General features: G+C 36.3%; 6 protein-coding genes, 1 long non-coding RNA gene and 1 other non-coding gene across 9 annotated transcripts; 2 read left to right on the top strand and 6 right to left on the bottom strand.

The window, feature by feature from the left end:
* Nucleotides 1-29284: 29284 nt before the first annotated feature.
* On the bottom strand, nt 29285-36303 carry LOC127105001 (kinesin-like protein KIN-12A). The gene is made up of 16 exons (XM_051042152.1): nt 35871-36303; nt 35665-35802; nt 35461-35544; nt 35248-35376; nt 35090-35149; nt 34952-35005; nt 34775-34867; nt 33637-33732; nt 33217-33362; nt 32597-32746; nt 32384-32513; nt 31489-32292; nt 31307-31405; nt 31072-31224; nt 30152-30991; nt 29285-29792 (listed from the first exon to the last, which is right to left on the bottom strand). Exons 1-16 carry the CDS (start codon nt 36069-36071, stop codon nt 29496-29498), a joined length of 3474 nt encoding a protein of 1157 aa, XP_050898109.1. The 5' UTR covers nt 36072-36303; the 3' UTR covers nt 29285-29495.
* Nucleotides 36304-45679: 9376 nt separating this feature from the next.
* LOC127106236 (cysteine proteinase inhibitor B) lies at nt 45680-46514 on the bottom strand. Its single transcript, XM_051043535.1, has one exon. The coding sequence runs from the start codon at nt 46272-46274 to the stop codon at nt 45855-45857; it is 420 nt and encodes a 139-aa protein (XP_050899492.1). The 5' UTR covers nt 46275-46514; the 3' UTR covers nt 45680-45854.
* A 20078-nt stretch (nt 46515-66592) lies between these two features.
* Nucleotides 66593-73106, top strand: LOC127101978 (pentatricopeptide repeat-containing protein At5g27270). Its single transcript, XM_051039404.1, has 8 exons — nt 66593-67307; nt 68767-70180; nt 70267-70578; nt 70876-70980; nt 71064-71151; nt 71245-71366; nt 71681-71745; nt 71948-73106. Exons 1-8 carry the CDS (start codon nt 66759-66761, stop codon nt 72509-72511), a joined length of 3219 nt encoding a protein of 1072 aa, XP_050895361.1. The 5' UTR covers nt 66593-66758; the 3' UTR covers nt 72512-73106.
* An 807-nt stretch (nt 73107-73913) lies between these two features.
* Nucleotides 73914-77105, bottom strand: LOC127106341 (70 kDa peptidyl-prolyl isomerase). The gene is made up of 12 exons (XM_051043649.1): nt 76820-77105; nt 76639-76725; nt 76244-76504; nt 76079-76153; nt 75903-75983; nt 75619-75813; nt 75417-75506; nt 75124-75299; nt 74913-75035; nt 74656-74802; nt 74417-74544; nt 73914-74284 (listed from the first exon to the last, which is right to left on the bottom strand). The coding sequence occupies exons 1-12, from the start codon at nt 76998-77000 to the stop codon at nt 74116-74118; spliced, it is 1713 nt and encodes a 570-aa protein (XP_050899606.1). The 5' UTR covers nt 77001-77105; the 3' UTR covers nt 73914-74115.
* Nucleotides 77106-87131: 10026 nt separating this feature from the next.
* On the top strand, nt 87132-91049 carry LOC127107359 (uncharacterized). 2 transcript variants are annotated; one of them, XR_007795698.1, is made up of 6 exons: nt 87132-87585; nt 88245-88463; nt 88611-89248; nt 90068-90133; nt 90226-90295; nt 90376-91049. It is a non-coding gene; the product is annotated as an uncharacterized LOC127107359 (long non-coding RNA). The 2 variants fall into 2 exon arrangements; XR_007795697.1 differs by having other exon boundaries at nt 90368-91049.
* A 438-nt stretch (nt 91050-91487) lies between these two features.
* Nucleotides 91488-94314, bottom strand: LOC127106686 (uncharacterized). Its single transcript, XM_051043999.1, has 2 exons — nt 92791-94314; nt 91488-92294 (listed from the first exon to the last, which is right to left on the bottom strand). The coding sequence occupies exons 1-2, from the start codon at nt 93921-93923 to the stop codon at nt 92282-92284; spliced, it is 1146 nt and encodes a 381-aa protein (XP_050899956.1). The 5' UTR covers nt 93924-94314; the 3' UTR covers nt 91488-92281.
* A 9676-nt stretch (nt 94315-103990) lies between these two features.
* On the bottom strand, nt 103991-105352 carry LOC127102431 (uncharacterized). Its single transcript, XM_051039802.1, has 2 exons — nt 105020-105352; nt 103991-104029 (listed from the first exon to the last, which is right to left on the bottom strand). The coding sequence occupies exons 1-2, from the start codon at nt 105350-105352 to the stop codon at nt 103991-103993; spliced, it is 372 nt and encodes a 123-aa protein (XP_050895759.1).
* A 12664-nt stretch (nt 105353-118016) lies between these two features.
* Nucleotides 118017-118122, bottom strand: LOC127109535 (small nucleolar RNA R71). Its single transcript, XR_007796811.1, has one exon. It is a non-coding gene; the product is annotated as a small nucleolar RNA R71 (small nucleolar RNA).
* Between the last annotated feature and the right edge of the window lie 26057 nt (nt 118123-144179).

Raw genomic sequence — 144179 nt, 5'->3', positions numbered from 1 at the left:
AGTATGGATCAAGACTAGTGATGTGGTGTCTCCCTCTCTTGTAGTCTTGGACCATTGAGCATTAGTTAGTGCTCACGACTCTCTCGGACCACCCAAAAAATGATATTAAATCTTTTGGTTCAATTCAGGTATATGAGTTCTTAGTATGCTCTATGGTTACAGATTTCTCTGATCTTATACATCAGAAAAGAAGGGAGTTATCGTGAAAGAGTTATTGGGCTGCAATCACAAGTTTTGTTATGTATTTTGGGCTATATTACTGATTTTCTTGAAGAGGGCAACTCAGGCATTAAGAAGGAACCTGAGGAGGTTAATGTTGTAGCTAAATCAAAGGTACCATGGTATGTTGGTTACATCAACTATCTCATTGTCTATATGTTGCCTCTTGACCCAACCTATCAGTAAAAAGAAGTGATTTTTTCATGACCTTAAGCAATATTATTGGGATTACCCTCTCTTATTTAAAAAAAGGCATCAACAATATTTTTTGTTGATGTGTCCCTGATGATGAGATCGAGAGCATCATGACCCATTGTCACTCTTCTCCCTATGGAGGGCATATGAGAATTTCTAAAACTATTTCCAAAATTCTTCAAGTTGGCCTTTATTGGCCTATCATTTTTAGGGACATGCACATCTTTACCACGGAGTGTGACCGGTGCCAACGCACTAGAAACATTTCAAGTAGAGATGAGATGACACAAAATCATATTCTATAAGTGGAGATCTTCAATGTTTGGGGAATCTATTTCATAAGACCTTTTCCATCTTCGAATGGGAACAAATCCATTGCCTCTCCTACTAATGATGCACAAGTGGTGATAAATATTTTTAAATATGTCATTTTTCCTAGGTTTGAAACCCCAAGATTTGTTATCAGTGATGGTAGCTCACATTCCATTTCTAAATTCTTTTTAAAACCTTTTAACGAAATATGGAGTTAGGCACAAAGTTGCGACCCCTTACAGTCTGTAAACCAACAGACAAGTGGAAATCTCCGATAAAGAGATTAAGAGGATACTAGAAAAAATGGTTTCCACCACCAAGAATGATTGGTCTACCAAGATGAAAGATGTTCTTTGGGCATATAGAACAACCTACAAGACTCATATTGGAACCACCCTTTCAAGTTCGTTTATGGTAAGTTTTGCCATCTCCCTATGGAACTTGAGCATAAAGCCTATTGAGCCATAAAATACCTTAATATGGACCACATAGTTGCTGAGAGCAAGAGAATGTTTGACTTGTACGAGCTGGAGGAATTATGTTTAGATGTGTACATGAATTCCTTGATTTATAAGGAAAGGACGAAAAGATGAAATGAAAAACGCATTACTATGAAGGGATTTAATGAAGGCGAACTTGTTCTATTGTTCAACTCTAGGTTAAGGTTATTCCTTAGTAAACTACGATTCAGATGGTTAGGACCATTTAAAGTGATAAGGGTCAGCGAATCAGATGCAGTGGAGGTCTGGAGTGAATCCATTGGAAAGTTCATAGTAAATGGTCAGCGGTTGAAATACTACCACCCATTAAATAATGTTTTAGAGAAAATTTATACCTTAATCATGTGTCCCCCTTGAGGCCTGAGCAAAAATTGAGTCGAGGTACCGACATAAAATGAAGCATTGTATGGAAGGCAACCCACGGGTTTCGAGTTTTTATTTTATTTTAATTTTCATTAGTAATTGGTAGACCCGGTTGAGAGAGGACGGGCGGTTAATGTGCCTCTTTATGTCAAATTGCACCTCATGCATGCCAAAATATCTTAAAAGGGCACTACCATTCTCTTTACCAAGAATTTTTTTGAAAAAGCACTGCATTAACAACATGGCAGGTTGTCCGTCAACTAGATGACATGCGTCATGCATTCAAAGGATGTTGGTGGGCAGGTCGTCATCAGGATGACGCCCGTCAGACTATTAAGGATGTGTTTGGCCATTTTAATTTCCATTTTTCCATTTTCTTCCCCCAAATGATGACGGGCTACCCCTCATGGGCCTGACCTCCGTTAGGCTGTCAAAACACGATTTTTCTGCCTTTTAAATGTTCCTCGTTATTTCTCCTCATTTATTCCACTTATATTATTTTTTTTCTTTCAAACTTCCAATCATCTTTCTACCCCCAACCATTTAAACATGTAAAACAATCATTCTTTCCCATATTTTATTCTCTTCATCTTCTTTATCTTCTACACCAAATCATACAAACTCCATTAACATTCCAACCTTCAAACACTTCCATCTTCTTCATTTCTCAACCAAAACCAAATCTGAGACCACCATTGTTATCCTCTCCTCACTTTCATATCCATCATCCAAAAACCAAACTTTTCTCTTCCCCCACAATCACAATTTTGAACCTCATCCTAAACCACTTCCTTTTTTCTTCCACCATGCCCCCAAGGGCTCAAGTGGACTTTATGGAGATTATTTAAATCTGAGACCACCATTGTTATCCTCATTCTCCCCACTTTTATCTCCACCATCCAAAAATCAAACTTTTCTTCTCCCCCACAATCCGAATTTCGAACCTCATCCTAAACCACTTCATTTATTCTTCCACTATGCCCCAAGGACTAAAGTGGACTTTATGGATATTATTTTCAAGAACGGAACAAATCAACAACGACGATATACAACTTTATACCATCGTTAGATTACTCTGACGAGGTACTCCGATGATTCTTGTTTACGTTCTTTAGGCTTGTTTGATAGTGTAAATTGGATGTTCGATAGAATATGGTGGACTCACTTTGTCCATTCATGTCACTCTACATATGAGCGACTCACGCCCTCAGTTCTTACTCATATGTCACTAATCTCGTGACCCAAGGCTCGATTGGGACTATCAGGTTTAGAATGTTTAATAGGGATTATGAGTTTAGTCATAACCATATTGCTGCCCTATTACGATTTCCGCATGATATCGGTCTCCCCTATGAGGTCCTTCAGTGGGGGCCTTGGTTGACTGAATTTGGTCGCCTATGGGAGTGCCTAACTGGGGATTTTGCTACTGATATGGAGGGGAAGAAATCTTCCCACATCCATAAACTGGCTATTCGATATTTTAGGAAAATTTTGGCGCACTTTGTTTTTGGTCGAGGTGATAATGGTAGTGTCAACTCTAAGGTGTTATTTTTCATTAACTATGTGTTTAAATCCACACCAGTTCACTTTGTGACATTTATGCTTGCCCACATGCCTTTATCGTCCAACGCTAAAAGAGGCGTTATTTTTATTGGAGGATTGATTACCTCCATTGCTCACGCTTTACATATAGACGCTGAATTAACTACTCTGGCACCTCTCGCTGGTAGCACTGCCTTAGACATTCATTCTTGTTAGGCGCAGCGTATGGTTAAGTATAATAGTAAGGGGAGGTACCATTTGACGATTAACAATATTGTTGTTAGGAGTGTTACTTTGACATGCCCGACCCGCACTGATGTGCAAGTCGGGGCTAATTGGTTATGTGATTTATCTGTCGCGCGATGATACTGATGTTGCTCTTATGGATGTCGGTGCGAGTGGTGAGACCGACGATGATTTGGATCATTGAGAGCAACACTCTTCTGCACCTTCTCACCTTACTTGCACCCCTTCACCTATGCATCCCTCTTCCCGCACATCTTTTCCCCCCATGCACATTTTTGACCTGCACACACTACACCCTGTTTCATTGACTCTTTTGTAGGTGCATCTTCCTGGCATCATTCAGCTCAGGAGTATGATTATAATGCCTTTAGGCATGAGATAACTGACTTGAGATATGAGATCCAGACACACAACGATCATGAATCAGAGTGTGTTCATCTATTTTATGTCATACATCAGCAGCAGCGGGATATGGTGGAGCATATGCAATTCACATAAATGTCTCAGGCTCAAAGTCATGAGATGATACAAAGCTTGACCTAGGAGATGCATGGCATGATGCTAAAGATAGATGACATGGACTCCATAGAAGCTCAGCGAGTCCACATGCACGATGAGATGTTAGGGGATATGTTTTACTATTTGCAGGGACAGGGCATGCCACCTCCTAAGCGCAGATCCAGTTGAGGCCGACGTTGATTCTTTTTTTCCATGTTCTACCTTCCTCTCTTGCTCTTATTTCCTTACATTGAGGACAATGTAGGATTTAAGTGTAAGGGAAGAGTTTACCATTTTTCTTTACTTTTGATGTTCTGTTTTATTTGCTTCATTAGTTTAGTTTTATGTTATTGTTAATTTTTATTGTGTAGCTTAGTGTATTGAGTCATTGCATGTGTTGTCGAGTCATTTATGTGTAGTTTTCTGCTTGTTGTTAATTTTCCTGAATACTTGAACCCCCACTTTTTTTTAAAGAATTGGGATTCTTAGCATGATTTGAAAGTATATATGCTATAAAAAGACGATAGGCTAGGTTGAGGAGACTTGGGAAAATTCGAAAAAATTGGTATTGTCCCAACACCTCAAGCCTCTCAAATATGCATGTTAGTTTAAATTCTCATTGAATTTGTTGCTAAAAAATGAATAAAATGGGAATATCGCATCAACTAAGTTAGGTGACCCTCACCCAGTCACTTAGCCCAAACTGTGAATATACATCCTTGCAAAAGAAAAAAATTGTGTAAATCAAATGAGATGTATTGATCAAAATCATTATCTGGCTTGCCTACCATGTGTGTGAAAGATAAAAAGTCTTAATGTGACTGTCTCGAATGAAAGAGGATGAAACGAATAGGAAAATTAGAATTTGATTCAATGGCATGGTTTGAACCAGCATGCATAAGAGGGAGACTTGTGACCATAAAATTGGTTTGTGTTGTCACAATTTCCTTGGTGTCGACACTAGTACCTATCAAATCAATTTTAGTCGAACGGACTTTTATGGCCACATATGAGTATTTGAATGCTTAGTTTTATTTAAGTATTTATGTAGTCACTATTGCAATTTGTAAGACCCCAATTTTGTCCCTAAGATCCCTCATGGCATCATATCATAACATATCATTGCCTCAAGGATCTTTGTGCACCTTGCCTCCTTCCTTGTGGGTGGGTTATCTTTTGAGAGTGGTCCTTGATCACCAAGCATTCCTTGCATTTGTATATCATTGCTTTTCATCTATTTACTAACCAAAAGTACAAAAATATGTCATCTAACCCTTGTCTTGCAGATGAAGCAATTACAGGTCAAAACAGTCAAGGCATTTCAATGAGCTATAGATGGTGGCCATTCTGAAGAATTTGGACACCATATTCATTCACAAGAGGTCATATGAGCCATGATATCATTTTGAATCAGAATCTCAAGTGGTAGAGGCTTGAATTTCATCTGGGCATTCTTCAGTCAACTGAAGCCCTAGCCAGTCAACTGCAAAGTCAACTGTGGATTTTTGGAGATGGGAAGTGATGGGAAATACTTCATTCATGTTCAAGCAAGTCTCATTTGACATTTCAAACACTCACTTTGAAGGATTTGAGGTCCAGTCAAAATTTGCCAAAAATAGAAAGTGACCTATAATTTGAACTTTCCAAAAATGGAAAGGTTTTCATCCAACTTCAACTTCAAATTACGTGACCAAAAATGCTTCAAATGAAATTTTGTTGAACATGAAAGTTGTAGATCTTTCTCTCCCATTTCCAAAATGTCCAAGAACATCCATTTATAATTTGTGGTTGAAGAGATATGATCAAAACATGGCCAAGTGTGGATTGAACTTCAAAAGTGCATAACTTTCAAACCATGGCTCCAAATCATGTGGCTCTTTTTGCTAAATTCTTGTTTTGACCTATAATTTCATAATCTTGCATTACATTGCATCATTTCTCATTTCATGATCATTTGCAAAAAATCTTGATTTTTGGAGGGAATTTTCACAATTTAAAATTGGTAATTCATTTGAATATTTTACAATTGCCAATGATTTTAAAATGTCATTTTAAGTGAAATTAACATAAATTCGTGCACTGTTCATGCACCATTTTCATGCAAGGGTGAAAAACCACATTTTGTCAAAACACCTCCTAAGGTAATCATTCATTAGCATTTTGGTTAAACATGATTAGGCATGACTAATTAGGAGTATATAAGCTAAAACCCTAACAGAAAATCATAACCACAATTCACAAATCTCAGATCTAGAATTTTTCTCTCAAATTTTTCTCTCATTTCTTCATATCAATTTACAAATCCTTGCTTCATTCATCATCTAGCATCATCACTGATCATTATCCAAGCAAGGTTCAAGTGGATTCGTGCAAATTCAAGCTGCTCAAAGCAAGAACATCAACAATGGTGGATTCTTCAATCTATTGAATCGTGCTCAATTGGACATCAAGAACTCCTCCAATCCACTCCACAAGCTTGCTAGAGGAAGATCTAAGCACTACAAGGCCAGGAACTCGTGGATTTGAAAGCTGATCTTCAAGAGGTGTTGAAATCGATCCTCTCTTTTCTTAATTTCATTATGTGAATCTTGTAGATCTCTCTCTTGTGAGCATGTTGAGCTTTGAATCATCTAAAACCGTGCATTATTCACTAAGATTCATAGATTTAAAGTTTGCATGTGGAAATTTATTTTGCTCGATCCATGAGATGTAGGTTGTTAGATGCTTGTTTGATGATTGATTCATGCTCTCCATTGCTTAGGCTTCATGTACATGTGCGTAGTTTTGATTTCTGGGAAAAAAGTTCATGATGTGTTCTTGATGCTTGCTGTTTTCTGGAAACGCGTTTAGGAAGATGAACCAGAGCATTAGGCCACGGTTTTCTGTTGTGTTTAGGCCACGTTGTTCCGTTCCCAAATGTTTGCTAAAACCGTTGCCAATTGCTAGGGTTTATGTACTATTGGTTGCATGGGAGCTTCATGCTCCACTCTGATTGGCTGATGGCGTTTTAAGTGAAACGCAGCGTACAGGGCATAGTGGCGCCATTTCTTAATTCAAATTTATTTCATATATTCCAATTAATTCTATTTCCATTCAATTTTTATTTCATTTTTATTTTGCATCTTCAAAAAATCATAATAAATCAAAAAATGATCCAAATGACATGGGGATTTTTGCTATGGTTTCCTTTTTCTCTCTAGTTTTTTATCAGCATGATAATCAAACTTGTGTCTGGCCTGGATTTATTTTTGTCTAGTGTTCTTGTACATGTATGCTATTTTGACCTTGCTTGCCATTTCCTTTGTGAAATGATGTGTGTTGATCCAATGCTTCTGAAAATTTTCCTAATGAAACTAGATTCATTCCTTGACATTTTGATATTGAGTTTGCATTTTTATCATTTGTGGTTTCTGGTTTGTGAATTTTCTAAGTAGGTGTGACAATTTGTGTCACACCTTTTGATATTCATCTTATGCTATGTGTTTACCCTATCAAATGATGCTCAATTGTTCTGATTTTTTGCATGCTGATCATATGAGATGTCTTGAATATGCATGAATTTTTCCAGATTTTTTGTGAATCATTTCTGATTTAATTGAGATTTATCTTTCTGGTTGATCACATGTGGACTTTAAAATTTGTCTTGAACTTAGAATGATCATGAAATGCATTTGGTAAATGATATGAATGTGAGACTTTTTGCAACATGTCAACAATTGTTTTAAGTTTCATCATGTCAAATTTCAGCTTCTGTTTTAAATTTTTTCTCCATCTTTGACCCTAGGCTTTGACCTAGTGGTTTGCCTCTCATCTTTGAGCTTTGTTTTCAGGTTGATCATTCAAGTTCCATAGTTGCTGATGCTCCATCATTTGAGCACTTGATGTTTACCATTGTCTACTAACATTGTGTGTTTTGTAGGATTGTTAACTCATTTGAGCTTGACTTGTGGCTTATGCCTTTGCTTATTGGGTTTGACTGTTGATATTAACTGTTGTTGGATTATCTGAACTTTGTACTGATTTGTTTGATGTTTCCACAGGTACATAAGTTGCTTAAGTTCACTTTGAACTTGCTTTTGCTTGGTTGCTTAACCAATTAGGTATAACCTCTCTTCTTCATGTAGTCTGGAAGACCTGGCCTGTTATGTGGCCAGGCACCTGTCTGAAGCCCTCCTTAAGAGGCAATGTCTTTGTGTGTTTAATTTTGTGCTAAGCAGGAAAAGTCCTTTGATAAGGCAATTGGCAGATAGAAGAGATGTGTAATCCATCTCCTGCTATTCAGTGTGTCATCCCTTTGCTCACATAACATGTTGATGCATTGTGGATCTTAACCCAAGATCTATAGAGTCTAATCCTTGTGGAGAAGAGTTCCAACTTTCTGAACTCCCACATCTTCTATTATTCAATGCTCTCTCTGACCAGAGATAGAAGCTATGAGGCACACCCCTCATCTCCATTTCATCTGCTTCACCTTAACTCTCAATGTTAAGGTTAAGAGCACAATTTACCCCATTCCAGTTGACTGTAAAGTCTAACCTTGCTTGAGCCTAATTGCTTGTATATAGTGTGTGCTAATTGACTTGTTTGTCTGATTGCTTGATTCATCTGTGCATACTTGCTTATGTGTGCCTTTGTGCATTTATCATCATTAATTGCTCATTATTGCATGATCTTTGTTCATATCTTTTGTAACATCTTTGATTTTCCATTGAGGAATCAAGTGTAAGTCCATTCATTGGCCTTTGTTCCTATGATTTGGTGGGAGTCGAGTGTAAGACCATTTATTGGCAACTTGTTTCCTTTTGCTTATTGTATGTTGTTTGTGTGTTGTATGTGAGGAATCAATTGTAAGTCCATTTATTGGCATTTGTTTCCCATGATCATTTCTGTGGAGATTAGATTAAGTCCAGATAGATTGGCATCTGATATCCATGTTTGTTTGTTTTAGGAGATTGGTGTAAATCCATTTATTGGTATCAATTCTCAGTTTGTTTTGTGAGATTCGTGTAAGTCCAGTTTATTGGCATCCGGTATCAATTCTTTGTTTGTTTTAGGAGATTAGTGTAAGTCCAGTTGATTGGCATCTGATATCCATGTTTTGTTTTGCTTTAGGGGACTAGTATAAGTCCATTGAGTGGCATCTAGTATCCATCTTTGTTTTAGGAGATTGGTATAAGTCCAGTAATTGGCATCCGGTATCCGCTTTTGTTAACCTTGCCTGATACTTTGTTTACCTGTTATTTGCATTGTTGCCTATTCCAAAGGAATCACTTGAATCATCTTCCATATGATTTCAAGAGGTGAACATCTAAGAAGTTTTACTTCCTCACCCTTCCATTTTTGTGTGTGTTTTCAAAACTCTCTTTTCACATGTTAATTCAAAAACTTTGACATCTATTGTGCAAACATTTTCACTTCTTTTCAAATTAGAAACCTAGGCCTTAGGCCTTTGATTTTCACACTTCATTTTCATAATACTTCTTTGAATTGAATTCTTAATCATACTTTGACTTCATTTTTGTGAATAAATCCTAATTGGTTAACTTCACTCATTCAATTGTTTTGTGGCTTTGTCCATTCTTGATAAGTTTTCATGCATTAGCCATAGGTTTGATTTATCCTGGTTGGTTGATGTTAATCTCACCTTTTGTCCTTAGTGATTGAATTGTAAGACTTCCTTGCTTATTATAGGGTTAACCCCTCACTAGCAAGTTGAAGCTTTTCTCACATGGTGGACTTGTTGTTTGTATAAGGTTGAGTTTTCTCCCGTGGATAACGAAAGACCTTAGGGCTTTTGTTTAAAATGAACCCACTCATATTTTGGAAATCTTTTAGCCGAACTACGGCGTTTTGATCCTTACCTTCCATGGAAAGGTACGTAGGCAACGGGTTCATCCGTTCAAACACAAAAACAATAAAAATTGTATATTCTTTTCTCATCCCTTCCATCATTGTTTGCACAATATATGTCATAAACAAATAAACATTTTTGTACAACAAGTGTGAAAAGAGGTTCCCTAGGAGTACCTAGGACGTTTTGGGTGCCTAACACCTTCCCATTGCGTAATTAACCCCTTACCCAGATCTCTGACCTTTTCATTAGTTTTCTATGTGTAAAACTTCTTAGGCTTTTGTTCGCTTTTTAGCCATTCCTTTGGATAAATAAAAGTGCGGTGGCGACTCTACCTTTGTATGCTTTGCTTTTGATTTAATCGATAAATCATAAAGTGACGAATACACCGCTACAGAAAAGTGGCGACTCTGCTGGGGATAACATTAGACCTTCCCTGGTGGTTTTGCCTACTTTTCACCCTTGTTGTATGATATTTGTTTATCTGTTATATGACATATTTTTGTACAATTTGGGATAACTGTATTGATTGTAATGTTTGAATTGCTTGATATATAATTGCTTGTTTGCTTTGGTGATCTCTGTGAGATGAGTTCTATACCCGAACTCGAGTGCACTCTAGGATAGGAGAATGGCATAGTCTTGTCGACTTGTGTGGAGTATTCCTTAACAAGTTGACTTGCGAGTCCATTCACTTGGTGGAGGTCATGTTGGACTAATAATGTCACACAAGTTATTTGTGGTTAGGCATTATTCTTTCAATCATGTGCCTTAGAAGCCAAGAACCTTAGTTTACCAAGCCCATCTTGGCCTATTTTTAGGACGTAGTGCGGAGGTCGTTCAGATGTAAGATCTGATGCGATTGTTACGCAATACTACACTCGTAAGAGTCTCTCTTGAGAATATTTTTGGAATACGAGTATTCGTTTATCCGATAATATCCGAAAGATAGGATGATGACTATGGGAACCTCTGGTAGAACATGTCTGGCAGGTTTAAACCCTAGTACATTCCCTTTGGGTGGTTCTTAACCAGGACTCCATGCTCGTGACTCTCAACAAACCCGTGATTCGTGGTTGAGTCGTTCAAATATCCTTAATATCAATGGAACTTGGGCGTTGATAAGGTGCAAACCATAATCCGCCAAAATGGATGATTGATATTAAGGATGATTGAGCTGGTTCATGTATCGTTAATATCAATGGAACTTGGGTGTCGATAAGGTGTAAACCATAATCCACCAAAATGGATGATTGATATTAGGGATACTATGAGCTTTCCCATGACCTTTGTCTGGTGTGCCTTGCTTGATCCTTGAGTGTGATTGTTGCATTCATGCATTCATCTGCATTCATGTCATCAGAAAAATCAGAAAATTTTCAAGGAACTTAAAGGGTTTTATTTGCAAAATTTTCAGACATGGAAAGACCAAAAAGGCATACAAAGAAGTACAGCTTTAGACAACCCGATGTGAAAGAGTTAAGGAATCTGACATCTTATGTATTAGATCCCTTGGGTTTCAAAGCTCGCTATGGTAAGCTTCTGCCTCTATTGACTACTCAGGTTGATGAGGGTTTGATGAGTACCTTGGCTCGGTTCTATGATCCTCTGTATCACTGCTTCTTATTTCCGGACTTCCAGCTGTTGCCTACGCTTGAGGAGTATGCTCATCTTATTGGAATCCCGATTCTGGATCAGGTGTCGTTCAGTGGCTTAGAGAGTATTCCGACTTCTCGAGAGATTGCAGACTTGTTGCACATAGATGAATCCCTTATTGAAGCGCATATGACGACCAAAGGTGGAATTCAAGGTCTTCCTTCTGATTTCCTCATCGCTCAAGCTACCGTTTATGGGAAGGCCATGAGTGAGGATGCCTTTGAGGCTTTATTTGTGTTGCTCATTTATGGGTTGGTATTGTTCCCCAACATCGACAAATTTGTGGATATGAACGCCATTAGGATCTTTTCAATTCTTAATCCCGTTCCGACTCTGTTGGCTGATGCCTATTTCTCTTTGCATCTGAGGAATGCGAAGGGTGGAGGAGTTATTGTGTGCTGTTTGCCTCTGCTGTATAAGTGGTTTATTTCTCACTTACCGCAGACGGTCGCTTTCAAGGAGAACAAGGGATGTCTACGGTGGTCTCAGAGACTTATGTCTCTCACCAATGACGATATCTCTTGGTATGATCGCGTGTATGATACAGTTCAGATCATTGATTATTGTGGTGAATTCCCTAATGTGCCTCTTCTTGGTACATGTGGTGGGATCAGCTACAATCCTATATTAGCACGCCGTCAGCTTGGGTTCCCCCTAAAGGATAAACCTCATAACATTCTGTTAGAAGGTGTGTTCTTTCAGGAGGGTAAAGATCCCCAAGGCCTGAAAGCCAGATTTGTCCGCGCTTGGCGCAAGATTCAGAAGAAGGGTAGAAATGAGTTGGGTCCGAAGAATTGCATTGCTTTGGAGCCGTATACCTCTTGGGTCAGACAGAGAGCCTCAGAGTATCTTATGCCCTACGACTATCCAAGACCTACACCTATGGTTGTGGCTGGGCCTTCAATCCTCCCTAACCAAGGCGTAGAGGAGTTGAGAGACGAAGACCTTTCACGTGCCTGGATCCGTGAAAGAGAAGAGTTGCTTCAACAGCTGAAGGAGAAGGACGCTCTGATCGAGTTTCTCGAGCATCAGGTGATCGATGATCCAAATGATACTTGGACTTCTCTGCTTCCTCAGTCTTCCAAATTCTGGAAGAGGAAGTATGATCGACTTGCAAAGGAGAAAGCGGATATGGAAGCAGCCTATGAGAGAGAGATCAAGAAGCTTTGTGTATCTCGTCTTCCAGCATCTCGAGCTTATAGGGATCCATAGGATGTCTATTTTCCTTTTCCCTTGAAATTTGATCAAAAATGTTGTACTTCTTTGTTCCAAATATATTTGATGAGATATTTTCCATATGCAATAAATGTTTTAAATTTCAAAATTTGCAAATAGAACCCTAAAAGTTCCTTGAAATAAAAACAAAGCATATGCACAAACATACATGCATCATTTTGCATAAGCATGTATTCCTTCTGGTCTTCTTGTCTGTGGCCTAACTCTGTGCTCTTCATTTATTTTGAAGACAAGCTGACTCACCGGTACTATACCAGAGCCAATTCTGCAAGAGTGATGGATCAGTTAGAGCAAGAAAACAGAGAACTGAAAGAAGAGGTCGCCAGACTTGGCGCTTTGATGGAGCAACTCCTTGCGGCTCAGAATCAACCGTCTCTTCCGCCTGCAACTCCTCCCCAGAGGACTGTTATTTCTGAAGTGGTTGCTCCTACTGTGCCCGCTGCTAATGCCCATCATGTGCCGAATGCCATGCCAGCCGGGTTTCCGTGGGGTATGCCTCCAGGTTTCATGCCAGATATTCCAGCTCCCACTTTTGCTTCTATGCCGACATCTAGCCCGGTCCTTGCAATGCCTCTCCTGTCGTGCATACCACTCCTAGGGTGGACGACACCATCTATCATTCAGAGCCGTCTGAGGGTTCTGACGTTAATGAAAAGATGGATGCCATGAACGATCAATTCCTCGAGCTGCGAAAGGAATTGAAGACCCTCCGAGGGAAAGATTTGTTTGGCAAGTCTGCTGCTGAACTTTGCCTTGTTCTCGGTGTTAAGATCCCAGTCAAATTCAAAGTTCCTGACTTTGAGAAGTATAAGGGGAACACCTGCCCTCTTGCTCACCTGGTTATGTATGCCAGGAAAATGTCTACGCAAACAGATAATGATCAGTTGCTGATTCATTATTTCCATGATAGTTTGTCCGGTGCGGCTCTTCGTTGGTATATGAGCCTTGATAGTGCAAACATCCGATCCTTCAACGATCTTGGCGAAGCCTTCGTCAAGCAGTACAAGTACAATGTTGATATGGCGCCTGACCGTGATCAACTCAGGGCCATGTCTCAGAAGGATAAAGAGACATTCAAGGAGTACGCCCAGAGGTGGCGAGAGCTGGCAGCTCAGATTACTCCTCCGCTGGAAGAGAAAGAAATGACTAAGATCTTTCTGAAGACTCTTAGCTCATTTTATTATGAGCGGATGGTTGCAAGTGCTCCCTCTGATTTCACCGAGATGGTGAACATGGGGATGCGTTTGGAGGAAGGTGTCCGTGAAGGACGGTTGTCTAAGGATGAGAGCTCTTCTAAATGGTATGGGGCGTTTAAGAAGAGAGATGGGGAGGAACATGCTGTGCAATCCCATGCTAAACCAAGAAGACCCTCTGTCAAGAGGAAACCAGTGCGTCATCAGCACCAGGTGGCTCATATAGCACCTGTCTTCAGAGATAATGCTCAGTATCAGCAGCCTAATCAACATCAGCAACAACCTCAGTATCAACAACAACACCGTCCACAGCAACAGGCTTACCAGCCTCGTGGCAGTACTAGTAACCAGGCCAATTTGAATTATGATAGGAAGAAGATCAGCTTCGATCCCATTCCTATGTCATACGCTGAATTGTATCCTTCCTTGTTGGAAAGGAAACTGGTTACTCCCAGGGATCCTTCGGCTGTGCCTGCTAACCCACAGTGGTGGTACAAGCCAGATCAACATTGTGTGTATCATTCCGGTGCTCCGGGACACAATATTGAGAATTGCTATCCATTGAAGACTAAGGTTCAAGACCTTATGCGATGCGGTATTCTGAGTTTCGAGGACTTAGGCCCCAATGTTACAAAGAACCCATTGCCCGAGCATGGGAAATCAGTGAACATGGTCCAGGGGTGCCCTGGGAAGTATAAAGTCAAATATGTGAGTCATATTAGACAGTCACTGGTCGAGTTGCACCGTCTGTTGTGTGACTACAGTCATTTGGAGCATGACCATGACAGATGCCGCATTTGCTCCGTTAATAGACTGGGTTGTCGCCAAGTGCGAAGAGAGCTTCAGGAGCTATTGGATGAAGGTACCATAGAGATTCTTCAGAACCGTAATGTTGATGAAGATGAACCAGAAGTCAATGTTATTTCTCCTGTGTTCAAATTGCCCGAGCCTGTTGTCATCCGTTATGATGGTAGCAAGCTGAAGATCTCTCCTTCTCTGACAATCAAGCCTGCAGGCCCTGTGCCTTATTCTTCGGATAAAGAGATTCCCTTCAGGTACAATCCAGTCGCTGTGGAAGATGGGAAGGAAGTGTCGTTGCCTTCGACTTCCGTTGTTAATATTGCTGACATGAGCGGGTTGACCCGGAGTGGTCGTGTGTTTTCTGCACCCTCTAAACCTCATGTTGCTTCTGATACTGTTGAGCGTCCGGTTGGGACGACTGTGAATGTTCAGAACCCGACACCTGTTGCCAAACCCTCCTCTGTACAAAAGACTCATGCTTCTTCTGTTGGCCCGAGCGGCATTGTGAACGAAGAATGTGATGAGATGCTGAGGCTCATCAAGAAGAGTGAGTACAACGTTGTAGACCAGCTTCTACAAACGCCGTCCAAGATCTCCGTGCTTTCGTTGCTTCTGAATTCAGAACCCCATAGGGAGGCTCTGCAGAAAGTTTTGGATCTGGCTTATGTTGATCATGATGTCACAGTTGAACAGTTTGATAGTATAGTTGCAAACATCACTGCTTGCAATACTTTGAGTTTCTGTGACGCTGATCTCCCTGAGGAGGGAAGAGACCACAACTTGGCTTTACACATCTCTATGAACTGCAAGACTGATGCCATGTCCAACGTACTGGTGGACACTGGGTCATCTCTTAATGTATTGCCAAAGACCACACTCTCTCGATTGTCGTATCAGGGGCCTCCCATGAGGCAGAATGGTGTTGTTGTGAAAGCTTTCGATGGGTCGAGTAAGACCGTGATTGGGGAAGTTGATCTCCCGATCAAGATTGGACCAAGTGATTTCCAGGTCACCTTTCAGGTTATGGATATCCACCCATCATATAGCTATCTCCTTGGTAGACCATGGATTCACGAGGCTGGCACCGTGACATCCACCCTACACCAGAAGCTGAAATTCGTGAAGAATAAGAAATTGGTTGTGGTAGGGGGAGAAAAGGCTCTCCTGGTTAGCCATTTGTCTTCTTTCTCGTACATTGATGTTGAGGATGAAGTTGGAACACCGTTCCAAGCTTTGTCTATTGCTGAGCCGATTGAGAAGAAATCTCCTTCATTTGCTTCCTACCGTGATGCGAAACTGGCCATTGAATGTGGTGCAGTTGCTGGTTTAGGGAAGATGATTGAACTCGAAGATAATAAATCCCGGGCTGGCATTGGCTATTCTTCTGGGGCATTCAACGAGCAAGGTTTGTTCAAGAGTGGAGGTTTCATCCACGCCGATCGAGCTGAGGAAGCTGCTGCTATTCTGGAAGAAGATGCAGAGGACTTGAACAATTTTGTCATCCCTGGTGGTGTCTGCCACAATTGGGTCACTGTAGATGTTCCTACAGTCATTCATAGATCAGAGTAATGGTTCACTTTGTTCAAAACCCTTCTCCCATGCCAAAAGGAGAAGTGATGACATTGTTGGCAGCATATATACAATGATGTTTTCATTCAATTAATGTATTATTAAACATTTGTTTTTCCAATTGTTTTCACTTTTTGCTTTTTGCATGAAATCAGTGATCACAAAAAACCCTAAAAATAAGAATAAAAGCAATCTTTTCATTTGCATAATGATTTGCTTGTTTAAATTCTGAAGTTTTTTATTAACCAAAATCATTATGCAGGGATTTCTAAACCCATTGAACATAATGATCCAACGCCATCTCCCAATCTTGAATTCCTTGTATTTGAGGCAGAGGAAGATGATGTTGAAGGGGATTCCTGATGAGATTACCCGCCTTCTTGAGCACAAAAAGAAGCTCATTCAGCTGTATCATGAGAATCAGCAAAACAGTCAAACTGGGGCATTACAAATGTAATGTAAAAAAAAAAGGGTAAAATAAAAAATAAAATAAAAAAAGGGTGAAAAACAAAATGAAAAAAGAATCAAAAATCAAAAAAAATTCAAAAAAAGGAAAAGAAAAAAGAAAAATGATACCCTCAAGCCCTAGTTGACTGATGCTGAATGGATTCAGAGTCGTTATGACCAACTGAATTTGATTGAAAAGAAGAGATTAACTGCCATGGTCAGTTATGTCAGCAGAGAATGAAGAAAGCATTCGATAAGAAGGTCAAGCCTCGTGTGTTCCGAGAAGGTGACCTCGTGCTCAAGAAAGTCTTGTCTTTCGCACCCGATTCCAGGGGCAAGTGGACTCCAAACTATGAAGGTCCATATGTTGTTAAGAGAGCCTTTTCAGGCGGTGCTTTGATGCTTACAACAATGGATGGGGAGGATTTCACTCGTCCTGTGAATTCAGATGCAGTCAAAAAATACTTTGCCTAAAAAAAAGTATATGCAAAAGAAAAACAGAATAGCTCGCTAAGTTGAAAACCCGAAAGGGCGGCTTAGGCAAAAATGAGCGTCTCGGTGGAGAACCCGAAAGGGAAATCCAGGCAAAAATTAGAGACATGAAAAAAAAAGAATATTTGCATCCCGCTAGATTGAGTACCCCACCCTGGGGCAATCTAGGCAAAAATTAGGGATTTGGCAAGTAACTGCATCCTGACAAGACTTTCTGTTCTGCAGCTGTCTTTTCGTCAGAGATTCTCGATTCGTTGTCGACTGAAGCTTCGCATACATCGAGATTCAAATTGGTAGAGAAAGGATCATTATGTTCAATGTAGCCCTCTTCCAATATATATCACTGATTTCAAATTTGTACAGATCTATGGAGTCTCGCCTTTTGCAGGCTACCATTTCCATCAAATCAATTTGAGCTTTTATCCAATTATTTGCACTCTTATTTGTTTCAATTCAACAAATGTTTTGCATGTTTTAATTGATAAAATGTCATTGTTTTAAACAAATAAATTTTTCAAAAATTGTTGTTTTAAAACAAAGTGAACATTCACAATGATGAAAGGATACTTAAGAATTTCTCAGTGCTCTCCCAAGGGTGGCATGATTTCCAACAGGTAAGACATTTGTTCATATTCCTGGCATGGTTGTATCCTCTTTCTCCTTTTCTGTTGGTGGGGTTGTTCCCCAAACAGAGTTGTTGGTGGGGTTGTTCCCCAAGCAGAGCTTTTGGTGGGGGGATGTTCTCCAAGTAGAGTGTTGTTGAAGACTCAGTTTCTTCTCCAGCAAGTAGTCTCTCCCCAGCATGGGTGTTTTTTTTTTCTTTGGAAGATTCAGTGGTGGTAGGTTGATATCCCAGTATTTCATCACTTTCTTCAGCACAGTCGCTAGTGGAATTTGTGATGTATCCCCAGAGCAGAGTGCTTGTGGAAGACTTCGTTTTTCTCCAGTGGTAGTCTCTCCTCAACACGGTTGATTTCTTTGGAAGACTCAGTAAGTTGGTGGGTTGACACCCGGTACTTTACCCTCTTCCCCGGCCAAGTCGCCAGCGAAATTGTTGTTATCTCTCCATCAGAGTGCTTATCCCTTCAGCAGAGCAGTTTATCTCTTCCTCAGCGGTGGTTGGTTGCCTCTTGGAAGGTTCAGTTTTTGGTGGTTGATCCCCAGTTCTCTTCCTCCTCCCCGTGTGGAGTCGTTTGTTGATCCCCAATATATTCCCCAGTTAAGTCGCCGGTAGATTTGTGGTATGGTGGATTGTATCTATGCAAAATCCCCAAAAGAGTTGGTATCACCGACAGATGTCAGGTTTGCATCTGTGATAATCCCCTCAGATCCCCGCCAGAGTTGGTATTCCCCGCCAGAATCAGAATCCCCACCAGAGTTTGTTTACCCAGTAGGGTCGGGTGGTGATCTATCATCCAGAGATTTGGTTGATTCCCTGATGCTTTTGATCCTCAGTAGAGTGGCTTGTTGCAGAATCTACTTGTGTGATCTATTTTCTTCCTTCAGTGGGTTTATCCCTGATGGAATGGCTGACAGTTTTCCCAGTAGAGTTGCTTGTGCAGTTAGATTCTACATGGATGATTTGTTCTCCCTTTGTGGGTTGTTCCCCAGCGGAGTTATTTGGAGTTGCCTTCGTAGCAGTTCTCGCCTGTGCAGCGAACTCTTGTTCCCCTGCAGATATCTCGGGATTTCTCCAGTTCCCCAACAGATTCGTCTTTGTGGCTGTTTATGCCTGTTGTGACTTTCTGTATCCCAGTTGGGTTGATTGTTGATCCATCACTCAGAGATTTGGTGATATCTCTGATCTTTTGCCTCCCCGCAGATCTTTGCTTTTCAGCATGTGGATCTCCAGCAGATTGGCTTTCCAGTTGGACCTTTTTGGGTTTTCCTCTGGAAGTGTAGTACCGGGCGTTTGATTCCTGGGCCTGTTTGTGTTAGATATGTCTGTTTTGTCAGCATTCATCAAACATAAATCACGCATATTTATGCATAATCATTAAACATTCAGATATTCATGTTACATTTTTGCCATATATCTTTTGTTTGTTGTCTCCTGCTATGGGTGATACAGATCTCCTTTATAGATCTCCCCCAAGCAGATGTCGGGTGTTTAATCTCAATATAAAGTCAGCCCATAAGCAGAAAGTGTCTGTCTTTCCTTCTGCGGTTCCCCACTGAAATATATCCTCGTGGATGACGGTTTCTTCCGTTTCCTCCCAACACATATATTGGGATGGATGTTCCTATTGAGTTATATCCTCAGTAGGACGAGTCTTGATTCAGTCTGTCTTTTCGGATCAATCCCGAATTGGCTATTTGTCATCTGTTTTCTGTGCTTCCCTGTGGAATAAATGAATGAATTGCCCAGTAACCGGCAATAATTCATTCATCCCCAGCGAAATCTTTTTGGGCCTCTACCCTTATACCGGTAGTTGAAGTCCTATGTTTCCTCTTGGCGGAATTTGTGGTTATATACCTTTTATTCCTCAACAAGAGTTGATGGTTTTCTACCCAGTAGTCGGTAGTCGTAAATCCTAGTTTTTCTGATCTTCAGCAGTTTATAGTTCGTTATAAACCCTATTTTTGTTTCCCGTGCGGATTTATGATTCTTTCATTCCCCACGCGGAGTTGTTGGTTTTCTACCCAGTATTCGGTAGATGTAAACCCTACTTTTTATCCTCATCAGAGTTGATGGCTACTACCCCGTATTCGGTAGTTGTAAGTCCTATCTCTTTTCCCCTAGCAGAGGTAACCTTTATGGTTCGTTCTGACTGATGGTGGATTTTGCGGTCTTCTACCCAGTATTCGGTAGTTGTAAATCCTATTTTGTTGTGGTTTTATCCCCAACAGAGTTTGCTTCCTTGTGGAACAGTTGGATAATTGCCGGTTGCTAGCAATTTCATCCCCTGCTGATTTTTGGTCTTCTACCCCGTATTCGGTAGTTGTAAACCCTAATTTCTCCCTTTGCAGAGTTAACCTTGTTGATTCATCCTACCCGAAGATGGTTACTCTTTGCGGTTATCTTCATTCAATATTCGATGTTGATATTCCTCCCTTGCTTCTGGATAATTGCCGTTTGTTAGCAATTTTATCCCCAGCAGTCTTCTGGATCATTGCCGTATGCTTGCAATGTCATCCTTTTGAAGTCGCCAGCAAGTCCTTGTGGGTAATTGCTGTTTATGCAATTCATCCCCAGCGAGTCTTCTTTCATTTACCTGTTTGCTTGGTAATGATTGTTGCTCCCTTTGATCGGTCATCTTTATATACCTAGTTTTGGTATCCCGATGCCTTTTTGTTCGGTCGATTTATCCTGTATTAACCCTTATACCGGTTGTGGATAATCTTCCTTGCGAGTATGTTATCCACGTTCTGACGGTAATGGATGGCATATCTCATGCACTCTTCAGTCGAAGCCTGTTGTGTTTCCCTGGTCGAGTAAGATTCGTTATTTCCCTTTACGGAATCGAATATTTGTTGTTGGATAATTGTCGGATGCTTGTAATTTATCCCTTTGAGTTGTCTTTCGTTTTCCTGTACGCTTGGTATCGATTGCCTCTCTTCTTGGTTGGTCACCTATTATATACCCAGTAACCGGTATCTCTGGTGTCTCTTCCTTTCGAGTATATTATTCACGTTCTGACGGTAATGAATAATATGTCTCATGCGCTCTTTGGTTGGAGTCTTGGTTGATTATCCCCAATCGAGTAAGATTCGTATTCTTTGTAGAATCGAATATCCATCCTTTAACCAGTTTGTGTTTTGGATGATGAGTGTTTTGGAATATATACCAATTCACGTTGTCGGTTGGTCACCTATTATCTACGTTCTGACGGTAATATATGATATATCTCATGCGAATATTTTATCCACGTTCTGACGGTAATGGATATTATATCTCATGCGCTCTTTGGGTTTGTGTCGCCAGCTGAGTAAGATTCGTTTTCCCGTTGTGGATTCGAATGTCCATCCTGTAAGTCGATTTGCTTTTTCAAGCCCTCCTTTCGGATGATGAGTGTTTTGGCATATATACCAATTCACGCTTCGGTCGGTCACCTATTATATACCCAGTAACCGGTATCCCTGGTGTTCCTTCCTTTCTGCTCCCTATTATGACTTTGGTCCTCTGTGGAGTTAGATTTTCCTGAGTTGATGTACCTTTTTAGGTCTTTCTCAGATGTTTGGTTGATTGATATCTCTCACCCTTATACCGGTCTTAGATATTCATTCTTCCTGAGTTTGTTACCCTTATACCGGTAACACCTCATTCTTTGTTGCTTCTCCAGGAGAGTTTCTTTTTTAGACCTTCTCCAGTGGAGTTTCCTGTTGTGATTTTACCCTTTTGTTGTATTGGCGTTTTCCCCAATATATGCAATTTTCCCCGGCAGGGAGGTTCTTTGTGAATCTTTTCCCCAGTCCGAGTCCAGATTTTTATCCGAAGTATCCTTTGTGGATAGTTTGAGTCAGCTTGTGTCTTTCCGATGGATGTGTCTTCCTTTTGGAATTTTCGTTTGTTCCCAGTTTGAGTCCTTCACTCCCCAATAAGGTCTTCAGTCCAGTCGTGTCCTATTCACGCTATGTCTAGTTCTTGTTTCCCCTAATTCATAGTCGTGTCCTGCTCACGCATTCTTTTTCTTTTTCTTATCCCCATGAGAGTCTTGTTAGAGTCTCTGTTCCTGGTGAGTGTATTACTCTGATGGATCGTCTGTTCTTCTTTGTGGACTCGTATTCCCCACAGAGTTTGTTGTTTCTTTTGCATGCATACATCTGCATCATGAGGTCTCTTAGGGACCAAAATTTGTCTCATTACTGTTATTTAAGCCCATTCTACCGCGTCGAGATGAAGATTTCTAAACTTCACTTCTCCGGCTAGAATGACCTTAAATAGGGGCATCTGTAAGACCCCAATTTTGTCCCTAAGATCCCTCATGGCATCATATCATAACATATCATTGCCTCAAGGATCTTTGTGTACCTTGCCTCCTTCCTTGTGGGTGGGTTATCTTTTGAGAGTGGTCCTTGATCACCAAGCATTCCTTGCATTTGTATATCATTGCTTTTCATCTATTTACTAACCAAAAGTACAAAAATATGTCATCTAACCCTTGTCTTGCAGATGAAGCAATTACAGGTCAAAACAGTCAAGGCATTTCAATGAGCTATAGATGGTGGCCATTCTGAAGAATTTGGACACCACATTCATTCACAAGAGGTCATATGAGCCATGATATCATTTTGAATCAGAATCTCAAGTGGTAGAGGCTTGAATTTCATCTGGGCATTCTTCAGTCAACTGAAGCCCTAGCCAGTCAACTGCAAAGTCAACTGTGGATTTTTGGAGATGGGAAGTGATGGGAAATACTTCATTCATGTTCAAGCAAGTCTCATTTGACATTTCAAACACTCACTTAGAAGGATTTGAGGTCCAGTCAAAATTTGCCAAAAATAGAAAGTGACCTATAATTTGAACTTTCCAAAAATGGAAAGGTTTTCATCCAACTTCAACTTCAAATTACGTGACCAAAAATGCTTCAAATGAAATTTTGTTGAACATGAAAGTTGTAGATCTTTCTCTCCCATTTCCAAAATGTCCAAGAACATCCATTTCTCATTTGTGGTTGAAGAGATATGATCAAAACATGGCCAAGTGTGGATTGAACTTCAAAAGTGCATAACTTTCAAACCATGGCTCCAAATCATGTGGCTCTTTTTGCTAAATTCTTGTTTTGACCTATAATTTCATAATCTTGCATTACATTGCATCATTTCTCATTTCATGATCATTTGCAAAAATCTTGATTTTTGGAGGGAATTTTCACAATTTAAAATTGGTAATTCATTTGAATATTTTACAATTGCCAATGATTTTAAAATGTCATTTTAAGTGAAATTAACATAAATTCGTGCACTGTTCATGCACCATTTTCATGCAAGGGTGAAAAACCACATTTTGTCAAAACACCTCCTAAGTTAATCATTCATTAGCATTTTGGTTAAACATGATTAGGCATGACTAATTAGGAGTATATAAGCTAAAACCCTAACAGAAAATCATAACCACAATTCACAAATCTCAGATCTAGAATTTTTTTCTCAAATTTCTCTCAAATTTTTCTCTCATTTCTTCATATCAATTCAAAAATCCTTGCTTCATTCATCATCTAGCATCATCACTTATCATTATCCAAGCAAGGTTCAAGTGGATTCGTGCAAATTCAAGCTGCTCAAAGCAAGAACATCAACAATGGTGGATTCTTCAATCTATTGAATCGTGCTCAATTGGACATCAAGAACTCCTCCAATCCACTCCACAAGCTTGCTAGAGGAAGATCTAAGCACTACAAGGCCAGGAACTCGTGGATTTGAAAGCTGATCTTCAAGAGGTGTTGAAATCGATCCTCTCTTTTCTTAATTTCATTATGTGAATCTTGTAGATCTCTCTCTTGTGAGCATGTTGAGCTTTGAATCATCTAAAACCGTGCATTATTCACTAAGATTCATAGATTTAAAGTTTGCATGTGGAAATTTATTTTGCTCGATCCATGAGATGTAGGTTGTTAGATGCTTGTTTGATGATTGATTCATGCTCTCCATTGCTTAGGCTTCATGTACATGTGCGTAGTTTTGATTTCTGGGAAAAAAGTTCATGATGTGTTCTTGATGCTTGCTGTTTTCTGGAAACGCGTTTAGGAAGATGAACCAGAGCATTAGGCCACGGTTTTCTGTTGTGTTTAGGCCACGTTGTTCCGTTCCCAAATGTTTGCTAAAACCGTTGCCAATTGCTAGGGTTTATGTACTATTGGTTGCATGGGAGCTTCATGCTCCACTCTGATTGGCTGATGGCGTTTTAAGTGAAACGCAGCGTACAGGGCATAGTGGCGCCATTTCTTAATTCAAATTTATTTCATATATTCCAATTAATTCTATTTCCATTCAATTTTTATTTCATTTTTATTTTGCATCTTCAAAAAATCATAATAAATCAAAAAATGATCCAAATGACATGGGGATTTTTGCTATGGTTTCCTTTTTCTCTCTAGTTTTTTATCAGCATGATAATCAAACTTGTGTCTGGCCTGGATTTATTTTTGTCTAGTGTTCTTGTACATGTATGCTATTTTGACCTTGCTTGCCATTTCCTTTGTGAAATGATGTGTGTTGATCCAATGCTTCTGAAAATTTTCCTAATGAAACTAGATTCATTCCTTGACATTTTGATATTGAGTTTGCATTTTTATCATTTGTGGTTTCTGGTTTGTGAATTTTCTAAGTAGGTGTGACAATTTGTGTCACACCTTTTGATATTCATCTTATGCTATGTGTTTACCCTATCAAATGATGCTCAATTGTTCTGATTTTTTGCATGCTGATCATATGAGATGTCTTGAATATGCATGAATTTTTCCAGATTTTTTGTGAATCATTTCTGATTTAATTGAGATTTATCTTTCTGGTTGATCACATGTGGACTTTAAAATTTGTCTTGAACTTAGAATGATCATGAAATGCATTTGGTAAATGATATGAATGTGAGACTTTTTGCAACATGTCAACAATTGTTTTAAGTTTCATCATGTCAAATTTCAGCTTCTGTTTTAAATTTTTTCTCCATCTTTGACCCTAGGCTTTGACCTAGTGGTTTGCCTCTCACCTTTGAGCTTTGTTTTCAGGTTGATCATTCAAGTTCCATCATTTGAGCACTTGATGTTTACCATTGTCTACTAACATTGTGTGTTTTGTAGGGTTGTTAACTCATTTGAGCTTGACTTGTGGCTTATGCCTTTGCTTATTGGGTTTGACTGTTGATATTAACTGTTGTTGGATTATCTGAACTTTGTACTGATTTGTTTGATGTTTCCACAGGTACATAAGTTGCTTAAGTTCACTTTGAACTTGCTTTTGCTTGGTTGCTTAACCAATTAGGTATAACCTCTCTTCTTCATGTAGTCTGGAAGACCTGGCCTGTTATGTGGCCAGGCACCTGTCTGAAGCCCTCCTTAAGAGGCAATGTCTTTGTGTGTTTAATTTTGTGCTAAGCAGGAAAAGTCCTTTGATAAGGCAATTGACAGATAGAAGAGATGTGTAATCCATCTCTTGCTATTCAGTGTGTCATCCCTTTGCTCACATAACATGTTGATGCATTGTGGATCTTAACCCAAGATCTATAGAGTCTAATCCTTGTGGAGAAGAGTTCCAACTTTCTGAACTCCCACATCTTCTATTATTCAATGCTCTCTCTGACCAGAGATAGAAGCTATGAGGCACACCCCTCATCTCCATTTCATCTGCTTCACCTTAACTCTCAATGTTAAGGTTAAGAGCACAACTTACTCCATTCCAGTTGACTGTAAAGTCTAATCTTGTTTGAGCCTAATTGCTTGTATATAGTGTGTGATAATTGACTTGTTTGTCTGATTGCTTGATTCATCTGTGCATACTTGCTTATGTATGCCTTTGTGCATTTATCATCATTAATTGCTCATTATTGCATGATCTTTGTTCATATCTTTTGTAACATCTTTGATTGTCCATTGAGGAATCAAGTGTAAGTCCATTCATTGGCCTTTGTTCCTATGATTTGGTGGGAGTCGAGTGTAAGACCATTTATTGGCAACTTGTTTCCTTTTGCTTATTGTATGTTGTTTGTGTGTTGTATGTGAGGAATCAATTGTAAGTCCATTTATTGGCATTTGTTTCCCATGATCATTTCTGTGGAGATTAGATTAAGTCCAGATAGATTGGCATCTGATATCCATGTTTGTTTGTTTTAGGAGATTGGTGTAAATCCATTTATTGGTATCAATTCTCAGTTTGTTTTGTGAGATTCGTGTAAGTCCAGTTTATTGGCATCCGGTATCAATTCTTTGTTTGTTTTAGGAGATTAGTGTAAGTCCAGTTGATTGGCATCTGATATCCATGTTTTGTTTTCCTTTAGGGGACTAGTATAAGTCCATTGAGTGGCATCTGGTATCCATCTTTGTTTTAGGAGATTGGTATAAGTCCAGTAATTGGCATCCGGTATCTGCTTTTGTTAACCTTGCCTGATACTTTGTTTACCTGTTATTTGCATTGTTGCCTATTCCAAAGGAATCACTTGAATCATCTTCCATATGATTTCAAGAGGTGAACATCTAAGAAGTTTTACTTCCTCACCCTTCCATTTTTGTGTGTGTTTTCAAAACTCTCTTTTCACATGTTAATTCAAAAACTTTGACATCTATTGTGCAAACATTTTCACTTCTTTTCAAATTAGAAACCTAGGCCTTAGGCCTTTGATTTTCACACTTCATTTTCATAATACTTCTTTGAATTGAATTCTTAATCATACTTTGACTTCATTTTTGTGAATAAATCCTAATTGGTTAACTTCACTCATTCAATTGTTTTGTGGCTTTGTCCATTCTTGATAAGTTTTCATGCATTAGCCATAGGTTTGATTTATCCTGGTTGGTTGATGTTAATCTCACCTTTTGTCCTTAGTGATTGAATTGTAAGACTTCCTTGCTTATTATAGGGTTAACCCCTCACTAGCAAGTTGAAGCTTTTCTCACATGGTGGACTTGTTGTTTGTATAAGGTTGAGTTTTCTCCCGTGGATAACGAAAGACCTTAGGGTTTTTGTTTAAAATGAACCCACTCATATTTTGGAAATCTTTTAGCCGAACTACGGCGTTTTGATCCTTACCTTCCATGGAAAGGTACGTAGGCAACGGGTTCATCCGTTCAAACACAAAAACAATAAAAATTGTATATTCTTTTCTCATCCCTTCCATCATTGTTTACATAATATATGTCATAAACAAATAAACATTTTTGTACAACAAGTGTGAAAAGAGGTTCCCTAGGAGTACCTAGGACGTTTTGGGTGCCTAACACCTTCCCATTGCGTAATTAACCCCTTACCCAGATCTCTGACCTTTTCATTAGTTTTCTATGTGTAAAACTTCTTAGGCTTTTGTTCGTTTTTTAGCCATTCCTTTGGATAAATAAAAGTGCGGTGGCGACTCTACCTTTGTATGCTTTGCTTTTGATTTAATCGATAAATCATAAAGTGACGAATACACCGCTACACAATTCATTGTTTTATATGCTAGTTGACTTGCTTAAGGACAAGCAAGGGTTCAAGTGTAAGGGAGTTTGATAACTCGGAAACGTATCACACACTCAATTCACATGCAATTTTGTGTCATTTCCTATTTATTTCTATGGTTTTGTGTTGGTACTTTGTGTCTATTTAAGTTATTTTACATGCAGGTGTCTTTGTGCGAGAAAACGGTACAAAATGACAAAAACGAGAGCAAAATGCGCTTTTATGTACTATCATGACAGGTCCACTGCCAGCATGACGGCCGTCATGACGTGTCAAGGGTAAACCGTCATAGAGAAAAGGACAAAAATAGAGGAAGACGTGTCCCAGCTGGATGACAGGTAGGTCATCATCTGGATGACGCACATCATCCTTCCCCACCTCATGACGGACGGATCGTCATCACCATGAGACCCGTGATGGTGTTAAAGACCATATTTTTAGCCCACGTCTTAGACTCAGCAAGAGGTCATTCCACCACTTTCTCAACTTTCTCTTACACGTTTAAAGACACCCCAGTACAAAGTTTGACATTATAAATAAGAACTTTCAGTTTATAATTCACCATCCAAGATTTTAGAGTTATTTTTAGGTAGAAAATTACTTTTGTAAAAGGTGTAACTTTCTCACACTAAAGAGTTACTGTAAGTTTGAATCAGAATTTGAAAATTTCTTATATGGATTTGGATCGTCTGCACTTTAATTTTGTCGGGATAATTTTTGTGAAATTTAATTCAAGTTCTCCTCCATACCATTTTGGATAATTATATTTTTCCTTTTAGTGTTTTTGCTTTGTTACTACTTTATAAGTACCTTGCACATTCCTCTTTTACATTATTATATTATTTGTTATGTGTAGCATGAACTTAGATTTTATTTACAGTATCGCTTACGTTAATAATATCTCTAGCTAATTTTGTCGAGATCGGTAGGTATGGATTGTCCTATCGATGATGCTCGAATTAAATCGTAAAAATGATAATTAATTGGAAATTGTTTATTGGTCTGAATGCGAAGCAGAAACTTAGAGATATTGATTCTGATTTCGATTCAAAAGAACAAAACTTTTATCTAACCATAGAAAAAAATCAGTTTTCAATTATTAACACTATGAAAATATTTTTTAGTTGATTAAAATAAATTAAGTTTTCAAAAAGATGACAATACCTTTAAATTAATTTTTCTATCTCAAACAACTTTTCAAATCCTTAAAAATAATTAATTTTTAAAAAGACTTTTATACTCTAACATGTTGGACATGCGATATTATATGTTAAAATTCGATTCCGGTTACGAAAAAACAGTTCCTTAAAAATTATTTTTTTTTACAAGAAAATATTATCCAGATATTTTAAGTATGATTAAGTTTATCTTTTGGAAGTGGTTCTTAACATCTAATTTCTCTTCTTACTCGTCGGTAATTGGCGTGTCAACTCAATTTCCTATTTTCTTTTAATTCATTTCTCATGTTCTTTTGCACTTTTGTTTAGTTTTTTCTTTAGTTTGTTGTTGATTCTGTGAGGGTTGAAGACCCTTTATGCTCCCTTTATTAATTTCAATTTATTTATAAAAAAAATATATGTCTTTATTTGTCAGTGATAAATGATATATTTAATCAAGCTTGATTGGGTATCACTCTCATATGTGCCTTTATTTGTCAATGATAAATGATAAATGATAAATGATATATTTAATCATGACTGTATTTGTCAAGTACAGTTGTTTCAAAATGAGTATAAGTTAAAGTTTTTACATACAAATTAAAAAATAAAATAAAATTGTCAAAAAAAAAAAACTTCACTTTTACTAATTTAGTCTTATTGACTCTTTACTTTTATTAATTTAGTCTTATTAACACTTTAGAAATAATGTACACATTAATAATTTGATAAAATAATTAAAAAAATAATTATTATTTCTACTAAAAATTAAGAATTAAGAATGACATTTATTTAATAAAGATATATTTATTTTAAAACGTCCATACAAATTAAATTGATATCTTAATCTAAGAAATTAAAATGATGAGTGGAAAAGACTTTTGGGAATTGGGAGACGAAAGAATGAAAGAATGCCAACTATTTCGTGGAATGAATCATATAATTAATCAGGATTAGCTAACTTTAGATTACTGTAACTTTCATAACTTTCTCACTAACCATCATTCTCTCTCATCTAAAATCTATATCCAAATTACACCAAAGGTATGAAAGTTCACTCAACAGTCATGGAATCCTTTCCCGATTATGACCAATAGAATGTTTCTACAGTCATTTACAAGTGGGATATTTTCTATATGTTGCATTTGTCATAACCAGAGAACCATGATTGTTCTTTTGATTTAGCAAACTCGCGTTCCTCTTCATTACAAACTGGTTCAAACTTATTAACACTAAGTGATGGTTCCTTGGTGTCCTCATCAATAGGGATGGCATTATCATTACAAGTAGGCTGTATTGCTTCCATTGGCAAACGTGATTTGGCAATGAACTCATTAAGTGTGCTAATCTCAATCTCGTGTTTCTTCTTCAATTTATCAATTTGTTTGAAGGCCTTTGCAGCTTCCTGTTCGGCATCCATTGCACGATTCTGCAAATTAAAAACAGCAATATTAACAACTTGCTTTATACTTTTGAATAAGAAAGACACTGGTAATTGATGCTTCAGGTACTGTTACATGTGATAAAACAACAAAAATCATCAAAGTTCTGTTTATGATTAGGTGTCATCCAAATTCATATTGATGGCTAACATTGAATGAAAGCTACTACCTAGAATGATAATAGAAGAAACGAATGGGTTTGTTAGAAACATGCGATAATGTCAATGGAACATGGTGATGATGATTGATGGTTTAATTAAGTTGCGAGAAAGGGGAGAGGATGACAAAAGCAACAAGTACTTTACAGATGATAGTATTCATTAAAGATGCACGTTAATTTCCTCACCTGTGCAGTAATGACGCCTTCTTCTGCTTCTTTAAGCCGTACAAGAAGCTCACCTGCAGCTTTCACTGCTTCAGAAGTATCCTTTAGTTGATCCTGAAGCCCTTTATTTTCATCTATTACGATTCTTCTTTCTTTTTCTTTTTCCGCTTTTAATGCTGAAATTTCTGCTGCAAGGGTATTTATGAGTCTAGATTCTGCACTTCTTACTGCTGCTCTGGAAGTTGCTTTTTTTATATCATCAATTCCATCATGAATCTTTCTATGCCTTTCGAGCAACTGGACATGTTTCTCTTCCAAATCTGCATACTGTTCTAAAACTCGTGCATGACCTTCTATAGCTATTTGCATTGCATCCTTCAGTTCCTTGGAGCACTTCCTCTCAGCATCTAATTCACGCTTCCTCTTTTCAGCTAACGACCTGTTAGCTTCAACTTCAGCTCTGAGTTTTTCAGACAGGGAAATCCACCTGTTTTCGGCCTCAGTCCATTTACTTCTTTCCTGTTCAAGTTTTACTTCGGCACTGTCTTCAGTTGATTCTGGATTTGCATTTGCCTCAGTACCAGCTTCTGTTGAATCAGGAATGGCATCGAGGTTTGCTTCCAAACTAGGTTCAGATGAGTGAGGCAATTGCAACAGTGGATATTCTTTTCTTGCAGATGCGGATGAATGGTCTAAATAAAAATGAAGTTGATTTCTTAAATTACACATCTCTTCCATCAGCACTTCCCTCTCTCCAAATTCATAGAAATTCTGATATTCTTGTAGCTTATCTTGTACTCTTTTTAACTCTATCTTCATCTTCAGAACTTCTGGATGATGCTCATAGTTCTCCTTCAAAAGCTGTTGAATGTTTATAGTAAGTCTTAAGCATCCAATATAGTAATCATAAAAGAGAAACCTTAAAAATAACTTGCTCTTACCTCATGTTCATGTGCGTGGGACACTAGATCTTCGTTCATGAATTCGTCGGTGGGTAAAACACCATCCATAAGGCTCTGATGGTGCTGCATTTTACCTTCCCTTGTCTGTCCTGTTATGGCATTGCATTCTGTCTCGTGCTTGTACTGTTCTAACTACAAGTATGATTGACAATAGTCACAACAGAAGATGATAAAATGGTCGCGGATTATTGTTATGAAACAAACATAAACTTACTAAGCAATTGAGCTGCGATATCTCAGAAGCCTGCTTTGCACATAACTCTTCCAGTGCCATTTCTCTCCTTATGGATCCTGCCAAAACCTTCTCTGCAGCCTATATAACATGAGAAAGAAACTGTAATTAATAGATTGAAACTTAGCTATACCGGAAAATGCATCTGGGATTTTTACACTCACTTTGAGAACTTGCTTCTTTGGTTTATCAGCAGACTCAGAGCAATCAACAGCTACTAACTGCATGTTTGAGTTATCGTCAACCTTACTGCCATCAAGCTGCATTCTATTTTTACAGTTATTACAGGTCATAACAGAATCTTCTTCTCCAGACTTATCGTCGACGAAAGCCTGTACTCCCACATTAACTTTGTCCACTGGAAAAATTTGCTTAGAATCTTTAGGTCTCAATGAGAGCCTCAACGGTGATCGCCGAATAGCTTCCGCGCAAAGGTGGTTATCAATAGTTTCAAGACCATGTTGGATGCTAGCGGTTAAATTTTCAGTTTTAGTAAGGAAGTTTTGAGCCATCAGACTAGACAGGGCAGTAGGCATGCTTTTCTGATTAGCAGTCTTTGTGCCAAAGTCATTCTTTATGCCTATGCCACTTTCGCTATGAAGGTTATTCTGAGATGGGGAGAGCTTTGATAAGGTCTTCAAACTTTTTCTGCTGCTGCTGATTGTTGGGGAAACACTGAGATTTAGGGATTTGAGGACGGGGCCAGTATCACAATTAACTACACCGAGGATAACAGGGTTATCAGCAGAATCTTTGTTCGAATTGCAAAGAACTCTAGCATGATCCTCAACACCTTCCTCGTCAATCTCCATCTCCTCATCGCTATCTTCATCAATGTGAGGTAGTGATAACGGGTATTGGAGTCTAGGCTGCAATAAATTCAAACTTCTTCGGATCAAAGCTGCTGAATGGCCTCTGCTGCCATCACTAGGATTGTTACCATTTGTTTTAACTCGATGCAGCTCATCCTGGTTCATTTTACAGATCTAAGTTATTTGAATCAAAATTTCATGTACTGACAAGAAAAAGAGAAGGCTGATCATGGTGGAAGAAATATACCCTGAGTTCGCGTATTACTTCTCGCAATTGGTTCACATCATCATGCATTACTTCATTTACAACAGCTTTGTTCTTGATAGCTTTGGCACATTGTGCAAATCTCAACGTACTAAAAGTCTCACTCCTACAACTGCAATGCTAAGTTGTGTAAATATTTCTATTCCGTAAGACATAAATAGAAGAATAAAAATCACCAATTCTTCACATATCTACCTTTGTGCAGGGGAAATAGCGCAAAGCAATGTTAATTTTGCATTTCCACCAAGAGACTCCTGCAACAAAAAAGTCAACTTGGAGTCTCTATATGGTATATGCCGCTGCTTTCCTGTCTGAGAAACTTCAGCAAGAATGTTAATCAGATTCCTGCAGTCAGATTTAACCTCAGTAAGCTCTTGGAATGAAGGGAAAGTGATTGTAGGATTTGGTAGCCAAGGTATAAATATGATGAACAGGTTATAAAACAATTGTTAGAGCAAAGTAAGTGGCATGCCAACAACTAAATCAGTGGGCAAGCATTTTGGTATAAAATGAGAAAGATTTATAAGATGTATTGAAAAATCGTTCCAGGTACATGTTTACTGATGCTGTAGAAATAGCAGGGTTTGATAGAAAGATACGGAGGGAAATAAACATGATTCTCATTGATTTAGAAAGAAATTCCCACGGTGTACCACAGAGAAGTTTTATGGAAGTCCTTATAAAAAAACAGTACTTTATGTTGCAAATACTCAAACTATAATGGATATCAACAATGGAGCAACGACTAGAGCATCAGCATTTGGAGTGCCAACAATAGCAATAACAATGGAATGCACAAGCATTTTAAATCATACCCTAGCTGTGAAAGTGATCTATTAATGTTGCCAGCTTCCTTCAGACGGTATCCTGCTGCGCCTGTTAATTTCTGTCGTTCTGACCCAGCTAAATCAACAAGATTGATTTTACTTGTTTTAAATCTGCTTAAACGATCTGCAATACTCTGCAAATGAAAATATGAGCTTACATCAATAGCTCTTCTATTGTCGGTTATCTTGTGATGCAGAGAAATGTCTTCTGAACAGTTGTTTTAGCCAACAGGGCATAATAAAAGCAAAGGTTCAGGAATAGCGCAATGTTTCTTCTAAAAATTATCTAGTTAAAGATCACCAACTGTTTGGACTTTCTACTATCTGCAGCCAACCCATTATACAATTTGACTATTGTTCAAAACAATTATTTCAACAATCCCCGGCCACAAGATGAGAGTATATCACCTTGCATCGAGACTCAACAACACAAGTAAACACTGTATGTGAACGGGAGCTTTCAGAGTTTACACTGGTCGCACCTACTGTTCTGTTTAGCAATCCCTGCATAGTGAAAGGTACGTGATAGTAAAAATGCAGAAAAGATATAATAATCAAAGAATCAGAAGATTTCCTAAAAAAGAAATATATCAAAAAGTAAGAAGTGCCATGGCATCTATGAAATGTGACCCCAAAAGTATTAAAATAAACAAAAAGTATATCAATTAACTGGAAAGCTAAAAGTAATTACTAGCATAAAATCAAGGTCAAACTTTAAAAATAAAAAAGAAGATATGTTCAAGTCAACATGTAAGGAGAGTAGAACAGATGAAGAGTAGTCCAACAATTAGAGGTAGAGGAATGCCTATAAAAACTTTAAGAGAAACTATTAAAAAAGATCTTGAGATAAGCGAGTTGGATAAAAACATGGTCTTTGATAGAACATTATGGCGTAATTTGATCCATGTAGCCAATTCCTCTTAGTGGAATAAGGCTTGGTTGTTCTTGTTGTATTCAAGTCAGCCTGTCAAGCAATTAAGCATTTCATATCTCTTGGTGACAAAATCAGTTTTAACCAAATCTGCTTAATGGAGTCATAAATGCTCAAAATGAAGTCCAGCTAACAAGCATTTCATACAAACACTACTTGTTATGAAAAAAAAAAGTAATTAAGTGCTCTTTTAATGCCAATAGAAGCGCTAACTTATAAATGAACCATACATAAATCACAAATATCTGACATTCTGACATGAACTATGGCAACTTCTAGTATGTAGTATGTGGAAGAAATAAAACAAAATACATCCTATGGGATGAACACAGTATTACAAATCTTTATTATTGAAATAAAGTTTAAATAAGCATTTCATATGAATTCCTGAAGATAATTCACTCTCAAGAATTTAACAAGAGAAACAAATGACATTCAAATATAAACGTATTCAGTATAGATGCATGACACAAAATCATCTAATTTGTTCAGCCATTCAGCATTGAACTGTATGTGCTTTCAGAGCATCAAGCGAGTGCTAAAGAATAGCAGTCTATGACTAGTTCAACAATGGCTAATCCAAAGCAGCATTGAACTATATATGTTAAAGCACACCTTTATCAAAAGCTGATTGACATCTTTCACTGTACATACTTGCTCCTCTGTAAGATTTTCAACATAGATACCAGATTTGACATCTTCTCTAATCTGAATAAACAACAAATAAACCCGTTCTTGTATAAACACAAGTAAAATATGAACAAGGGAAAACTACAATGGTTTGGATTTAACCTGTAGGTTTCTTTTATTTGGATCTAACAGATCGGTTATATGCTCATTGTATATCTGCAAAAATCCGCGTGTCAGACAACAGTTAAGCTGAACAAAAACACGGAAAGAAAGAAATAATCAACAGTCATTCAATTCAACCTCAAGAAAAGAACAGTGGCATTGGTACATGAGTTGGTTGTCAGAATGCTTAGTTTGCTCCTGCACAGGAAACACAAGAATTAATCAACATCATAGCAACACATTCATAGAGGTATCAAAGGATTCAACAAGGAATAAAACATGAAATTGTAGCTAACTTCATTTAAGCGGGCGAAGAGTCTCTCAAATACGCGCGGGGCGAGACCTCCTTGCTGATCAATGGTTGAGTTTTCAACAGCCAAAGCATTGGGAGGACCCCACATTGTGTAAGTCTTACCACTCCCAGTCTAGGTGGAAAAAACATTCAAAATTAACAATCATCAAGAAAGAATAACAAAAGCAACATCATTCTGGAAAAAATGGAAATAAACCTGGCCATAAGCGAAAACTGAACTATTGAACCCTGCCAAACAATTCTCTACTAGAGGCACACCAACAAGTTCAAAAACATCTATCTGTAAAGCAAGAAACAACATTAAACAACCCATGAATCAAGTATTAGCAATGGAATCAGAATAGAGACTCAACAAACAACATACAAAAATGAGAAAAATAAATAAATAAATAAACCGTGCCTGAGTAGCATCGGCGTGAAGGATGGAGTCAAATGAGAAACTATGAGAGTTGATTGACAAGGAATTGGTGGAAATCTTCTTAATTACGGAATCTCCTTCATCCTTGCCATTGCAAAGTGGTTTTAACCTCACAATAACCTGTAATTAGTAAATAACATAAAATTAGAAACTCGTAATAGTTGAAGAGGAAAAGAGTGAAGAAAAACCTTGACGCCGGAATCGGAAGAGGTAGAGAAGGTGTCTTCCGGAAGGGGAGGGAGCTTGCGTTTGAGAGGGTTCGGGGATTTGAAAGGAGGATTGTTTTCTTTGTCCTTGGATGGTGCGAGTTTGTGCTTTAGCGTGGATTTGGGTTTGGAGGATGAAGGATTGTTCCGCGTGATTGCATTTCTTAGCGTGAAATTCTTCATCGGAGATGAATTTTGCAGAGAAGAGAATGGGGTTTGTTGAGTTGAGTCTAGAGAGAGAAAGTAGGGTTTGAGTTGAGAGAGAAATGGAACAGGGAGAGACTGTGTGAGAGAGGGGGAGAGAGACGGGAAGCGGAACAAGCCGTTGTGTGAGTGAGTTTGAATTTGAAATTTGGAAATACGGTAGTTATTTTTCTTTCTTTTTCTTACAAAATCATTTTGGGATGTATGATTGGCTTATCTTTTAATTGATTGGTTTGGTTTTATATTTTTGGCACTTAAATTGGTTCCTATTCCACACCATTCAAAGTTTATTCTTGAATGGGCAAAGGATGCTTGTCCCGGGACCTTCCTCCATCTAATTTAATACCTATTTTTTAATTAATTAATATATTAATTTTTTTTATAATATAATAATAAAATAATTATTTTAATAAGAATATATTTTTAAAATATTTTACCAATTATTTTTTTTCCTTTTAAAAAGAAATAAAATTCTAAAAACGTAATAAATTAAAATAAATAAAAACACTATTAATACTCTCATGGTGAAATTTATATTTAAATATGAACAACGCGGGTTATAGTAAAATATAAAAAACATATGTCATCATAGACGAGATTTGGGTTGATGTTGTAGAAATAGATGATCTTCAGTTCCACACGGAAGGAGTTTGGTCATGTTGTGATGAATGTGAAGATGTATGGATTATTGGGAATTCAAATAAAGTATTTGGTAAATCTTCAAAATCAAAATCTAGGACATCATCTTTCATCGATGCAGAAGTGTTTGGGGAATGTGTTGATGTTTGGGTAAGTGAGGTCAATTATAGGGATATAGAAGTCGCTATGTGTGGATGTTATAGCGTATTGATAAAATGAAGGGTTAAGATTGTGTTGTTAAGGTTTGAGTGATTGAAGTCTGGCTGAAGGATTGAAGTGTATTGAAGGGGTGACTGAAAATAGGTTTGTTGTGGTGGTGGTTTCAGAGGTAGTTTGTTTAAGGGGTTAGTGTAAGGAGTTTGTTGTTGAAACTATATGGTATATAATGTTTATTGCTACGTAGTTCAGGTGTGGTGGTGTGGTTGTGGGTTGTTGGGGTATATTGGTATTTATTGAATTTATTGGTCATAGTTTTGTTAAGTTTGGGTTGGTTGGAAGTATGTGTTTGGATATGGGTTATGTGATGAAGTAGTTGAGATGGAAATTGTGTTGGGTAGCCTTGGATTTCTTCTCGAGGGATGGAGAGGACATGATGTTGAGTGGAAGTAGAGCCTCTATGACGAGTCATTTTGAAAATGAGTGCCAAAGACATAGGTAAATGAAATTGAATTAAACTAAGTCATATATTATAGGTTTGGTTTTACCTTGCAATCCAGTAATGTGTCTTTCACGTTACCGCTACAAATCAACACAGAAGCAGAAAGATAATTACAGCAACAATATTGAACATCTTTCAAAACTTCGAATGGGCATGATCACTGATAGAATCTTTACCTCTTGTAGCAATTGAAATCTTTGATGCAGATCTACGGAACGATCACGAACATTGAACGGTGATAACGCCTCTACTCAGTCCACGCGAATAGATTCCTTCAATCTCAGTGATAGCTGCTACGAATGAAGGCTTTGAGTGAGTGAGAGAGAGAGAGAGAGAGAGAGAAATGAAATTGCAACTGCACAAATGCTTCTGCACAAGGGTTCTATTTATAGAACCACTTGTGTGGGCTGCAAGCTAAAAAACTTACTTAAGTGTATGTGGCTCATATCTTATATTATGCCAAAATCACTTAAGTGTGTGGTACCTTACCATATTTCGTATTCTACTTAAGTACACCGTATCTTACGATGTTCTACAATTTACTTAAGTGCACCGTACCTTACGGTGTTCCTTAGTTACTCTATCTCTCATCAATCTGTCCTTTTGTGTGTGACCCTGTAGGTTTTCGCGACATTGGTAATTATATTAAATCACGTATTTAATATAATAAATAATGAGCAGTATCTAGCAACACATCACTGCTACCCAAGACACGAAAATATCATGTGATCTGACAAATCCTTTTGTAATAATACTTATGTGTGCAATTACCCTTTTGCCCTTATGTCTATATTGAACACAAGGCATAAACCGTGTCATCCTTGTCTAGTTCAACATTGGGCCCATAGACATTTATCTTGTTACGTAGGATGGGTAAATTCCATTTAGGTCACTCATGTCCCTCAGCATGCTTCGTGGAGTACCCATCAACTGTCTTTATGGTAATCCAGTTACGGACAATGTTTGATCAGCAATAAGACACTCGACTCTACATCTAAGGTCCATAATGGTTTCAGGTCGAAGGGTGGTATACACCATTATTACCATGAGAATAACTTATGACACTTAGCATAACATTCTATATAGTATTCTCATAGTGGGTCAATCCCGTATAAATATTACTCTCAATATTCATACTTATATTTAAGACTTGATAACTCCTTATCCATGATCCATGAGATGTGATCATCAGTCTTTATACATAATAGTCTTAATGTTTTAATGTTATCCCATTTCACAACAAAGCTCGACTACGGATACTTTAAGAATAGTTTTCTTATGTTTAATGGGATCTCATGATTAAGTCACACTCGATACATTAAACGGACTAGCTATTATAGGGACTTTATTAAACAAACATAATAAAGAAAAAACCTTTTATTATTAATAAATAATTCGATACAAGTACTAAAAGTATTGGCCTATGGGGCTTACACCAATAATTTGTATATCATAGCATGGATTTCTTTCAGCATAGTATTTAGAAAGACGCTCATAATAAATTTCATTTTTATAGACATACCAGTTGAGTCGTTTCTCAAATGTGCGTAAACTTAACGGGCGAAAATTTTCGAGATCGGAATTGCAGTTGTCAGTTTTATTGACCTACGATTCGCGTAGTTTAACCCAACATACTCGTTTAATTTTTTCGATCTCATTTTCGGTCGCATTTTGATCAGCCTGAGCCTTTTCAACCAGACATTTGTTATTTCAAAATTTGATCTTTACTTGTTTGTTTTTCGGAATTTTATATTGCATAGATTATGTTAACGCATTCATTTTATTTTTTCGCGCTTTCTCGTCCTTTATTTTTAATCATTAAACGTTAAGAAAAAATAAATAGAAGCAAATAATTAATCAATTTGATTTTGTTTACTTTTATTTAAAAAAAGGTTAATTTGTACTCTTTGATCTTATCTTGATCCCAAATAAATATCTAAGGGTATTTTTGAGATTTTATTAAATTTGAAAACCCTAAAAATTAGTGTGTATATATATATATATATATATATATATATATATATATATATATATATATATATATATATATATATATATATATATATATATATATATATATATATATAGAGAGAGAGAGAGAGAGAGAGAGAGAGAATTTTAAATTTTTTTGGCTTATGATCGGCATTGCATTGGGGGAGGCTACAAACCAATTGAGAAAATCAGCTTTGTCCCGTCTTCATTTGAGGCGCTCTCTCATTTCAAATAAAATAGTAAAAAATGGTTGAAAATATATGGTTACTTTTTGACTTTCTCAATGAACACTAAAAAATGGGTCTTTTTTTTAACTGGCCGACGAGTTGTGCATAATCCATGTAACCCTTCTCTTAAAGTTAAACAAAAATAAAAGGAGAGGACTCACGTTTTTTGGAACAGAGGAGATTGATCTTCCTCATTGTTTTTCATTTATACTCTCTTCACTACCTCACTTGACCTTGTCACTGTTCATTTTCTCCCTCAACTTCTCATACTATTCACATTTTTCTTCTCACCATAAACCCCACCAATCATTCACCTCATCAACTTTCTCTCTTAAAATAGAAAACCAAAAAGGAAAACTTTGCTCACTATTAACCCCATTGCATCTTAAAACCTCTCCATTTTTCACAACAAATCAAAAGAAAACAAATCATATACTCTTTCATTTGTTAAACCATATCTCACACACCATAAATATGCATTTCTAAATACCCTGACTTCATCTTCAAACACTCACAAAACTACCAAACACCATAGCCACCTCCAGATATCACCTTCACCCAACAACTCTAAAAATAACACTGTTGTCATTTTCTCATTACAAATAATGTAACATACTCCAAAATCATAACAAAATCTCATAACTCTATACACAATAAAAAAACGAAACCCCATTCATATTTCCCCATATAAAACAACACAAATCCTCTTTTTTTCCTTTCAGTCACAACAACATCTCTTTCAGTTTTTAATAAACGCATACAATAAAAACCAATAAAATGCACAATTGCTCACACAAGGCACATTCTCCACGAAGCAACAACACCAGATAATTTAGATTAAAAAAACACAATATTGAAAAAGAAAAGAAGGAGGTTGAGCTTGCTGCAGTTTCATCGCCACTTTCGTCTAAGCTCCAGCGACCATGAAGCTCGAATTTGTTTGTCTCTGCACCCATCTTGTCGTCGAATGAAATGAAAATTTTCGATATAAACAGAGAGAATAAGAGAGGAAGAGGTTGTTTTGTTTATGAGAGAGGGTGAGAAATGAGAAATGAGAAGGGATGGGGGATCTGGGGATGGCACGCCGCCGCCGTCACTGGTTGGCCGATCGCCCACCTCCCATTTGCATCAAGATCCCATTTTTATTTCTTTAGGAAGAAGAAGTTCTTGGTTGAACTTTGTTTTGTTCAATTGTACTGTGAATATATATATATATATATATATATATATATATATATATATATATATATATATATATATATATATATATATATATATATATATATATATATATATATATATATATATATATATATATATATATATATATATATATATATATATATATATATATATATATATAATATATATATATATATAGAGAGAGAGAGAGAGAGAGAGAGAGAGAGAGAGAGAGAGATTAGTTGTTATGCACTGTCAGTGTAAAAAGTTTTACACTATCAATGCATCACAATCATCTGTTTGAATTACTTTTTAAGTGGTTAAAATAAAAGTCAAACATGTTAAATAAATCAATGGTTGTGATTAACTGACAGTGTAAAAAATCTTTACAGTGTCAGTGTATATCAATTAAATTCATATATATATATATATATATATATATATATATATATATATATATATATATATATATATATATATATATGAAAATTCTGGTACGCAAATATCAGATGTCATATGCGATGTCGCGACACTAATATCGGAACTTCACACAACAATAATAATAAGCAGATAATAGATGTCGTATACGATGTCACGACACCAGAATCAGGACATGTCACACCATAAACAATTATGCAGATAATAGATGGTGTATATGATGTCACAACATCAGGTTCAGGACATGTCACACCAGAAACAGTTATGCAGATAACAAATGTTGTATACGATGTCACGACACCAGATTCAGGACATGTCACACCAGAAACAATAACAGTGCAAAAAGCAAGAAGAAAGTAACACAGGTCAATTGTTAACCCATTTCGATGCAACATCACCTACATATGGGGGCATCAAAGCCAGGAAGGAAATCCACTATAACAATATTAGTTTGAAGTTTTAAACAACCTCTGGTCTTATAAACTTCTCACCCAATCACTACCCGTGGAATTTCTATCTAAGACTCGTCTAGATATGAGACCCTTCTCATTTCCCTTCAATTACACAATAGTGATAACAATTGAAAAACAATCAAAGAACATAAGTCACACTTCCAATGAAACAGAATGCACTCTTGCTTAAAAGCTCATGAGTGATTCACAATTACAACTCAATAAACTCATTCCAATTCAAGTATCAAAGAGATACTAGAATGACTCACAAATAACAACGACAACTAAACTCTAACAATAACAATTTCCAGCCCATATCTCTCTTCGGTACATTAGGTTTAGAATGTCATTTTTAAATAGCCTTTTGTAAGCATGGACTTAAGCATAAAAATCAGCAGATCCAAAACAAAATAAATTAAATTAAATCTGATGTCTCCTTAAATATTTTGACATCTGTCTGCAGAATTAAATCAAATGTTTCCTTAAATGTCTCGACATCCATTTTGCACAATCTTCTACATAATCAAATCAAATATGATCTAATTTTTCCTTAAAATGTCTCAACAATCCTTTTTCTGAAACAAGTGCACAGCTGGAAACGAAACAAGAGTTCCTAAAATAAACCTTTTTGACAATCAGATATGATAGTTAAATATTCAGAGAACCTTCAAATATCGCATAATAAAATAAGTCTTCCAAGAAGTAAAACAAAATATACAAAGATGTCTGATCAACATGTCCTGACATCTTGGTGTGATACAAATTTTAACAAAATTGCTGCTAATATATATAATTAGGGTTTTACTTGGGTTGGGCCCTTTTTTTTTTAAGTTTGCATCCATGTTCCTTTTTTTGCACACTCTCATATTCATGTTTGCACCACCTTTTATTTCCTCTTTTGATTTTGATTTATTTTGATTTTATATTTTTATTATTATTTACCTTATTTTCATTTATTCTCCAAAATGACAAATGTACCCCCATCCTTTTGATTGTAATTTTTATTTATTTTATTTGCATTTCTTTTCTTGCCCTTAGTTAGATAGATTGAACTAATTAAATAATGGACAAAAAATAAAATCAATCCATTTTCAAGAATAAAACAAAAAACACTTGATCAACACCAATTTCATTTTCAAAATCAACTTTTCAACACCAAGTTTCCATTTCATACCAATTTCAAACGATTTCATTTTCAATTTAAATCATTTCATAATCATTCTGCAACGCAAAACAAACCTCGATCAACATCGAGTGCATTTTCTCAAATAAAATCAAAAGCACCTAAAAATCAAATCATTTCTCAAATAAGATGAAAAAGGAATGTGGTGTGTACCACGAGCTCCCGAGGTTAGGATACAAGATGAATATCTCGTCCATCCGGGCTCTCGTAATCGTCCAAAAATACTTTGAACACATAAAACTTGTCCTTTTCGCCGCCCCGTGATCATCAAACTCTTTTTACAAACGAAATATGTTTCGTCTCGAGATGATGCAAAACAACGCTTCGTCCACGTATGTGAGAGTGAGCTAGCAAATTTTCCCATTAATGTTGATATGTAGAAATTCATTCGATGTGATGTAAACATTGGCTCCTCTCACCTGTTTTAGGTAAGCAATGCTTTTTTCCGTCAACTGTGACAAAATAGATTTCGCTAAAATCGACCGACAAACAAATATTTCTACCTAGAACTACGTAGCCTTAAGTTCTCCATCACAACCGAATATAGTAGTAGCGAGACTCACAATGTTGTCAGGCGTATTAATAAAAAAAGTATGTGACTCATTTCTTTTTTTTAAAACATTTTAATAACTCGAGGAAGCCAAACATTTTCAAAACTAACACTTATGCACAAACTAACTAAACGGTTTCCGTTGAGTACAACGGATGTGAGGGGTGCTAACACTTTTCTTTTGTGTAATGGACTCCCTAATCCAATTTAGTTGTGACGACCATATCATTGTCGTTCTTTTAGGGGATTTTATTGATATTTCTTCTTTCCCTTTTTGGGAATAAATAAAGTTTGACAATGACTCTGTTAGTCATTCCACGAGCGTGTGACGCGCTTCGCAAAGTGTCATATTTTTTGATATGCGACAATCCTCTTCAAATTAACATCCTCGCATGAAGATTCTTGGTCAACTACATTTGTATCTTCTACAACAGTAGTCCCTCCTTCATCAAACTTGTCACTTAGATTATTCAAATCTTCAAAAAATACCAAAATCATCAAAAGTACCTTTTACACCATTATTCAAATCATCCAAATTGTTATATTCTAAACTATTTAGATATTTCAAATTATCTTCATCTCTTACCTCACATTATTTTTTCATTGGGTCATGCATTATTTTCTAGAGAGAGTATTGGCTCTTCAATATAAACTGGATGAATGACATATAAATTCACATTCTTATTAATCATTTTCATTCTATTTATTTATGCATCATCTTTCAGCAAAACTAGTTCATTAATATTCATTGCAGGGCCGACCCAATCAATTCAGAGACCCTATTCTAATTTTAAAAATGGACATATATATATATATATATATATATATATATATATATATATATATATATATATATATATATATATATATATATATATATATATATATATATATAATTTTAATGATTAAAAATGACAAACAAAAGATAAAATTATTAGTAGTAAGAAAATTATAAATTTGAAAATTATAAAATTAATAATTATAAATTAAAATCAAATTATAAATTAATAGTAAAAAAATAAATTACATTTAATTAAATAAATTATAAATTAATCATAAAAAATATCAATACTAATACATACTAATTTTGTTTTGAAAGATTCCAAATTACAATTTGGTTTTATGAGAAAAAATAGGTATAAAAATTGTCACCAACACCATCGGTATTCTAGTTTTGAATTTTGATACTACTGAGTAGTATATACAATATACTAGTATCCCATTTCACCCTAAAATTTTATTTATTTATATATTATAATTTTATAAAGAACACAAGTTACCCTCATTTCCACCATAAAATTTAAAATCATTATTGATACAAGAACTAAAATATGATTTCACCCTAAAATTTAAAATAAATCTAAAATTACTATTTTTTCTAGCTTCAAAATCAAATAATCACAATAAAAATAAATGGAAAGTAACTAATTGAATAAACTAACATGATAAAAGAGAGGATTGAAAAGGAAAAATAAGATTTTTTTTTCTGGTTTCAAACAACTCTAATAGAAAAAAAGAGAAGAGAATAATGTTTGAGAGGAGAGAGAAGTGAGAACGTGTGAGAAAGGAGAAAAAATATTTGATTTCCAAATATCCTATTTTTCAGTATTTAATATTTTATTTATTATATGTGATACAAAAATATTTTTATTTATTAATTTTTTTATATTCATTAATAATAGTTAATTTAAGACCCTGCACAAAAAAGGAACCGACCCTGATTCATTGCATCATAATACCACAAATTCTCCATTTTTTGATATCCTAGTCTGAATCTCAAAATAACTATAGAAATCAAGGTCTATTTCTCACATCTCCTATAACCCTTTTAACCTAATATATTAAACTCAACAAACACATCCCTTACGGAACTAATTGAACAAAATATTGTAAATAGATAATCGCACCTTAGAAGAATCTTCTTCATTGCTTTAAGTATTGTCTTCAGGATCATAAGTATTGTCTTGAGGATCATATACTTTTGATAGTAAGTGAAGAGTTGAAAAATGGTATTTTTAAAGTTAAAAATAATTTTTATAATTTAAATTAAAATATTTTTATTAATAATTAAGAAAACCAAACAAGAGTGTAATGTTTTATTTAATTTATTCTTTAAAAGATTAGAGTGTAATGTTTTTTTAATTAAAAAAAAACAAAGCGAAATAATTAAGAGATGTAAGCAATGCTTTTTTATTTAAAATAATTTAAAATAAGAAAGCGAAATAATAAATAAAAAACTAAAGAGAAATAAAATATGGAAACAATATTTAGTAGATAGCTAGTTATTTGATTAGATTGATTGATAGGATTGTATTAACATACTTGAAAATTGATTTAGTACGTGATGGATGCCATGGTAGAACTTCTACTGCTAATATACATCACGTAACATAACATTATTCTACTGCTAATAACTAAGAAAGCTTCATTATTATTAATCATCATTGGGAAGAAGGGGCAAAGTGTAGAAGATGTTTGGAAGAAAGCCATGGCTTAACCAGCACCACTGAATCGAACATCGCCGAATCCTCACTCTGAGCATCATCATTTTTCGTCTGCCTAACCCATATCTTCAGATAGTACTTGATTCCAGACACTACTTGTTGCTGCGCCTCCACCACTTCCACAAACCTTAAGTCCCCTTCCCCTTCTTTCCGTACTTTCACACTCCGGTTAAACTCCTCCACCGCGAATCTGCCGAGTTCCTGTACCTCCTCGTTTGTCCTCACGTTTGCGATCTCTGTTTTACCACCCACCATGCGAGGCCTGTACGACGCTGTACTGCACACTATGCATGCTGCCATTAATATCATTACTAATGTCGCCGGTGATCTTATCAATGCTGCTGCCGCCGCCGCCATCGATCAATTATCTCCCCGGAAACGATGAAGTTGAGATGTTATGATTTTCTTTTGATCTTTGTTATGCAGTGTTGCAGATAGATGATAGATCATATATGGTATCATCACGGTATGGGTTTATGCGGGAACGAGAGCTACGTGGTTTGTTGTAATTACCAGTAACTGACACATAAGCACTCACGCTCATGTGAGACTGCCACGCATTCACTTGCCATCTTGTCTGTTCTTTTTAAGATGAAGATGGTATGTAAATTCAGCTGTGTCGATATTCCCTATGCAATCATCTAATACTATGTATTTATTTATAGTATTAATTTATTGGAAAAATTCAAATATTATTTGAATTTCACCTAACAAAAAATATCACTAATAGTTTTGAAGTTTTGAGTTTGTTAAAATAAAAAATATATGGGATAAAGAGACTTAGGGACCTTAGACTTGTCCGTCGTAATGAAAAGTCATATATGATGATGTTATTGTGTTTACGGTGATATAGAGGATCTGTTTATGTGAGGTGATAGACTCTGTAAGTAAGCGTGTTACTTTAGGTATTGTGTGTAAGTAATGAAATCTTTTTTTTCGATTGGGGAGAGGTATTTATAGAGGTCTTTGGGCCTAGGGTTTCCTCGGGAAGGATCACCGTCCACTCAATAAATGGTTGACCGTTGAATCCCTACTTCTTAGGAAGTATGCGGGTCAATTACTGACTCTGACATTACTACGGAAAACACTTATAATCACGGTTGTGAAAACCCTATAATTACGGTTGAGTAGTTGTTGTGAGATAGTGCATGGTTGTATGTAGGCTATTTGTAACCACTATATATCTATTGACCGTGGTAATAAATTGAAAAGTGCGCTACATATAACCACGGTTGTAGTAAACAACCATAGTGAACGGTCAATCCAATTTTTTATTTTTGTCCCATGTTTTGCATGCCTATAATGATAAATTTTATCATAATATTAAATATTTTTAACCCAACAAAAACCAAAACAAAAACAACAACGTCAACAGCAATATCAACAAAAACAAAAATAAAAAGAACAACAACAACAACAACAACAAAATAAATAAATAGAATTGTTAAAAAAGAACATTTTACCTGGCACAACAATAATAACTAACGTTACTAAGTTGCATCCATACTTTTCATGCATCGTTCAATTTGGAGAAGAGATGATGGAGTTCTGAAACTCGTTAATGGAAGAAATATTTTTGAGTTTTGTTTAAAGAAGAAATGATGTTTTCAAGTTTGTTTAATGGTGAAATATTGTTTCGTAAATGGAAGTAGTTTGGAGGCAGAAGATGAAGTTTGTTTAAGTACGTTTAGGGAATAAGTGAATGAACTAAGAGCAGTATATATCTTTAAAAAATAAGAAGGCGCCACTTTTTATCACAGTTGGAATTTCTAACCATGGTGAAAAGTGGATTAAAAATAAGTAAAAAATAAAAAATATTGGTGCTAGGATTCAAACCCGTGATCAGACGCAACTTTTCACCACGGTTGGAATTCCAACTGTGGTGAAAAATGACTTAAAAATAAGTAAAAAACTAAAAATATTGTTGTTGGGATTTGAACACGTGACCATATGCCACTTTTCACCATGGTTGGAATCTCAATCGTGGTTAAAAGTGGCGTCTTCCTACTTTTCACCACGATTGTTATTAAGGACCATAGTAAAAAGTTTTTTAATAAAATAAAATAAAAATGCAGGCGCCTAAATATCACATATTACTTTGGTTGATTGAAGAGCCGAGGTAATAACATGATACGAAAGGTATATTTTATAGTAGTATAACTTCTCCCTGACCAAGGAATATCTTTTTCCATGTTTCTCATAACTGGACGAGTGGGGTACTTAGGGCAAGGCAATACCTCCTATAGGGAGGCATATGGTCATCGTATCTCCTAGGGGCTGAAAAACTCTCACTTTTATCAGGGGATTTACAAATATCATACTACATGGTCACTTAAACACGTGGACTTTTGATGAAGGGCAAATTGTTTTAGATCATAGAGCGTTGGAATATCCCAAAGCCCTAAGTTTATAAAATTCTTGGCAACATGTATGATGAGCCAGACCGACTAGATTTTAGGCTCTCAAGTGAGGTTACGTTGATCCTGGCTAATGAGACCATAAGTCCCTCGGGCGAGACGTTTAACCTCTTAGGCGGGACTTCTATTAAGCCCTCAGACAAGACTTTTAAGTAAGTCTCTTAGGCTAGGTGTTAGTCGCGCCTCCTGGGCGAGATTCGTATATGGGGTCCCACCCGAGGAAATTCTAAGTCCCTCGAGTAAGGAATTAAATAACCTGTTTGATGGGGACTCTTAGTCCCATAGTGAAGTTATATTGAGCTTTCCTGATGAGAGTATAAGTCCCTCAGGCAAGGCGTTAGACCTCTCGGCGATATGTCTATCAAGCATTCATACAAGACTTTTAATTGAGTCTCTTAGGTTAGACTTTAGTCGCGCTTCCGGAGAGAGATTCGTATGTGTGGTTCCGCCCGAGGAAATGCTAAGTCCTTCGAACAAGAAGTTCAATTAGGCCTATTTTTATCGTCACAAAGGATGACAAAGACCTTCACGTGGAAGTCAATCATTCATAATATTTCCTTAATATGCGGCAAGGATGTTACTATGGAAGTCTAGCATTCATAAATTTTCCTTAAAAGGCGACAAGGATCTTCCTGTGAGAGTTCAGTTCATAAAATATTGAGAAAATGTTCATGTTGTTCATAAACATTCAAGAAATTACTAACAAGTAAATAGTTATATCTTAATAAATTAAAATAATTTAACTATAGTAATATTTAAGATGGAGGGCGTTCTAGGTTATGGGTAGAAGTTATCTATCTAACTACTGCAACTTGTAGGCTTCATGAGGAAGCTTTTGGAATATGCAATATGGTTCCTCCCAGTTGGGTTGTAGTTTTCTCTGATGTGCAGGAAGAATTACTTGCTTCAAGACCAAGCCACTTTCTCGCATCTCCTTCGGCTTGACTTTGGAGTTGTACCTTCTAGCGGATCTATGTTTAGAGGCGAATTCTCATACATGGGTGACTTCTCTCCAATTTTCGACCAAATTCATTGCATACTCCAATCCTGCTTTGTTAACCTCTTGATTAAATTGAGAACATCACCATGATAGCGTGTCAATATCTATGGACAACATGGCTAGTTAGTGAACGAAAAGGAGTTGGCCCCTCCAGAGCCTAAAGGTTTTGTTGTCGCATGTGACACACAAGGTGATGACATTGCGACGGAAAATGGCGAGTCTAAAGCCCCTGAACCAAAGGATGCCATAAGGAAGGAGGAAGTTCAATATGAGAGTTGATGGTTTGGGTTCTCTTGTAATGTTTCTTGGCCCCTGATGGTCTTTTATCATTTTTATTAGCCCCTTCGTGGGCTTTTTGTAATCGTTAAGACTGTTGCGCCCCTTGGGCATCTTTAATACTAATAACTATTTACCGTTTTTCTCCATAGCCATTTATATATGATTGTTTTTTGACCCTTGACCAGAGGTGTACCTATTACTTCCCCTGTGAGGGGGTAAATAACGATCGCTTATGAGAATTTAGTGATTTGATTTTCCCAAAGGGTAACATGGATCCTGCTTAGGGGTCCGGCAACTTGATTTCCCCTAAGGGCAGCAAGGATCCCACTTAGGGATATAACAACTTGATTTCCCTTAAGGACGACAAAGATCCCACTTAGGGATCTAACAATTTGATTTCCCCCAAGGGCAGAAAGAATCCCACTTAGGGATTCAATAACTTGATTTCCCCTAAGGGCGGAAAGGATCCCACTTAGAGATCCTACAATTTGAATGTCCCTAAGGGCAGAAAGGATCTCACTTAGGGATCCAAAAATTTGATTTCCCCTAAGGGTGACAATGATCCCACTTAGGGATCCATCAACTTGGTTTCCCCTAAGGGAAACAAGGATCCCACTTAGGGATCCAACAACTTGATTTCCCCTAAGGGAAGTAAGAATCTCACTTAGGGATCTAGAATTTTGATTGCCCTTAAAGGCGACAAGGATCCCACTTAGGGATCTAGAAACTTTATTGCCTCTAAGAGTGACAAGGATCCCACTTAGGGATCCAACAACTTGATTTCCCATAAGGGCAGTAAGGGCCCCACTTAGGGATCCAATCATTTTATTGCCCCTAAAAGCAGAAAGGATCCCACTTTGGGATTCAAAAGTTTGATTTCTCCTAAGGGAATCAAGGATCCACTTAAGGATCTAACAACTTAATTACCTTTAAGGGAGGCAAGGATCCCACTTAGGGATCCACCAATTTGATTGCTTCTTAGGGCGACTTTCCTCAGACATACTGGGTTTCCTATAAAAAGAGAATAGATACTGAGTGCAGATTCTACAAAATAATAACATGAGGAGCCTTGTTGTTACTTTAGATTCTCTTCTTTATGGATTGGTTGCATTATGAAAAACAACATGAAAGTTCTTCAAGTTGTTTGGTGCAGAATGGACACATGTGGAACACGATGTTCCAACACGTGTGCTGCAACACCTGGTCTCTTACAACAAACAAATGTTATTGCAGTTTGGCTAAGGCTTATGTTCTATCCAAGACTCCCTATAGAATTAAATAACTGCAAGTAATGGAGAAGAGTTGGTTTGGATGTTCTGGTGCAACATGTGGAACACGATGTTCCAGCATGTGTGTTATTCGACACCTTGCCTTTATGGAAGGCCTTATGGATGTTGTTTGTTTCGAAAATTTTGATTAAGTTTTAATTAGATTTGTTGTAGTTTGTTGAGAAATGTGTGGTTTAATTGTTTAGTAATCATTGAAGATCAAATCAGGTTTAAATTTGAATTTAAAAGTAACAAATCATATTTTTTGAGAGATTTATGGAGAGGATCATATCCAACAGAATCTCTATTATTCAGGATGAAAATAACTCAGAGCTTCATGGAAAAAAGCCCCAAATGCATTGATATATAAGGAGACTCAATTCTCATAGTTTAGAGAGTAATTTGTACACAAGAGTAAAGTCTTAGTGTCTATGGTTTGTTAGTCGTTTAATTCCTTGTACTCCATGTTAATGCCCTAACCAAATTAGAGTTGAATCTTTATGTACACCATTATATTTTAGTAACTTGGAATAGTTGGTTTGTCTTAGTTGAGTTGTAATATTCAATATTATTTATTGATATTATTAACACCAATCACGAGTTGTTTGATTGAGAAGAAAATGAGTAGGTTCTCATATTTAAGCGGAGTCCTTAAATATGAAGTAACTAGGATTAGGAAGAGGCTTTGAACAAGATAGAGTTTGTTGGTTCTTGTAAGACTAAGTGTAATAAATCAAAGTAGTGAATTTCCTTTCTAGGGTAGAGTGTCCCCCAAACGTAGGTGTGGTTTCACCGATCTGGGTTACCAATCTCTTATGTTATTTTAACTGCCTTCAATACGATTTTTATTGATTTGCTTATTTTGTTTGGTTTTGTTGTTATTCTAGCTTAACTTGTTAGACCAGTTGTTACAACATCATGCCTAACATCTCTCCCCTAAAAAACATAATTTTAATTGGCATCAGAGCAGACACCCTATTCTGTTTGGGTGAGCTCCACGGAGGATATTTTCTGGTTAGATGGACAATGCAATGGATGAAGGGTCTACGAATAGGCCACATATGTTAGATGGCTCAAATTATGACTATTGGAAGGCCAAAATAATGACTTAAAATCTATGGACAAAAAAACATGGAAAGTTATGGTTAAAGGTTGGAAAAGTCCTGTTATCACTTCTCAAGATGGTTCAACAAGCTTTGAACCTGAAGTCGATTGGTCCAAAAAGCTGAAGATGATGAATCCTTTGGTAATGATAAATCCTTGAACTTCATATTCAATGGAGTTGATAAGAACATGTTCAGACTGATCAATACATGTGTTGAAGCCAAAGAAGCCTGGGAGATTCTCAAGACTGCTCATGAAGGCACATCCAAGGTGAGGATGCCAAGGTTACAGATGATCATAACCTATTTTGAAAATTTGAGAATGTTGAAGGATGAATCTATATCTAATTTAAATATTAGACTTTGTCAAACCAAGTGTGTCACCTTGGGGAGCTCTTGTGTTGTTAGTGAAGAAAAAGGACGACATTATGAGATTATATGTTAATTACCATCATCTGAATAAGTCACCATCAAGAATAAGTATCCTCTTCCAAGGATTGATGACCTTATGAATCAGTTAGTGAGTGCCTGTGTTTTCAGCAACATCGACGTGAGGTCGGGCTATCATCAGATTTGAGTGAAGGATGAAGGTATTTCGAAGACTGCATTTAGGACACGATATGGTCACTGTGAATACTCGGTGATGTCGTTCGACGCGTCTAATGATCCTGGTGTGTCTATGGAGTACATGAATAGGATCTTTCATCCCTATTTGGATCAGTTCGTAGTGGTGTTATTGACGACATTCTTGAGTATTCAAAACCAGACGAAGAACATACTGGACATCTTCATACTGCACTTCAAGTATTGAAAAAGGGGAATTTGTATGCCAAGTTATCAAAATGTGAGTTTCGATTGCGAGAAGTGATTTTTCTGGGCCATGATATTTCCAATGGCGGCATAGTTGTGAACCCAACTAAGGTAGATACAGTGCTCCAGTGGGAGGCACCAAAGTCAGTTACAGAGATCATAATCTTCTCAGGGATGGTGGGTTACTATAGAAGATTTATCAAAGTCTTTTCTAAGTTAGCCCTACCTTTGACTCAGTTGACTCGAAAGGGTCAAACCTTTGTGTGTGACATGAAGTGTGAGGAGAATTTCCGAGAATTGAAGAAGAAATTGATGATGACGCCAATGTTGATATTTTTCAGATCCTAAGGAACCTTTTGTGGTATACTGTGATGCATCCAAGATGGGATTGAATGGTGTGCTTATATAGAATAGGCAGATTGTGGCTTATGCTTCGTGACAACTGAAGGTTCATGAGAGCAACTATCCTACTCATGATTTAGAGTTGGAATTTGTAGTCTTTATGTTGAAGTTGTGGAAACATTACTTGTATGGTTCTCGATTTGAGGTATTCAGCGACCATAAGAGTTTGAAATATCTATTTGATCAGAAGGAACTGAATATGAGACAAAGAAAATGGTTAGAATTTTTGAAGGATTATGACTTTGGTTTGAACTACCATACCAGTAAAGCCAACATTATAGAAGATGCTTTAAGTCGGAAGTTCTTACGCATGGCGACTTTGATGGCTAGAGAGTTGGGCTTGATTGAACAATTAGATTTGAGTTTGGTATGCAAGATGATTGTGGATAATGTGAAACTGGGAATGTTAAAGTTGATTCCTTGATGAGATTAAAGAGAGTCAGAAGTTGAATGCGGCCTTGGTTGATCATATGCCATCAGATAAGAAAGGAAAATATTTTAGAGTTGATGAGAATGAGATCCTTAAGTTTTGGCGTAGAGTTTACGCACCTGATATGTCGAAACTTAAGAAGACTATTTTGCAAGATAGTAACCGAAGTGGTTCGAGTATTCATCCCGGGGCTAGAAAAACGATCCAAGACCTCAAGAGAATGTTTTGGTGGCTAGGAATGAAAAGGGACGTTGCACAATTTGTATATTCATGTTTAACTTGTCAGAAGTCAAAGGTTAAGCACTAGAAGTCTTCTGGACTAATGCAACCATTGGATATTCCAAAATGGAAGTGGGATAGTATATCAAGGGATTTTGTGACTGGGTTACCGAATACTTCAGGTGGATTTTATACGTTTGGGTGATCGTGGATAGGCTGACTACATTGACACACTTTATCTAATTAAGATCAGTTTTCCGTTGTAGAAGCTGACAAAGATTTACATTGTTGTGATTATGGAGCGCCATGGTATTCCATCAAGTATTGTATCAGATAGAGATCCGAGATTCACATCCAGGTTTTGGGAGAGCTTACAGGAAGCTTTGAGTATTAAGCTGAAGTTAAGTTCTGCTTATCATCCATAGACCAATGGTCAGATTGAGAGGAATATCTAATCCTTAGAGGATCTTTTGAGGGATTGCGTTTTAGAGCAGAGGGGGTGCTTGGGACGGTTTTCTGCCATTGATTGAGTTTACATACAATAACATATTTCATTCGAGTATTTGAATGACACAATTTGAAGCGTTGTATGAGAAAAGGTGTAAGACTCTTTTATGTTTGTATGAGTCGGGAGGGAGTGTTGTACTCGGACCTAATATTGTGAAGCAGACTACCAAGAAAATGAAGATGATCTAAGAGAAGATTAAGGTATCTCAGAGTAATTTTTTAGAACGGAAATTCTTTTAAGTGGGGGAGAATTATATGAGGATTATGGTATTTTTGGATTGTAGGGAAGATTTGATAATTTACTAATTACTTGGGTTAAGAGCCGTGAGAGCAGACAAATAGTATTATTTTAATTATTACTTAATTTTTTAGTAATAAAATAAAACTTACATTTGTTGTGATTGCGAAGCTCCATGGGGGGAGAGGGAGAATGGAAGTGTGTGTGTGTAGGTGTGAGTGTGTGTGTATGGGTGTGGGTGAGAGAGAGATAAGGATATATATATATATATATATATATATATATATATATATATATATATATATATATATATATAGAGAGAGAGAGAGAGAGAGAGAGAGAGAGAGAACCTCAAAATGGATGATCGCGTATGGAACATAAATCGACCTTACAATCAACTTTAAAGGTATAAAAAATAAGTATAACATCAAAGCAAGGAACCTAAATTGTTTACATACAAACTCAAAGAACGTAACATAGGTCTAACTGTTGAGAATAAAAAATGTTAAGCCATCACATAACATAACACTCAAATTTAGAAAATGGGAGGCGGAGATCGATCTTTGTAATTAAAATGTTATAAACATAAAATAAAATAAATTCATATTTATCCTTTTTGAAATAATTGTTATCATGCTCTTCACGAGAGTCTCAATTAAATTGGGAAACTAGTACTCATCCCTAAGAATGAACTCAATTTCAAGCAAATTTCTACACAAGAGTCTCCTTTTATTCATACAAAATACCCTTTTATTACATTCTTCCACAAAATCATACCCATATAAATCTATATCACAAAGTTTCTTATCAAACATGTAAATTAAAACACTTTGACCCAACCCTATATCATGTGTACCAGAAGATGAAACTACAGTTACCTCCTTCCAATCCATAGAGAATTAGGCCTCAATAAAGGGTTTGGCATAAATATCATCCTTTTGGAATTGATAGGTGAAATTCTGGTGTAGTCAGAATTCAGATGTTCTACTCCAAGTAATGACATCTGATCTAACATAGTACCTATTACAGCAAGACAGTTATACAAATTACAACCTAGTACTGATATGCACACATTCACAGATGTCACGACATCTGCTACTATATCACCATAGAATGGAAGAACACCCAGTTCTGTCCATCTGGTACACAGGCACAACAAAGATCAAACATAGCACTTACTTCTGTTGAGCCTGCACAGTTATCAACATGATGTCTCAACATTGATTTGAACATCATCTGTTGCAGCATTACAGGTTTACCTTATTTTATAACTGACAAAAATTATAACATGCAAAAGGTAAAAACACAAGTAATTGTTAACCCAGTTCGGTGCAACATCACCTACGTCTGGGGGCATACCGAGCCAGGAAGAAGATCCACTATTAGTAGTATCAATTCAAAGCTAAACTCACCCGTTTACAACTTATCACTTAATCCCTACCCAATGCAATCTATACCTAGGAACTCCTAGATAGAAACCTCCAGTTTCCATTCCTATCACTACAATCACAATGTAATGCTAACCAACTTGAACTTGCTTCACAGCTTTGTTCAAGCACATAATCACTCTTGCCTACAGGCTTGAGTTACAAAAACTCTCAGCTTTTACCACTGAGAAACACATGGTAACCATCCCACAGGTTGGGAGGTTTACCTTACACACACCCCTAAATTTTCATTCTAGGAGGCTTACAACGACTAGATTACAATCAGCTATTTATAACCTAATCACCCAAGTGGATTTGGGCCTTCAGAAATCGCAGCAAACTTCTCCTTTGTTGTTACAACATCAGCAGAAGCTTTCTGCTACAAACAAGGTCTTCAATCTTTTAGTTCCTAAAATATCTCCATATTTAGTTCCTAAAATATCTCAAGACCTCCACAAATAATGCCACATAGGATTCTAACTAATTTCCACATATTAGTGTGCTAACAAATATGCTATTTGTTAGGTTCCTTAATTGTAGCTTGGTTGTTGGTTTCCTGGATTTTCTCTAAGTTGTTGACTTCCTGAAGAATAGCTTGAGAAAAAGCTGAAACAGAAAACTGAACAACCTACAATTTAGCATATGCTGTCAGGCATGAATGTCACGACATTCAGCTTGACATCAAGGTCCATATGCTGAGTCTGTTTTTCTAGAAAACAGACTGTACAATTTTGCTGATCTGTACATGATCAAAATGACCATACTACAGTGACAGCTTACATTAATAAATGTCAAAGTGTCCAACTTAACATTTACACAATTGGCCTTAAGTTAGTTCTGTTATTCTCTTGAAGAACAAACTAAGTTCCATGCTGAAGTATAACAGAACACCACTCTGTCTAATCTTCAGCAGCTGCTTTCAATGATGAATGTCATAACATCCAGTTTGACATTCAGTCAGTAGGCCTTATGCCAGGTCTGGTTCTTCCTTGATAACCAGACTGCAAATGAGTACTAAGTTCTAACAGAACTCCTGCTGTTCTATTCCTTAGTATCTGTTGACAGGTATGAATGTCATAGCATCCAGTTTGACATTCAATAAATCCTGTGTTAGCTAGTCCTGCAGTAACTACAATGTAGTCACACATACATGTCATGACATCAGTCAAGACATTAGTGTTTTACCATATAATGCAGCCAATTAAACACCTACAAACTCCCCCTTTGGCAAATTTTTGGCTAAAACACTTTGATCCCCATAACAGAGTTCATAGCAGCGGAATCACTCACCTAGCAGGAAATAATACTAGCTAATACACTTAGAGTGGCAGCACACTCACACACATGGAAGTTAAATAAAAACTTCACAAAGCAGCACAACAACAGAAGTTAAATATAACTTCAACACACAGCTGCTGCAGGGGAGGGAATCTTCCCCCTTTTTGTCAAAAATGTTGCCAAAGCCAACAACATAGCCAGAGCACAATGACAGAGTTCCAGACTTGGTTTTACTTCACAGTTTCAACCAAGTTAACATCCACTTGATCTTGCTTCACAGCTTCGATCAAGTGATCACCCACTTTTGCTTTACAGTAGGTACAACCATATCAGATTCCAAGACTTTGAGTCTGACTTCTTGATCCTCTCCTGCATGAACACTTTCTTGAACTCCAGGAGGCACATAAGATATCTTATGTTAAGACATCACATATGACATCTTGTGAATACTCTGTCCTTTTTGTTAACAAGGCAAACTATCAGCAGTTTAAACCACATAATAGCAGTTTAGTCAGCAGCAGGAGCAAAAACAATTACTAGTTATGGCTACTAGTAATACACACATGCACAAGGGTACTTCTTCTCCCCCTAAATCTGTGCATTCATCAAATAACAGCTGCTGTAACTCCAGCACCTGTACCGGCCAGAATGTCCTACTGGCATATGCTTCCATATTGTCATGACATCCGGTCAGACATTCTTCTGCTCACTCAGCCTTGACACATACCAACTTTATCCCACTAGCTAACAGGTTTCCAAACCTTGTTATCTGAGAACACATAGACCACAAGCTTGATGATTACTTGCAGTGCAAGGACAGAACTCCCCCTGTCATGAACAACCCATTCTCCTCTTGAAGCTTGGAGATCACACATGGGCATATCCAACATCCCAAAGTTGGACCTTCACATACTTCCTGATTCAAAGAGACTCCAGACCACTTGATGAATGGAAAACATAAGACGCATCTTCATGTCTTCAAGAGCACACCCTCTGTTCAACCCTCTTAGCTGAACACATTCACACTCTGTGTCAATCTCTCTTCTAACCAGAACAGAAGACCACTTCACAAGATGTTCTAACATCAGCTGGGACATCCTTCATAACAGGACAAGGCACACCATCTGATAGTCTTCAGATATCACTGAGTCACCGGGTTGATCAAGAAGAACCCAGACATACATTGGGACATATACATTTTCATCCCATTACAAGAGATAATCTTCCATAGATAGCTCAGAACTCCTACCACAAGCTCCAAGGGATGAATAGAAAACACCTCCTTTTGTCTTCAACTTACTACTTTTCTGCTCAAAAGTAATTTGTCTCAGACTTTCCTCAAGAATAATCAGCTGCCATATGGATTATCTTGATTCTTCGAACTCACTCCTAAGATAGACTAAATGCCACTGGTTGATTACCTCCTTCATGAATCCTCATATGAAAAGGTCAAATGCTGCTTTTTGACCTCCCCAAGTTTATCAGACTTCTCTCAAAGATATTCTGACCTTCCAAGTGAGACTTGAACTTCAAGCTTTTTGAAGTATCCAATCTACAACCCTGTAGACCTTTCTATCTCAAGTTGATGTGCCACTTCACCAACTAAGAATCTGATGTTGAACCAAATGTCACAACATTGTGTTTTGACATCCAGCTGTTGAATTCAGCTCCTTCTTCTGCCACTTGAAAGAACTTCCTCCCTTCACAGAACAAGAGTTCAATGTTCTCATAGACTTGATTGTGGAACCAAGTTTGAGTAAACAACCTCCATCCTGCACGTTTGCAGTTAAGTCATCCAAGCTCACACCTTGATGAATCCCTGCTTCTTCTCCAAAGACATCAGACACTCTGATGTATGAGTCTTCAGAAGGACCAGTTAGAAACTAACCCTTCAGCTCTACCAAGGATTCCACATCCTAAGGCAAGGCTGTTTCCATGATGTCAAGACTGCTGCCACTTGTTCTTGACTCCACAGTGTGCATAAGCTAATGCACTTCCTTACCTAGATCAGAAATAAACTGATCCAAGTAACCACCATCAAGACTATGATGTCTTCTTCTTCTTGTACATACCAAGGCTGAACATGTTTCTTGCCAGGAAACCATTTCAGAGATCATATGCTTTTGCTGCCACCAAAGAGATAGATCATAAGCCAATGTACTATCCTTCCTGTGATTCTGCACAGGGTCTTGAAGAAGTGATGTTCCAACATCTTTAAGAACATCCGTTATCTTGACTTCCAAGGATAATCAATTACACACTTGTACTTGGCACAAGTAGACATTGATCTTAAATCCTTTCCCAATTTTCCTTTCAGATACTTCCACCATAAGAATACTTTGAAAGTACTCTCCTTGTGTCAACATCTTTTGCTTGCAAGCACCTAGACAATTTTGAAAGTCTTCCCAGATTAAATTCACCCTTAGGAATGAGAGAGATGAATTCTTCCTTGCAAATGTGTCACACAACCACCAGAACCCATGTGACACAGGTCAACAGCCAACCAGACCCTAGGCTGACCAGACTTGAGGAGGTTAACCAAAACTCCCCCTCAAATTAACAATCATGGAAACTTCACACCAATATCCATGCATTGTACAAACATGTCTCAACATGACATACACCATCCCTACCAGTGGCAACTAACTCTATGAGTTATACCTATACATACTCCAGTCACACCAATCAGACTACAGCTGACCATAAGTACTAGTGATACAAAACAACACCAGTCAATGGTAAATATGCATTGCTAGAGCATACTACCTCAACTAACCTCTGAATCTTCATATTCTCACTCCTCGAAAGAACTGCCACTTCTGAACCGTGGTGTTTGAATAACAAGATTCATGGTTCCAATCCTCTTAAATGGTATAGCAATCAGGTTATCCCATTATTGACTACTAACATCCAGGAGACTTGTCTTCCAACACAACATAGTACTTCAGGGAACAGCTATCCAACCCTGATCAATCAACAGGAATATGCCAAACAGCAGGAGATTGCACATGTCACATCTCAACCAGCTCAACTTCTAGAGATCAGACTTCTAAAGGTGACCTTCTTGAGCTCACACACAGTTGACCCTACCCTTGTCAACTTAGCACACACAGATGTCTCCTCTTCCAGGTCAGGAGTAGGTTCCAAACAGAACTATCCCTTTGTTTGATACCTAAAAACATCTGCTCTTCAACCAGTAGCTGCATACTTGTTGAATAACATGTTCTAACATCGCATAGAACATTAGTTCCACCTCCTTGGAACAAACCTTCCTTGAAGGTCTTCAAGGTCTTCATACACCCTACTCAAGTGAGTAAAAGAATCAGTGATTAAGTGATTCTTACTATCCTGAAGTGAGAACGTCATGATGAGTGGACTTGAGGGGACTCAAGTATCTTTGACATCTTCAGTAGATTATGATGAGATCTTGAATACAGCAGCCTTTCATCCACATGAGGGGAAACAACATCAGAGTTTGAGTTTTGCCAGGTATTATGCAGCGGAAATCATAATACAACTCAACCTATGAACACACACTTCACCAGATCAGCCTCTAAGACCATACCAAGTTTGAATGTGATTCAATACTGGCACAGCTGTCCCACATACAGGCCAATTGCCACCCTCCAGAGACAGGTACACACCATTCCTGTCATGAACAGTCCATCCACCTACTTCAAGGGACCATTCAGGGAAATTACAGAACCTTTCACAGGTTCCAGCATCAGTACTAACATAACTCCTTGCAAGATACCAGAAAGTATCACCCATGGATCTCATCCAGAAGCAGAACAGGATGCCTGCTCTGATACCAATTGAAATTCTGGTGTAGTCAGAATTCAGATGTTCTACTCCAAGTAATGACATCTGATCTAACATAGTACCTATTACAGCAAGACAGTTATACAAATTACAACCTAGTACTGATATGCACACATTCACAGATGTCACGACATCTGCTACTATATCACCATAGAATGGAAGAACACCCAGTTCTGTCCATCTGGTACACAGGCACAGCAGAGATCAAACATAGCACTTACTTCTGTTGAGCCTGCACAGTTATCAGCATGATGTCTCAACATTGATTTGAACATCATCTGTTGCAGCATTACAGGTTTACCTTATTTTATAACTGACAAAATTATAACATGCAAAAGGTAAAAACACAAGTAATTGTTAACCCAGTTCGGTGCAACATCACCTACGTCTGGGGGCATACCAAGCCAGGAAGAAGATCCACTATTAGTAGTATCAATTCAAAGCTAAACTCACCCGTTTACAACTTATCACTTAATCCCTACCCAATGCAATCTATACCTAGGAACTCCTAGATAGAAACCTCCAGTTTCCATTCCTATCACTACAATCACAATGTAATGCTAACCAACTTGAACTTGCTTCACAGCTTTGTTCAAGCACATAATCACTCTTGCCTACAGGCTTGAGTTACAAAAACTCTCAGCTTTTACCACTGAGAAACACATGGTAACCATCCCACAGGTTGGGAGGTTTACCTTACACACACCCCTAAATTTTCATTCTAGGAGGCTTACAACGACTAGATTACAATCAGCTATTTATAACCTAATCACCCAAGTGGATTTGGGCCTTCAGAAATCGCAGCAAACTTCTCCTTTGTTGTTACAACATCAGCAGAAGCTTTCTGCTACAAACAAGGTCTTCAATCTTTTAGTTCCTAAAATATCTCCATATTTAGTTCCTAAAATATCTCAAGACCTCCACAAATAATGCCACATAGGATTCTAACTAATTTCCACATATTAGTGTGCTAACAAATATGCTATTTGTTAGGTTCCTTAATTGTAGCTTGGTTGTTGGTTTCCTGGATTTTCTCTAAGTTGTTGACTTCCTGAAGAATAGCCTGAGAAAAAGCTGAAACAGAAAACTGAACAACCTACAATTTAGCATATGCTGTCAGGCATGAATGTCACGACATTCAGCTTGACATCAAGGTCCATATGCTGAGTCTGTTTTTCCAGAAAACAGACTGTACAATTTTGCTGATCTGTACATGATCAAAATGACCATACTACAGTGACAGCTTACATTAATAAATGTCAAAGTGTCCAACTTAACATTTACACAATTGGCCTTAAGTTAGTTCTGTTATTCTCTTGAAGAACAAACTAAGTTCCATGCTGAAGTATAACAGAACACCACTCTGTCTAATCTTCAGCAGCTGCTTTCAATGATGAATGTCATAACATCCAGTTTGACATTCAGTCAGTAGGCCTTATGCCAGGTCTGGTTCTTCCTTGATAACCAGACTGCAAATGAGTACTAAGTTCTAACAGAACTCCTGCTGTTCTATTCCTTAGTATCTGTTGACAGGTATGAATGTCATAGCATCCAGTTTGACATTCAATAAGTCCTGTGTTAGCTAGTCCTGCAGTAACTATAATGTAGTCACACATACATGTCATGACATCAGTCAAGACATTAGTGTTTTACCATATAATGCAGCCAATTAAACACCTACAATAGGTTCAACTACAATTAAATTAACTGTTTATACTTTTAATAAACAAGAATAAAGAAACAATGATCAAACGTACCATTAAATAAATGAAAGAATGAGGTGCACTAGTGAGGGAAAGACTTGAAAGTTCAAATAAGTAGCATAAAATCTTAAATGAGGGAAATGGAAATAAGAAGGTGTTAGACGATAGGCTTCAGTCTAAGGGGGTGAATAGATCATAAGATAAAAGAACTTTAACAAAAAACTGTTTTGAAAAATTTATGGCGAACAGAAGTAACTTGAATCAAATCGTCTAACCGAATCTCTACCAAAAATCCTGGATATGTGTAATTGCAATCAAGATATGATAATGAATACAAATTAGATAAAAAACTATCAATCATAATCAATTGAATGCAATGTTATAAGTAAAGACTATTCTCTCACACAAAAATACTATTGATACAAATTATCGAACACCTTGTGTACAATCGATTTTGTTTGGAAATTTATATGGTTTTATTGATCTTTAAATTCAATCACAATCTAAAGGATTGTGATCAACTCAACAAAACATATTTCAAAAGGTTATCAAATTTTTTATCCAAACGTAATGATCGTACAATCGATGAATTCAACAATTTAAGACTTTATCCAAACGTAATGAAATTAACCCTACTTTGCAAAAGTATGTATACAAGAGAAGTGTAGCAATCCAACCCTACAAACCCGAAGTTTGATGTTGATTATGACACTTTCTATTCCCTTGATCAAAGTTGATCAAGTAACACAACAATGCCAATTTGATCCACCGTCTCACGCTACTCCTTTGAAAGAACCTCCCATTCTTCAAAGCCTTCACTTGATCAAATCCAAATTACAAATTGTTGTAACCCAAGATTTACCAATAAAATCCACCGTCTCACGCTACTCCTTTGCAAGAACCTCCAACTCTTCAAAGCCTTCACTCGATCGAATCCAAATTGCGTAATCTTGTCCAAAACCTTCAAATCCCAAATTGATATTGAAGGAAAATCCCGCCTTGGTTTTCTTATTTGAAACCCTAAAAGATCTCAATCCAATTTACAATTCAACCAACCTAAATTGGACATTATCAACCCTAATTTTAGATGACACCCAAACAAAAAATGATTATGTGTAGTTTGTTTGTGTGTATGCATAAAATGAGGATTAAGATGATGAGAACTCTTTAAAATCCCAGTTTTGTGTAGGTTTACTCTAGAACTTTACTAGAAATGATGCATTTATGAAGTATTCATATGCATGCATATTTGGAGGCAAAAGGAATGTAAAAGATTTTAAAAAATCATGAATTTTTGAAAAATATGTTGCATGTGTCAACCTATGTAAGTCATGTGTCGACCTGTTCGATGCATGTGTCGACCTGTATAGGTCATGAGTCGACACATGCAGTTGACACATCAAACAGAGGCTACATGCTTTAAAAATGGGTTATATGAGCCAATCTAAAAATCGAATGTGTCGACACATAGAATTTTCTTCTTCTTCTATATGTCGATCTAAATCATGTATGTGTCGATACATAGATTGTTTTGCCCATAAAAACTTGTTTTTAATGCATGAAACCTTTTCCAACTTATTTCAAAATGTTTTTATACTTCCTAATGCTAAGATGCATATCGAGCCTCAGAGGATACCGTTCAATATACATAAACACTAAAATATCCTAGTTTTGACATCATACAAAATACATCTAACAGAAAGTTGCAATCATAGAAGGAATGCAAATCGTTTAATCACAAGGTTCCGTCAACAATTGTAAATCTTTCGTATTTGCTCATTGTGATTCAATGATGTCATGCAAAATCAAGAGATCCAATGACCTTGACTACACTTTAAAAAGTAACAACCCCCTTATTACATCAACCAATCGAAACAACACACATACACACACATCTCAAAACAAAAACCATGAAAGCATGCAAAACAATGTCATGACAACCTATAATAATTCTTAAAATTTTACCACTTGATGAGTTGCACGTCTAAGGGAAGCATAAGTGCTACATTTTTACATTCACGTCGATGATGCACCTTAACTTGAATATTTCTATCTCAAATTTTTTCTTCAAAATTTCCACTTTAATACTTTTTAGACACATCACACATTAAAAAAACTAAGGTTTTATGGGACTTGTGTTGCAGTATGGGTCTAAGCATCCCAACCTAAGACAAATCATGGATCATTCACTAAGAAAATCTATACCATAAGGAATTGAACAAGCTTAATAACGAAGTCCAAAGTTATTGTTCAAGGTGGTCAACCTAACAATATAAGATGACATAACATGATAACTCACCCTCGATGCCATCCTTGTGAATTGATACACATATCAATTAGGTATTTATAAATACTAACATGCTCACACAATTTCAAACTACATAGAACACATTCAAACAAAATAAGAGTCACCATTTATCTTGGAGTTCTCTATGCTAATGAGCTCATACTTATCCCATACTGATCCCCGAAATCACCTAACAAATATAGCAACTGCATGTAACATAACATAGTTCAACCCACCCCTCAAATATGATCATACAATCCTTTATTCATCAAAGTATCTTTTATAGGTACATCTCTCACATCTAGAAAAATCGTGGAGCTAGTAGCATGAGAAGAGATTGCAACAATACGATTAGTGACACAAATGTGACATCACATGTTCAACTGGTTTGTCCCATAAGTTTTACAGAAGAACATGGCGCGGTTGTAGTGATTCCTTGACCATTTTCGACACTTATCCAACTAGTGTAAGATAATTGATCCATACTTAATCATTTTCCACACTTGTCCTACTAATCTTAGTGAAACGATCATTACTTGATCATTTTCGACAATTATCCTATTAGTTTTAGGTAGGGATGACAGTTTGACTCATCCCCAATAGATACCCACAACGGGTAGGGTAAAAACCCGCAAAATTAAATACTGACACAAGCTCGAATAATTACCCATTTAAATAAATGAGTATGAGTGCGGGTATGAGCACCTTAGTACTCACCTCGCCCCATACCCGCACAATATATTTATTTATATATTTTAATTTACATTATCATATAAAAATAAATATATTTTTATGAATACGTCAATGTTTAACTATTACATATTTAATATTGTTTGTTTATTTTATAATTCAACAATACATTTTTTGAAAACATTTTAATGATCTTAAAAACATAAAATGATATGATATTTTATACTTGATATATTTATTTTTATTAGAAATACATAACAGATACGAGTATGAGTACTTACATATCCAGAGATTATGAGTACGAGTGTTAACTTTGATATTCAAGCGGATATGAACTCGGATACGAAGATTTTTTTCAACCACAAATATAAAAATGTACTCTATAATACCCTATCCAAACTCTGATCATTGTCATTCATCCTAGTTTTGGACCTTCATTGTTTTATATATATATATATATATATATATATATATATATATATATATATATATATATATATATATATATATATATATATATATATATATATATATATATATATATATATATATATATATATATATATATATATATATATATATATATATATATATATATATATATATATATATATATATACTTAATAACATGATTTAAAAATCAATTCAATTCAATGCTATTTTGTTAGAAAACATTTTACTTTTAAATTTAATTTAAAAAAAAAACATGAAATATCATATCAATATCATAGGGATTATTTTGACAACATATTAGAAATTCTCAAAACTGAAACATCTATTTATACCTTTCATATACTAATAAAAAATATCGAGTAGCAACTACCAATTACCCATTCCTTCTTATTTTATCGCTAGTCGTTACCAAAAGGCAAACACAGAGCACTTTCTCGCGGTTGTTATGCATAGTTCTTCTGATCTCCACATTTTCTCAAACACCTGGTAGTGAAATTTGAATTTGGAGATGGAGTCTTTGAAATCCTCGTTCCTCTACTCTACGCCACTGCTACCTCCACACCACACCAAGAAGAAGAAGACAAAGAACTACAACAAACCCATTCGCAGTTACACCCCATCCCATGAAGTACACCGTGACCCATGGTCCCCCCACATCGGCGACCCAGCCAAACCCAAACCAGATTACCTCAGACCTAAAGCCCCTCTCTCCGACAACAACGCACGCCGCATAATCAAGGGTAAAGCTCGGTATCTCAGCGCTCTAAGGAGGAACCAAGGTCCTAAAGCTCAAACTCCTCGTTGGATTAAGAGAACTCCTGAACAGATGGTTCAGTATTTGAAAGATGATCGTAATGGTCAGTTGTATGGAAAACACGTGATTGCTGCAATTAAGAAGGTTCGTGCTCTTTCTGAATTGTCTGATGGGGTGTATGATATGAGGGTGGTTATGGGTTCTTTTGTTGGGAAGCTTACTTTCAAGGAGATGTGTGTTGTGCTTAAGGAGCAAAAGGGGTGGAGACAAGTTAGAGATTTCTTTGGCTGGATGAAAATGCAGGTCTCTCTCTCTGACACTCTTTGATTGGATGGTTGTGCTGTGACAAACATTAATTTTAGTTAAATATGAAGTAATTTATGTTTGAATGCATCCATTGAACAAATAATTTGAGTTTAAAAATCACGTTTGAAGTTAAAAGTTAAAATTTTTAGAATCAATTTTAGAGGAAAAATCAATTACAATCGACATTTTGCAGACTTGTCAAAATCAATTTTAGTGCTGTGTTTATTTGGAATAAAATTGATTTTGTATAGTTGATTTGGTTAGTATTGAACTTTAGTGATTTATGGTTTGATGTTTATAGTCTAACGACAAGTTTGATGTGAAAAGACCCAAACTGAAATCATTTTTTTCATCACTTCTAATTAAACATAAGTGATTCCGTGGTGACAAAAAATGATTTTAAATGAACTGATTTTGAATAAAAGCGAGTTATATGTAAAGTTATTTAGTTTTGAATACATTTAAGTAAATTGAGTTGAGCAATGTTGATGTGAGGCTAGAATTGCTTTCTTTTGTTGAATCTACTAATCTAAGCCTCAGATTAGAATCTGTTTTGGGGCTAGAAAATCTTAGATAGTGGGTTAAATTACATGCATAACTCATTTTATTTTGAGGAGTGCAACATTACAATCTTTTAGACATGATGAAATTTATGATGGTCTTTGTAAGAGGCAAAAGTATGACTGCAGTCCTTTAAATTTGATCTTTATTTTGGATTGGTCTTTTGAATCTTTTTATTGTCATGTATTGGTCTTCTATGTTACATTCTATTTACACAGCTATCCTTTCAATTATGCCCCTCTTTCATTGTTGTCCTTTATCTTACATTTCGTAACTGTGTGAACCCAACTTTTGTTCTATAACTAGAGATGAGCAATCTTCATGCGCCCATTCATCTCACATAACACTAGAGATGAACGACTCATTGTTTTAGGCTCTTGAATTTGAACCATTACTCTTGAATAAAGAAATTGTTGCGAAAAATTTGCTTCATTGGTTCTGAGGTTTTTGGATTTCATAGTTTAAATTTAAATGAAAAAAAAGTGAAAGGAGAAGGGAAATGGACGGATCTGAAATGTCTATATGGCTTATCTCAAAATTAAAATGCCACACGTGCTTTTTTAACCAAACTTGTTAAAAATGCTAACGGTGCAAACAAAATGCAACATAAAAGACCAATACGGAACAAAAGAAACTTAAAGAACCAATCCGAAATAAAGGTCAAACTTAAAAGACTGCAAAGCGTAAATGTAATTTTGCCCACTAAATAATACAGAACCCACTTTTTATCTGATGGGGCCTACTCTCTATATGATGGGAATCACGTAAACTTCACAATTTCACTTGACCGTAGTGTGTGTTGATAATATTGTAATGCTAGTTTGTTTTATTTACGTTGTTTGGCCTCATTGTATAAAAATTGATCCCGTGTATTGATAGTCCTATGCTTCAACAGCTGAGCTACCATCCGAGTGTTATTGTCTACACTATTGTGTTGCGCCTATATGGGCAAGTTGGAAAGCTTAATCTGGCGGAAGAAATCTTCTTGGAGATGCTCGATACAGGTTGTGAGCCAGATGAGGTGGCTTGTGGTACCATGCTCTGTTCTTATGCTAGATGGGGGCGCCATAAGTCCATGTTATCTTTCTATTCGGCTGTGAAAGAAAGGGGAATAATTCTATCAGTTGCTGTCTTCAACTTTATGCTATCATCTTTGCAAAAGAAATCACTCCATAGAGAGGCTGTTCTGGTGTGGAGGGATATGGTAAGAAATGGGGTAGTACCTAATTATTTTACTTATACAGTAGTCATTAGTTCTCTTGTCAAAGAAGGGCTGCACATCGATGCTTTCGAGACTTTTGATGAGATGAAGAATAGAGGATTTGTCCCTGAGGAATCAACTTATAACTCACTCATAAATTTAAATGCTAAAAATGAAAACAGAGATCAAGTGCAAAGACTGTATGATGATATGAGGTTTCATGGAGTAACTCCCAGTAATTACACTTGCGCTACCCTTATATCTTTGTATTACAGATACGAAGATTACTCTAGAGTCCTCTCTCTCTTTTCTGAAATGGCAAGAAACAAAATTCCAGCTGATGAAGTCATATATGGTTTGCTTATAAGAGTTTATGGAAAGCTTGGTTTATACGACGATGCTTGCAAAACATTTGAAAAGATAAAGTACGAAGGCCTACTGACCAATGAGAAGACATATTTGGCAATGTCACAAGTCCATCTTGCTTCAGGAAATGTCGACAAAGCTTTAGAAGTTATTGGACTCATGAAGTCTAAAAACCTACATTTCTCTCGATTTGCTTATATTGTCCTGTTACAGTGTTACGTGATGAAAGAAAATGTAGTATCAGCTGAAGGAACATTTTTAGCTCTATGCAAGACAGAGCTCCCCGATGCCGGTTCTTATAATGATATGCTTAGACTGTATGTAAGACTTAATTTGATGAACAAGGCGAAGGAGTTTATTGCTCAAATAAGGAAGGACGGGACACAATTTGATGAGGAGCTTTACAGGACAGTCATGAAGGTTTATTGCAAGGAGGGAATGCTGCCGGAAGCTGAGCAGTTGACAAATCAAATGGTTAAGCATGAATCTCTCAAAAATTGTAAATTCTTCCAGACATTTTATTGGATTCTTTGTGAACATAAGGAGGATGTGCAAATCGATGATAAACTAGTCACCACAAAGCCCACTGACAAACTTGATACTACAGCTCTTGGGATGATGCTCCGTGTATATCTGACAAATAACAACTTCAGTAAGACAAAAATGTTACTGAAACTATTGCTGGGTTGTGCAGGGGGATCAAATATTGTTTGTCACTTCATCATTAGTTTGACTAAAGACGGTATATCTCTACTTCGAAATTGATTGCACCTCTTTCTGTGATATCTTTTTTGATGTTTCTATTTTCAACCTTCTTTTTTTCCCCAGGAGAAATCAGAAAAGCAGAATCACTCAACCACCAGTTGATTACCCCTGGCTGCAGAATGGAAGAAGTCACTGCAGCTTCTTTAATTAGCCATTACGGGAATCAACATATGCTCAAACAAGCTGAGGATATTTTTGCAGAATATGTAAATTCTCCAACGTATAGTAAACTATTTTATAACTCTATGATTGATGCATATGCCAAATGTGGCAAACAAGACAAAGCGTATTTGTTATATAAGCAAGCAACAGAGGAAGGACATGATTTAGGTGCCGTTGGTATTAGCATTGCTGTAAATGCTTTGACAAATCAAGGTATGGCCACAGTTAACTAAACTGGTATCTGAATCATATCAACCTGAAATGCAACACCTTGTCCTCTCACATAATTCTACCAATGAGCTGGATATGCCATAACAATTAACAAGTCTTGAGTTATTATCTTTTACTATCTATAGCTTTTTTATATGCAAATCTATAGCTTTTTTGGATTGGGAAGAGTTGTACAACAGTTGGGAAGTTTCAGGAACATCAATTATTTTTGTTGCTTCTCTTTTCAGCATGCAGTTTCTTAACATTTAACTGGTGATTTTATGTGTACTTATTAATTAGGAAAACATCGGGAAGCCGAGAATATTATCTCTCATAGCCTTGAAGGAAACTTGAAACTTGATACTGTTGCTTATAATACGTTTATCAAATCCATGCTTGAAGCAGGTTTGGTCTCAAGCTTTCTGTTTACATAGGAAAGATAAAGTTAAAACAGCAAGCTTGCTAATACAGTTTATTTCGTGTTGTAGGAAAATTGCATTTTGCATCTAGTATTTTTGAGCGCATGTGTACCAATGGCATCACTCCATCAATTCAAACATATAACACTATGATAAGGTTATAGCTTCTATAAGCTGTCTTCCGCCGATAAAAGTTTTGTATCTATTCTTTTGGTTGCTAAAGTTTTGACCAATGTTAAATTATATGCAGTGTCTACGGAAAATATCAAAAGTTGGACAGAGCTGTGGAGATGTTCAACAAAGCTTGCTCATTAGGTGTCCCTTTGGATGAAAAAGCATATATGAATTTGATAGGCTATTATGGGAAAGCTGGTAGTGGACCATTTTACCTAATTGATGAAATTTTGATGATTCTAGATACAATTTTGCGCTTGAAAATTTCATTCTACCTGTTTTCTCGTGCATAATATATATATATATATATATATATATATATATATATATATATATATATATATATATATATATATATATATATTATTTTTTTGTATCCAATATGATTTCCTTGCAATGGAGAGTGCAAACATAATGTGATTAGCACTTGATGATTGGTGATTAGTTCATTTATTTTTCATGATTAGTGCTCTACTTTGTCGCAAGAAAGCTCATAATTATGTATTTTGTAGGTATGATAGACAAAGCTTCACAGTTGTTTAGTAAAATGCAAGAAGAAGGAATTAAACCTGGAAAGGTAAGTTAAATTTTTTTAACTATATTTCAAGACTCAAGTATATACTTTGCAACTTTTATAGGTGTTGTTGAATTAATTTTATTTAAAAGCTTGAGTTATGTTATGACCCAAAATAATGACATATTTTACATTTTTCATTTTTTAAATAATGACTATTTTAGAAAATTGGAGCTAATTCTTTTACCTTTGCCGGGGGTTACAGATCAGCTATAATATTATGATATACGTATATGCAAATGCTGGAGTTCATCATGAAGTAGAGAAACTTTTCCAGGCCATGCAGAGAGAAGGTTGTTTGCCCGATTCTTCCACCTATCTTTCACTAGTCCAAGCATATACGAAAAGCCTAAATTACTCCAAAGCTGAGGAAACCATATATGCTATGCAGAGCAAGGGCATTTCACCATCCTGTGCCCATTTTAATATTTTGCTCTCAGCATTCATAAATGCCGGGATGATTGATGAAGCCAAGAGGGTATATGTGGGAATATCAACTTTTGGTTTAATTCCCGATCTCATATGTTATCGAACAATTCTGAAAGGTTACCTGAAATATGGACTCGTGGAAGAAGGAATCAACTTTTTTGAAAGTATACACAAATCAACAAAAGGGGACAGGTTCGTCATGAGTGTAGCTGTACATTTATATAAATCTGCAGGAATGGAAAGCCAGGCTAATGAAATATTGAGTTTAATGAACAAGATGAGGATTCCTTTCCTCAAAAAACTTGAAGTGGGATCGGCTAAGAGAGTGAAAGTTCCTTGAGATATAAACTACTTCAAAAATGCATGTATGCTTGAGAAGCAATATGGTACAGAGAAGAGCTGACAATGATCGTCAGGTTTGTATATATAACTTAATTGACAATGATGACGATGGAACCCTGACTATAGCTCTGCATTACTGCTGGCAACAATAATTGAACAATTTGAAGTCTTAGTTCAAAATGTACTTTTGTTGTTAATGACGAGGACCCGGGCCACTTTCATTGTCCAGTGAATTCTGTATACGCCAGGAAAGTGTTTATTCTACCTCCCAATTAAAGGATGTTGAACCAAGGAGTAACATGTGCAACTATTATGATAAGAGTGTGTTTAGTGGGGCTACTTGTGAACATTTGGGGTTCACGAGTGGGGACTGCAAGTGTTATGTAACAGAAAGTGAAAATCCCAGTGTAGACCAGAAATTTACACCCGTGTACAGAGATTTATATATTCATTGAAATTCCATATTCAATAACCACATGTAAGGTCAATTATCAGTTTCAACATAATACTTGTGATTGAGAAAATTCTACTTTCAAAATAATCCAGGACAATACACAGATTAAGATATTAAGAGACATGATTTTGAGAAGCGAGCTTGTGTCAATTACATGCATATAAATATACTTTCAGATTTATACTTTTCAATCCAATTTGTATTAACTTAGTTTATCAGATTATAACTAATTGACTAAAATTTCCTATTAGCAAAGAAGATGAAGAATAACAACAAGGAAAAATCATTCCTTGCCAAAGCCTAAAATTTATATTTATCTGACTCAATAATAACAAGATAATCAACCCTAAACTATATGAACCTTTTAGTCTCATTACTATGAGACATAAAATAATTGGCGGACATCAATTTCAGGAATTTGTTGATAGCATTTCTTGATATTCTAGCAGGGACCTCTCTTTCCATAGTCTCATAAAACTTGTTGATGAACTCCTTCCTCTGCTCTTTCATTCACTTGTATCTGAGTTGTGCTAGCAACAGCAAATCTTCCATGCATCCTCAATAGTAGCCATGTCGCCACAATCCTTGTCCTGCTTGTTTCCTCTAGTGCACAACAAGCCTTTTTGTTGACGGGCATGTACATCAATACAACAATCACTCTCGTCCTTAGATATCTTCTGTATATTTATGTCTAATGTCTAATTACCTTGAGCTTCCATTTTTGAGATTTTCTTGTTTTTTAATACAAACTCATTTTCAAAGTTCCATATGCATTAATGACTTTTTAATAATTTTTTTTATTGAATTTACTGTTGAAAAACATAAATTCTTTGTATGATATCCTTAATATAGAAAACTGCGAAACTCAATTTCCATTTCTTTGTAAGAAATTGTATTACTATTAATATTGCAACCTTACTTAAAGTAAGAGTAAAAGACACTTAAATTACCAAATCCTGATTACTTCATTTCTTATTAATCATCATTCTACAAGACTCAAGGTGACAATGAAGACTAAAAGCATGATTCACAAGAAACAGTTTTAGGACCCAGACTAGAAAAAGACCACTCAGCAATTGCAATATCATGCTAGTGCTATTTTGCAAAGATGGATACAAACATAACATTGTCAGCTCCTAAGTCCTACTTTAAGCTTTACTATCCACAGCCATGGCCACAGGTTCCTGCTTTGCTTCTGCAGTTCTTGCTTGTTCTACTTTATTCATTTTCGCAAAAATATTTCCATAAAACTGTGCATCCTTCTTGTTGTATTCTCTCACTTTTTCCTTCAATATTTTGTACTCATTCTTCACATCCCTGGAAACATCCACATAGCAAAGATCAGTTTAAACTAAATTTTGAATTGGGACAGTTTCTTCAGTTGTCCCTTTAGAACAAGGTACCTAATGTTTGTATGTACCACATGAGAACACAAGACCAAGAGCGTACCTGTTATCTGGATCGATTTCAAGGGCTTTCTTAATATCCATTTCCGCCAAATCCAAGTCAACAAGATGAATATACGCTTGTGCCCTACGGTATAGTGCCTTAACATTCCTACTATCAAGCTCTAACACCTACACAGTATAACAAAACTCTCATAAGGTCAATCAATGGATTTCACTTCATTTCCTCTTGAACTCAACCTCAAGAAAGATAACAGAAAAGCAAAAATTATCATAACTAACCTTTGTGCACAACTTCTCTGTCTGTTTGTAGTCCTTGAATTTCAGCTTACAGGCTGCATTGTTAAGATTGCATGTAATTTTCAATAGTTTGGCCTTCTGTTTCTCCTCATCAATAAACGCAGAATCATACTCAATATACTTTATGGCCTGTCACACAGAAAAAGAAAAGGAAATCATGTATAATTAACTCACTTTTAACCACAGCATATCTGTAATTTACATAGTAGTTTGGGGACTTTCTGTTTTCGCAAGTGTACCTTTTCATATCTCTTTGATGCTCTTTCATATTTACCAGCTTTGAACAATGCATTACCTTCTTCCTTTTTCTTTCCAGCTGCCTCAATCTTTTCTTGTGTATTCATATCCCATGATTCCTTTTCCTGCACCCCGCTTTTTAGTAATCTAAGTATATCGCCCAACTTTGCCAAAATAAGAAAACCTAAAGGAAGTTAAGGCAAGATTTCTCACCTTTACAAAGGAAACCAGCTCAACTGCATAGTAAACGGTGGAATTAGGAGGAACAGTAGCCAATTCCTGAGGGGAGGCAGATGAACCAAAAGCATACTCGGGCTGTATGACCACTAATGCAATTTCCCCTTGCTTCATATTCTTCACAGCTCTATCAAGTCCATCAATTACTTGCTCTACATGATGCGTGGAAGACACCAATTAGGATTATTGTAGTAGCTTATTTAAGGGGGTTTACAGTAGCATCTATTTTAAGACTCAAAGTTTAAGTTAAAACCATTGTTTAAGAGTACCTTCGTCAATTTTGAACTCGAATGGCTGATCATCATCATGACCTTTCTTAAGAAAGACAGTTCCATCTTGTAGCTTGCCAATAAGTTTCACTGAATCAGTGAAAATAATGCATCAATTCAATATTATAATCCAATATAAAATACAAGGAAACAAGGAAAACTCAAAAACTTTAAAAAATATCTCTTATTAGCAAAACTGTACCTTGGACCACAGCTCCATCATTTGGCCGTTCATATCCCTCTCCTTCCTTCAAGATCTTCTTAAGGACCTTCCCATCCATAGTAATGTCAGATATGGACTTCCACGAGACTAACTCTAGATCTATTTGAAGCGAAGCATTTGGAGGTACAGCACCATCATCTCCTGATGAAGGTTTTCCACTCCCACCAAATGCATCTGCAGAATTTATAAAAACTCAATAAACTTATAAAAGCAAGCAAAACATGTATTTATATAATTCTGATAATAACAAAAGGTTGACTCACATTCTGGCTTAACATTCAATAGAACTTTCTCTCCCTTCTTCATTGTTTTCACAGCCTTGGCCAATGCAGGACAGAAATAACCTGTATAAAAGAAATATGCATCATCATCAATTACCAGCAATCAGAAGACATTTTTTATACACAAATAATTTATAGGTTTGAAGCATGAAACTTACCCTCTTGAACAGTGAACTCCACTCCATCAGATTTTGAAATAATTGTCCCATCTTCAAGACGAGCTTCATACTTAACTGAAGAAAGAATAAAAATACAGCAAAATATAAGATAATAATGATCAATGTTCTCTCATCTCAAAGAGGACAATAAAATAAGTTGCTTACCAAATACTTCATCAAGATCCTTAGGATTTTCCCATTTCTCCCCTTCAGTTATTATGTTCTTCAATATTCCTCCATCCTTGGAAATATCCTTAACACTTGTCCAAGACAGTAGCTCCACATCAAACCGAAGAGTCGCGTTCGGGGGAATAGTAGGAGGAGATCCAGACTCACCATAAGCCAATTCGGAAGGTATTGTGAAAATGGCATTTTCACCCTTCTTCATGGTTTTGATACCTTCATCCCACCCCTTGATCACCTCGCCTGTCATCGACAAAAACAATAACAATCCAGCAATTAACTTCCGCATAACGATGAAACAAAGCGATCTCAATCATTGGATCATGAAGATCTATGAATCACAAACTCATACACCAGACACATTGAACATTCATTACCTTGACCAAGCTTAAACTTGAAAGTAGTACCCCTATCACGGCTAGAATCAAATTTAGTTCCATCAAGCAAAGTTCCAGTATAATGAACTACAAAAAGAAAGAAGAAACGCAATTAAAATCACATTACATTATTACCATAATCCAATTCCTTATGTGAAATAGGGTTTGAACTTTGAATTACCTTCAACTTGATCTCCATTACTAGGAGTTTCCCATCCGTCACCTTCCTTTACGAGCTTCTTCTTCAAACCATTCTTCCCAATTTCCTTCTCTTCACTGACCTTGTGGATCGGACTCGCCATCTCTTCATCTTCCGGCATTTCCATGTCGCCTGCAGTTGAAAAATCAAAATCCTCGTCCATTGATGGAAAAACAAAAGGAGACTTATGTGAATCAGAGAATGATTTATGAGCTTCAAATTGTTTATGAAATTGTTGAATTTGAATAATGCATACTCGAGCTTGTGTGTGTATATATAGAAAAAAAGGAGCGAAATGAGTGTGTCTAGAGAGTTCTTGGATTCAAAGCTGTCTCATGATCGTTCCAGAATCATCTAATTTCAGGTTTGTTTTTTATTTGAATATTTGTTCAATTTAATTATAAATAAAAATAAATATGCAAAATATGGAAACGAGAACTTGTTCAAATCTTGAGATCTAACTTTAAAGGGATTGTTCGTTATTTGTCGCGGGAATGTAACTGATTGTTGACCGTTTCCTTTTTTGACACCAATAATAATTAAAAATAAAATTCTTTATTTTATATTAAAATTACGTGGATGATGTGAAAATTTATAATTTATGACCTTAAAAATTGAGGTCTAATTTTTAAAGAATTTTTTAGGCCACTCCAAAATTAAACTCAACACCCCTCGTAATATTCTGTGATTTTTTACGTTTTTAAAAATTATTATGTATTTCTTGAATTTTTGAAATATTTTTGAAGTTTTATCCCATTTTTAAAGAATTTCATTAATTTTTATCGAATTTTTGGGATCTATGAATTTTTATTATATTTTTGGGAATCTCATGAGTTTTTACTAGATTTTTTAAAATTTACTAAATTTAAACTATTGAATTTTTAAAATACATTATGGGATTTTTTTTAAAATATAGGTTTTTGCAAAATTTTCAAAATTTTGAGATTTTATCAGACTTTTTAAAAAATTAATGAGGTTTTACCAAAATTTTAAATAAATCAGAGTTTTTGCCGGAATTTTTTTTAAAAATACCCATGAGTTTCTATCATATTTTTAAAAAAATCTATGAACTTTTACCAATTTCTTTTAAAAAAATCAATAGAGTTAATTTTATATTTTTTGTCTATCGAAAATAAATTACAGAATTTTTAAAAATCAATTTTTAGTTCACTCTTTTTTTATTGAATTTAATTGATATGCATTGACAGTGTAAAAAATTTTGATTTTTTTTTAAATATCCAATTTTTTAAATTTGTTTCCAAAAATACCCTATATTTCAAAAAAATTACAAAAATGACCAATTTTTGCCCTAAATTGGCCTTAGGCGCCACCCTAGTTGGCGCCTACCCTTAAGGGTAGGGCAAGTCGCCACTAGGAGTGGCGCCTACCTTGTTTTTATTATTATTATTATTATTATTATTTTTTTAATAATATTTTAAAAAAAAAATATTTTTTAAATTATTTTAAATTTATTAATTTATATTTATTATAAATTATATTAATTTATATAATACATATATATAAATAATATTATTTACAAGATATATATATATATATATATATATATATATATATATATATATATATATATATATATATATATATATATATATATATATATATATATATATATATATATATATATATATATATATATATATATATATATATATATATATATTAATTTATATATATATTAATTTAATTTATAAGTAATTAATATTATTTATAAATTTTTGGAAAAAAATTAATTTATATACGTGTAAATAAATATTTATATACATGTAAATTAATATATATATATATATATATATATATATATATATATATATATATATATATATATATATATATATATATAAAGATATGATACACAATATCTTTAAAGATAAAGATATAAAGATAATAAACACAAAATATTTTTATTAAAATAATACCCAAGACAAATATTATAAAGATATGATTAAAATGCATTATTAATTTGGGATTTATCACATATGATGCGGTCCCTGGTACGATCTGCACGGGGGAGGTCTAACTACTCGCCTAGACGGTTCACGTGGTGGTGGTGCTTCCCTATTACCACCCCTAGTCCTAATGCGTCCCCTTGCCGTTTGCCGTTGTGGTTGGGTCGAAGTCCCTTCAATGCTGTAGGAAAGGCGGGTGCCCTCTGCGCCCTCAAAACTTTGTCTCGGTGGGACAAACTGACTCCTGTTGGGTGCGCCCTCGAAATATGGCCTTTGGTAGTTGAGGGTTGAATCGGGTTGGCTAAAGAACAATGTTTGTTGTGGTGTGTAGTAGTCTTGTTGGTAATCCTCTTGTATACCCGTGTCGGGGCTAGGTGGAGGACTGGAAGAGCTCGGGACATTGTCGTGATGGAAGTGTTGGGATTGGTGGATGTGGGGGATTGATATTGTGGTAGGTGTTGGGACTGTTGATGGTGGTGGGAATGTTGAGGTTGGTGTTGGTAATCTTCATGGTATTGGGGTTGAGTTTGTGGTATGTAGTGTTGATTTGGTTGGGGGGTGAACATGTGTTGTGGTGGTTGTTGTTGGTAATACGGTGGTGGTGGTTGTTGTTGGTAATAAGGTGGTGGTGGTTGTTATTGGTAATATGGTGGTGGTTGTTGTTGTTGGTAATACTGTGGTGGTTGTTGTTGTTGGGAATATTGTGGTGGTTGTTGTTGTTGGAAATATGGTTGTTGCATCTGGGGATCGTCCAAATAGAACGGGTCAGACACAATCATTTCTGGATTTGTATTTGCTTTATACCAATCCACATATTCCCTTGTCGGCTTCATTTCGTTGGGCGCCACCGGAAATTGTAGAACATAATGGACACGGTCTTTCCATATTTTACGAAACTCCTTTGCAAATTCCTTCCAATTTTGGGCATACCACTGGTGGCTGACTTTTTTAAGATGCCAAGGTTCCAAAGACATTGGGGGGCCTGGGATTTCTTGATGCATTCCGAATTGCAGTTTGACACAGTCACTTTGGTGCATCTCCACAGTGGTGAACCGCATTATAGCCGTTTTTGCTGTCCAAACAGCTGCATCTTCGGGGTTGGGTTGATGTTCCAATCCCAAATATGGCCTCCAAATAAACTGCAAAGAAAAAAGTAAATATATCATTTATTGAGAATGCTTGATATTAATAAATCAGTTAGAAGATGAGTGATTTAGTGGTAATACATCTTGTGCTCGGAGACGATCCAAGAGTTGACGATAAAATATTATTTTATTTTTTGGGGTAAGACTGTAATCTAGTCCGGTTGTAATGAACCTAAACAAAAAAAGATAAATAATATTATTTACAAATATTTATAGAATAAATATACAAAATGAAATAACATCATAAATTTACCTAGTTGCGTAGGGGAAGGAGTAGACGTTAGGATTTTCTGGGGCTAGCCTCGACAATCTCCACCACCCCCATGTTTGGAGCAAAAAAGCACATCCGAAAAATGTACAGTGGTCATTTTGTGCATTTTTGCACAAAGAGCTATATAGGAAAGCCAATACAGCAGAACCCCAACTATACGTGCTTATTCTATCAATGTCCTCGAGCAAACTCAAGTACATAAAGTTTATGCTATTTTCCGTGCCTTCGGGAAATAGCAAGTTCCCAAACAATAACATAATGTAAACCCTGGTTTTTATGATTTTTTCTTGTTCGGACGAATCCTCAGTCAAAGTTATGGAGTCGTGGTAGAATTGGAGGCTCGATAGTTTAATACCCTGACCCCTTGTTTTTGCAGATCCCTCACCCTCGACCAGATCTACGCCCAACATTTGAACACATATTTCGTTGGGCTGTTGAACATTTCCAGTCACAGGCTTACCATCTATTCGAAGACCCAAAAGCATGTACACGTCCTCTAGTGTGACGGTACATTCACCGATTGGTAGGTGAAAAGTGTGTGTCTCTGGTCTCCAACGTTCACACAAAGCAAGAATAAATTTGACATCAATTGTGGCATTTACGACATGCATAACATGACCGAACCCCGCACGCTCTATGTAAGGTACGCACCATGGGTCTGGATAAGGCATAGGGTGTGAACGTTGACGAAATTTCTTGGGATCCTTTAAAAACAAACAATATAAACAATCATTAGATTGGACTTTTAAAAAACAAATTGTAAACATACGAAAGAGGCAATGTTCAAGAAAAACTTACGAATAAGGCAATGTTTGCCCTAGTGCCTCTGTGTTCTTGGCCCATGGTAAGAAGAGACATGATTGCAATGTAGAACGAAGCTTGGTGGATGAGATGTTTCGCCGGAGTTCTTTGAATAAAAGTGTTAGTGGTTGATGAAAACTTGCAAGAATGACCTTCTATTTATACCCGTTTTCAAATAGTTTGAATATGCAAAAATGTGACACGTGTAAGGCATGTGTGGGAATCTTGCAGGCTAGGTGGATAGGTTGGCATGCATTGGTACAGAGTAGGTTGCACTTGTCTTGTCTAGGGGAAGGCTTGGTGTTAGTGTTGCATGCAAAGATGCGACACGTGTAAGGCATGCGTGGGAATCTTGCAGACTAGGTGCAGACTAGGTGGATAGGTTGGCATGCATTGGTACAGAGTAGGTTACACTTGTCTTGTCTAGGGGAAGGCTTGGTGTTAGTGTTGCATGCAAAGATGCGACACGTGTAAGGCATGCGTGGGAATCTTGCAGACTAGGTGGTGAAGGCATTTGATGGATAGGCATGCGTGAGAATCTTGCAGACTAGGTTCAGGCTAGGTGCAAGCTAGGTGGATAGGTTGGCATGCATTGGTACATAGTAGGTTGCACTTGTCTTGTCTAGGGGAAGGCTTGGTGTTAGTGTTGCATGCAAAGATGCGACACATGTAAGGCATGCGTGGGAATCTTGCAGACTAGGTGGTGAAGGCATTTGATGGATAGGCATGCGTGGGGATCTTGCAGGCTTGGTGGTAGTATAATTCATTAAGTATTTAGATGCATTATTCATTTATATGAGTATTACAACTATTGTTGACCTACTGATGCATGCAGTAGACGTGTCAAAATTATTACATGCATGCAGCTCCACCTAGCCTGCAAGATTCTCAGACAAGACAAGACTGATGCATGCAGTAGACGTGTCTTATGTGAAGACATGCATGCAGCTCCACCTAGCCTGCAAGATTCTCAGCCAACTTTGCATGCCTTCCTCCTACCCAAATTTGTGCATGCGTTACACGTGTCCAAGTTTTGCATGCGTTACTCTTAGGGAAGACTTGGTTGAAGACATGCATGCAAAGATGTGTGGGCTTGGTTGCATACTTGGTGGTAGTATAAATATTCACACACATTTTCACAAAGGTATTCACAATATCTTCACATATATCTTTAAAATATCTTCACATATATCTTCACAAAATCTTCACAAAACCTTCACATATCATGGCATCTTCATCACAATACAAAATCAAAGCTCACGTCAATGGTGAGACTTATGAATGTGATATGTCTGACTTCCTATTTAGAAACACCGATTGCACTCGTTTTTGTCTAAATAGAGGAGCTGACTTCTCTTATCTGAAAAAAAGATTGAGTCCAAACTTAGACAACCCGTGTCCCAAATTTTTTATCAACAACCTTTTTTTTCTGAAAATAACTCAGTCAGGTTTTATAAGTCATTGATTCAAAATAACATGGAGGCACAATACATGTTTCGTAACCATGAGTATTCTGGTTACGAATATATAGTGTTGTACATTGTGTTGGAACAATTTCAACCAACTCAGAATATTCAGTCACAGGTTATTGATCCTGTGGATGATGACGAACAAGATGTTGAATACCACGTTGAAGACGATGTGGTTGATGATGCAGAAGACGTGGTTGATGACTTGGTGAACCGTGATTCCGAAGACGAAGACCAAGTTCAAATACCTATAGCGCAACGCTACTCATCGCCTGCGCACTTCACAACCCTTAACTTGGGCGAGGATGAGCCCTCATCAGATATGTTCTACAACCCATATATGAGGTCTGATGAGGAGTTAAAGAAGGGTGACCAATTTCGGACCAAGGAAGAGTGTCTGTTAACAATAAAAAACTGGCACTTGAAAAACTGTGTTGACTACGATGTTAACAAATCAAATCCAGAAAGATACGTTATTTTCTGCAAAAATCCAGAGTGTGGGTATAGGTTGATGGCACCGTACAAGAAGAAACATAATGCGTGGGTGATAGGGTCCATTTCTCAAGCTCACACTTGCGTCAACACAAACATGGCACAGGATCATCGCAAACTTAGCCATGATATGATCTGCCATTCCATAATACCTCTTGTTGAGGCTGACCCGTCACTCAAGGTCAAAACTATTATCTCCCATTGTGTGGCTGTTTTCAAATATACACCTTCGTACAGAAAGGCTTGGTTAGCGAAAACCAAGGCAATTGAACTGGTATACGGTAATTGGGAGGAATCATACAAATAACTTCCGCGTTACCTGGCTGCACTACATTTGTATTCACCTGGGACGGTTTCTATAATGGAGACCTTGCCGACACAATCCCCTGATGGAACTCGTCTAGAAGGTAATGGAATATTCCATAGACTTTTCTGGGCATTCCGTCCCTGCATCATCGGTTTCACATTCTGCAAGCCACTTATTCAAGTCGATGGAACTTGGCTGTATGGGAAATACAAAGGATCGTTACTGATGGCGGTCGCACAAGATGGAAATTCTAATATTTTCCCAATAGCCTTTGCATTGGTTGAAGGAGAAACGGCTGCTGCTTGGAGTTTCTTCCTTAAGAATCTCCGAACGCACGTGACTCCACAAGCTGGCATCTGTGTGATTTCTGACAGGCACGCTTCTATAGACAGTGCATACAATAATCCAGCAAATGGTTGGCATGACCCCCCGTCTACGCATGTCTACTGCATCAGACATATTGCTCAAAATTTTGTGCGGGAGTTCAAAGATAATTTCTTGAAGCAAAATTTGATAAACGCGGGGTATGCATTAAACCAACCTGGATTCCAATACTACCGTCGGGAAATAGTGTTGGCAAATTCTGATGCAGGGAGGTGGATCGATAATATCGACATAGCAAAGTGGACTAGGTCATACGACGATGGGGTGAGGTGGGGCCACATGACAACAAATCTTGTGGAATCAATGAACGGCGTCTTTAAGGGCATACGCAACCTCCCGGTAACCGCTTTGGTGAGTGCGACCTATTTTCGGATGGCAACGTTGTTCGTAACAAGAGGGAAGCGCTGGCATGAAGTGTTACAGACGAGTCAAGTATATAGTGATGCCTGCATAAAGTTTATGAGGCAGGAATCTGCCAAAGCCAGCAGCCATCGGGTTACGGAATTCGACCGCCATGGCCACACTTTTAGTGTCAAGGAAACAATTGACCACAACCAGGGGCTGCCCAGACAAGAGTATAGGGTCCTAATACCAGACTGTTGGTGCCACTATGGTCAATTTCAGGCCTATCGTATGCCTTGTTCCCATGTCATTGCAGCGTGTTCACACAGCCACTTCGATGCATTGTCGCTAGTGTCTCCCATCTACAAAGTTGCAACATTGCTAAATGTATACGACAATCCCTTTCCGGTGGTAGCATTGGAGGCATATTAGCCAGAGTATGACGGGGAAATTGTTTGGCACAACGAATCAATGCGGCGGAATAAAAATGGTAGCCCAAATAGCAGGCGCATTAGAACTGAAATGGACGTCGCAGAGAAAATGCAGAGGAAGTGTAGCATATGTAGGCAACTAGGGCATAATAAGAACAAATGTCCATATCGTGGATCTAGTTCCACAACTTAGTTTTCATATTCATAAATCTGTGTACCAATGCTATTTATCATTAAAGTTTACTTTTTATTCCAAATAGAAGATGACACTGGAACAACAAAAATAGACATCTAACATTACAACACCAATTACTAAAACAAAAACAAATACTGGAACAAAAACAAGTACTAAAACAAGAACAAGTACTAGAACAGTAACAAATACAACAACAATAACACAAACAACCATTAAAATCTAAGAAATTACAACAGTTAACACTATGTCGTCTGATCCATGCATCATTTGGATGCAATCAATGTCGCTTTCAACTTCAACCCACGAACATACCGCTTCTCCAATTTCAAATGAGATACTTCTTCTAAGCCTCTGAATCCTTCTGATGACTTCACCAGGTTCGTAATCTCCCTCTAACCAAGACATCAAGGACCTTTTTAGTTGGTCCAACGAACGGATGTTCCAAAATTTCATCTCCATTGGGGGTTTCACAGGCGAGAAAATAACATGCCCATCCCTTTTTAAGATTACTAGTTCAGGATCCGGCCGCCTTGATGATGTTCGCTGCCATGACGACGGTCTTGGGGATGCCATGAACTCAACTTGATAGAGAAAGTGATAGGAAATAGTGGTGAAGAAAATGCAACGTAATAACACCTTATTTATAGGAAAAGATCTAGGTTGTACACCAATCTACTTAACCCTAATTAGTGTCGCACTTGATTAATTAGTCTTATGAGAAATTAGGGTTTGAATTAGGTCATAACTACCAAACTCTAATTATAACCGATCAATAAACCCTAATTATAATTGATTAATTAACCTTAACATGATTAACCCTAATTCTCCCAAAAATTTATAAATAATATTAATTACTTATAAATTAAATTAATATATATATATATATATATATATATATATATATATAAATTAATATATATATATATATATATATATATATATATATATATTAATTTATATATATATATATTAATTTAATTTATATATATATATATATCTTATAAATAATATTATTTATATATATGTATTAATATAAATTAATAAATTTAAAATAACTTAAAAAAGTTTTTTTTAAAAAAAATTAAAAAATTAAAAAATATTATTAAAAAAAATATATAATAATAAAAAAAAAACAAGGTAGGCGCCACTCCTAGTGGCGACTTGCCCTACCCTTAAGGGTAGGCGGCAACTAGGGTGGCGCCTAAGGCCAATTTAGGACAAAAATTGGTCATTTTTGTAATTTTTTTGAAATATAGGGTATTTTTGGAATTTTTTTTTAAAAATTGGATATTTAAAAAAAAATTCAAAATTTTTTACACTGTCAGTTAATCACAACCATTGATTTATTTAAAATGTTTGACTTTTGTTTTAACCACTTAAAAAGTAATACAAACGGATGATTGTGATGCATTGACAGTGTAAAACTTTTTACACTGACAGGGCATAACAATTAATCTCTTTTTTATTATATTTTAAGAAGTATATTTGGGCATTATAGAAAATTATGAAGTGTCAGTTTTATTTTAATGGTAGAAGAAAACAATTCTCTAATTTTAAAGACAAAAGATTTAAGGATTTAAAATTGTAAAATTAAATGAACTTTATTTTAAAATAAGTAGTTCTTCAAAATTAGAGTAGGTTCCAAAATCCCATATTTTTTCTTTCTAAAACTTAAAGAAAGTCTTATTTTTTATTTTTGAAAAAAAAATCTAAAAATCTTCTAGATTTTTTTATTTTTTAAAAAGTTAATTATTAAAAAATACAATAATATGAATCTCATTTTTTATTTTCAAGAAAAAAGTTTTAAAACTTGTTTTGTACAAAAAAATCTCTTTTAAAAAAATATTTTTTCTAAAAATAACATTTTGTTGAAAAGGATTTTTAAATTATGTCTTTTAAAAAATCAAAAATTATGAAGAAAAAAAAACTTAAATTTTTTTATTCTAAACAAAATTTTCAAAAGATATGGTCTTAAACCCGCTAAAGCCCCTAAAAGATAATAATAATAATATTAAAGAATATAAAAAAAAAGCGGTCGAATCAATATCCATTTATTTTTTCATTCTGAGAAAATTTCAAAAATATCCTTAGAACTTAGAAATTTAAATTTAAATACAGTCACGTCAAATACAAGTAAAAAAATGTGAGGATATTGAAATTTGAATTTACCCGTGTTATCACATACTTAAAACACACAAACAACTTGTTTTAGGGCGGATGTGTCAGGATATTAAGTTTATAATGTAACGACTAACAAGTATAACATAATTATAACATTTTGCTTCGCACATATAATAAGTAGTTGTCAATGCGAACAACATAAATATTTGGAATAATTAATAATGTGTGTAGGCCAGAAGGGAGTGTGGCCTAGAAACAGAGTTGTTGGACCTAACAAATTAAGGTCTAATGCAAAGTGTAGTTGTTGTGTTCAGCAGGGAGGTGTGCAAAGCAAACTGTGGTGTAAACAGCAAAATAATGGGCTTAGAGCATTAAGGCCCAACCAAAATGGCAAGGGAGAAAGAAAAACTCAGCAACTTCATCTTCCTCCTCTCATGAACTCTACTTCCAAGCTTCCATTGTCTTGCTCCACCACCGGAGGCGACAGAGTTGTCTGAATCAGTCAAGTTGTAACAAAAAATACTCCTCTACATCTCAATCTCCTCTTTCTATATCTCTCATCAATTTATTTAAACACTCCACTAATTTTCAGAATTTAAGCAACAAAGTCATGAACCCTAACTATGAAAACTAAAGCTAAATGATAGGGGAGAAGAATCAAGCCACCAAACCTTGGGGTTTTGATTCTCCAATGCAAGAGCTCCATTGTGGTATTAAAATTCAAGCAAACAGAGGAGGTAAAAAATTCACCGACTTGCAAGACGGAGGTTTGTCTTGGAAATTGTTAAAATCTGAAGATGAAAAAGATAAAGAAAATCAAAGGTATGTTAATTTGAACCTTCAATTTTCTGCTTCTGCAATGAACTTCTTCCTATCAAGAATAAATTCTGTAAAATTCTGAACTGGATTATTATTGTTGTTGCTGATTATGTGAGTGTAGAGTAGTATAGAGTGTAGGAGGTTCATCTCAAAATGGTGACAAACTTCAATGTGAAGCTTGCTCCAACGGTTGTAGAGCTTTGGTGTGGTGAGGGAGATGAATTGAGAGAGTAAATTCTAAATTTGCAGAAAATTTGCAGGGAATGAATGATTATGGTGATTGTTGTTGATGATTGAAGAGTGTGGTGAGTTTATATAGTTGGATTTTCCAACTGTTTCGGTCAACTTTTTCGGGAAGCTCTGTTAGAAGTTAGAACAATAGTTAATGTTCGATTTCAAGAGCAAGTTGGTTATGAAGTTAACAGTGTTAGAGTTTCTATTAGATTGTTAGTTAGGACTGTTATTACAGGTTGGTTATGTTAGGACTAAGGTGAATTAATGTAGCTCAAGTATTGGTGAGTGTAAGTGACATTGTATTGATGTTTAGTTCAAAATATGAATGCCATGTGTTGATGCATTATGTCATTGGTTTTACATTGGTGTGTTATGTGCACTATTGGACTTGGTTTGGAATTGTAATGACACTGTGATGCATTATGCAGGTTAAATTGCAAAAATAGCAGGTGTAACCGATTACCAGCATAAAAATAGGGGTTTGGGGCTATTGAATGAGGTTGAGTAATGCAAGTGTGACCGGTTACCATGTTTTATGTAACCGGTTACCAGCACGATATCAGGCCTCTAGATGTTGGTGAACTCAGGTGTAACCGATTACCAGGTTTTGTGTAACTGGTTACCAGAACGAAAAAATGGCTTTTTTGGTGAGCTGAAGCATGTGTAACCGGTTACCCAAAATATTGTAATCGGTTACCAACTCGAAATTTGGGTTTTTCTCAATTTTTTATGCATGGGCTTATGTGTGAAGCATAATGTCTTGACTTTTTTTCATTGTGTGTGTGATTTTGCAGGATTGGTGTACCTATGACCTAGGTTTGACATGGTATTGATCAAAGATGGAAAGCTATGGAGATATGGATCATGAAAAGGTTTTAGTAAGTCATGGAAGCACTCGGGGGCACAAGGATATAAGGTTTATGAGAGTGATGGCCAAAGTTAACACTAGGTCAAATGTAAGTTTTTTTTGTAGATTTTGATTTGAATATTTTGTAATGAGATGTTTGAAGGTTTTGTGATGGAAATTGACCACTAAATTGAATTGTATGTCTTGTACTTCAAGAAAGCTCTTTCTCCCTCCAAATTTTCATTTTTAACATTTGGATTTCTTGAATTTGGATCTCTTGATCTCTTGAATGAACCACAAATCAAAGCCCAAGATAATCACTAAGTAACTTCAGTCCCCAATGTTATGATGTGATCAACATAACCACAAGCATATGCCGAAGATTAGAGTTCCACAAAATTGTCAGTATCACCTTTGTGTCATAATTATCAAAATCCTTGAATCAATGATGTTTCTTATTATTTTAAAAATGCAATAGTGAATGAACTTAAATGGCATGAGTATGCAGATGAACTTAGGGTCAAAATTCAGATGAAAAACTGAAAGAAGATAGGGTAAATTTTGGGATATGACACCACCTGATAGGTATGAATATATGTCTATTTCTCTTACTATTACTCTATCTGGTACATCTATTCCTAACTGTTATTCTCAAGCAATTAAAGATGCTCTTTGGGTAACGACAATGAACAATGAACTACAAGTCCTTCAAGAAAAGTTCACTTGGGACATTGTTCCTCGACCTCTAAGTGTTAAGCCTATTGAAAGTAAATGAATGTACTCGATAAAGATGAATTCATATGGTACTCTTAATCGTTACAAAGCTCGATTGGTTTAATTAGGTAATAAACAAGAGTATGGTGTGAATTATGACGGGACCTTTGCACTTGTCGCGAAAATGACTAGTATTCGAACCATTTTGACTATAGCTGCCTCTCAAGGATGACCACTTACTCAAATGGATGTGAAAAATGCATTTCTTCATGGAGACTTGACAAAAGATATTTATATGACCCTTCCTCTAGGGTTTCCTTTCTCATCTGAAGGGGTGTGCAAGCTTAAACGCTCTCTATATGGATTACGACAAGCTCCACGAGCATGGTTTGAAACGTTTCTGATTATTATACATGGTTTTTCTTTTACTCAGAGTAAATTTGACTCATCCATGTTCATTCATCGCACATCGAATGGTATTGTTCTTTTATTTTATCTATGTTGATGATATGATTATTACGGGTTCTGATCATGTTGCGATCCAACACATTAAACAACAACTTCAAGCTTTTTTTCATATGAAAGATCTAGGGGATCTTCATTATTTTTTAGGGCTTGAGGTTTGTTCTAATCCCAAGGGATTTTTCTCCATCAACATAAATATACTAAATATTTGATTTTTTTTGTCAGGTCTAACTTCAGCCACTCTAGTGGATACTCCTCTTGAGGTTAATGTTAAATATCGTCGTGATGAAGGTGATCAATTGTCTAATCCTTTATTATATACCGGTAACTGGTATGTAGCCTTAATTATCTGATAATTACTCGTCCCAACATTTGCTTTGCAGTCTAGCAAGTGAGTCAATATATGCACACTCCTCTCCATCTTCACCTAGCTTCAGTATGTCGCATCATACGGTACTTAAAAGACACATCTACATGTGGCATATGTTTTCCTACTCGACAACCTCTTAATTTGATTGGTTATAGTGATGCAGATTGGGTTGGTTGTCCTGACACACTAAGATCAATTATTTGTTGGTGCATGTTTCTTGGTCCTGCATTGATTTCTTGGAAGAGTAAAAAGCAGTCTCGTGTCTCTAAGTCTTCAACAAAATCCAAGTATCGAACAATGTCTACAACTTGTTCTGAAATTACCGGACTTCGTGGACTTTTGGCCAAACTCGATTTTCCTCAAAATACAGCAACACCGCTCTTTGCTGACAATACCAGTGCTATTCAAATTGCTACTAATCCGATTTTTCATGAACACACAAAGCATATTGAGGCAGATTGTCATTTGATTCAGGAAACATTAAACAATCATGTTATATCTCTTCCTCATGTCACATCACAACTTCAACTTACAAATATCTTCACTAAGGTTGTACCTCAACCTCGACAATAATTTCTCATCAGCAAATTGATGCTTCTTGACAAGCCGCATCAATTTGAGGGGATGTCAATAAGGAATACTTATTGATATGATTTTGTTATTATTACAATTTATGTTAGTTGTTGGATATATGTTAGGTTGTCTCTAATTGTATAGAAATTATAGGAATTAGAACATTTGTATCTTTAATACTCCCTCCGTCTCATAAAAAATGTCTTATTTGAACAATTCACGATTCTTAAGGAAATGATTGAATGTGTTAATTTTGATGATAAAACTAATATCATTTACTAATTACCCCTGTTAATTGTAGTTAAAAAAATAGTGGGATAAAGTGAAAGTTAATAAATAAGGGTATGACAGCGAAAAAATAATATTCCTTCGTTATTTTACAAGTGTCACTTTTTAGAAAAAAAAATATTTCTTTTTAAATGTCATTTCAAAGTTCAATGTAGAGTTAATTGTAATATTGTCAAAATTATCCCTAATCATTTATTATATATAGAGAGAAAAGATTAAATAAATTACTAAAAAGTTAAAGGTATTGTAGGAAAAAACATCATCGTTATTTAAAAAGTAACAACAATTATTAGTTGTCTTGTGTAAAAAGTCAAAACACGACACTTAAAAAGAAAGGGAGAGAGTAATAAATGATGCATTGATAATGTAAAATGACAATTATTTTGAGACAAAGAAAAAGTGCAAATAAGACACTTTTTATGAGCATGAGGAGTATTATTTATGATTGATGTATTCTATACGGAGAGTATCTTATCAATGAAAAGGACAAGGCCAGAAAACGGAAATTCTGACACCTTATACTACTTATATTGTGGAAAACGTTTCTTAGCTCCCACTAGTGACTCGCTTTCACCTGGCCTGCACTAACAGGTTTCACCAGCATCATCAGCATTATTCTTAAATAAGACACTCGATTCCTCAACTTTATATTGCAAGAGGTCACTAGGTTGATAATAATTCAACCTGGAACAAATGATAAGATTTTTGCTTTTCATTCAGAAGACCCATCCAAAAATCATTCAACTTCAGATTGTTGAAGTCTTTTTTTGCTTTTCTTTTTTTCTCGCATGTAACCACACTAAAAAATCTACCCACCTGGTACAAATTATGAGATTCTTTTTAGGAGTTTGAAAGCCTCTAAATACACAACCCCTACTATCAGCTTCTTGAAGCTCATGTCTTTAGCAAAAATTTGCGTGGAAAATTTCCAGCACACATGTTATTTTGAAATTAGCATAAACACGTCCCAAAAAACATACTTTTTGGGCCTGCAGAGTTGCTGCTCTTATAAACTCCATCCAACATCTTAAAAACACTATTATCCCCAAAATAAACAAACATTGTACAGAAGGCAGCAATTGGACTAATTCCAAAATAGTTGAAAATCAACAGACATTAATTGGGTAAAATCTGCTAATAATTTCAACTCTGTTCAAATGCAGCCTCAATGCCTCGTCTCAATCCGAGAACTCCAATCCTTCCTTTCTTTACATCGTCCCACTGCGTGAAAAACATAACCACAAATTAGATTCAATAAGAGTGTAGGAGGAGTATTCACAAACTGGAACAGGGTTGCTTGCAAATGAAACAGAATGCAATAGAATTTAGATCATAGCAGCTTCAACCTATAATAACATGAGTGCAACTCAAAAATACTTAAATGCACTTTTATGGAAAAGTGCAATTAGAAAATGGGGATTTAAGTAGTGTCTAAACACTAAAACGCACCTTGTACAAGTTCTTGTTTCAAAAACAAGTAATATAGTTTTTAACTATATTTGATAATGGCCTATTGGTTTGCATAGTTTGATGATGCATAGAACAAAATGGATATATAGAAGAGAGCTAGGTAGGAAGGAAATGCTACCATCAAAGTTTATATCTCATATCAATTGGAAAGGAGGTGAACCATAAGCACCAACAAAGTTGTAATCCCTAGATTTCCTAAAAATTCATGCAAAGATGAGTGGAAAATAGAGCATCAAGAGATCTTTACCCTGCTATGTGATGTCCCTTGTAAGCTATCAATAACGCCTCTGTATTTTCTTTAAACTTTGATATATACTTGTTCAAGAACATGTCCTCGGACAAGCATAACACATAAACAAAGCTGGAAACCTTACATAGATTTTGTGATTTCAAAAGCTGAAAAACTCTATATCTAGGAAACACTCGATCCTCAATGCTATACATCAAAATCATAGGCCGGTTAGCCAATGCCGGCTTTGGTAGCATAACTGTATGTAAGAAGAATTCAATTCCAACCTTTAATTTTTTGTCTGATGCTCTTAGTAAAGCTGGAGACTTTTTGAACATTTGCAAGGTCTCATCATTAGAAAACCCAAAACTCTGAATTATATCCAGCTTTCTCTTAAATGTTTTCTTGCTCAAACCACTTATTGTCTGAAGCCCGTGAATCAACATTCTTGAATTTTGATGGAAACCCAATTCTACAGCTTGCAAAACATAGTTTCTAATAGCAGATTGTGAAAAACTCAAAAGCCTTGAATGTCGTTTGAGTAGAATCAAAACCTGATCCCCGACAATGCCACAGCTCTCTAAGAAAGCAATGTTGGAAACAAATAGTGGGTACTTTGGGAGTATCCAACCACATTTGCACAAAACTTGAATGAGATCTTTCTCATTGCGTACAATTTTCTTAATAGCTTCCACTGAGGGAACCAATGTTTTGTTCAAACTAGCAGTCAAAATGGTTGGATACCTTGATATAAAGCCGCATAAATCAGAACCCTGAAAACCCAATTGTTGAAAGAGGTCAACTTTAGGTCTGAGAGTTTTATCAACATCTGAAAACAGTAATTGAACTCTCTGACGAATGATAGTTTGAATCTGAGTTTGAGAAAACCCAATTTGTTTGAAAAAGTTGATTACAGACAAGGGGTTTTGAGGGAAGGTGGTTCCTGAAAGACGTTTAGAGATATAAATGGATTGAGATTTAGGTAATTTGAAGTTGGAATTAAGGAAGTCAAATATAAAAGTGGTTTCTTTTGAGTATTGGTTTTTTGGGGTTGATAAAAAAGCAGTAGAAAATGAAAGGAGAAAGGATTGAAATGAGTTAGAAGAGAAAGGGGGGTAAAAAAGAAGAGGGCGTAACTTGAGAGATTGCATTGCAATAGGGTAGTGTAGTAGGATTAGGATGGTCAATTTAACAAACACGTTGCGTGCATGGATGATAAATAAGACATGAAAAGAAGTGGTTTTATGTTAGGACTAGTTTGTTCAATTTAACAAACATGTTGTGTGCATGAATAGTAAAACATGAAATAAGGGAGATTCATTTGAAGTTTAAAAGCACGAAAATAAAGAAATGGAATGGTAGAATAGATTACACATAGGTTCTGTGTGGGTTTCGAATCAATAACAGAAGATGAATCCAGGGAATGCCAAGGTTGAATTGAAGGAGCGTGATTCAGGTGGGAGATGTTGGGAAAGTGGAAAAGGGGTGTTAATAGTTGTTTATTTTGGAATGATTTTTGAAATAAATGTATAGTATTTGATCATTTCCGAGCATTTAACTTGTCCCTCCAGCTTGAATCTACAACATTATTTTTGTAAAATTATTTTATTCATTTTTGAAATTTACAGAATCCACGAGCGAATCTCAGAAGTCTAGGGTAATATTAGAAATTTTAAAAACATTGTCGAAAATTTCAAAAATAGTACATTTATTATCGCAAATGTCATAAATTTTGAGATTTTGTATTGAAAATTTCAAAATTTCTTATTTTAATTCTAACATTTAAATCGAAAATTTCAAAATTTTCAGTATAAAATCTCATTGAAATTCTTAGAAATTTTTAGAATTTCCGATAGTTATAAAATTTTATTTTTTATCGAAAATTCTGAAATCTCCGATAGATATAAAAACTTTGTTTTTTATCAGAAACTTTAGAATTTCCGATAGTTATAACAACTATGTTTTTTTTATCGTAGATTCTGAAATTTCCGATAGTTAATATATATATTTTTTTTAATTTTTCCTTCTTTTGCAGTGAAACACAAAGGCATGGACGACACTATTGCAAGCAGAGCTATTGATATAGCGACATACCAGGTTAGGGCTGCTGAGACTGAGTTTTCTCATATGTAGGCTAGATGAGTGGCTCCAACTAGTTCACACCGAAAATAGTTTGTTGAGCAAGGTCAGTTCCGCGCACCTCCTATCACTCGACGACGACAAGTACGACCAGTTGAGCAGCCCAGAGATGAGGTGGTAGATGAGGTGAGAGTGCCAAATATTGTTGTTACATATAAGGTTGTTGTTGAGGAAGTTGTTGGTGAGGTGGTTGTTGATGAGGTGGTTGCTACGGTGGTCCAGTCAGATGTTGTTGTTGGTGATCTGATCTCATCTGCTACTGCTGATACATAGGTTACAACTCTTTTGACCGAGTCCTTTGTACACACTGATGGAGGACTCCCCTGAGGATCCATTGACTGGTCGGTGCTTACTGAGTATGCTGACCATATGGCGTTACGACTATGGCAGAGAGAGGTATATGTCTTTTATGTAACTTTAATATGTTTATTATTGTGCCCCAAAAGCTAATTGCTATTTTTTATAATTTGGTTGTTACAAGATCGTATCCCATTGAATGTGGCATCGCACAAGTCAAAGCTGAAGGACTTCCCGAAGATTCTAATGCCTGATCAGGTCATACAGATTGTACGGGAGTTTGAGCTCATTGATTTTGCCCACTGCTCCTTCACCATACTCGATGCTCTACTACTTATTGTGTTTGTTGAGAGATGGCACAAGGCGACATCTTCATTTCATCTTCCGTTTAGGGAGATGACTATCACTCTAGATAATGTCTCCTAATTGTTCCAACTCCCCATCGGCGGAAGATTCTGAACGACTCATGTTCTTAGCTCGTCGCTTGCATGTATGATTGTTGCACGAGATTTGGGAGTTTCTTAGGAGGCCGTGCAGAAGGAGTTTTCCTTCAACAGGGGCGCTCATCTTTGTATGTCTTGGCTTCAAAAGACGTACGACGAGTTTGTTGTGGCTGGGAGTTATGAGGTTGTCGCTAGAGTGTACATGCTACATCTAATAGCATGTACTCTCTTTATGAATAAGTCAGGTGTTTATATTGACGCCCGATACGTATACCTGTTTAGTAGCCTCGAGGTTACTAGTTGGGCTTGGGGTGTGTTGCGTTGACCATTTTGTATACTGCACTTGTAGTGGCGACAATATTTGAGACCAAACAACTTGCTGGTTATTTGAGTCTGTTACATGTATACTTGAAATTACTATTTGTTGTTGATTTCTTAATTAATCGTTATGAATAACATTTCTTATTTATAATTTTTTATGTTTGTGTTTTCATATCAGTGTTGGATATGCAAGCATTTCCCCACCATCTGTGACAGGAGAGTGCAGCATTTCCTAGTGGGATCCCCATGGGCGAGGAGAGTGTAGCATTTCGGTGGTGGTGTTGAGTGCAGGAGGGGGCTCGATGCACTAACTCTAGATTATGTCATCTGAACACCATACACTGATCATAGAGTCCACCGTGAGTTTGAGGAGTCTTCATTATATTCAGGTTATATGCAGTGGGAGACCATGATTTCTAGACACTTTCCTGAGAGGTGTCTATAACAGTATGGATATGTTTAGAGTATCCCACGACCAGTTCCCGATATACCATTTGCGAGCATTGATTAGTGGTTTCAGAGTAACTTCATCATCTCTGGTCGTGCCATTAAAGATTAAGCAGTTCCTGTTCAGCACCCCTCGCAATGTGAGGATGGTTACTTATATTGGTACCTCATTGTATCACACCCTCTCATCATCCCACATGACAAGCATACAAATGATGTTGGGCATTCTGATGTTGGGGTACCTGTCGATGACGTGTTGTCGTCACCGCCTCCTACAACTAATGTCGATGACCAACACCGCCTCCAAATGATTGTAGTTATTACAAATAACCTCATGTGTTTGGTAAACTCATATGGCAAGGTTTATATTGGATTATCTCGGGCTACGCACATAGCTCGTGGGGGCCTATTTAGACATCTTTTGTATATTATGTATTATTTGTATATTACTCAGACATCTTCATCATAAACTTTTTATTAGATAATATTTTTTATCTTCCATTCATGCAACATCAACATAAACTAACATTTGATAATCGATTACATAACTTTAAAAAATGGTGATAAATAAGAAAACCTAGACACTGCCAGATGATTCTGGACGTTTCATCATCTTCTTTATGTCGTCGACAAACCTTGAAATCTTAGCATCTAACTCTATCGACCCCTTTGTTAACCTATGTCGAAATGATCTCCATATATCCTTCACATTCATCGGTCTTCAACTCAATAAGATTGTATGTCACCCTTCCATCAGTATCAATTCAATTTTCACGACACTAGATCTTTCTCACCTTCCTGTTTTCAGTATCAGACAACAATTCATTCACGTCAGGCCAGCGAGAGATGTGGTACCATCCGGAAGCCAAAACTCTATGGGAGGTGAAGCGTTATTGAAGTACATTTTTGCCTAAATAAAAAATTGAGGAAGATTAATTTTTTGAGATGTATTTTATCAAACAACGGGTGACCCCCCTATTTATACAACTTTGCATTTACTTCGGACCATACAAATCTGTCGGTGCAATCACAACCATCCAAAATTATCGGCAAGATCTTGAGCGTTTAAAATTTCAAACAAATAACACTACCAGAAATTTCACTTTGGTTGAAATTTCCGGTATCAAATGTTAAATTTCAAAAAAAATTGGAATTAAATGGAACTTACCGGAACTTTTGAAATTTCCGGTATACCAGAAATTTACAATACACTTCTAAAGTTTTGTTTGTACCGGAAATTTCATTTTAGCCTACCGGAAATTTCATTCAATCTTCAGTCAGGGGTTATTTTGGCATTTTGAAAGTATGGGGGTGTCAGGTATAATTGGGGGGTTGGCAAGTTAAAAATCTCATGCTATAGCACTATAGTTAGGGTGGGAAAATAGGTCTGACTCGTCGGGCATACTTGTTTTATTTGTTTTTTTTAGGACAAGTCAAATTTTAGGTTTGCACTCTCAAATGTGTTTGTCTCGTTCCGCTTTTTTTTTCCAGACATTTGAGGACGCATACATTTACTTAAATTTTGGGGATTTCTTCTCCCATCATATGTGGTGGAGAAGCACCTTAATAAAGTTCCAAAAATGATCATATGAATCCAAAAGCGTATTTCCTAACACACTCATTTCACACCAAATACACGCGTAAATGTGTCACGCCTCTCTTTTTGCTTGAAATAGTTCGGAGATGCACTTTTGTGTTCACGTCATACGCACCCTATGCATTCCTAACTAAGATATCCTCGTTTTGGCATAAATTGCTCTATAGATGCATCTCCATAACATATTACGAATTTACACTTCCGTGTTCACCATAGACAATCAATTTTGACCTTATTTTTGTAGAAAAACAATTAAGTAATAGACCATATATTATAACTACGCTATCATAATTTTTTTATAAACTAAACCAGACACTTATCAACTGAGATGAGAAATGACATAGATAAATGAATCAATCTTGAATCCAAAATAAAGTCAAAATAGATTACAAATGCTAATAGTATCTCTAATACAAATACTATATTACTGCATATGTCAGACCCCCATATTCCTACACTGCTCCCTGTACTGCAGTCTCATTTGTGCCTCAATAAGATTGGCATCTACAATTTCCTTCCCAGGAGATCCTTCCAAAAAGACTATGTTGTTTATACATGCACGCGCAAAATCCATAAGATGATGACATGCAGACAACACGTCAATAGCATGACCTGACATAGTTTTCTCTCCTATAATATCTCGTTATAAGTCGACCTAGGTTAAGTATGAAATTTAATCTAAGAGATCGATGAATTAGATTAATCGGTCTTTATGAAATTTTATTACTTTACAAGTGATAATGATGTGTTCTAATTTTTCCAAAAACATTATGAACGGTAAAATGCAGAAAATAAAGAGTACAAACGATATATTTTGGTTCCTCTTTTCAAACAAGAGTACTTCAATCCCCTCACACCCCATGAGAGATTTCAATATGTCAGATACGTTACAGTCGATCAACTTGAATCTCTTAGCTATCTAACAATAATCACCGAGGCACACCACCTTTTGATTTTACACAAATAAGAGAAAGCACACCACTTTCACTTATGAACAACACTTAATGAACAAAATAGAAGTTTGAATAAGTACTGAAGTTTTGTACTTGTATTAATTATGAGAATTGATCTCCCATTTCAAGTAAGCAATTCACAAAGTATATTACTTAAGTGCTCAGAACTTGTCAATGAAACCTTAAATGATGAAATGAAATTTTATGCAGAAAGTTTCATTAAGATTTTGCCTCAAGGCATTTAGATGAAAATTTGAGAAAGATATGAATTTTGAGTTGTTATAAAGAGGTGTAATTTGAAAATCTCAATCCATAGTTATTTATACTTGAATTATGGGCCCGTTTGTTTTAACTTTTTTTAAAAATGATTTTTATAGTGTTACAAATTTTAGTGTAAAAAAAATTTACAAAGAAACTTTTCATAAAAGCTTCGAATGAAAATTTGGTTTGAATAGTTATTCTTAAAATGTTATTTTAAGTATTTCATCATTTTATCGAAACTTTTTTTGGATATCAAATTTTTAAAAAATCACTTAATTTTGAAGCTATTTCAAATAGCTTTTCATAAAAATCATTTTTAAGATACAACCTTTTGAAAAAATTGTGATTTTGACTATGCTTTGATCTTCAATAACGTATATTTATGTTATAGAATGAACAATTCAATCTTTTAATTTATAAAAAATAAATTTAGAAAAACTTGTAATATTTTGAAAAACATTTTTGTAGAATCCATTTTCAAAAATACAAAGAAAAAATCCATTTTTTTAAAGCTAAAACAAACTGGCCCTATATCTGTTGGAAAGAATATAATATCATGAATCATTGTCATGATTGATAGATGGAGTTTAGAAAATGTTGGAATCAGATTGAATATGAAAAAGTGTCACTACTTCAGTGGTAACTGGTTAACACATTATCGTAATCGGTTATAGCTGAAGCTGAAAAAATATATTTTTTTTTAAATTTTGTGGTTGTAATCGGTTAGAGGGTTTGGTTAATCGGTTACATGGTTTGGTTAACCGATTACAGCTGAAGGTTTTTCCAAAAATGTTAAGTTTTTGATCTTATAATCTGTTAACACACTATAACTGTTACAACTGATTGAAAATCTAAATATCAGTTTGTTACCACAAGTTCTAAAATGAATAAGTTTCAAAATTTGTTTGAATGCTTGGAGATGAAGGATGTATGTTTTTTATGAGTAATATGGTTATATACAAAGCTCAATTGTAACTTGTACCTTAAACTTGAGATCAATCCAATAAAGTCCAATATTATCTTGAAGATTGCTTATGATCCAAGTCTTGTCACCATAGTTTCTTGTGAACTTAGAATCTTTTCCTTCTTTGATAGTGTATTTGATCTTGATTAATGATGTTCAATATTGTCTTCATCAAAACAAAGAACCATGTTGGAAGCTTGTTTTCACAATCTCCCTTTTTTTGATGATGACAACCATGACTTATTGAAATGCTTAAAAGTTGGTGCTTGAGCAACATACTCCCCTTACTATGGTATCTCTCCATTGTTTGATCAATGTTGTAATTCAATGACTTTTTGTTCCTACATAGGTGGGTAAACTACAACATACTCTTCTCCCCTTTGTCATTATCAAAAAGAAGGGAAAATCCAAATAAATAGTTGTGCATAGGAAATAACATAGAATGATAAACAACCATATGTTAAACATAATATTAAAAGCATAAGCAAATTTTCCTTATCAAAACATAAGGAATACATAAGGAAACTTAATTAAACATATACTATGAAACATAAGCAAATAACATAGCCAAAATTTTCTTTTAAAAGATAAGTGATATTTTCGCACTGTAACCGGTTACAACCATATGGTAACCGGTTACACTAAAAAAAATTAAAAAAATTTGAAACAGAACTGGCTTGGAAGTAAATGAAACATATAAAAATCATCTAAACACATAATATCATCATGATATAACACATATATGAAGACATAAAAAAGAGATCATCAAAGCTTTTAATTCCCACATGAAATTGTGAATTAATATATAAGAAGAACAAAAACAATATACCTTGATATAAGTTTGAAGAGGATGACATTATATATATGTTCAATGCTGACTTTATATTGAATTTAAAGATCAATCTCATCCAATATCCCAAGCCTTCTTTGAGTCTTATAAAATAGCTTCTTTGCTAATGGTTTTGTGAAAATATCCACCAATTGGTTATGTGTATCAATAAATGTAACTCCAACATCTCCATTGAGCATGTGATCTCGTAGAAAGTGATATTGTATGTCTATGCGTTTAGTTCTTGAGTGCATGACCATATTTTTGGTTATATTGATAGCACTTGTATTGTCACACTTCAACTAAATTCATCCAAGGATTACGCCATAGTCACAAAGTTGTTGCTTTAACCATAGGATTTATGCATAACAACTTCCCGCTACAATATATTCTTCTTCAGTTGTACTAAGAGTAACACATGCTTGCTTTTTACAAGACCATGATTGATCGGAAAAATAGCAAGTGTACTATTGTGCCTATTATAGTAATAAAGGGGAAATTCCCCGAATGTCGATCTCAAGGACTGCAAATTAATATTGAGTTCATTTCATCGTTCAATTAAACAAATATTATAATTGGGGTTTTTAAATTCAAAATTATAAAAATAAAGGCAAAGGAAAATAATAATAAAAATAAGGGTTTGCAAGGTATGAGGAACAATGCCAGGGAAGGTGTATGATTTATCCATGTAACAACTCTGAGTCACTACTGCATCAACAAATATCAATTACTACCAGTTCTCAAGGTTATTTTCTCCCAAGTCCTTAGTGAGGAAACCTTTAATCAGTCTACCCTAATTTCTATGTCCATAGGCAATTAGGGTGAAGTTAAGCTTTATTATATCAAGAATGCTCTGAGTCATGCAGGGTATCCCTAGTCCTAGGTGATATCTACTGTAAAGTAACCTTATGAAAACCTTACCAATGGAAATCCAGCCTAATTGATAACCACAAAACAATCTCGATTGGTCCGAAAGAGAAAGCATTAAACACATCAAAAGGTTACCGTAAGAATAATATTATAAATGCACTCGTAAACTCATAGTCATTACAATTCTAAATCAGAGACACCCCATAACATTGGGGGGTTTAGCTACTCATATTGTTCAAAATAAATTCAAGATAAAAAATGCACATTACAAGTAATTGGATGACGTGGATCTTCAATCGCTTCCGCTCATGAAAACCTTCCGCTCTCCGAACTCCTTGATCTCTGTAATCCTTGCTTGTCTGACAATACTGTGTTTGCCTTGTTCCAAGATGATCTTTTCTCTTGTAGAAACTCTCATAATATAGTGAAAATCCCTTGGAAGAAGGTGGAAATCTCCAAAACATCCCTACAGCTTAAACCCGGTGAAAAAGCCCAAAAACTGGAAAATTAGCGTTTTAGGTTGACACAGGCAGTGTCAGCTGACACGACCGTGTCAGCTCTTTGCCTTGTGGTTTCCTTGTTGACACATCCCAGGTGACCTGACATGGGCCGTGTTAGGCTAACACGGGCTGTGTCAGTTGACATGGGCGGTCGTGTCAGGCCACTGTCCTGGATATTACATATTCTTTCTTTTTTTGCTTTCCTCCTGACACGGCCCGTGTCAGGTGACACGGGTGGCCGTGTCAGACCTCCTGAATTATGAAATCTTCTTTTTTCGACCGTCGGAACTTTCTACTTTCTCGCATTGAGTCCGTTGGATCTTCTCCGTGGACCTGGAGGGCATAAACACGACAACCAAAGCATAAAATCACGAAAACACATAATAAAATTGACAATTAAGAAACTTTCTTAAATAACTTACGACAATGAGAATTAACTTTAAAGGTACCATAATGCGTACACAATGTCTTAAAATCCTTGGTTTCTTGTTGGATAAGCAACGAAAACATAGTGAAAATGGTGACCGATCACAACCCCAAACTTAGCTCATTGCTTGTCCTCAAGTAATATCCTATACGAGTGTCACTCTCCCGTTCATAGTCCTTACTTTTCCTAATGAGTTTTCCGCTGCACATCCACATCGAGGTACCGTGTCACCTGACAGCTTATATCACACTCTAATCAATTCTCTCGGGGTTAAAGTGTTTTCACTCACAATTCAGAATATGCGATATCAACTCATAAGTTTGAATAGTTCCTCCTTTCATATCAACTACACACAACACACACTTTTTGAGGTCTTTCGGGTTGTAACGGGGCTTGGGTTATGGTGTGGTAAAGACAAACAAAAGGGGAAACAAGTGGTTTTGGGTTCAGAGTCAATGTTATTATTCTTTTCACTGTGTTTTTTCATTTTACTTCTTTTCAATTACTCATTTTTTGATCTTCTCTTTTTTTTCAACTGAGTACTCTTCTTCGGTGAGTGCTTCTTTCGAACCATTGACTATATTTTGTTTTTTCATTTTTTACTGGTCATTTTTCTTCTTATTAATTTTTTCGCACTCACCTTGGTTTTTGATATTTATGGGATTTACCCCAAACTTAGAATTTAACACAACTTAATGACATCCCATTGACTCCGACATGGTAAGGAAGTGTTTTGGGTCACGAGTTACATTTATGTGGTTAGACAAACAAATGGTACAGGCTCAAATGGGGTTAACAAAGGATAACATTAACAGGATGGCTAGAAAGGCTCAGGTCTATAATCAAACAACGTGTCTTAGTGTGTGTGTACATGCAATGAAATTCCCAGAGATCCTACGCAAAGTCAGAGTGATAAAGACATACCTGAATATCGCTCATGATGACAAATGTGTTTGGCTTTTTATGCACTCACCATGTTAGGTAAAGCTTGATAACATCCACAATACTTTGAGTATAGTGCGTCTTCTTACTCAACTCGGAATGCACAGGGAACCTACGTTAGTTGAGCTTAGAAGTTGTGTTCGATCTTTTCTTCAGCAGTATCGACTTTCTGGGAAGATCCTTCACAACAAGCAATAGTAAGTGAAGTGATCATTTCATCCACTACCGCTATTGATCATTACCCCATCCAACTATAATACCAAGAACCTGAAATACATGCAGTATATGATACCCGACAGTAAAAATAAACCAAATGTGAATGGTAAAAATTGGGAACTAATCAAATAAAACATAAAACAAAACAAAAATAAAGGAAAAAAGCATAGGAAAACCTCCCCCACACTTGAACTAAACATTGACCTCGATGTTTTAGAACAAGATAGAAGGAAGGTGACTCACAGTGCCCCACTGAGGGGGGTTGGGGTGGAAGTGCAACATGCCCACATGAAATTCAAATTTTCCAAACAAATTTCAAATCTGCAGGCCTGACACGGGCCATGTCAGGCTGCTATTATGCTCATTTTTCCAAATTTTTCCATGTGAGTACCTTCTCCCTTTGATGCAAGGCACTATGCAAACCTAAAATAACAAACAAACACAAACAATAATTAGAAATAGTAACGCATGGGTTGCCTCCCACGAAGCGCTTTGTTTAATGTCGCATGGCTCGACGGTTCATTCCCCTTGTTATGGGGGGTACTTCAGCCTCCAAAACTTGTTGCACCTCTTGTCCAAAACTAGGAAGCTGTCTCTTTCATCAGTATGGATTCCTTTGCGCCACAAGTTCTTTTTAACCTCCATCTTCTTACCTTGTTTTCGTTTTCTTTTCTTTCTCTTGGTTTTTGGAATGGAGATGGGAGTCTTTCCATTCATGGTGGCTAATGGCAGTGGTGAGAGTCGAGAGGGCCTTCCTGTATCTTTCTCTGATGTTGGTATGTTACTTTGCCTTCTCGCCTCTGTCTTGATTAAGCCTACTTGATAGTGAGATTCTGTATCTTCCTGTAGCTCCTGGTCTTCAATAGCCTTCAATGTTATCTCTTTGTCGTGAGCTTTCAAGGTTAACATGCCCTGGTCCATGTCGAGATTGCATCGACTTGTCTGTATGAAAGGTCGACCTAGAATGATGGGTGCCTCATCATCTTCAGGTATGTCTAGGATTACAAAATCAACCGGAATACTCAAGTCCTCTATTGTTACCAGTACGTCTTCTGCTATACCATATGCATCCTTTCTCGAGTGATCTGCAAACTTCAGATTTGTCTTTGTATCACTAACATTTTTAATACCCAACCTGTGATAGATTAATAATGGCATCAAACTCAGACTAGCTCCAGAATCTATTAGTGCCATTTTGAAGGTTCTTCCTTTAATTGTGTACGGTACTGTTATCGTTCCAGGATCCTTATGTTTGTTTGGAATTTTCTGCTCCAATGAATTTGCACTATACTTTTCCTTCCAAGCTACCAGTTCTTCTACTGTTGGTTTCTTTTCGTCCATTACCTCTTCCATGAATTTCTTGTACATTGGCATTATCTCGAGTGCTTCAAACAAAGACATATGACCCTCTACCTTTTTAAACATTGTCATGAATTTCTCAAAGTCTACTCGCTTGGTTCCTTCTTTATCACTCTCTGAGGATAGGGCAACTTAATCACCGGTTTAGTCTCCTTTTTAATTTCCTCTTCAGTTAGCTTTCCATGTGGTATAACTTTTTCCTTTTTAGCGACCTTTTTCTTTTTCATCGTGACAGTACTAATATTCTCCCGATTTCTTGGATTTTAAACTGTTTCACTTGGTAAGGAAGCTAGTGTTTGAGAACTTGCTAGTTGTTGTGCTATCTGACCTAGTTGAACTTCAAGATTCTTTATAGAGGCAGTGTTGTTTTTATAATTGTTTCTAGTATCTTCTTGGAATTACAAACATTGAGCGGTCATATTTTCAATGGCAATCTCCCAATCTGATTTCTTTGGAGCTTGTTGTTGTTGATATTGAGTCTGATATTGATCTTGACCCTGTTGTGGAACATTCCCTCTCTGATCATTCCATGAGAAGTTTGGATGATTTTTCCAACCTGGATTGTAAGTGTTGGAGTATGGATTATTCTGCTTTAAGAATTTTATCTCTTCAATTTGTTGAGGAGTTGCAAAGCAATACACAGTGTGGTGAGGTCCATTACAAATTTCACACGTGATGGTCTGAGCAGGTTGAATTTGAGCTACCGGTTGAGTACCTATATTCATTGCTTTCAATTTCTTCTCTACTTCAGCAGCGAATGTATCTTCAAAACGGATTTTATTTGCTTCTACTTTCAGGTTAATGACTCCTTTAGGTTTGCTTGTACACCTATCATATAATTCCAGATGCTCATTTGCGGCTATCGCTTCAATGATCCTTTTAATATCGGCGGCTGTTGAGAAATTTATTGAGCCACCGGCTGCTGTATCAATTAACTGTTTTGTCTCTATTTTCATCCTATTGACAAACATCTGCATTTGTTCAGTCTGATCCATATTATGAGTTGGGCATGCTACCAGGATCCTTTTGAATCTTTTGTAGGTATCTCCCAAAGAATCACCATTTTTCTGTTTGAAGTTTAAGATTTCATACCTTTTTCTCAGAAATACTGATGCGGGAAAATACTCATTTAAGAAAGATGTTTCCATCTCTTCCCATGATGTAATACTACCAGCTGGAATAGAGTAGAACCACTCTTCCGCCTCTTCAGATAAAGTGAACAAGAACATTCTTAACTTCTTTGCTTCATCAGTATGACCATCAATTTTCAAAGTAGTACTCATGGTCAGGAATCTTTGCAAGTGCTTGTTGGCATCTTCATTAACCTTTCCAATGAAATATTTTCTCTCAAGTTGATTGATTGTGCTAGGATGCAGTTGAAAGTTCGTCACATTCACCGGTTGATTGACAATGGTCAATCTACCACCCGGTGCATTTGCCCCTCCATAGTCACCTATGAGTCTTTCCTGAGGTGGAGGTGGTGTAACTGGAGGAATTTCAGCCATAGTTTCTTTTTCGGAATCTGAGTGACCAGAGGGAACTTCTTCTTTGGAATCCAATCTAGCATTTCTACGTCTCCGGTGAAGGGTTCTCTCAATTTCTGCGGCAAAAAAAATTCTGCTGAGGGCTCTCGTCGCATACATAGATTAGTGAGTAAGGTATGAGTAGGCATGGCAACATAACCCGTACCCGTGGGTACCCACCCGAACCCGCCCCGAAGTTGACGGGGAAAACCCGCTTTGATTGGGTTTGGGTTTGGGTTTTCCCCGATTATAAAGTATGGGGATGGGTCGGGTAATGGAGACACTAGTACCCACCCCGAACTCGACTCCGAACCCGAACCCGCCCCATTTATTTTATTATGTACACTATTATTTATTTTTGATGATTTAGAATATTAAAAAAGTGGTCAATGTTTTAATATTTTGATTTGTATTAATTATTTAAAATATCCAAATGTACGTACGGAATTTTTTTAGCTTGTTTTATTTTATTATTTGTAATGTAGTTTGATTTTTTTAAAAGTAAATATTTATATTAAAAAATTGATTTCACTAAATGGATGGTGGTGGGGCGGGGATACCCGAACCCGTTTGGGACGGGTTTGAGTTTTAATTCTCCATCCTCGTTTGGGTTTGGGGCGGGGAACGGGGATTATTTGGGGATTCGGGTTTGGCTTTGGGGGAGGTAAAAACCGTCCCCGACCCGCCTCGTTGCCATGCCTATGTGTGAGGAACAATGTCAGGGAAGGTGTATGATTTATCCCTGTAACAACTCTGAGTCACTACTGCATCAACAAATATCAATTACTACCAGTTCTTAAGGGTATTTTCTCCCAAGTCCTTGGTGAGAAAACCTTTAATTAATCTACCCTAATTTCTATGTCCATAGGCAATTAGGGTGAAGTTAAGCTTTATTATATCAAGAATGCTCTGATTCATACAGGGTATCCCTAGTCCTAGGTGATATCTACTATAGAGTAACCTTATAAAAACCTTACCAATGACGATCCATGCTAATTGATAACCACAAAACAATCTTGATTGGTTCGAAAGAGAAAGCATTAAACACATCAAAAGGTTACTGTAAGAATAATATTTTAAATGCATTCGTAAACTCATAGTCATTACAATTCTAAATCAGGGACACCCCCTAGCATTGGGGGATTTAGCTACTCATATTGTTCAAAACAAATTCAAGATAAAAAATATACATTACAAGTAATTGGATGACGTGAATCTTTAATCGCTTTCGCTCATGAAAACCTTCCGCTCTTTGAATTCCTTGATCTTTGTAATCCTTGCTTGTCTGACAATATTGTGCTCGCCTCGTTCCAAGATGATCTTTTCTCTTGTAGAAACTTCTCCTAATATAGTGAAAATCCCTTGGCAAAAGGTGAAAATCTCCAAAACATCCCTGTAACTTAAACCCGATGAAAAAGCCCAAAAATTGGAAAATTAGCGTTTTGGGCTGACACGGGTAGTGTTAGCTGACACGGCCGTGTCAGGTTGACACGGGCAGCCGTATCAGGTTGACACGGGCAGCCGTGTTAGGTTGACACGGGCAACCGTGTCAGCTCTCTGCCTTGTGGTTTCCTTGTTGACATGCCCCAGGTGACCTGACACGGGCTGTGTCAGGCTGACACAAGCTGTGTCAGGCCACTTTCCTGGACATTACTTATTCTTTTTTTTTTGCTTTTCTCCTGACACGGCCTGTGTCAGGTGACACGGGTGGCCGTGTCAGGCCTCCTGAACTGTGAGATCTTCTTTTTTCGATCCTCGAAAGTTTCCACTTTCTCGCATTGAGTCTGTTGGATCTTCTCTGTGGACCTGGAGGGCATAAACACGACAACCAAAGCATAAAATCACGAAAACACAAAATAAAGCTGAAAATTAATAAAATTCCTTAAATAAATTACGACAATGAGAATTAACTTTAAAGGTACCATAATGTGTACACAGTGTCTCAAAATCCTTGGTTTCTTGTTGGATAAGCAACAAAAACATAGTGAAAATGGTGACCGATCAATGATACTAAAGCATTTCCTATGACATGGCATGTCCCTCTTGTGCTTTTACGATCTGTTTTATAGCCTGCATAATCTAATTCAGAATAACCAACTAAATCACATACACTAACTTTAGGATACCATAGCCCAATATTTGTTGTTCTTTTGGGATAATTCATGATTTATTTCATGGAGTTGAGATGAGATTCCTTTGGATTTACTTTAAAACGGGCACAAATACAAACATTAAACATCATGACAGTTTTCCGTTAAATAAAGTAAAGTGTCAATCATACCTCGATAGTTGGTTATATTAATCAGAATACCATATTCATTTTGATCTACATATGTTCTGAAACCCATTGGAGTAGTTATTTCTTGGAAATTGTCCATATCAAAACTTTTTAATAATTCTTTAAATACTTGGATTGGTTGATGAAGATTCCATTCTTTTGGTTCTTAATTTGAAGTCCAATAAAATAGTTCATCTTACCTATCATGGACATCTCTAATTCTCCTTTCATCATCATTGAAAATTCTTCACGTAGGTCTTCGTTTGTTGATTTGACTATGATATCGTCAACATAGATTTGAACTAATAAAGTATGATATTTAATTTTCTTTATGAATAATATGTATCAACCTTACCTTTTTCAAATCCTCCTTCAAAAATAAAGTTGTTAAGTCTACCATACCATGCCCTTGGTGCTTCTATCAAGCCATAAAGAGCCTTTCTCAACTTGTAGACATGTGAAGGATTCTTGAAGTCTTCAAAATCGGGAGATTATTTGACATAGACTTACTCATTGATATATCCATTTAATAAGGAACTTTTGACATCCATTTGGAATGACTGGAAATTTAATGAACAAGCATAAACAAGTAGTAAACGAATAGCTTCTAACCTTGCAACTGGAGCAAAAATTTCTTCAAAGTAGATTCCTTCTTCTTGATTATATCCTTGGGCCACCAATCTTTCTTTGTTTCAAACAATTATAACATTTTCATCAAGTTTGTTTATAAACACCCATTTGGTACTTATGATGTATTTATCACTTGGCTTAGGAACAAGTTCCCAAACTTGGTTTCTTTCTAATTGATTTAAATCTTCTTACATGGCAAGTATCCATTGGTCATCTTATAAGGCTTCATTAATATTTGAAGGTTCTATTTAAGAAACAAATTCCATATTCAAGTAAGCATCCTTGAGATTTAGTCTTGTTGAAACTCCTTTGCTAATGTCACAATAACTTTTTTGATTGGGTGATCATGATGGGTTCTCCATTCTTGAAGAAGGACACTTTGATTTTTCTCTTGTTGAATATTCTCCTCTTTGTGTTCCAATTGATCAATCTTGTCATTTTTAGCAATGTCTTCCATAGGCACTTCTAAAATATCATCATCATCATCACGAACAACTATATCCTCCTTAGAGGGGTTATTTTCATCAAAAGATACATGCGTCAATTCTTCAATAGTTAAAGTTTTTTTTATTATAAATCATATAAGTCTTACTAGAGAGAGTAACCAAGAAAGATACCTTCGTCGGATTTCTCGTCAAGCTTACCGAGATTGTCTTTATCATTGAGGATAAAACACTTACATCTAAAAATATGAAAATGAGCAATGTTTGGCTTACTTCCCTTGAAGAGTTCATATGGAGTCTTTTTCAATATTGGCATTATGATTACTCAGTTGCTTAGATAACATGTCGTGCTTACTGCATCCATCCAAAAATATTTTGGTAGATTCGAGTCACTTAGCATGGTTGTTGAAAGTTCAACTAGAGATCTAATTTTCCTTTCAACCACTCCATTTTGTTGAGGAGTCCTTGATGCTGAAATTTTTTGAAAGATATTATTTTCTTCACAAAAAAATTCAAAGTATGCCTTTTAGAGCTCTCCACTAATTGATGCAATCTTTAGTGATTTTTTATTTTGTACTTGCTTTGCATAATTCTTAAATGCCTTGAAAGCTTCATTTTTCTGCACTAAAAATAGTGTCCCAAAAAATCTAGAAAAATCATCGACAATAAGTAAGGCATATACATTACCTCTAAAGCTTCTTGTTCTTGATAAACCAAACAAGTTCATATGCAACAATTAAAGTGGCCTTGTAGTTGTTACTATATTTTTTGGCTTGAAACTTGATTTGGTTTTCTTTCCTTTTTGACATGCATCACATAAGTTATCTTTGACAAATTTTAACTTTGGTAAACCAATGACAAGATCATGTTTGACTAATTTATTCAAATGTTCCATATGAATATGTGTTATTCTTTTGTGTCAAAACCATGAGTCATTATTACTTACCATAAGACACTTTATTTTCAAAGATAAATCATCTAAAGAAATCATGAAAATATTATTAATTCTTTTACCCATAAGTTTTACCTCACGTGTGACTTCATCTTTAATTAAGCATTCATATTTGGTGAACTTGACTTTGAAGCCTTTGTCACATGCTAAGAAGATTGTGCTTTAGTCCTTCTACATAAAGTACATCTTCAATAATTGTGAAAGGTGGTACTCCAACTTTGCCTATGCCAAGAATTGTTCCTTTGTTGTTGTCCCCATAAGGGACATATCCCTTGGCCTTTTAGGATTAGAGATGAAAATTTGTTTATATCTCCCGTCATATGTTTAGAACAACCAATATCAAGATCTCATAGATTTGTAGTGGTCTTAAAGTAAACCTACAAAATAAATCAAGATTTGTTAGCTATCCAACGAGCCTTGGGTCCTTGATAGTTAGTTCCTTTATTGAACCACACATAATGTCCACTTGCAATACTAAAATTCCTTACATAGCGAGCATTAGATGTATGACCTATTAAACCACAAAATTGCTTTTATATTGATGTGATGTTTTCCTTCTCTTTGATGCTTTTTGTAAGTCCACGGAATGTATCGAGGTAATATAAAAGGTTGTCAAACCCATAGAGAATAATAGTCAATCTTATCGCTAATCATTGTTGCTATGTAAATCTAAGGCTAATCGAATTTATACGAGAAGGAGAATTAAAGCAGAAGATAAAACAAGTTGTTTAAAATATTTAATAAACGGAGACTAGAATGTGATTTCTGGTCTACCTTCAGGACTCAGATAAATGTCGACACTTCACTTTGATTTAAAGTATTTTTTAGAGGAAATATTTATTTAAAAACACTGATCACTTTCGCGCAACCCTTATTATGGTTTGAGACCGTACAAGTCATGATGTTGCTCCACAAGATACAATTTCAAAACAATTTGTGAAAATTGATAAGTCCTTATTAATTTCTAAAGCACCGTCACTTCTTTTAGAAATTAAAAATCCAATTTTTGTTGATCGGATATCAGTCTCACACTATCGCGTTGTTGACCAGTATCTGAGTGTTTTCACTTTTGCGCAAAACTTTTTAATTTAAAACTAAAAATTCAGAACCAGAAAAATAAATTAATATTAAAAATTAGTGTAGATAAAGTTTACTGAGTCCCATCGGAATGATGGTCCTCACATTGCGGGCTCAAAGAGCTTAGTCGGACATATTGGATACGTGAACAAGCATAAATAGAGTATTAATGACACTAAACAAATTAGACATATTCATGGAAGTAGTAATAGCAATGGAATATAAATTGATAATTAAAATGGTAAGACAAGATTAATAGCATATAAACTCGACAATTAAAATAGCGAATAAGTAAGATTAAAGGCAATTTAGTAAAACTGATATGTAAAAGTTTCAAATAATAACAATGAAAGTGATAAATAATTGAGAGAGAAAGTTAATTAAACTTGAAAATTAAACTGCAATTTGCTCCAAACGGAGTCCTTAATTTGGTACAGGAAAAAAAACCTTGCTGGAAATTAAATGCTGGAATATAAAATTGCTTCAAAATAAATATCAAGCCTAACACTAATTTTTGCAACAATTCCTCTACGTGATCAATTGAAGCTTTTAAGAATTGATATTTGTGCCTAACTATGCTTGGATATTGGAAACCTAAAAAATATGGCTTTATATGGTGCTCAAACTAGTAGAGAACTTCCAGAATTCGTGCTAAGGAAGTGGGAGAAAAGTATGGGAAGTGGAAGAAACTCATTCCACAGAGTTGGTATTTTCCAGCTCCTAAAGCCCATGGCGGATGCCATGGCCTCATGGAAAACGCCGTGAGTATTAACTTGGTGAAAATGGGTTGATTGGGGGTCGTGGCGAATGCCATCAACTTCAGGGCCTATTTTTCTGCATTTTCTTCAAGGTAGGTGACGCCTCATGGCTGCCACGTCATGGCGAACACCATGGAAGTCACCACTAGTACATTTTCTTCATATTTTCTCTATTTTCATCCGTCATTGCATGTAGAATTATGTTTTTCTTTATCAAAATAATTCTATTTTTTTATCAAAGTCTTTTTGCATAGTCTCAATTTTCTCTCCAAGAGATAAAAAAAATCTTTTGAGTTGACACTGTTTTGTACAAAATTTTACACTCATTGAGTAATTCATCTATTGCTCCTTGTGTATCATTATCATAAGAAAGTTTTTCATTATGAGCCTCATCTTCTTCTTCATCGGAATGGTGTGATGGCATCAATGCAAGATTAGCGCTTTCTTCGCTTTCCGAATCGGACGATGAGCTTACTTCATTATCATCCCATGCAATATAGGCCTTTTTGGACTTAAATTCCTTACTTCCTTTATGACCAATTTTATTGGCAAGTTTTGGGTAATCCACTTTCATGTGTCCTTCCTTCCCACATTCAAAACAAGTGTAATTTTATGTTGATGTAGAAGCTTTTTTCTTCCTGAATTTTTTCTTCTTTTTGCAATGTTTAAGGAATTATCATTATTGAAAAACTTGCCTACCCTTTGAAGGATAATGGCGATCCAAAACGCAACGGAAATTAAAATTTTCTCCTTTAGTGATCATTACGAATGGACATGATCAGTGATAGAAATCGTTACCTCTTGTGACGATTGAAACCTTTGATGCAGATCTAAGGAGTGATCATGAATGTTGAATGGTGACAACGCCTATACTCAGTCCACATGAACGGATTCCTTCAGTCTCAGTACTAGCTGCTACGAATAAAGGCTTTGAGTGTGTGTGTGTGTGTGTGTGAGAGAGAGAGAGAGAGAGGGAAATGAAATTCTATCTAATGAAATGCTTCTGCACAAGGGTTCTATTTATAGAACCACTTGTGTGGGCTGCAAGCGAAAAAGCCCACTTAAGTGTATGTGGCCTATATCTTATGGTATACCAAAAAATCACTTAAGTGTGTGGTACCTTACCATATTTCGTATTCTACTTAAGTGCACCATATCTTACGATGTTCCATAATTCACTTAAGTTCACCGTACCTTATGGTTTTCCTTATTTACTTTATCTCTCATCAATCCGTCCTTTTGTGTGTGACCCTGTTGGTTTTTGCGACATTGACAATTATATTAAATTACATATTTAACATAATAAATAGTGATCGGTATCTAGCAACACATCACTGCTACCCAAGGCACAAAAATGTCATGTGATCTGACAAATCCTTTTTTATGATAATACTTGTGTGTACAATTACCCTTTTGCCCTTATGTCTATATTCAACATAAGGCATAGACCGTGTCATCCTTGTCCCGTTCAATATTGGGCCCTTAGACATTTATCATGTTACGCGGGATGGAAAATTTCCATCTAGGTCACTCGTGTCCCTTAGCATGCTTCGTGGAGTACCCATCAACTGTCTTTATGGTCATCCAGTTACGAACAACATTTGATCAACAATAAAGCACTTGACTCTACATCTAGGATCCATAGTGGTTTCAGGTCGAAGGGTGGTATACACCACTATCACCATGAGAATAACTTATGACACTTTGCATAACATTATATATAGTATTCTCATAGCGGGTTAATCCAGTATAAATACTACTCCTAATCTTCATACCTATGATTAAGACTTGATAACTCCTTATCCATGATCCATGAGATATGATCATCAGTCTATATACATAATAGTCTTAATGCTTTAATGTTATCCCACTTCACAACAAAGCTCGACTACGGATACTTTAAGAATAATGTCTTTATGTTTAATGGGATCTCATGCTTAAGTCACACTTGATACATTAAACGGGCTAGCTATTCTAGGGACTTTATTAAACAAACATAATAAATAAAAAGTCTTTTTATTATTAATAAATAATTTGATACAAGTATCAAAAGTATTGGCCTCTAGGGCTTACACTAACAATCTCCCACTAGCACTAGAGCCAATCGGGCATACCCCTAATACCCATAGATCTAGTATGGCCATCATGCTTCTGCTATGCAAGAGGCTTTGTCAGTGGGTCAGAAATATTGTCAAGTGTAGGTACTTTGCATATTTGCACATCTCCTATATCTATTATCTCTCGAATGAGGTGATAACATCTAAGTATATGTTTGGATCATTGGTGAGATCTAGGCTCCTTAGATTGTGTGATAGCACCATTGTTATCACAATAGAGATCAATGGGATCCACAATGCTAGGAACTATGCCAAGTTCACTAATGAACTTTTTGATCCAAACAACTTACTTTGTGTCACTTGAGGCATCAATATACTCGACCTCGATTGTAGAATCAGCAACTGTGCTTTGAACTTTTCCAGCTCACAGCGCCACCGTTTAAGCCGAACACATAACCATATTGCGATCTAAAGTCATCCTTATATGTCTAGAAGCTAGCATCAGTGCATCCAATTACATCAAGCTCTTTCTGACCTCCATATATCAAGAATGAGTCCTTAGTCCTTCTCAAATACTTAAGGATATTCTTGACAACTACCCAATGAGCATCACCGGGATTAGATTGGTACCTACTCGTTGCACTTAAAGCATGCGAGACATCTGGTCGAGTACATAACATGGCATGCATGATAGATCCTATTGCAGATGCATATGGAATCTTATTCATGCAATCGCTCTCTTCCTTAGCTGAAGGGGATTGTGTTTTTGATATACACATGCCATGTTGCGTAGGTATGAATCCTTTCTTGGAATCATGCATATTAAAGCGTCTCAGCACTTTGTCTATGTATGTACTCTAAATTAGGCCAAACAGTTTTTATGATCTATCTCTATAGATCCTGATTCTTAATATAGAGGCTGCTTACCTAGGTCCTTCATAGAAAAGCATTTCCCCAACCAAGTCTATACTTGTTGCAGGGTAAGGACATCGTTTCAAATGAGTAATATGTCATCTACATATAATACCAAGAAGACGATCATGGTCCTATTAACCTTCTTGTAGACACGAGGCTCATCTTCATTCTTGATGAATCCATATTGTTTTACTATTTCATCAAAACAAAGATTTCATCTTCTGGAAGCTTGCTTCAATCCATAGATTGATCTCTGTAACTTGCATATATTTTGGGCTTCTTCTGGTATGTCAAATCCTTCAGGTTGTGTCATGTACACATCCTCAAGAAGATTCTCATTAAGGAAAGCATTTTTGACATTCATCTTCCATATTTCAAAATCATGATATGCAGCAATAGCAAGTAAAATCCGAAAAGATTTAAGTATTGCAACTGGTGAAAAGGTTTCATCATAGTCAACCCCATGAATTTGTTTATATCCTTTTGTAACCAGTCTTACCTTATAGGTATGTACCTTACCATCCATATCAGTCATCTTTTTGAAGACCCACATGCATCATATAGGGTTAACTCCTACAGGAGACTCTACTAAGGTCCAAACTTGATTTGTGTACATGGAATCCATTTCAGATTTCATGGCTTCTAGCCACTTCCCAGACGCAAGACCAGTTATGGCCTCTTAGTAGGTCACAGGATAATCTTGATCCATGAGTAATACATCACCTTGATCAGTTATGATATATATATATATATATATATATATATATATATATATATATATATATATATATATATATATATATATATATATATATATATATATATATATATTTATATATATATATATATATATATATATATATATATATATATATATATCGGTAAAATAAACAACACTATATTTTTATATTAAAATAATTTTTTGATTCTGAATTCTGTTTCAAAAAGTTAAAATCTTTGCGCGATAGCGAAAGTTATTTAGATATTGGTTTCAGCGCGACAATGTGAAAGTGGTATCTGATCGTTAAAAATCAGATTTTTAATTTCTAAAAATAGTGTCAGTGCTTTATTTTAAGACTTATTGGTTTTCAAAAAGTATTTCGAAATTGTAACTTGTACGTGCGGCAACAGACAACAACGATTCTGAAATCCAATACGGGTTGTGCGAAAGTAAACAGTCTTTTTAAATTAATTCTTCCAAAAATAGTTTTTAAAACGAAGTGAAGTGATGAATTTTATCGGAGTCTTGAAGGTACTCAGAAATTACATTTCGGTGTCCATTTCATTTAATTCATCAACTATTTATTTTAAATTCGTTTCCAAACAAAACTTTTACCAATAGCCTTAGATTTACAAATCGACAATAGATAATGGTAGGTTGACATTGGTCTTTGTGGGTTCGACATTTTTTATATCATAATTGATTTTTCCATGCATTTGCGGGATACCCATCAAGTTTTTAGCGCTGTTGTCGAGGACTAACAGTCAATATTGTGATTCTACTGTAGCACCGTATAGACTAAGGTAATTTTCTTTTCTTTTTATCTCGGTTGTATGCCCAAAACTCACTTAACCGAAGATGAGTTAGAACAACTGATTAACGAAATCAAACTTTTCATTCATATCAAACACCGATTGCATGAACCTTGAGTTGTATTTACCCTCATGGTTGAACCAGATAACTGTCCTTTTAAGGACTACGTTGTTCCGTCTGAGGACGAGCCACACTCAAACATTGTTCCACCTGCAATCCATGAAAACACTTTCAAATTGAAACCTTCTTTGCTGCACATAGTGCAACACAACCAGTTCTCTGGAAATCCCACTGAGGACCTCAGTCTTCATCTGTCAATGTTTGTGCAGTATGCAGACACGTTAGAGAGTAATGGAGTCGATCCAGAAGCAATTCGTTTGCATTTATTTCCTTTTTCTCTAAGAGATAGAGCCAGAGCATGGCTATAGTCTCTTCATGCAAACTCAACCACTACTTGGAACGAACTCAAGAAGGTATTCTTAACTAGATACTTCCCACTAATCAAAACAACAATATTGAGAAATCACATAACTATGTTTAGACAAACCGAATGAGATCACTCTTCGAAGCGTGTGAACAATATAAGGCCATGATGAGACTATGTCCTCATCACGGTCTAGAGAAATGACTTAGCATCCATACCTTCTATAATAATTTTCTCTACAACATAATAATGACCATAGACGTTGCAGCTGGCGGTGCCTTAATGGACAAACCCTTAAATGAAGTTTAGCAGCTTATCGAAAACATGGCCTAAACCATTATAAATGGGGAATCGAACATGCTCAAGTAGATAAAACACAATAAAAGAGGAATCGATGCACCTACTCAAAAGATAAACAACTTAAATATTTGTCGCACCTCGAAAATAATGGGGATACGACTTCAAAGCGAAGCGCGATCGCACGCTCGCAATGATGGACTGAACAGAGTCGCCACCGAACTTTATTTATTCCTAAAAAGGAAAGGGGAAATATCGATAAAACCCAAGACAAAAGAAAAGGATAAGATATGGTCATCGCAACCAATATCAGGGTTCGGGAGTCGATTACGCAAGGGGAAGGTATTAACACCCCTCACGTCCGTTGTACTCAACGGGAACCATCAGGTTAGTTGTGTGCGTTAGTGTTAGCTGAAATATTAGGCTTTTCGATTTATTAGGTGGGAAAGAAAGAAAGGATGAGAAAAGAATGTTTTTGGATTTTTGACGAAGGGACTAAACCTAAGTTTTTTATTAGTGGGCCTGACAAGATTTACAAATCCTGCTCCTACGTATCTCAAAAGAGAAATCAAGGCTTACGTAGTTCTGGGTAGAAAAATGTTTGTTTGTTGGTCAATTTTAGCGAAAGTCATACTGTATTAATCGACGAAAACATTATTTTACCCAAAACAGATGAGGAGTGAACGCATACCACACATCGAACGGATTTACAAATCTACATTCGGAAAAGCATCATTTATCTCTACTCAACAATCGTGGCCGAAACATTGTTTTGTATCACTTAAGACAATATATCTTCCATTTATGAAAAAGGTTTTTGATCAATCGCACGGCGGCGAGAAAAGGGTTTGATTGGTTGGATGTATTTTGAGTGATAGCGAGAACTTGGATGAGCGAGATATACATCTCGAATCCTAGCCTCAGGAGTGCACGGTATACACCATGTTCCATTTCCATCTTTATTGAAAAAGTATTAAGGTAGGAATTAGGTATTTTGAAGTTTGAAAGACGAGTACTTGTGACCTACAAGCTCTTACAGCTTGGGTCTAATACTCGGGACTACGTCTGGACATTCCACCCAGGCAGTCTGTTTCTTTCCAATATTTGTTAAGAAAATGATTCGAATACTTATAAATGTTCTGGAGAGAAGACGAATATTTATGGCTTGCAAGCTCTTACAGCTTGAGCCTAATATTCGGGATTACGACTGGATATTCCCTCCAGGTAATCTTTTTCTTCCAACTTTATTAAGAAGAGGTTTTGAATCTTGGAGTGTGAAAGAGAAGACGAATATTTATGGCTTGCAAACTCTTACAGCTTGAGCCTAATATTCGGGATTATGACTGGATATTCCCTCCAGGATAATCTTTTTCTTCACGTTTTATTTGGAAAATGATTTGAATATTTGAGTGTTAAAGAGAAGACGAATATTTATGGCTTGCAAACTCTTACAGCTTGAGCCTAATATTCGGGATTACGACTGGACATTCCATCCAGGTAATCTTTTTCTTCCAACTTTATTAAGAAAATGGTTTAGATATTCATAAATATTTCGGAGAGAAGACGAATATTTATGGCTTGCAAGCTCTTACAGCTTGAGCCTAATATTCGGGATTACGACTGGACATTCCATCCAGGTAACCTTTTTCTTCACGTTTCAATTAGAAAATGATTTGAATATTAGACTGTTAAAGAGAAGACGAATATTAATGGCTTGCAAGCTCTTACAGCTTGAGCCTAATATTCGGGATTACGACTGGACATTCCATCCAGGTAATCTTTTTCTTCCAACTTTATTAAGAAAATGGTTTAGATATTCATAACTATTTTTGGAGAGAAGACGAATATTTATGGCTTGCAAGCTCTTACAGCTTGAGCCTAATATTCGGGATTACGACTGGACATTCCATCCAGGTAACCTTTTTCTTCCAACTTTTAAGAAAATGATTTAAATATTAGAGTGTTTTGAATTGATGAGATTGAAATGGTTTAGTAAGGAAATTGAAATGGTAGTGAAATAAATTGATCAATATTAAATTAACAAAATTAATTAATTAAAATTTGGTTAAATCGATTAATTAAATTAATTAAAATTAATTATCAAAATTATTGAATTGAATCAAATAACTAAGTTAATTAAAATTAATTAACCCCAAAATAACTTAACTAGTCAAAATTTAATTAATTAATTTTAATTATAATCAAAAGATATAAGTGACAATTGTCGATTTATCTAACGGAATCGGTGTGCTCAAAACCGGTTTGTACGAAATGACAACACAACTAATGTAATTCGTAGGATCATAACTCGGTGAAATCAAATTAATATACCAATTGTAGTTTTGACGGCATAAGTCCAATCCATGGATTTAATCTGCTTTTATCACAATGGAAATCAAACAGTATTACAGGATCATCACAATTATAGTAGTCGAAATAAAAAAATGTAACTTGTCATTACCTTAAAAAGACATAAGGTGTAAATAAAAGTTGTATGAACTTTAATTTAATGTCAATATTAAGCCCAAAATGCAACTAAGAATATTTGATAAAAAGTTTATGTTACTAACACAATAAATAGATAGAAAAAGGAAAAAAAAAGATATAATAAATAAATCTTAAAGTATAGTAATAATATATCTCTGTACATGTAAACAAAATTGGATTCCAACTCTTGAAACTATCAATGTTCATCACCTCTCCGAAAATACAGATGCATAAGACACATATTTAAGCACCACAAGCATATGAAAGGAAGTTATGAATAATACTCAGCATAAACATTACTCATGTAAAGAAACAACCATAAATATGCATGGAAAATTCATAGGGGCATGAGTTGAAAATGATACCACCTTTGTTTGTTCAGTGGTGATGCTCGTGTAGTGACGGATCTGAACTGAGATTGGTGAATCCTGTGAGGAATAGAAAGGGGTGGTATTGGATGGCGCCGTCGAAAAATGAGGTTGATGGCGACTGAAGGATTCCTGGTGAAGGTTGTGTGATGGTCGCCGGTTTCCGAAGCTTGAAAGAGATTCGCGTGAGGTTGCAGGAAGAGTGTCACAGTGAGTGGTAGATCGGAGAAAGGGAAGATCCATGGAGGCGAGATTCAAGGCATTTTCGTTTTAATGGAGCTTGGTTTGTGGATGAGGTTCGCACATAATGAATAAAGATCTTGCTGGAAAGTGCACGACGGCGGCGACAAAGTGGTCTGTATGGAGATGTACAGTCTTAAGCGGAGGCGGGAGTATGGGTTATAACGGTGGCTGTCGTGACATGGGTTGATGAAGGGTGTGGTGAGCGAAGAGAGAAGAGTGATTCCATTTTCTTTTTTTTGTGTTTTCAGAGAGAGATGTTAATGAGTGAGGAGAGAGTAAGGATTAGGTCTGCCGTTAGGCAACGGTTGGGTTCTTCATTTCCCAGCATCTTTAGTATTTATAGTGTCAAACTAGGGTTACTAAATTTAAAAAAAAAACAAAAATACCCTTAATGAATATTGTTAATGTAAAAAATAGTTAGAAATAATTTAAATCAAAATAAAATTACATTAATATAAATAATCGAAATTAATTCAAAAAAATATATAAAAAATTCTATTTATTTATTTTGAACATTTTGACAAAGAAATAAAAATAAATGTACTTAAAAGTCAGACACAAAAATGCTAAAAAAATTAAATTGAATGCACCAAAATGATCAGTACGAAATAAATTTATTGGAAAAATACAGCGTTTCTTTTAATTTTGAAATAAATTTTGACCGGTTAAGCAGGCTTGAGCTGATCAGAAAGTGGCCGAAAAAAATAGCTGAAAAAATAAATCGAGCATACCAGATTAAACTACGCGAAACGTAGATTAATAAAATTGATGTCTAGAAGCTTGATTTTAAAAAATTTCGTCTACTGATTTGACGCACATCTGGCGATTAATTCAACCGGTTTATCTGTAGATCCGAAAAAATTGTTTCGACTGATATTTTAGGCACTATGCGGTATGGAATGCATGGTATGCTATGTAGATATGCAATAGCTATGATGAATGTGTTGAATCGACGATTCAAGGTCAAAATTGGGGTATGACAGTTGCCCCTATTTAAGTATCTTCAACTAGAGAATATGAAGCAGGACACTCTTCATATGATCATAGTGGGAGATGGTTAAATACTAAGAAGACCCGGATTTTGATCTTGAATCCCTATGACATGATGCGATATGATATGATAGGATATGATATGATATGATATGCATGGATGCATGATTCTTTTTTTTTTAATTTTTATCTACTAGGGATATGGTGGACCCTTGACAGGAGATGCTACTGGACAGGCCAATCTGTGGGGAATACTGATGACCCACAGGGAGACAGACAAATGGTAAAAAACAAACTTTCGTTGGGGAAAACAAATCCTGCTGGAGAATCGGACACACACTAGGGAGTAACCGAAGTGAAAGTTGATAAACAACATTCAGAGCACAAGAGGTTTCGGTAGTAAGTTCATATATGACTTACTAAACCTAACTAAAGGAAAAGATGCTACAAACAGGTTCATATATGACCTGACAACGCTGGGGAATATCAAGAAGTTCTGACAACAGGTTCAGGTATGACCTAACAAACTTAGAAAAATTCAAGAAGAGTGATCTGATAATACTGGAATGAAAGCTCATCAGCAGGTTCATATATGACTTGACAACACTGAAACAATCATAGAGAAGGACTCTTCAGAAAAAGTTCATATATGACCTGACACTGGAATAAGGTTCAACAACAGGTTCATATATGACCTGAATAGTATTGAACAAACAGAGAAAAAAAATCTTCAGTACAGGTTCATGTATGACCTGACACCGGAATAAAGCTCAACAACAGGTTCATACATGACCTGAATAGTATTGAACCAACAGAGAAAAAAAAAATCTTCAGTACAGGTTCATGTATGACCTGACACCGGAATAAAGCTCAACAACAGGTTCATATATGACCTGAATAGTATTGAACAACAGGGAAAAAAACTTCAGTACAGGTTCATGTATGACCTGACACCGGAATAAAGCTCAACAACAGGTTCATACATGACCTGAATAGTATTGAACAAACAGAGAAAAAAAATCTTCAGTACAGGTTCATGTATGACCTGACACCGGAATAAAGCTCAACAACAGGTTCATATATGACCTGAATAGTATTGAACAAAAGGGAAAAAACTTCAGAACAGGTTCAAGTATGACCTGACACCGGAATAAAGCTCAACAACAGGTTCATATATGACCTGAATAGTATTGAACAAACAGAGAAAAAAAAATCTTCAGTACAGGTTCAAGTATGACCTGACACCGGAATAAAGCTCAACAACAGGTTCATATATGACCTGAATAGTATTGAACAAAACTTGGAAAAACTCTTCAGAGCAGGTTCAAGTATGACCTGACACCGGAATAAAAGCTCAACAACAGGTTCATATATGGCCTGAATAGTATTGAATAAAAATTGGATTTGAAAATGACTGCGAAAACCGGATGTGGGTTTAAGGGCACCAAATACAAACTGGAATCAAAGGTCAAAGGATCTAGGATCGACAACGAGACCTGGGTCAATGCAAAATGAGCACGAAGTACATTTCGGCTATGCATGATTTGAATTTCCTTTTATGCATGATATATGAATGATCATGATTATGAGAATGCTGACACTGGGCAGACTGGGAGTTTGTAAAGGCTTTTTGTGGAAGCTCATGATTCCTCAACACCGAGAACTCAACCAAATATTTTATGATAGATGTTGTCAAAGGAGGATTCTATCCATTTTGATAGCCACAACTTAGCCAATGGATCCTTTTGGAGGATTAATGAATCGTGCTAGCATAATTTTCGGGCACTCGTCTTAAACTCAATAGTTGTTGACGTATGGCAGAATTTGTTTGAGCAGTTTGAAAGCACGAAGAAAGAGGTTCTGCCCCTCTGTGGCTCATCTTGCCCTATCCCGTTGGGTCTTTGAAAATGTTCACCTTGAAAGTGAGTTTGGAAACAGCTTGCCATGAGACTACCTCGAGATGGCTTGCCCCAAGTGTTTAAAACTTGCAGTGGTCTGAACTTGACTTACCAAATGTTGGAATGGCAGACTCTTGGTTAACTGTCCTTTGGATAGTTGGACTCATTGAGCTCTGAGGTGGCTTGCCCCAGTCTAAGTCTTGAAGCAAATTACTCTTGGATAGATGACTCTTAGGGTGATTAGCTCGAATTAACTGATGCTCAAAGTGATTTGCCCCTGAATAGACTTCTTTCACTCCATCAAGTTCCTCAACTGTGTATTGAATTTCTTTGATGCTAAGTGTTGATTCGCAAATAAGATTGTTCATTCAAAAATGGTAATTTTAATTCAATGCTTATGCAAAAATTTGAAATCAAAATTTATTGATATGAATGGGTGAAATATAGTGAGCGGGTCGCAATGGCGATCAAGTCATTCACAGTATGCAAGTTGGTGCCATCACATGATTAACAAAAATCGTTTGGAGTCAAGTTAACACAACCTTGTTATAGTATGCTTTCAAAATAAACCCTGCCTCAATTAGGTCTTTTAAGGGTTGTAACGTGGTCTGGTTCACGGTTTTTTTGAAACAAAAGGATATAAGGCTCAAAATTTGTTTTTACCCACCCCTTCTTCTTGATGATCTCCAGATCCTACGCTCAGTTAATTCGATACACGCATTCGACTTCCAAGAGGGTTCGAAGGTGTGATGAGGATTCAAGACGAATTTTCTTGAAATGGCAGTCACCTTATTATATTTTTTTGTTTTGTTGAGGATTTTGGTGACCTCTTTTGATTGATTTTCTTTATCCCTAATTTTTCCTGGACCGCTTCTTTGAAGCTTTCGGTCCATCGGGATGCCCTAAATTTTGCCTAAGTCATTTTGTGGTATTTGACTTAGCGGGCCTTTTTTATTCTTTAAAGGTATTGACTGCCACATTATTGGTGGATAAGGATCAACCAACACTAATTTTAGCTTTTCTTAACTTCTTCGACACTTCAACATATGCGCGAAAGATAACATGCGGTTGAACCTAATTGGAGGGTGTACATATGGACGATTTTTTTGAAAGATCGAATGCACGATCGAACTATCTGAACATAACTACCCTGCCCCAGGTTAAGATTAAGGGTTTTAGATCCGAATAAAACACCAACTTCTAGGCTCAAAGTGGTTGACTAAGGATTAACGCCTTATCTCTTCAGTGTTTGGGGATTTGAAACAATGCCTTACATCATCGACAAGGTTTTACTCAAAAGCATACCACAACAATCTCAGGTGTTTCGTTTTCATCATCCTCCTTCCAATCTTTGTTAACACAACAGTTTGATAAACAAAAGTGAATGAGAGGAGTATTTTTGTTTTTTAACATAAATGAAAAACGAGTGAATACGAATGGATTAATTCAAAAGATGCATAAACATTTCATTAATCCTACCAAATCAAAGAAAACAGCAATGCTTAAAAGAAATTACCAGTCAACATGCAAAGAAACTACAAAAGAAATGCTGAAACAGCCAAATGATTGCCAGCTTTAGGGAATGACTTCTTCAACCTTGATCCACTAACTTAGGGGGACACCCCTTGAGATCTTCGCACTTTTCCGGTCGATGGGTTAACATTTACCAACAAGCTTCCTTCTTGAAAGGCTATGTACCTGTTGTCAATCAGCTGCTGTACTTTGGCTTTGAAAGCGTCACAGTCTTCAGTTGAGTGCCCTTCTGATCCGGCATGATATCCACATTTCTCATTTGGGTTATACCCGGGTGGGTAAGGTTGTGGAACCGGATTAAGAGACTTGGGAACCACCAACGAGTTTTGAATCAGAGGTTGTAGGAGTTGGCAATATGTCATGAGGACTGGATGTCGAGGATCATTTCTTCTTTCCAAGCCATTTTGAAACCTATGCTGATTTTGATATCTCAGGCCTTGGGCTTGTTGATTTGGATGAGGATCAAACCAGGATTGTTGGCAATGAAGACCTGAAGGTGGTGGTTGCTGGTACAACACTTAACACTTTGGGCATTGCTAACTGCTCATTTTCAGCCACTTGAAGGTTGGGATCAACAAGCCTTTTAACATTGGCAGGATGATCTTCAAATTCTTTTCCTTCAGTCTCATCGTTGAACGCAACCCTCTTGGATCCACTACTCACTTCTCCTTTTCTTTCATTGGTATGGGTCGTGATATTGGAAATCCAAGGCGGTATCTCAATGCTCTTACCAGGAAATAATGATAGTTCATTAGCCACATCCCTGACATCTTCCTTGTGGTATAAAACCTTAAGAGGTCTCAAGGGTCATTTCCCTTTCTCATTGCCTGGCCCAGAAATCAAGGTATATGTACTTGAGCCTTCCTCCTTGAGTGTTGGTGACCTTATGTCAATCAATCCTTGCAGCTTGAGCGTAAAACTCTTTCATTCCTCGATGGAGTGCCCCATTGTTCCGGTATGGTAGCCGCACTTGATCTTCGGGTGATCTTCTTCAAAAACTAAGCTCTTTTTGTTAATCAGTCCCCGTACCAAGGCTTTTAGCGCTAAGCAAGAATCCAGGTCATGTCCCAATGCCCCTTTATGGAATTCACATGTTGCATTTGGATTGTACCATGGCAGACATGGTGACACAGGTGTGAGAGCTCGAGGGGTTACCAAAGCATTTTGGATCAATTGCGGGTAGAGCTTGCTATATGGTACCGGAATCAAGTCATTGTGATCCTTGTTCCTCTTGTTCTGATTCTGATTTTTGTTTTGAACCTGGCTTTGGTGACTTTGAGGAGCAATAGCCAGAGGATGTTGATGATGACGCCTTGAGGGAGGTCCATATACTGGTAAATGAGGAGTTGCCACATAGCATTTCCCTTGACTTGGGGTAACACCAGATGGATGTGGCGTAGTAGCTCTCTTTGTTGCAGCAGCGTATATTGGGTGACCCTCTTTTCTCAACAAGACTTGCAGGGTTTCCAAGACCCATCTCATTTGTCTCTTCAAAAGATTAAGTTCCTCCTTCAGTGCTTCTTGGCTTTTCCTTAGCTCGTCCATCATCTCCTGAGACATGGTTCTTTATTCTAAACGCGTGTTAGGAATCACTTTGCTGATCATGGACAAAGGATGGATGAGTTTTTTTTTGTATTTTGTCTGGAAAATGACATGCATTATGATGCGATGCAAATGCAATGGAATGCGGATGAATGCAATGCAAGCCATGCACATTTGTTTTTTTTTTCATTTCATACACGGGTTCAAAAGTCTGAGGTACTGATGAATCTGATTGTTTCCAAGAATAGGTTCTCACCGGGTATGATCTAGGGTTACAAAGGTTCCTAGAGTCATGGATCCATTAGACTGTTTGCTACCTGCGGCAACTTACTTGCCGGGCATCAACTCCATCTAAAGAATCTACTCTAAGTGAGGTTCTCGCATCGATCCAACGAGAAATACATCTCGCAGACCCACACTACGCAACCATCTTTCCTAGTTGGGCAAAGAACTAAGGTTCTACAAATGGTTCTCAGAGTCATGGATCCTAAAGAAAATATCGAAGCTTACGACAACTTACTTGCCGAGCGACAACATCCTCTTAAGAATCTACTCTAAGTAAGGTTCTCGTACCGACCCAACGAGAAATACATCTCGCGGACCCGCACTACTCAACCTCGTCCTATCTTACGTTTTTACTTGAGACTCGGGTAAAAAGTCTTTCCCACATGGTTTGCAATCAGAGTATCCAAGTACCAAACCATAATAAAACCAATACGACAGATTCATATCAATATGACAATAGAGATAGTAAAAACAATAAAGAAAAGCCACATAGGTAATCAAACAAAGGCACACAAACGACCTAACTAGGCTTGACTCACTTAGGAATGTTCTTGTCCCCAGCAGAGTCGCCATCTGTCGCACCTCGAAAATAATGGGGATACGACTTCAAAGCGAAGCGCGATCGCACGCTCGCAATGATGGACTGAACAGAGTCGCCACCGAACTTTATTTATTCCTAAAAAGGAAAGGGGAAATATCGATAAAACCCAAGACAAAAGAAAAGGATAAGATACGGTCATCGCAACCAATATCAGGGTTCGGGAGTCGATTACGCAAGGGGAAGGTATTAGCACCCCTCACGTCCGTTGTACTCAACGGGAACCATCAGGTTAGTTGTGTGCGTTAGTGTTAGCTGAAATATTAGGCTTTTCGATTTCTTAGGTGGGAAAGAAAGAAAGGATGAGAAGAGAATGTTTTTGGATTTTTGACGAAGGGACTAAACCTAAGTTTTTTATTAGTGGGCCTGACAAGATTTACAAATCCTGCTCCTACGTATCTCAAAAGAGAAATCAAGGCTTACGTAGTTCTGGGTAGAAAAATGTTTGTTTGTTGGTCGATTTTAGCGAAAGTCATACTGTATTAATCGACGAAAACATTATTTTACCCAAAACAGATGAGGAGTGAACACATACCACACATCGAACGGATTTACAAATCTACATTCGGAAAAGCGTCATTTATCTCTACTCAACAATCGTGGCCGAAACATTGTTTTGTATCACTTAAGACAATATATCTTCCATTTATGAAAAAGGTTTTTGATCAATCGCACGGCGGCGAGAAAAGGGTTTGATTGGTTGGATGTATTTTGAGTGATGGCGAGAACTTGGATGAGCGAGATATACATCTCGAATCCTAGCCTCAGGAGTGCACGGTATACACCATGTTCCATTTCCATCTTTATTGAAAAAGTATTAAGGTAGGAATTAGGTATTTTGAAGTTTGAAAGACGAGTACTTGTGACCTACAAGCTCTTACAGCTTGGGTCTAATACTCGGGACTACGTCTGGACATTCCACCCAGGCAGTCTGTTTCTTTCCAATATTTGTTAAGAAAATGATTCGAATACTTATAAATGTTTTGGAGGGAAGACGAATATTTATGGCTTGCAAGCTCTTACAGCTTGAGCCTAATATTCGGGATTACGACTGGATATTCCCTCCAGGTAATCTTTTTCTTCCAACTTTATTAAGAAGAGGTTTTGAATCTTGGAGTGTGAAAGAGAAGACGAATATTTATGGCTTGCAAACTCCTACAGCTTGAGCCTAATATTCGGGATTATGACTGGATATTCCCTCCAGGATAATCTTTTTCTTCACGTTTTATTTGGAAAATGATTTGAATATTTGAGTGTTAAAGAGAAGACGAATATTTATGGCTTGCAAGCTCTTACAGCTTGAGCCTAATATTCGGGATTACGACTGGACATTCCATCCAGGTAATCTTTTTCTTCCAACTTTATTAAGAAAATGGTTTAGATATTCATAAATATTTCGGAGAGAAGACGAATATTTATGGCTTGCAAGCTCTTACAGCTTGAGCCTAATATTCGGGATTACGACTGGACATTCCATCCAGGTAACCTTTTTCTTCACGTTTTAATTAGAAAATGATTTGAATATTAGAGTGTTAAAGAGAAGACGAATATTAATGGCTTGCAAGCTCTTACAGCTTGAGCCTAATATTCGGGATTACGACTGGACATTCCATCCAGGTAATCTTTTTCTTCCAACTTTATTAAGAAAATGGTTTAGATATTCATAACTATTTTGGAGAGAAGACGAATATTTATGGCTTGCAAGCTCTTACAGCTTGAGCCTAATATTCGGGATTACGACTGGACATTCCATCCAGGTAACCTTTTTCTTCCAACTTTTAAGAAAATGATTTAAATATTAGAGTGTTTTGAATTGATGAGATTGAAATGGTTTAGTAAGAAAATTGAAATGGTAGTGAAATAAATTGATCAATATTAAATTAACAAAATTAATTAATTAAAATTTGGTTAAATCGATTAATTAAATTAATTAAAATTAATTATCAAAATTATTGAATTGAATCAAATAACTAAGTTAATTAAAATTAATTAACCCCAAAATAACTTAACTAGTCAAAATTTAATTAATTAATTTTAATTATAATCAAATGATATAAGTGACAATTGTCGATTTATCTAACGGAATCGGTGTGCTCAAAACCGGTTTGTCCGAAATGACAACACAACTAATGTCATTCGTAGGATCATAACTCGGTGAAATCAAATTAATATACCAATTGTAGTTTTGACGGCATAAGTCCAATACATGGATTTAATCTGCTTTTATCACAATGGAAATCAAACAGTATTAAAGGATCATCACAATTATAGTAGTCGAAATAAAAAAATGTAACTTGTCATTACCTTAAAAAGACATAAGGTGTAAATAAAAGTTGTATGAACTTTAATTTAATGTCAATATTAAGCCCAAAATGCAACTAAGAATATTTGATAAAAAGTTTATGTTACTAACACAATAAATAGATAGAAAAAGGAAAAAAAAGATATAATAAATAAATCTTAAAGTATAGTAATAATATATCTCTGTACATGTAAACAAAATTGGATTCCAACTCTTGAAACTAGCAATGTTCATCACCTCTCCGAAAATACAGATGCATAAGACACATATTTAAGCACCACAAGCATATGAAAGGAAGTTATGAATAATACTCAGCATAAACATTACTCATGTAAAGAAACAACCATAAATATGCATGGAAAATTCATAGGGGCATGAGTTGAAAATGATACCACCTTTGTTTGTTCAGTGGTGATGCTCGTGTAGTGACGGATCTGAACTGAGATTGGTGAATCCTGTGAGGAATAGAAAGGGGTGGTATTGGATGGCGCCGTCGAAAAATGAGGTTGATGGCGACTGAAGGATTCCTGGTGAAGGTTGTGTGATGGTCGCCGGTTTCCGAAGCTTGAAAGAGATTCGCGTGAGGTTGCAGGAAGAGTGTCACAGTGAGTGGTAGATCGGAGAAAGGGAAGATCCATGGAGGCGAGATTCAAGGCATTTTCGTTTCAATGGAGCTTGGTTTGTGGATGAGGTTCGCACATAATGAATAAAGATCTTGCTGGAAAGTGCACGACGGCGGCGACAAAGTGGTCTGTATGGAGATGTACAGTCTTAAGCGGAGGCGGGAGTATGGGTTATAACGGTGGCTGTCGTGACATGGGTTGATGAAGGGTGTGGCGAGCGAAGAGAGAAGAGTGATTCCATTTTCTTTTTTTTTGTGTTTTCAGAGAGAGATGTTAATGAGTGAGGAGAGAGTAAGGATTAGGTCTGCCGTTAGGCAACGGTTGGGTTCTTCATTTCCCAGCATCTTTAGTATTTATAGTGTCAAACTAGGGTTACTAAATTTAAAAAAAAAACAAAAATACCCTTAATGAATATTGTTAATGTAAAAAATAGTTAGAAATAATTTAAATCAAAATAAAATTACATTAATATAAATAATAGAAATTAATTCAAAAAGAATATATAAAAAATTCTATTTATTTATTTTGAGCATTTTGACAAAGAAATTAAAATAAATGTACTTAAAAGTCAGACACAAAAATTCTAAAAAAATTAAATTGAATGCACCAAAATGATCAGTACGAAATAAATTTATTGGAAAAATACAGCGTTTCTTTTAATTTTGAAATAAATTTTGACCGGTTAAGCAGGCTTGAGCTGATCAGAAAGTGGCCGAAAAAAATAGCTGAAAAAATAAATCGAGCAAACCAGATTAAACTACGCGAAACGTAGATTAATAAAATTGATGTCTAGAAGCTTGATTTTAAAAAATTTCGTCTACTGATTTGACGCACATCTGGCGATTAACTCAACCGATTTATCTGTAGATCCGAAAAAATTGTTTCGACTGATATTTTAGGCACTATGCGGTATGGAATGCATGGTATGCTATGTAGATATGCAATAGCTATGATGAATGTGTTGAATCGGCGATTCAAGGTCAAAATTGGGGTATGACAGTTGCCCCTATTTAAGTATCTTCAACTAGAGAATATGAAGCAGGACACTCTTCATATGATCATAGTGGGAGATGGTTAAATACTAAGAAGACCCGGATTTTGATCCTGAATCCCTTTGACATGATGCGATATGATATGATAGGATATGATATGATATGATATGCATGGATGCATGATTCTTTTTTTTTAATTTTTATCTGCTAGGGATATGGTGGACCCTTGACAGGAGATGCTACTGGACAGGCCAATCTGTGGGGAATACTGATGACCCACAGGGAGACAGACAAATGGTAAAAAACAAACTTTCGCTGGGGAAAACAAATCCTGCTGGAGAATCGGACACACACTAGGGAGTAACCGAAGTGAAAGTTGATAAACAACATTCAGAGCACAAGAGGTTTCGGTAGTAAGTTCATATATGACTTACTAAACCTAACTAAAGGAAAAGATGCTACAAACAGGTTCATATATGACCTGACAACGCTGGGGAATATCAAGAAGTTCTAACAACAGGTTCAGGTATGACCTAACAAACTTAGAAAAATTCAAGAAGAGTGATCTGATAATACTGGAATGAAAGCTCATCAGCAGGTTCATATATGACTTGACAACACTGAAACAATCATAGAGAAGGACTCTTCAGAAAAAGTTCATATATGACCTGACACTGGAATAAGGTTCAACAACAGGTTCATATATGACCTGAATAGTATTGAACAAACAAAGGGAAAAAATCTTCAGAACAGGTTCATATATGACCTGACACCGGAATAAAGCTCAACAACAGGTTCATACATGACCTGAATAGTATTGAACAAACAGAGAAAAAAATCTTCAGTACAGGTTCATGTATGACCTGACACCGGAATAAAGCTCAACAACAGGTTCATACATGACCTGAATAGTATTGAACAAACAGAGAAAAAAAAAATCTTCAGTACAGGTTCATGTATGACCTGACACCGGAATAAAGCTCAACAACAGGTTCATATATGACCTGAATAGTATTGAACAACAGGGAAAAAAACTTCAGTACAGGTTCATGTATGACCTGACACCGGAATAAAGCTCAACAACAGGTTCATACATGACCTGAATATTATTGAACAAACAGAGAAAAAAAATCTTCAGTACAGGTTCATGTATGACCTGACACCGGAATAAAGTTCAACAACAGGTTCATATATGACCTGAATAGTATTGAACAAAAGGGAAAAAACATCAGAATAGGTTCAAGTATGACCTGACACCGGTATAAAGCTCAACAACAGGTTCATATATGACCTGAATAGTATTGAACAAACAGAGAAAAAAAAATCTTCAGTACAGGTTCAAGTATGACCTGACACCGGAATAAAGCTCAACAACAGGTTCATATATGACCTGAATAGTATTGAACAAAACTTGGAAAAACTCTTCAGAGCAGGTTCAAGTATGACCTGACACCGGAATAAAAGCTCAACAACAGGTTCATATATGGCGTGAATAGTATTGAACAAAAATTGGATTTGAAAATGACTGCGAAAACCGGATGTGGGTTTAAGGGCACCAAATACAAACTGGAATCAAAGGTCAAAGGATCTAGGATCGACAACGAGACCTAGGTCAATGCAAAATGAGCACGAAGTACATTTCGGCTATGCATGATTTGAATTTCCTTTTATGCATGATATATGAATGATCATGATTATGAGAATGCTGACACTGGGCAGACTGGGAGTTTGTAAAGGCTTTTTGTGGAAGCTCATGATTCCTCAACACCGAGAACTCAACCAAATATTTTATGATAGATGTTGTCAAAGGAGGATTCTATCCATTTTGATAGCCACAACTTAGCCAATGGATCCTTTTGGAGGATTAATGAATCGTGCTAGCATAATTTTCGGGCACTCGTCTTAAACTCAATAGTTGTTGACGTATGGCAGAATTTGTTTGAGCAGTTTGAAAGCACGAAGAAAGAGGTTCTGCCCCTCTGTGGCTCATCTTGCCCTATCCCGTTGGGTCTTTGAAAATGTTCACCTTGAAAGTGAGTTTGGAAACAGCTTGCCATGAGACTACCTCGAGATGGCTTGCCCCAAGTGTTTAAAACTTGCAGTGGTCTGAACTTGACTTACCAAATGTTGGAATGGCAGACTCTTGGTTAACTGTCCTTTGGATAGTTGGACTCATTGAGCTCTGAGGTGGCTTGCCCCAGTCTAAGTCTTGAAGCAGATTACTCTTGGATAGATGACTCTTAGGGTGATTAGCTCGAATTAACTGATGCTCAAAGTGATTTGCCCCTGAATAGACTTCTTTCACTCCATCAAGTTCCTCAACTGTGTATTGAATTTCTTTGATGCTAAGTGTTGATTCGCAAATAAGATTGTTCATTCAAAAATGGTAATTTTAATTCAATGCTTATGCAAAAATTTGAAATCAAAATTTATTGATATGAATGGGTGAAATATAGTGAGCGGGTCGCAATGGCGATCAAGTCATTCACAGTATGCAAGTTGGTGCCATCACATGATTAACAAAAATCGTTTGGAGTCAAGTTAACACAACCTTGTTATAGTATGCTTTCAAAATAAACCCTGCCTCAATTAGGTCTTTTAAGGGTTGTAACGTGGTCTGGTTCACGGTTTTTTTGAAACAAAAGGATATAAGGCTCAAAATTTGTTTTTACCCACCCCTTCTTCTTGATGATCTCCAGATCCTACGCTCAGTTAATTCGATACACGCATTCGACTTCCAAGAGGGTTCGAAGGTGTGATGAGGATTCAAGACGAATTTTCTTGAAATGGCAGTCACCTTATTATATTTTTTTTGTTTTGTTGAGGATTTTGGTGACCTCTTTTGATTGATTTTCTTTATCCCTAATTTTTCCTGGACCGCTTCTTTGAAGCTTTCGGTCCATCGGGATGCCCTAAATTTTGCCTAAGTCATTTTGTGGTATTTGACTTAGCGGGCCTTTTTTATTCTTTAAAGGTATTGACTGCCACATTATTGGTGGATAAGGATCAACCAACACTAATTTTAGCTTTTCTTAACTTCTTCGACACTTCAACATGTGCGCGAAGGATAACATGCGGTTGAACCTAATTGGAGGGTGTACATATGGACGATTTTTTTTAAAAGATCGAATGCACGATCGAACTATCTGAACATAACTACCCTGCCCCAGGTTAAGATTAAGGGTTTTAGATCCGAATAAAACACCAACTTCTAGGCTCAAAGTGGTTGACTAGGGATTAACGCCTTATCTCTTCAGTGTTTGGGGATTTGAAACAATGCCTTACATCATCGACAAGGTTTTACTCAAAAGCATACCACAACAATCTCAGGTGTTTCGTTTTCATCATCCTCCTTCCAATCTTTGTTAACACAACAGTTTGATAAACAAAAGTGAATGAGAGGAGTATTTTTGTTTTTTAACATAAATGAAAAACGAGTGAATACGAATGGATTAATTTAAAAGATGCATAAACATTTCATTAATCCTACCAAATCAAAGAAAATAGCAATGCTTAAAAGCAATTATCAGTCAACATGCAAAGAAACTACAAAAGAAATGCTGAAATAGCCAAATGATTGCCAGCTTTAGGGAATGACTTCTTCAACCTTGATCCACTAACTTAGGGGGACACCCCTTGAGATCTTCGCACTTGTCCGGTCGATGGGTTAACATTTACCAACAAGCTTCCTTCTTGAAAGGCTATGTACCTGTTGTCAATCAGCTGCTGTACTTTGGCTTTGAAAGCGTCACAGTCTTCAGTTGAGTGCCCTTCTGATCCGGCATGATATCCACATTTCTCATTTGGGTTATACCCGGGTGGGTAAGGTTGTGGAACCGGCTTAAGAGACTTGGGAACCACCAACGAGTTTTGAATCAGAGGTTGTAGGAGTTGGCTATATGTCATGAGGACTGGATGTCGAGGATCATTTCTTCTTTCCAAGCCATTTTGAAACCTATGCTGATTTTGATATCTCGGGCCTTGGGCTTGTTGATTTGGATGAGGAGCAAACCAGGATTGTTGGCAATGAAGACCTGAAGGTGGTGGTTGCTGGTACAACACTTTGGGCATTACTAACTGCTCATTTTCAGCCACTTGAAGGTTGGGATCAACAAGCCTTTTAACATTGGCAGGATGATCTTCAAATTCTTTTCCTTCAGTCTCATCGTTGAACGCAACCCTCTTGGATCCACTACTCACTTCTCCTTTTCTTTCATTGGTATGGGTCGTGATATTGGAAATCCAAGGCGGTATCTCAATGCTCTTACCAGGAAATAATGATAGTTCATTAGCCACATCCCTGACATCTTCCTTGTGGTATAAAACCTTAAGAGGTCTCAAGGGTCATTTCCCTTTCTCATTGGCTGGCCCAGAAATCAAGGTATATGTACTTGAGCCTTCCTCCTTGAGTGTTGGTGACCTTATGTCAATCAATCCTTGCAGCTTGAGCGTAAAACTCTTTCATTCCTCGATGGAGTGCCCCATTGTTCCGGTATGGTAGCCGCACTTGATCTTCGGGTGATCTTCTTCAAAAACTAAGCTCTTTTTGTTAATCAGTCCCCGTACCAAGGCTTTTAGCGCTAAGCAAGAATCCAGGTCATGTCCCAATGCCCCTTTATGGAATTCACATGTTGCATTTGGATTGTACCATGCCAGACATGGTGACACAGGTGTGAGAGCCCGAGGGGTTACCAAAGCATTTTGGATCAATTGCGGGTAGAGCTTGCTATATGGTACCGGAATCAAGTCATTGTGATCCTTGTTCCTCTTGTTCTGATTCTGATTTTTGTTTTGAACCTGGCTTTGGTGACTTTGAGGAGCAATAGCCAGAGGATGTTGATGATGACGCCTTGAGGGAGGTCCATATACTGGTAAATGAGGAGTTGCCACATAGCATTTCCCTTGACTTGGGGTAACACCAGATGGATGTGGCGTAGTAGCTCTCTTTGTTGCAGCAGCGTATATTGGGTGACCCTCTTTTCTCAACAAGACTTGCAGGGTTTCCAAGACCCATCTCATTTGTCTCTTCAAAAGATTAAGTTCCTCCTTCAGTGCTTCTTGGCTTTTCCTTAGCTCGTCCATCATCTCCTGAGACATGGTTCTTTGTTCTAAACGCGTGTTAGGAATCACTTTGCTGATCATGGACAAAGGATGGATGAGTTTTTTTTTGTATTTTGTCTGGAAAATGACATGCATTATGATGCGATGCAAATGCAATGGAATGCGGATGAATGCAATGCAAGCCATGCACATTTTTTTTTTCATTTCATACACGGGTTCAAAAGTCTGAGGTACTGATGAATCTGATTGTTTTCCAAGAATAGGTTCTCACCGGGTATGATCTAGGGTTACAAAGGTTCCTAGAGTCATGGATCCATTAGACTGTTTGCTACCTGCGGCAACTTACTTGCCGGGCATCAACTCCATCTAAAGAATCTACTCTAAGTGAGGTTCTCGCATCGATCCAACGAGAAATACATCTCGTAGACCCACACTACGCAACCATCTTTCCTAGTTGGGCAAAGAACTAAGGTTCTACAAATGGTTCTCAGAGTCATGGATCCTAAAGAAAATATCGAAGCTTACAACAACTTACTTGCCGAGCGACAACATCCTCTTAAGAATCTACTCTAAGTAAGGTTCTCGTACCGACCCAACGAGAAATACATCTCGCGGACCCGCACTACTCAACCTCGTCCTATCTTACGTTTTTACTCGAGACTCGGGTAAAAAGTCTTTCCCACATGGTTTGCAATCAGAGTATCCAAGTACCAAACCATAATAGAACCAATACGACAGATTCATATCAATATGACAATAGAGATAGTAAAAACAATAAAGAAAAGCCACATAGGTAATCAAACAAAGGCACATAAACGACCTAACTAGGCTTGACTCACTTAGGAATGTTCTTGTCCCCAGCAGAGTCGCCATCTGTCGCACCTCGAAAATAATGGGGATACGACTTCAAAGCGAAGCGCGATCGCACGCTCGCAATGATGGACTGAACAGAGTCGCCACCGAACTTTATTTATTCCTAAAAAGGAAAGGGGAAATATCGATAAAACCCAAGACAAAAGAAAAGGATAAGATACGGTCATCGCAACCAATATCAGGGTTCGGGAGTCGATTACGCAAGGGGAAGGTATTAGCACCCCTCACGTCCGTTGTACTCAACGGGAACCATCAGGTTAGTTGTGTGCGTTAGTGTTAGCTGAAATATTAGGCTTTTCGATTTATTAGGTGGGAAAGAAAGAAAGGATGAGAAGAGAATGTTTTTGGATTTTTGACGAAGGGACTAAACCTAAGTTTTTTATTAGTGGGCCTGACAAGATTTACAAATCCTGCTCCTACGTATCTCAAAAGAGAAATCAAGGCTTACGTAGTTCTGGGTAGAAAAATGTTTGCTTGTTGGTCGATTTTAGCGAAAGTCATACTGTATTAATCGACAAAAACATTATTTTACCCAAAACAGATGAGGAGTGAACGCATACCACACATCGAACGGATTTACAAATCTACATTCGGAAAAGCGTCATTTATCTCTACTCAACAATCATGGCCGAAACATTGTTTTGTATCACTTAAGACAATATATCTTCCATTTATGAAAAAGGTTTTTGATCAATCGCACGGCGGCGAGAAAAGGGTTTGATTGGTTGGATGTATTTTGAGTGATGGCGAGAACTTGGATGAGCGAGATATACATCTCGAATCCTAGCCTCAGGAGTGCACGGTATACACCATGTTCCATTTTCATCTTTATTGAAAAAGTATTAAGGTAGGAATTAGGTATTTTGAAGTTTGAAAGACGAGTACTTGTGACCTACAAGCTCTTACAGCTTGGGTCTAATACTCGGGACTACGTCTAGACATTCCACCCAGGCAGTCTGTTTCTTTCCAATATTTGTTAAGAAAATGATTCGAATACTTATAAATGTTTTGGAGGGAAGACGAATATTTATGGCTTGCAAGCTCTTACAGCTTGAGCCTAATATTCGGGATTACGACTGGATATTCCCTCTAGGTAATCTTTTTCTTCCAACTTTATTAAGAAGAGGTTTTGAATCTTGGAGTGTGAAAGAGAAGACGAATATTTATGGCTTGCAATCTCTTACAGCTTGAGCCTAATATTCGGGATTATGACTGGATATTCCCTCCAGGATAATCTTTTTCTTCACATTTTATTTGGAAAATGATTTGAATATTTGAGTGTTAAAGAGAAGACGAATATTTATGGCTTGCAAGCTCTTACAGCTTGAGCCTAATATTCGGGATTACGACTGGACATTCCATCCAGGTAATCTTTTTCTTCCAACTTTATTAAGAAAATGGTTTAGATATTCATAAATATTTCGGAGAGAAGACGAATATTTATGGCTTGCAAGCTCTTACAGCTTGAGCCTAATATTCGGGATTACGACTGGACATTCCATCCAGGTAACCTTTTTCTTCACGTTTTAATTAGAAAATGATTTGAATATTAGAGTGTTAAAGAGAAGACGAATATTAATGGCTTGCAAGCTCTTACAGCTTGAGCCTAATATTCGGGATTACGACTGGACATTCCATCCAGATAATCTTTTTCTTCCAACTTTATTAAGAAAATGGTTTAGATATTCATAACTATTTTTGGAGAGAAGACGAATATTTATGGCTTGCAAGCTCTTACAGCTTGAGCCTAATATTCGGGATTACGACTGGACATTCCATCCAGGTAACCTTTTTCTTCCAACTTTTAAGAAAATGATTTAAATATTAGAGTGTTTTGAATTGATGAGATTGAAATGGTTTAGTAAGAAAATTGAAATGGTAGTGAAATAAATTGATCAATATTAAATTAACAAAATTTATTAATTAAAATTTGGTTAAATCGATTAATTAAATTAATTAAAATTAATTATCAAAATTATTGAATTGAATCAAATAACTAAGTTAACTAAAATTAATTAACCCCAAAATAACTTAACTAGTCAAAATTTAATTAATTAATTTTAATTATAATCAAAAGATATAAGTGACAATTGTCGATTTATCTAACGGAATCGGTGTGCTCAAAACCGGTTTGTACGAAATGACAACACAACTAATGTCATTCGTAGGATCATAACTCGGTGAAATCAAATTAATATACCAATTGTAGTTTTGACGGCATAAGTCCAATCCATGGATTTAATCTGCTTTTATCACAATGGAAATCAAACAGTATTACAGGATCATCACAATTATAGTAGTCGAAATAAAAAAATGTAACTTGTCATTACCTTAAAAAGACATAAGGTGTAAATAAAAGTTGTATGAACTTTAATTTAATGTCAATATTAAGCCCAAAATGCAACTAAGAATATTTGATAAAAAGTTTATGTTACTAACACAATAAATAGATAGAAAAAGGAAAAAAAAGATATAATAAATAAATCTTAAAGTATAGTAATAATATATCTCTGTACATGTAAACAAAATTGGATTCCAACTCTTGAAACTAGCAATGTTCATCACCTCTCCGAAAATACAGATGCATAAGACACATATTTAAGCACCACAAGCATATGAAAGGAAGTTATGAATAATACTCAGCATAAACATTACTCATGTAAAGAAACAACCATAAATATGCATGGAAAATTCATAGGGGCATGAGTTGAAAATGATACCACCTTTGTTTGTTCAGTGGTGATGCTCGTGTAGTGACGGATCTGAACTGAGATTGGTGAATCCTGTGAGGAATAGAAAGGGGTGGTATTGGATGGCGCCGTCGAAAAATGAGGTTGATGGCGACTGAAGGATTCCTGGTGAAGGTTGTGTGATGGTCGCCGGTTTCCGAAGCTTGAAAGAGATTCGCGTGAGGTTGCAGGAAGAGTGTCACAGTGAGTGGTAGATCGGAGAAAGGGAAGATCCATGGAGGCGAGATTCAAGGCATTTTCGTTTCAATGGAGCTTGGTTTGTGGATGAGGTTCGCACATAATGAATAAAGATCTTGCTGGAAAGTGCACGACGGCGGCGACAAAGTGGTCTGTATGGAGATGTACAGTCTTAAGCGGAGGCGGGAGTATGGGTTATAACGGTGGCTGTCATGACATGGGTTGATGAAGGGTGTGGCGAGCGAAGAGAGAAGAGTGATTCCATTTTCTTTTTTTTTTGTATTTTCAGAGAGAGATGTTAATGAGTGAGGAGAGAGTAAGGATTAGGTCTGCCGTTAGGCAACGGTTGGGTTCTTCATTTCCCAGCATCTTTAGTATTTATAGTGTCAAACTAGGGTTACTAAATTTAAAAAAAAAAACAAAAATACCCTTAATGAATATTGTTAATGTAAAAAATAGTTAGAAATAATTTAAATCAAAATAAAATTACATTAATATAAATAATCGAAATTAATTCAAAAAAATATATAAAAAATTCTATTTATTTATTTTGAGCATTTTGACAACGAAATAAAAATAAATGTACTTAAAAGTCAGACACAAAAATGCTAAAAAAATTAAATTGAATGCACCAAAATGATCAGTACGAAATAAATTTATTGGAAAAATACAGCGTTTCTTTTAATTTTGAAATAAATTTTGACCGGTTAAGCAGGCTTGAGCTGATCAGAAAGTGGCCGAAAAAAATAGCTGAAAAAATAAATCGAGCATACCAGATTAAACTACGCGAAACGTAGATTAATAAAATTGATGTCTAGAAGCTTGATTTTAAAAAATTTCGTCTACTGATTTGACGCACATCTGGCGATTAACTCAACCGGTTTATCTGTAGATCCGAAAAAATTGTTTCGACTGATATTTTAGGCACTATGCGGTATGGAATGCATGGTATGCTATGTAGATATGCAATAGCTATGATGAATGTGTTGAATCGGCGATTCAAGGTCAAAATTGGGGTATGACAATATTACCCCTCCAGGTACCGTAGTTGTTGTGACTCCGAACTGCGAGATTTGTGGAACCCAAAGGCATGTCACTATTGATAGTCAACTTTTGACAGGAACTGTGCCAAACCAAGTTAACTACGTACAAGGAAATACTTACTTAAGCACTTACAATCCTGGATGGAGAAATCATCCAAACTTTTCACACAAGAACAACAACGCATTATTTGCTCCCACTCCACCACCAACAACACCTTCAGGTTTCCAAAAGGGAGCTACTATTGCTCCTTCCACTGCTAGAAAATCAAATTTGGAATTAATGATGGAAAAATTCATAGCAACTCAGACCTAACAAAATAAATGATTCATGAATCAAAATGTTCACACAAATGAGCTAGAGAAACAATTGGCGAACAAGGTTGAGGCCATAGCTACACACAATAAGATGCTTAAGACACAAATCTCTCAAGTATCCCAATAACAAAAGGCTATTGTTGCTCCTGCTGGCAAATTTCCAGGCCAACCTCAACCCAATCTGAAGGGCCGTTCTAACTTCATCACACTAAGAAGTGGGACGGAACTAGATGGAGCCGTCGATCATAGAGTTTCAGACCCTGCGATGTATAGGAAAGTTGAGAGAGAACTAGAGAAAGTGATTGATAAGAGCCGAGTAGGAACAACAATGGCTGATAATGAGGAGACGACCATAACCAAAGAAACTGTTAGAAAGAGAAGTCATACATTCCTTCACCGCCTTATAAGCCACATATACCATACCCTCAAAGACTTGCTAAATCTAAGAATGAGGGTCGGTTTAAAAAATTCATCGAGCTCCTAAAGCAACTTCACATTACTATACCTTTCATGCAGGCCATTATACAAATGTTCTCCTACGCCAAGTTCCTTGAGGAAATCCTATCTAATAAGAAGAAACTTGAAGATAACGAGGCAGTGGCATTCACTGTAGGCTGTAGTGTCATTATCCAAAACAATATGCAACCAAAGCTGAAATACCCAGGTAGTTTTTATATTCCATGTGTAATTGGAAAGTTTGTCATCGACAAGGAACTTTATGATATAGAAGCTAGTGCAAGCTTAATGCCTCTCTCGATCTATGAAAAGATGAACTTAAGAGACTTGAGGCCTACAAGGATCTCCCTCTTATTAGTCAATCATTCCGTTAAGTACCTCATAGGCATGATGGAAAACATTCAGTGTACATTGGCCAATTTTACATTCCTACATACTTTATAGTGATGGAAATAAAGGAGGACTCAAACATCCCTATAATCTTAGGAAGACCCTTCTTAGCCACAACCAGTGTGATCATAGATGTGAAATGAGGGAAACTAACCTTTGAAGTTAGTGAGGAAAAATTTGAGTTTATTCTTTCCCAATTTCTGAAAGCTCTGGGTATTGATGATACATGTTGATTTATAGACATTATTGATGAATTCATAAAAGAGAAGAGTGATTCCATTTTCTTTTTTTTTGTGTTTTCAGAGAGAGATGTTAATGAGTGAGGAGAGAGTAAGGATTAGGTCTGCCGTTAGGCAACGGTTGGGTTCTTCATTTCCCAGCATCTTTAGTATTTATAGTGTCAAACTAGGGTTACTAAATTTAAAAAAAAAACAAAAATACCCTTAATGAATATTGTTAATGTAAAAAATAGTTAGAAATAATTTAAATCAAAATAAAATTACATTAATATAAATAATCGAAATTAATTCAAATTGGGCTGGAAATGACGAGAAGAGTAAAAGAGCGCCGGTGGCCTGGGACCATGTTTGTGATTCGATTGCAAATGGTGGAAGGAACATCATAGCCTTAGGGGAGTGGAATAAAGCCACCATTGGCAAGCTTCTCTGGAATTTGAGCGAGAAGAAGGATAAAAAGTGGTTTAAATGGATGCATATTTACTACTTGAAGAATGGAGTGATTGAGGAATACCAGCCCAACAACAACAGTTCATGGTTGATGAAGTCCATGTGTAAACATAAAGCTGAATTGATGTCTAATGATATTTGGGTTGAATTCCAGGCTAATAATATGTATAGCACTCGAAGAATGTATCAGCATCTGCGGGGGGACAAGCCAAGAGTTGATTGGAGGAGGTTAATGTACATAAACATGGCTAGACCAAGGGCTGTTTTTACTCTTTGGCTGGTCTGTCAGGACAGATTGCAAACCAAAGACAGATTGATGAAACACGGGACTTATACTGATGG

This window comes from Lathyrus oleraceus, chromosome 7, assembly GCF_024323335.1.
Source record: "Lathyrus oleraceus cultivar Zhongwan6 chromosome 7, CAAS_Psat_ZW6_1.0, whole genome shotgun sequence".
Lineage (NCBI taxonomy): Eukaryota > Viridiplantae > Streptophyta > Magnoliopsida > Fabales > Fabaceae > Lathyrus > Lathyrus oleraceus.
Note: the sequence above shows the minus strand (reverse complement) of the source record. Positions and strands in the feature narration are given on the sequence as shown.

Bases quoted from the DNA above. Each gene is read 5' to 3' on its own strand.
- LOC127105001 (XM_051042152.1), bottom strand. From the start codon at position 36,071: ATGAAGAATTTCACGCTAAGAAATGCAATCACGCGGAACAATCCTTCA. The intron at 35,150-35,247 runs GTTAGCTACAAT...TTTCCTGTGCAG, and splicing joins TCTTCGCCCGCTTAAATGAA to GAGCAAACTAAGCATTCTGA. The intron at 31,406-31,488 runs GTGAGTGTAAAA...CATGTTATATAG, and splicing joins CAAAGAAGCAAGTTCTCAAA to GCTGCAGAGAAGGTTTTGGC.
- LOC127106236 (XM_051043535.1), bottom strand. From the start codon at position 46,274: ATGGCGGCGGCGGCAGCAGCATTGATAAGATCACCGGCGACATTAGTA.
- LOC127101978 (XM_051039404.1), top strand. From the start codon at position 66,759: ATGGAGTCTTTGAAATCCTCGTTCCTCTACTCTACGCCACTGCTACCT. The intron at 70,981-71,063 runs GTTTGGTCTCAA...TTCGTGTTGTAG, and splicing joins CAAATCCATGCTTGAAGCAG to GAAAATTGCATTTTGCATCT. The intron at 71,152-71,244 runs GTTATAGCTTCT...AATTATATGCAG, and splicing joins ACATATAACACTATGATAAG to TGTCTACGGAAAATATCAAA.
- LOC127106341 (XM_051043649.1), bottom strand. From the start codon at position 77,000: ATGGACGAGGATTTTGATTTTTCAACTGCAGGCGACATGGAAATGCCG. The intron at 76,154-76,243 runs GTAAGCAACTTA...TTCTTTCTTCAG, and splicing joins GGATCTTGATGAAGTATTTG to TTAAGTATGAAGCTCGTCTT. The intron at 75,036-75,123 runs GTGAGAAATCTT...AGCGGGGTGCAG, and splicing joins AGCTGGTTTCCTTTGTAAAG to GAAAAGGAATCATGGGATAT.
- LOC127106686 (XM_051043999.1), bottom strand. From the start codon at position 93,923: ATGCAATCTCTCAAGTTACGCCCTCTTCTTTTTTACCCCCCTTTCTCT.
- LOC127102431 (XM_051039802.1), bottom strand. From the start codon at position 105,352: ATGCCAATGTACAAGAAATTCATGGAAGAGGTAATGGACGAAAAGAAA. The intron at 104,030-105,019 runs GTAACAATAGAG...CATGTATTTCAG, and splicing joins GTATAGCAGAAGACGTACTG to GTTCTTGGTATTATAGTTGG.